At 34.6% G+C, this 144179-nt stretch overlaps 4 protein-coding genes and 1 long non-coding RNA gene across 7 annotated transcripts; 4 read left to right on the plus strand and 1 right to left on the minus strand.

Moving 5' to 3' along the window:
• Window positions 1–920: 920 nt before the first annotated feature.
• LOC111054084 (NADPH-dependent diflavin oxidoreductase 1) lies at window positions 921–44726 on the minus strand. Of its 2 annotated transcripts, none has more exons than XM_039432527.1 (9): window positions 44606–44726; window positions 35605–35787; window positions 27917–28165; window positions 25709–25844; window positions 20750–21004; window positions 14135–14389; window positions 5574–5744; window positions 4567–4793; window positions 921–4086 (listed from the first exon to the last, which is right to left on the minus strand). In XM_039432527.1, exons 1-9 carry the CDS (start codon window positions 44644–44646, stop codon window positions 3858–3860), a joined length of 1746 nt encoding a protein of 581 aa, XP_039288461.1. In that variant the 5' UTR covers window positions 44647–44726; the 3' UTR covers window positions 921–3857. The 2 variants fall into 2 exon arrangements, with proteins under 2 accessions (XP_039288461.1, XP_022196745.1); XM_022341053.2 differs by lacking the exon at window positions 44606–44726 and adding an exon at window positions 44269–44564.
• On the plus strand, window positions 21197–25409 carry LOC120352362. Its single transcript, XR_005571798.1, has 2 exons — window positions 21197–21794; window positions 25114–25409. It is a non-coding gene; the product is annotated as an uncharacterized LOC120352362 (long non-coding RNA).
• Window positions 44542–51754, plus strand: LOC111054258 (ER membrane protein complex subunit 6). 2 transcript variants are annotated; one of them, XM_022341245.2, is made up of 5 exons: window positions 44608–44846; window positions 45603–45763; window positions 46970–47062; window positions 48035–48054; window positions 51556–51754. In XM_022341245.2, exons 1-5 carry the CDS (start codon window positions 44804–44806, stop codon window positions 51584–51586), a joined length of 348 nt encoding a protein of 115 aa, XP_022196937.1. In that variant the 5' UTR covers window positions 44608–44803; the 3' UTR covers window positions 51587–51754. The 2 variants fall into 2 exon arrangements, with proteins under 2 accessions (XP_039288463.1, XP_022196937.1); XM_039432529.1 differs by lacking the exon at window positions 48035–48054 and having other exon boundaries at window positions 44542–44846.
• An 886-nt stretch (window positions 51755–52640) lies between these two features.
• LOC111054095 lies at window positions 52641–61865 on the plus strand. Its single transcript, XM_039432528.1, has 3 exons — window positions 52641–53111; window positions 56654–56911; window positions 61599–61865. Exons 1-3 carry the CDS (start codon window positions 53025–53027, stop codon window positions 61785–61787), a joined length of 534 nt encoding a protein of 177 aa, XP_039288462.1. The 5' UTR covers window positions 52641–53024; the 3' UTR covers window positions 61788–61865.
• Window positions 61866–91875: 30010 nt separating this feature from the next.
• On the plus strand, window positions 91876–111668 carry LOC111054106 (chromatin modification-related protein eaf-1-like). The gene is made up of 4 exons (XM_022341074.2): window positions 91876–92009; window positions 107345–107496; window positions 108593–108693; window positions 109934–111668. The coding sequence occupies exons 1-4, from the start codon at window positions 91988–91990 to the stop codon at window positions 111321–111323; spliced, it is 1665 nt and encodes a 554-aa protein (XP_022196766.1). The 5' UTR covers window positions 91876–91987; the 3' UTR covers window positions 111324–111668.
• Window positions 111669–144179: the final 32511 nt, after the last annotated feature.

Genomic DNA, 144179 nt, shown 5'->3' on the forward strand with positions numbered 1-144179 from the left:
ATGAAATGCACTACATAGTATGTAATGTGTATAATATTGATAATTTTTGTTATTTTCATCCATCAGTATCACGTATATTCAAAAGAACTAAGATTACTTGAAAAACTCATGAACAATCTTAGTTCTTTTGAATTAACGTGATACTGATGTCTGAAAATAACAAAAAAATAGTTATCCACATTGTAAAATAATTTATTGTACGATGTAGGCTATATTATATTATTGTAATGTTTTGTAAAATATTGTAAGATTATACCAATTTAATTTTATTATTATCATCACTTCATCATCATCATTATGGACTTCATTTTGATTAATCCTACAAAAATCAAGTGCTACTCATTTTCGTACCATTATTATTAGTTTTCAACAATTGTTTTCATGTATTTGAAAACGTTTATTTATAAGATTTTTGATTATGTATTTATGCAACTTGATCTAATTTACATGTAAAAAATTGTGTTTACTGAATAAGATGAAGTGTGTTATGCAATATTAAAATAATACACAATTATTTTTATAACTATTGTTTTTATATGTGTCATTCCTAAACCACCTTTCACCTTATTCTATTTCTATATTGACTTTCACGATTGAAAATCATATGCTCTGTTTTTATCATGTTTGAAGTTATTAATAGATAATAATATAGAACAAAGGGGAAGTTTTAGAAAACGAAAGGTGCCAAATGAGACATGAAACCCCATGAATGCATTGCATCAAGTAATGAAATTGATAGCTTCAATGTGACTGTGTAATATTCATTCTACAGTATTATCTATACCAATATTTTTACTCAATTTTCATTGATTAGTAGATTTTGTTTCAATTATTTTAGTCAAATATCTTCAGGCAGTCCAATGGCAAACCAATTGGTGATTGGGATGGGTTAAATTTTCATATGCAGTAATAATTTTTCATTTTTTCTATAAATAATACCATAATTTATTGAAACATCGACATAAATATTCTATTGTAAGACTAATAGGCCTATCTATAGTTATATTCACGGTATAAAGATAACACCTGATTAACATTGGTTTGCTATCCATGTCTGTCATTAGGCAAAGCAGATAGCTTCATCCTTTTCTAGCTCCGCACTGTTGCCTTATCTTTGTATGCTATAAAGAAATACAATGGACTACCAGAATATTTCATCTCAATAATTACGAAAAGTTATTAAATAATTGAAAAATTTAGCCGGCCGGGTTAGTCGAGTGCTAAGGAGCGTTCAAACTTCGGTCTGCTAGCACCTGGTCTGCTAGCCTGGTTCATGAGTTCGAATCCCGCCGATGGCATGGACGTTTGATCATCTAATGCTCAATTCACTAATGCTCTTTCCATTAACCACACACAACCAAAAAAGGCTCATGATCCGAAAAAAATTGAGATAGAATTGAGATAGAATTGATAATTACTAAGAATAATCAACAATAATAATTGTTGAAGATCGGGACACATAAAACCGCACCGAGCCCGTGCCGAGGTACGGCCGAGCTACGTCCGCGACACGGTGATGATGGTAGGAGAACACATAGTCATATCCGTGCAACAGCCGAGCGGCAGCATTTTCTCAGTTCTGTAGTGCTACTACTGTGGTCTGATTTCTGATTGTGCTAAACTATTGTTAATAATATATCAATATTAAAGCTTGTTACATCCGATTTAAATTTATATTTTTCAATTTAAAGGTTCGTACCCACTAGAACGTATCATACCATGACCGTGCCCGTACTGACACATGCAAAAAAATATTCTTTGCATCATTTGATATGTAATACACCTATTAGACCGTTCCGTCACCGGCCAAGCACGGAGCGTGCCATGCACGTCCAGGTCAACATTTGTCGGCCAGTATATTTTGTCTGTGACGAAACGCTCCTTGCATGGTACGTGACGCCTGCAAACCCCGTTGTAACCGCGCATGCGCCGCGTTGGTAACCAGTGTAGACACCATTGTGGTAAAGTACCTAGTTAGTTGCTACTTGCTAGTTGTAGTAGTTGCTCTTTGTGTGCCTTTGTCATTTGTGTGCCTTCATTCGTTTTGTATGAAAATGAATGACGAACTGTTGATAGAATGTGTTCGTAAATACGAATTCCTCTATAATCTACAACATCCGAAGTACATGGATGCCACCAAGAAAGATGTAGCATGGAAGGTAGAAGGATAGAAGGATACACAGGATACAAATGTAGTAGGATACACAGTCAATTCGTGAATTTCTTCCAAACTGTTGAGACTGGGCTTAACATAACATAACAAATTTCAACAAAACATAACAAAAAATAAGATAAAATGTACAGTCAATCAAACATAAAAAGTATGACTTTGTCAAAGATTTAACGATAATTTGTACTGTAATTGGTTACTGAAAAATCAACTTTGTAGTATAATAGGCATATATGATTTTTTTTAGATGCAAACAATATATGTTTATGTCTCTCGTATGTGGTTTTGTGTTAATATTTATTGTCTCGTTTTGTAAAACAAGACAATACTGTAAAAATTGTATTGTTTTCTACAGCACTGTGGAGTCTGACTTCTAAAAATATGATTTTGTGAAAGATTTAATATATTTGTTTGCAAAATGCTGTTATTATTATTAATGGATGTGAAAATGTCAAAAGGAATAGCTTTACAAATGAAAATAAAGTGATAAAGTTACTACTTACCAGGTTGTTTCATCTTCTATATCCTTCCATGCTAGTAGTACATGGATGCCACCAAGAAAGATGTAGCATGGAAGGATATAGAAGATCAGATGAAACAACCTGGTAAGTAGTAACTTTATCACTTTATTTTAAAAAAAATTTAAAACCCCGGTTACAACGGGGTTTGCAGGCGTCACGTACCATGCAAGGAGCGTTACGTCACAGACAAAATATACTGGCCGACAAATGTTGACCTGGACGTGCATGGCACGCTCCGTGCTTGGCCGGTGACGGAACGGTCTAATGGGTGTATTACATATCAAATGATGCAAAGAATATTTTTTTGCATGTGTCGGTATGGGCACGGTCATGGTATGATATGTTCTAGTGGGTACGAACCTTTAAACTAATTACCTGTAGACGATGAGAATCACAGTGCTGGTATGTATTTCGGTGCATAACAATACCACAATCAGTCATGTATCGGAAATATACATATATCAGCAATAAAATTGTTATCTTTTGCCTTATGTATCTAAACGTAATTAGTTTTAAATTTAAAACTTAAGACACAGTCACGGGTTCCTTCTTTTATACTTTTTGTTGTTCATTTTATTATTCATTATATTATGTCTATCATACCTTTGGCTTGACTTAATATTTAATTATACTTTTACTTTTGGTTTAACTTATTTTTCGTTCAGCCATATTTCTCTTCACTTTGATCATAAAAAACTTGAAAATTCCGTATCTTATCAATAAGTTTTTCACTCTCAATGTTAAACGAGCCCGCACCGTCTCCGTCAAAAAGTAAACTGAAATAGTCGGTGACGGCGCGGGCACGGCTCGGGCAACAAACACGGTGACGGAGCTGACGCGATGCGGTAGTATGTGTCCCTACACGTTTGAAAGCATTTGTTTTCTCACTCGCCGTAGTACGTCCGTCACACGGCTGTGCCGCGGCGCAGGCTCGGTACGGATATGTGTGTCCCGGCCATAATTGGTAGATATAATAATTTATCAGATATACCGGGATAACTTGAATAACAGCTATCCTCTACAGAAGGCGGTGGAAAAATAGAATTGGCAGCCATGTCGTCCTATTTTTACTGACTTGATAACTTGAATCTCACTATTGTAAAATTATTTCCACCATTTCCCTTCATAGGATTCGAAATAAACTGTCTATAATAAAACTAATTATTCTATGCCCAAGTCTCAGTTTGATAATGTCCATTCATCTCCATTTTACAGAATAGTTGTTCACTTTCTTCATTGCTATAGCCTCCGTGTTTGCAGTAAATCGATTTGAAAGCGTCACGTACAGCTGTAGGCATGTTGTTTGCATTGCCAGCCACAAAAATGAAAATATCTTCTTTGGACAGATAGTTCCACAATTCCTTATCGTGAGCCGAAATAACATGCTGCACATACCTGTCAATCAAACCAAATAAAGAACAGTTATTGTAGATGAGTAAATTAATGTTAAGATTAGAAAACAGTATAAAAAGCTACTATTGAGTAGTGTTTTATGCAGAAGAAATGGAAATGAACGTTTTCCCAGGTTTATAGCCTTTACTGACTATAATTCAAGTGAAAATTTCAAGTTTTAGTCTGTAAACTAGTTAAGTATTGGTAATTTGGTGAACATCGCAATTTGTAATTGATCAAGGAATTAATAAATTTAATTCAGATCATACTAATTTATGTTTTCTGATGGAAATATGAACAAAAGTTCTTCAGATAACAACGAACAACAAATAATGAAGCCCTACTTTCACTTCTGAAAAATTGGAAGATCATAATTTAAGACAGAAAATATACAAAGAGTTCATAACTTAGTAGCACAAAATAAGGAATACATAATACGAGAAGGAATCATAACTAAAAATCTTGTATTAACTAATAACTCACATTTTATCCGGTTGATCTCTAGAGAACGCGGTGTAGAGAGATAACTTCTTATCAGAACTCAGTTTTTCCAACTCATCCTTGAAATGGAAATCTTTGTTTCGATTTCTACATCCAAAAAACAAATGGTACAGATTTTCATATGCTTTTCCACTAGTGATTCCCTCAGAAATGAAGCTTCTGAATGGTGCTATTCCAGTGCCTGGTCCAACCATAAAAATTGTTGCATTCTGAAAACAGAGCATAGAAATAAGAATTTTATTGAAAAAATAATATAAATATCTATTAGATATATATTGTAAAGAGTTGTCGATTGGATAAATAAATGTAAGAGGTGTAATAATAGGTAGTATAATAATGTGAGCAAGTGCAATAGTATAGGTAGATCAGTGTACATCTATTTACTATAAATTTCAATATAAATGATTACTTGTTACTATAAGTTTTAGTAGGTAAGCATCATGGCGGTCTGATCTTTACAATGGATACGCTTAATAGTTCGTTCTCATTCTGTGAGCAAACCACTAAACGATATTATTTAGAGGAGTGACTCTGTGCCCAACTTCTAAATCGTTTATAAAGCCGGTTATAAGCTTGCGGTTTTCAACTGAAAATTTTGTTGAAATATGAAAAGTGAATCCAACCCTATTTTGGACTACGTTCGGGAGAGAAATAGTTAAGGATTGATATGATTTTTATCTGCCAATTATTGTTATAATAAGTTGGATTTCTCTTTGAAAAATCTAGATTGAAGCATGAATACTTATTGTTGTTATCATTAATATTTTTTTCTCTTTTCGAAATTTGTATAATAGTATGCAAAAACCACTTAGATCTGGTTTGTAGGACACTTATTAAATTTCATTAACTATAGATTTAATAGCCTATTCGATTTAATAAATGACCTAGAAACCGGGTCCACCTGTTATTATCATCCATCATTAGTCACTGCATCATGAGTGACTAATTAAGAACAGTGAAAATAATGGAGCTGTTGAGCAAGAGCTGACCTCGCTGGAAGGGAACACGAATGATCCCTTCTTTATAGAGACAGGTAGTCCTATGTTGTGAGACGGGCGCAGCGATGCCAGATAGTTGGAGCAGAGACCCAGGCGAGGGGCGACGATGCGCGTCTGGTACTTGACAACGGCCACCAACATATGAAGTTCATCTTTGTGAGCCTGTCAACCGGAACAACAATTCAAAAATCTTATGTCAATAGTGAGTTATGTGCTGACTCATTTAGATTTATGACGAGTGATCAAAATAGAAGGATTAATATTCAATTACAATAAAAATGTATTGTAAGTTATTAATCAGTCTAACTAATCATTCCGATTAATTGAATTGCCGAAACCAATACAGTATATCAAAATCAAAACCATTCTTACTTTCAACAATGAAGAGTTAGGTCCCGGTACGATTACATGACAGATGCTAACAAATTTTACCGAAGGTTATAGGAAGGATCTCATCTACCTGAGCTACTATTTAGGTAGCAGGATGAATCGGAAGTAAATTTAGAATACTCAGTATATCAGTAAACATCCGCCACTTCAACAAGAATGATCACGTTTATCATATTTAGATTATCTTACTTTTTGAGAATAACCTGAGTTGACAAAGTAATTTTTTTTAAATTTAAAGAGAAATTCTATATTTATTAGGTTGAGCCCAATGATAGGTTTCTTGTAAACAATTGAAAAAATTATCATGATATTCAGAAAAAAATGCAGTCGTTACATTAGTCTGTTGGTACTAGACTAAAAGAATGTTCTTAGAAGGTTACAGGATGAATTGATAATTGAATACATTTATTGGAAAAATTGAGATTGTACTCTAACCCTCTGGATAAAGTTGTGCGCATTTCACTTCAAGTTGGTCTGATACCTGAATAATAGTTCCAGGTTGTAGATGCCTTTTTCTGACCCTCTGGAAAAAGTTGGGCGCATTTCACTTCAAGTCGGTCTGATACCTGAATAATAGTTCCAGGTTGTAGATGCCTTTTTCTGACCCTCTTGAGAAAGTTGTGCGCATTTCACTTCAAGTCGGTCTGATACCTGAATAATAGTTCCAGGTTGTAGATACCTTTTTCTGACCCTCTTGAGAAAGTTGTGCGCATTTCACTTCAAGTCGGTCTGATACCTGAATAATAGTTCCAGGTTTTAGATACCTTTTTCTGACCCTCTGGATAAAGTTGTGCGCATTTCACTTCAAGTCGGTCTGATACCTGAATAATAGTTCCAGGTTGTAGATGCCTTTTTCTGAACCTCTTGAGAAAGTTGTGCGCATTTCACTTCAAGTCCGCCTGATACCTGAATAATAGTTCCAGGTAGTAGATACCTTTTTCTGACCCTCTTGAGAAAGTTGTGCGCATTTCACTTCAAGTCTGTCTGATACCTGAATAATAGTTTCAGGTTGTAGATACCTTTTTCTGACCCTCTTGAGAAAGATGTGCGCATTTCACTTCAAGTTGGTCTGATACCTGAATAATAGTTCCAGGTTTTAGATACCTTTTTCTGACCCTCTTGAGAAAGTTGTGCGCATTTCACTTCAAGTCTGTCTGATACCTGAATAATAGTTTCAGGTTGTAGATACCTTTTTTGACCCTCTTGAGAAAGATGTGCGCATTTCACTTCAAGTTGGTCTGATACCTGAATAATAGTTCCAGGTTTTAGATACCTTTTTCTGGATAAAGTTGTGAGCATTTCACTTCAAGTCGGTCTGATACCTGAATAATAGTTCCAGGTTGTAGATACCTTTTTCTGACCCTCTTGAGAAAGTTGTGCGCATTTCACTTCAAGTCGGTCTGATACCTGAATAATAGTTCCAGGTTGTAGATGCCTTTTTCTGACCCTCTGGATAAAGTTGTGCGCATTTCACTTCAAGTTGGTCTGATACCTGAATAATAGTTCCAGGTTGTAGATGCCTTTTTCTGACCCTCTTGAGAAAGTTGTGCGCATTTCACTTCAAGTCCGCCTGATACCTCAATAATAGTTCCAGGTAGTAGATACCTTTTTCTGACCCTCTTGAGAAAGTTGTGCGCATTTCACTTCAAGTCTGTGTGATACCTGAATAATAGTTCCAGGTTGTAGATACCTTTTTCTGGATAAAGTTGTGCGCATTTCACTTCAAGTCTGTCTGATACCTGAATAATAGTTTCAGGTTGTAGATACCTTTTTCTGACACTCTTGAGAAAGTTGTGCGCATTTCACTTCAAGTTGGTCTGATACCTGAATAATAGTTCCAGGTTTTAGATACCTTTTTCACAGGATACAGATTTCACATTAGTGTATGCTGTCCAATAAAAAAAGTCAAAGTAAAAAGTAAATTAAACAAAGTAGATGAATGGATAACTGAAGATATTCTTACTCAAAGAAATATTGTTAGGGAAGCTTATGAGGAATTTAAATTAGTGAGGGATGTTCCGAGTGAAGTCAAATACAAATGTCTAAAGAAAAACTATGCAAAAGAAAGTGTAAGAAAACAGTGTAAAGAAAGTGTAAGAAAACAGCTGAAATATTAACAACTAGTACCAATTTTAACTCTGCTGTTTGGGAGGTAATTAATAGAAATAGGAGAGCAGCTCAAAAAGATACAGTTACTAATGTCCCTAGGATAATCGATGAACATGGAAATTATATGGATGATAGTATAGACATTTGTAACTTTTTCAATAAGTATTATCAACAGGTTGCATATAATCTCCAAAAGTCACTGAACACTAATACTTATAATACAACTACATTAAATGCTGAGCCAATTGAAAAGGTATTTAAATTTCATCCATTATCAAGAGATGATTTGTCAAGAATAATAAAAAATTTAAATAACAAAAAAACAGTAGGATTGGATGGGGTCTCAAGCAAAATTTTAAAAGAATGTGAAAATGAATTACTGGACCCTTTATTGCATCTCCTTAATACTTCACTAGAGCAGGGTATTTTCCCTGATGATCTGAAACAAGGAAAAATTTTGCCAATTTTCAAGAGCGGTGATTCTGAAAGTGTTGAAAATTATAGACCCATTAGTATTCTAAATGTAATAAGTAACATTTTTGAAAGAGTAGTTTTAGATAGGCTATTGATGCACCTGGAAGAAATTAATTTCATATGTGATGAACAGCATGGGTTCCAGAAAGGGAAATCTACTAAGACTGCAATAGTATCCCTTGTTGAAAGACTAATAGATATAATAGATTCAGGTGAGAAGGCAGCCGCAATATTTCTTGATTTATCCAAAGCTTTTGATTGTGTGAACCATAGAATATTATTGGAAATACTAAAAACTGTAGGTGTGAATGGTATAGAACTAAAATGGTTTGAATCATATCTCATAGGTAGAAACCAGTGTGTTGAGCTTACCAAGGTGGATGGGAATGAAATAGTAAAAATTAAATCTCAAAAACTGGAGGTCCTGGCTGGAGTACCTCAAGGCTCAATTCTGGGTCCCTTACTGTTTCTGTTGTATGTGAACCAATTACCAAAAGAGTTAAAAGATCACAGAGCTCTGTTGTTTGCTGATGACACATCGCTTATCTTTAACAATTAATTAAAATTAGATAGTCTAGAAATAAATGCTTTTACTGGAGTACAATCAATTGTCCAATTCTTGAAGCAAAGGCAATTAACAATAAATAGTAAGAAATGTCAATTCCTACAATTCAAAAGTAAATATAATTCAGTAGAGGATAGAGAAATAAATGTGTTTGTAGAGGAAAATGAATTAGACCAAGAAGAGAAAGTAGCATTCTTGGGAATTTTATTGGATAGGAAATTAACATGGCATCCTTACATTGAGAGGATATGTAATAAGATATCATCTGGGGTATTTGTCCTGCGGCAGCTTGCTAGGCTGAATGATAAAAAACTACTGTTAACTGCTTACCATGGACTTATACTATCTCATATTAGGTATGCTATTTTAGTATGGGGTAATTCATCTCAACAAAATATGGACAGGGTGTTTAAGATTCAAAAGAAGGCACTCAGATGTATAGAGAAAGTGAATAGGTTAGACTCTTGTAGGCCTTTATTTAAAAAGCTTGGTCTATTAACTGTGCCATCTTTGTATGTATATGAAGTTGTAATGCATGTGAAAACGAGTGGTGTGATCCAGAATTCAGATGTTCATGAGTATAATACGCGAAACAGAGCAGATTATCATATAATGGGTCACAATAGTAGGTTATTTGAACAAAAACCAGATTATATTGGTAGGAAATTTTATAACAAGCTACCTCAAATCTTGAAAAGTAATGATGATTTGAAGATTTTCAAAAAACAAATTAAAAAATATTTAGTTGATAGAGCTTTTTATAGTGTACAAGAATTCCTTTCAAACCTAAACTAGGTTGAACTACTTAGTGTTAGAATTATTATGTAATAACATGACTTGTCTTATACTCCATGACTGGAGTCTTTAGGACATAATCTTAAAAAAAAACCTTTTTCTGAACCTCTTGAGAAATTGAGAAAGTTGTGCGCATTTCACTTCAAGTCGGTCTGATAGCTTTTTAGAATAGAATATTCATTTTATTCAACAATAATACAGAAAATTTCAATACAGTTGAATAACGTCAGGAAGATTTACAGTCAAAAACTTTATAATAGATAATTCACACGGCAAGTTATTATGTAAATCATACACTAAAATTACATTGGCATACATAAGTAACATTGAAACACACTACATTCCATTTAAAAATTTGTCAATAATATAGTAACTCTTATCAACTAAGAACCTATATAAGTCTGTTTTAAAGGAATGCGTCCCAGGATTTAAATGAGTTGGCAGCCTATTCAATAATTTCACACCAATATAACTGGGCTTTTTCTTATAAAGAGAAAGTCTATGATACTGAACACTGATATTATTTCTATGCCTGGTATTATGATGGTGTACATCTGAATTTGTTGTTGTTCTGGCCAGAATGATACCTGAATAATAGTTGCAGGTTTTAGATACCTTTTTCTGGATAAAGTTGTGCGCATTTCACTTCAAGTTGGTCTGATACCTGAATATTAGTTCCAGGTTGTAGATACCTTTTTCTGACCCAATGGATAAAGTTGTGAGCATTTCACTTCAAGTCGGTCTGATACCTGAATATTAGTTCCAAGTTGTAGATACCTTTTTCTGACCCTCTTGAGAAAGTTGTGCGCATTTCACTTCAAGTCTGTCTGATACCTGAATATTAGTTCCAGGTTGTAGATACCATTTTCTGGATAAAGTTGAGAGCATTTCACTTGAAGTTGGTCTGATACCTGAATAATAGTTCCAGGTTGTAGATACATTTTTCTGACCCTCTTGAGAAAGTTGTGCACATTTCACTTCAAGACTGTCTGATACCTGAATAATAGTTCCAGGTTGTAGATACCTTTTTCTGACCCTCTTGAGAAAGTTGTGCGCATTTCACTTCAAGTCGGTCTGATACCTGAATAATAGTTCCGGGTTTAGATACCTTTTTCTGGATAAAGTTGTGAGCATTTCACTTCAAGTCGGTCTGATACCCAAATAATAGTTCCAGGTAGTAGATGCCTTTTTCTGACCCTCTTGAGAAAGTTGTGAGCATCTCACTTCAAGTCGGTCTGATACATGAATAATACTTCCAGCTTGTAGATACCTTTTTCTGGATAAAGTTGTGAGCATTTCACTTCAAGTCGGTCTGATACCTTAATAATAGTTCCAGGTTGTAGATACCTTTTTCTAACCCTCTTGAGAAAGTTGTGCGCATTACACTTCAAGTCTGTCTGATACCTGAATAATAGTTGCAGGTTTTAGATACCTTTTTCTGGATAAAGTTGTGAGCATTTCACTTCACGTCGGTCTGATACCCAAATAATAGTTCCAGGTTGTAGATGCCTTTTTCCGACCCTTTTGAGAAAGTTGTGAGCATTTCACTTCAAGTCGGTCTGATACCTGAATATTAGTTCCAAGTTGTAGATACCTTTTTCTGACCCTCTTGAGAAAGTTGTGCGCATTTCACTTCAAGTCTGTCTGATACCTGAATATTAGTTCCAGGTTGTAGATACCTTTTTCTGGCCCTCTTGAGAAAGTTGTGCACATTTCACTTCAAGTCTGTCTGATACCTTTTTAGAATAGAATATTCATTTTATTCAACAATATTACAGAAAATTTCAATACAGTTGAATAACGTCAGGAAGATTTACAGTCAAAATCTTTATAATAGATAATTCACACGGCAAGTTATTATGTAAATCATACACTAAAATTACATTGGAATACATAAGTAACATTGAAACACACTACATTCCATTTAAAAATTTGTCAATACTATAGTAACTCTTATCAACTAAGAACCTATATAAGTCTGTTTTAAAGGAATGCGTCCCAGGATTTAAATGAGTTGGCAGCCTATTCAATAATTTCACACCAATATAACTGGGCTTTTTCTTATAAAGAGAAAGTCTATGATACTGAACACTGATATTATTTCTATGCCTGGTATTATGATGGTGTACATCTGAATTTGTTGTTGTTCTGGCCAGAGAATTCGAATTGTAGCGCCAGAATGCCAGACTATAGTTCTGCCAATAGCAGGCTTGTGTTTGCGCCGGCGCGGACCGTCCTGTTTGCTTGGCATTCTGGATGTTTTTTGTGAGTCGTCCTAGTTTTGTCTGTCTTGTCTCGTCGCCCCGTTGTTGTGCAAGACCGAATTTGTGTTTGTCATGTAATTTCGATCGGAAATTTCTTGTAAATTGTTTGAGTGTAGTGTGTGTGAATTAAGAATATAACAGCGTAAATAGTATTGAGTTGAATTAATTTGAATCGGATTTGAGTTTTATAAAGAATCCAGTTTGAGCTTTGTTCGAAACACAGTGTATGACCTGCAAGTTGAACACAGAATCAACGAGAAGGCAGCCCGTAAGCAATAACCTGTCTATTCCCCGATTTCGTCCCACCCTGAACCTGACCAGAACACCTAATAAAGGCTTCAAAGGGCAAGTAGTCAAGATTGGAATAAATTTTGTGAGTTTTTGCTCTTTTTTATTGTTCATTAATGCAGAGTTTAACTGTACAAATAACCTGGCTCAAATTGAAGATTAAATTTTGCCCCTTGTTTGTATTTGATTATTTAAATAGTAAATTACAGTCCTCTGGTAGCTCTAGCCTGAGCTTTGTTCAGAACAGTTGTAAAGCTGTTTATATTTTTTACCACTAACATAATCACTTTATAAATGAAAATACAAGGAACTGTGAGAACTGAAAGATTTCTGAATGCATCTCGGCAAGTGTGGTTAAAGCCTATACCTGCTAAGTATCTTATTGCCCTTTTCTGCAAAATAAATATTTTATTTATGTTCTGCAAAGTTGTAGCTCCCCAAAATTCAATGCATAAGAAATGTGTGAATAAATCAATGCAAAATATAGGACTCTTCCCGTGTCTAGGGGTACATAGCATATGATGTTTCGCAGGACAAATAAATTCGTACTAATATGGCTGGCAAGTTTTTCAATATGAGCATCCCAAGAAAGGCTTCTGTGAATTACCAGACCTAGAAGATTTGCTTCTTTGACATGTTCTACCTTTGAGTCTCCAATATTAATGACCGGTTTAAAGAAATAATTTTTAAAACCAAATTGCATATATTTACTCTTATTTGGATTGACTGACAAAAACGTCTCGTTATAATATTGAACAATGAGATCACCTGAATAATAGTTCCAGGTTGTAGATACCTTTTTCTGACCCTCTTGAGAAAGTTGTGCGCATTTCACTTCAAGTCGGTCTGATACCTGAATAATAGTTCCAGGTTGTAGATGCCTTTTTCTGACCCAATGGATAAAGTTGTGCGCATTTCACTTCAAGTCGGTCTGATACCTGAATATTAGTTCCAGGTTGTAGATACCTTTTTCTGACCCAATGGATAAAGTTGTGCGCATTTCACTTCAAGTCGGTCTGATACCTGAATAATAGTTCCAGGTTGTAGATACCTTTTTCTGACCCTCTTGAGAAAGTTGTGCACACTTGTCACAACACCAACGCTACTAGTATTCAATTATACAATATTATTATCAATAGATTGATAATTGAGTGATAATATGGAGCTGTAGATTGATAGATTTAAAAGCAAACTCTTAATTTAGATTTCTTCTATTATTGAAATCTTTTTGAACTAATTAAATTTGAATAATCAACTACTTGCATACTTCTTAAATTCTAAGGAGATTATGATTATCAACCGCTATTATTCATAGTTTTTTTGTATTAATATTTCGACCCTGTAACTGGAAGATACCTTAAAAGACTACAATAATATAGATTTGAATATTTTTGATTATGGTAAGTAATGATTGTCAAGAACTTATGAGACTATCATAGGATTCATTGTAAAAATATTATTTTAAAATAATGTATCTTTTATGAGTAGATAATGAAGCTAAAGAGGCTGCAGAAGCTCAGGGCGGCTATAATAAAATTCAACGATGTCTTTTGAAACGCATATGTTCATGTATTATTCTGAGTTTCTAAAATTACATCTTTCCATTTCTATTATTAGTTACTTCCATTTTTAGACAACTTGAGCTATTTATTTAGAATGATACTCACTGAAGGTGAAGATGCTATAGAAAAAGCTCGAGGTCTGATTGGCTGGAATATCTCGAACAAAAAAGGAAGCGAAATGTTAGCCATGGCATGTGGGAAATCGCCGAGTACTTCGAGAATGGTTCGCCTCGGTCGGTTGCAGTAGTTGTAGAGCTCTTCTTGTCCCGCGGCGCTTGACAGTTCATTCAGCTTCTCTTTTTCCATCTCGTCAGGTGTTATACTTGCCAATAAATTGAAAACATACCTTCGAGCAACAGCCTGTTCAGGAGAAACAATTAATTGAACAAAATTCAACCAGTCATCAATAGAAAATTATATTTACAAGCGATCCACAGATGAATCAAAATTATGAGGTCGAATGACTGCCACATCAAAAAGCTCTATTGATATATTATATTAGAAAAATCTATGTAGAAAATGTTTAAAGTATAATTTACATTTATTGCACAGGAATATATGAGAAAATTTTTATCTATTGTTCATAATTATCATTTCTCAATTTTCTTCACACAATTTTTTTTATCGAGGTTGTCAAGGGGCGAATATGACATATTTTTCATAAGGCAAATGTATATATATATATATAATTGTTGATTTTAAACACGGATTATTTATTATTGTGACTCAATATTCGAATATAATAATATTGTAGACTGAATAAATTATACTTGTTGGAGTGTTCTGTTGGACGTTTCCTAATTTCCATAGTCTTGTATTCAACTTTAAAAATAGAGTATTCTTTTAAAATTGTATTCTTCTCGAAAGGAACCCAGTATTCTTCTATTGTTTCACTGATTGATAGGCCTATTAGATAATTATTTTCGAATGAATGGATTGTATAGATATCGATCACTTCATGTTGTCTTGTGATATATTGTTGTATCTATCTATGTCTTCTTTCAAGTGAAATAATTTGAAAATTATTTTTTAGATCTTCAGATGCACTCATGATTAAATCAGGCTAATCTTGTCGATTATTATGTACTAGGCCTATAATTATTTTGAAGAAATCTATAATTCAAATTCAAATTCAAATTTATTGTTTTCATTTTTCATTACAATCAAATTTGATAAATCCATACAATTATAAAACTAGCTGCAAATAATAATCAGTGGATATAATGAAAAACAAAAAAATTTATATTTAACAAAAAACCAAACCACCGTGATGCTGATTATCAGTTGGATGATACTGACGTATGATGTATGACGTTGGATGATATAGCTTCAACTGGATGATGGAGATGATCAAATTTGAAGCTTCATGGAATAAAATTTATTGCAAACAATAATGTTTTACTACTCACAAAAAAGCAAGAAGCTTTCGTACGTGAGTAGGAGTTGAAAAAAAAACACATTCACACACACAATCACACACAAGTATGTTTTTCAATCATAGACATATTTAATTTTCAATGAATATAGATATTAGTATTATATATACCGTATCACTAGTATAATTTAATTAGTATGATTTAATTAATTGGAGCCTAAAACATCATAAGAATAATTTGAAAAAAAAAGAAATTTTGTATTTAAAAAGTAGGAAGTACAACAAAGAGGAAAATCACAAGGTTTTTTCAAAGAGAAAAGGAAGGGAAAATTGCAAAAGCTTATACATTCATTCAAATTAGAAATCATCAGCCCACCACTCTAAAAAGGTTTTCTAACTCTATTGGTGACTGAAGCCATAGCCAAATTTTCAATTTATTGTAGAATTTCCTGTAATATCTCTCACTTCTAATTTCATTTGGTAGAAGATTAAAAAACTTGGGTCCGAGAAATAGAAAACATCTTTGAAATGTAGTGGAATTTGGCTTTGGGACTTTCAACATCAGTTGCATTGATTGACGTGTCACCCGATGATCATCTTCATTAATGGGTCTAGCTGAAAGTCCTATACTACCACTCATTCTGTAAAACAAGGATAACACCTTCAGCACATAGATGTATCTGAAAGGGAGGATTCCCAACAGTTGGAAAATTGGAAAGGTATGAGTCCTTCTATTCACACCATGAATAATTCTTACCACTGATTTCTGCAGTGTGATTAGGCTTTTAAAATGAGATAGGAAAGTAGACGCATAACAAGAGATTCCATATTCCAGTCGACAATTGAAAAATGCAAAATACATGACACGTAAAATACTCACTGGAAAGAATTGCTTCAATTGATGGAATCTTCTTAGCAAATATAATAGGTACATCTTGATTTTCTGAATATGTAGATTCCAAGTCAGCCCATAATCAAGAGTTAGACCCAAATACTTGACAAAATCCAACTGCTTGATGACATCACAGCTACAATTTGGATGATTACAGCCAATCTTATGATACTTGATTGGGTCAGTAAAATGAAATGGAGCTGATAATGAAAAATTAATATAACAGGTTTTAGTAGCATTGAGTACTAATTTATTACAATCAAACCAGCAACGTAGATCTATTAGGTCAAGCTGGATCATTTCCTGTAGTTCAATTTCACTTTTGGCAGAATATGCCAATGCCGTGTCGTCAGCAAACGATGTTAAGGATCCATTGAATGTGTTGGAGAACAAATCATTGATATATGCTAAGAATAGAATTGGGCCCAAAACCGAACCCTGAGGCACACCATACTCAATTGTTGCCAAGTCACTAGTACAACTACCAATTGACACATACTGCTTCCGACATGACAGGTAAGACTTCATCCACATGTTGGACACTCCATGAATACCCGACATATATAATTTTTCTAACAGAATACTATGTTGCACTGTATCGAAAGCTTTTTTAATATCAAGAAATAAACCTGAGGTCCTTGATCTATGAGGCTGATTCATTCCATAATAGATGTCTGACATGAATTTATTTAAGGCTTGTTCTGTACTAAGTTTTTCTTGAAATCCGAACTGTACCTTATGAATAAAATTTATTTTATTGAAAAATCTCATTATTCTCTTTTTGAAGAGTTTCTCCAAGAGCTTGGAAAAAACTGAAAGCAGCGAAATGGGCCTGTAATTCGATATCTCAGTCTTTATTCCATTTTTGAAAATAGGTATAACTTTAGCCACTTTGAGTTCTGAGGGAAATTTACCTTCTTGAAAACTGGCATTGAAAATATCGCATAAGACTGGTACTATAGATTTGGATAATTTTTTAATTAGGCTTGAATTTACATTATCAGGTCCTGGTGACTTACCATTTTTCATCATATTTATTTCAGTTAAGAGTTCATGATACGTGATGGGTTTTAAAAAAAAGGAATCACATGAATTAGTGTTCTTGAATCTACTGTTATAATATTCTGTAGTCAGCTCATCTGGATTATGAATGGAAGATATAATGTGACCAGGTATATTAATAAAATAGTCATTGAATTTATCTGCCAAAGCCTTTTCATCCTCGATAATATCATCATTTTCACACTTTAAACTAATAGATTTATTTTTTATAGAAGATTGACCGCAGTGATTGTTTATGATTTCCCATTGTTTTTTAACAGGAAAGGTCTTTAAATTGGCGAAAAATTTATATTTTTGCTGTTTTATTAACTTATTGATAAGATTTTTTTTGGAAAGGAAATTTAGTCTAAGTTGATCATTATGTGGATTATTTTTGTGTATTTTATAAAGTCTATCACGATGCCGAATTTCTACACAAATATTTTCAGTCATCCATGGTTTCAAGTGTTTACCACCACTATTAATATGTTTTGAATTTTGACGTTTCACAGTGCATTGTTTGATATAAGCCAGCAATGCATTAATAAACAAAGAGTACTTACCATCAACATCAGTGCATGCAAATAAATTGCTCCAATCATGCTCCAAGAGTAATTTATATAATTTTTTAATATCGAGGGTCTCTCTAATAGATGAAGCAGGATTTTTCACGTTACTTGACCTTGATAGTGAAACAGAGACGGCTCTATGGTCTGAAACGTGTGACTCTATAACTGCACTCTGAATACTATTTTTACTAAATTTAGATTTATAAAAAATATGGTCAATACAGGTTGAACTTGAAGTAGATACTCGAGTATCGATATCTATAAGTGACTGATAACCTTTAGAGTTCAACAATTCCAGGTATTCAAAAACACTCTGATTATTCAAATCATTTATATTTATGTTCATGTCTCCTATAATTATTGTGTCGTTATTAACCCTTCCCATGTCCAGAAACTGGCCAAAGCTATCCAAAAAAACATTTACACTAACAGAATGCCATCTGTAGAGACTTAACAGACTTAAATTGTAATTGGAAATTTTAAGATGCAATAAGACAGAATCAGCACCCTCTATCCTCAAATCTTCTCGTGAACATGTAATCCCCCTTCCAGACAAGACAAAGATCGCTATTCCTGATGCTCTATTTCCATCACTTTCAGTAACATAACTTTCATAACCATGGATATTAAAGGGGAATTTATCCTGAAACGGCTGGAACCAAGTTTCAGTCAGAACTACAACATCTGGCTTGTATTTCCAACAGCTTATGTAAGCTAGGAAAGAATCAAAATTTTTTTTCAAGCTTCTAATATTCTGATGCAAAACAGTAATATTCCCCCTGTCCGTCAGAAAGCAAGAGTTTACCTCTGAGATTTCCTCCACATATTTACACGCTTCAACCATAATCCAGAAATAGGTTAAAAAGTTTATTACATAGGCTTATATACATAAGAATAATTATAGCAACATTCATACTGTAATAATCTAAGGAAAAAAGTAAAAAATTCCATAAGTACACATACCAGATCAAGACGAATCATAAATGAGAACCAACCATTTTAATTCACGTAAACACATGACAAAATAAAGTAATTAAAATTAATGAAAAATGAGTGTGGATATTCATCATAAATGATATGGTTAACAGTGAGTGAAAAAAAGACGAAAACCAATTCCATGATTCGAGAAAAAAAATCAACATATTTCTCCTATAATAATCACAATCCTGAGAATAATTCCCATTACCAAAAATTTGATGAAAAATGCATGAACTGATTGGATTAAAATTATAGAAAAAAGTTATGAAGAATGCATGAAGTGAATGATAAAATCATGTGGAATAGAATATTCTTATCCAATTAATCATCAAAATGGAAAAAAAATTAAATCTCATTCATTAGGGTTTTCCAATAATGTTCTCATCAAATTAATTATCGCAAGTTAGAAATAAAGCACATCATTAAGAGTCTGTATAAGAGTCTGTTTGAGTTTTTCAAGAGAATGAAGTCAGCACTATTATTACTCATTGTACAGTATTATTATCATTATTAAAATAAACGAAAAATAATTAATTCAATATAATTAGAAAAAAATTGAGAGAAATAATAGTCTGATCATTATTTTTTCCTCTAAAAAAAATGCCAACTTCACATAACAGAGTCAAAATCACTTATACTTTGTATAATGGCACTTTTAGTAGTATCATCTTTTTTCACAAAAACATTGCCATTTTTGAACCAAACGTATTTGAAAAGTTTTTCTTTTTGTAGCTGTTTCCCTTTTTGAAAAAGTTCTCTGTTCAATGGAGACATACTTTCGTTGATATAAAGATTATTTGTATTACCACCCCAACCTAGGTCACTCATTGTCACTTTCCCTTTCAAATTCTTTGTAGTCATAAACGATTGTTTGTCCAAGTTCTTGTTGAATTTCACAATAATTTGTGGAGGAAATGATTTCGCTGTGTCATTTTTCGAGAGTCTATGACAGTTATCTATCATCTCCTTTTTGAAGTTAAATCCTATGTGCTGGGAGATTTTTTGTAGGATATTGAAAATATCTTCACCGTTTTCACAGGGTATACCAGCAATATTTATACAATTTTTACGAGTATATTGTTGCATGGATGCTAGTTCCTTGTTTACTTTTGATAGTTGGCTCTTCAAAGTAGTTATCTCATTTGATGCAACACTTATATCACTAACACAAGAGTTCAATATCTTTTTCTGATTTAATATGGAGTTTTTATTTTCATTGATCCCAGCAAAACAGTTCTCAATTGATGAAATCATATCATTTTGTTTAGTTTTAATTGCTTCAACGTCGGATTTGATTGTTTTGATATCGTTCATGATAATATCCAGCTTACTGCCAAAATCTAAACTATTGACGTTCACTTCACTGTTACCTGCATTTACGGGTTGACTGCTGTTATCTTCTTCATCCGTAGCCGACTTCTTATCTGCAGCAACAACTGACCTTGTACTTGCTTTGGGAGGCATGATTGAAAATTTCTGTAGAACACTTGAATCACACGAAAATAAAACTCTTGTAACTTGATAAATAATTCACTCACGATGATAATAATTACATGAAAAGATGTCAAAATTATTATACTATTACTGTGCCATTTATAAAAGTCATGTGTACTGTTTATCCTGCGTATTTTAACTTGAATGGTGGAGCTTCTCACAGACCGTCCGCTCTAGCCAAGCATACTGACTCAACTGAGTCAAGACATAATTACTGATAATGAATTAAGAATATCCTATTATTATACTAAGATTTGTGACCAACATCAACCATGATCCGATTTGACAAAATCAAGGAGCTGAAAAGGAGGGGAGTATTGAGTAAAAATTATTGTATTTAAAAAAGGTATTGAAGCACTTTACACACTCACATTAAGATCCCAGTACTGTTTTGCACACACTTCAACCGTTATAGGTTTTCGCAAAGGTTCAGGTATAGGCATGTCTGTATCCCTCTGCACAACCTGAATATGTGAAAGTCTCGTCAATTTCGGAGGACATTTCCTTTCTGATAATAGTTTGATTAAGCGATCCACAGATGAATCAAAATTATGAGGTCGAATAACTGCAACATCACCCGGTTTGTAGTCAACTCCAGGACAGTGAAGCTTAATGAGTCTAACATCCTAGAAATACAACAAAGATACATTCAATTGAAATAATCATTAATTTTACAATCAATAATACACAAACCAAATATATACCGGAAGGCGCAAAAATATGGGAACTTTTTGATTTAATGTTGGCACCACTGTGAAGGGCGGAGAACGGGGAGGAACGTGGCAATTTTTGTACAGTGGCATTTAATAGTAGCCATGGATCAGTGGAACGTAGAAAAACAAGTAGTAGCGCGCTCAATTTATCCTAAATCAGTGAATGTAAGACATTGCTCATTTTCACCTAAATAAGCAAAATTGTTGCTACTGGGCACAATATAATCCTTCTGTTCTTCATCAACGTCCACTACACAGTCAAAGGTCACTACAGTGTAACTTTGTTATTGCGGCCTCGGCCATAGCATCAACTTGGATGAAATGGCATTTATTTATAGGTCGCGCCAAACTTCAAGTAACTTACATTGTGAAAACCTGGGATTTATCGTCAGTTAATTATTAAATAATAAATTCATTTATTCTTCCAATTTATACATTACACATAATCAGAAATTATGAATAGTAGAGTAGATATATCACAACAACAATATTGCAAATTATAAAAATAAAGATAATAAAATAATACAATTACACGTTGTACAAAGAAATAAAAATAACTCATTCACATCAATAGAACAATAAATAATAATTTCAAGTACCCCGAGGACTGAAAGTCCTGTTTGGGGCACCATCATATTTTTAATTAAGAAAAAAATAAGCAATGAATTATTTTGCCGAGTCGGAACTTGTATAATATGACAAGGTAAGGAATTTTAGTTTAGATAATACATGTATATTAACATTTTAATCCACTTTCCTTCATTTGAAAAGAATAACAAACAATCAATGAACATTCCAAGCAATTAGCAATCTCATAAATTTAATTTTATGAATTTCCGTCGATAATTATTAACATTATACGAAAATAACTCATGTATCTTGAATAGTTATCTTCACCCAATTTCCAAGAGAGAAAGAAGACATTCATCCAATGAAACCCGCAAATTCATATCTATTCTACTCTTGAAAATAAACTCTCCACATCATTTTGTAATAGAAGTCAAGCTTTTACTTAATTTTAAAAATGTTTTCTATTGTCGATTTGCTTCAATTCTACCGGCAAGTTGTTGAATGTTCTGGGGGCTACATACAAGTAAAATCTTCGGAATATTTCCTTATATGGAAGTCCTATCTCCTGCCCCGCTCTATTTCTAAATTTGTTTCTCTTTCTCTTCCAAATCTTAGAATAGTTTAAAAAAATATATAGGTATATGAGAGGGAGCAAATTCCAGCTTCTAAATATAGCCAAAGACGAATGTATCATAGGTTTTTTATCCATTACTTTAACAATGTGCTTTTGTCCAACTATTAAAGGATCGATAATGGAAAAATAAGTACCTCCCCAAGCCACTATTCCATATGACAATCTACTTTCTACAGTGGCATAGTAAATAATTTTTAATACATCATTTGGGCATAAATTTCTAGAAAAATGAAACTTCCTACATGCTTTGAAGAGTTGTTTTTTTCACGTTCTTAATATGTTCCTCCCAACTCAACCTTGAATCAAGAAGAACACCCAGGTATTTTATTGAAGATTTAGTCTCCACAACTTTACAGTTGCAGTTGCTTATTGCTAAGCATGCACATTGAAGAATGAGCCATGGCATTTGGATTGTCATTTTCATTTGGTCTTAAGTTGAATTGCATAATTTTTGTTTTGTTTAAGTTGAGTGTAAGAGAATTTCTATCGAACCAGTAAGTGAGCGCTTTTAAATCTTCAGAAATATGTGTTTTAATATTTTCAATGGATTCAGCTACATAACTCAGAGCTGTGTCATCAGCATGAGTGGTAATACGTCCTTCCAGATTTCCTGAGCAAAGGTCATTTACAAATATGGCAAATAGTTCGGCGGATAGGGCTGAACCTTGTGGGACTCCACAATATGTTACAGCCTAATCAGTTAGCTTGGAACCAATCCTAACCCTCTGAATTCTATGAGAGAGGAAGCTAGAAAACTAATTATTACATATCCCTCGTATACCAGCTTTATTAAGGTCTTCTAAGAACAATGAGTGGTCCACCGAATCAAACGCCTCTTTTATGCCCAGAAAGAGAGCAGCAACTTTCTTATTTCCATTCACACCACTATATATCTGGGATAAGAGCTGCATGATAGCATCTTCTGTCTTCAGGCCTTTTCGAAATCCAAATTGGTTTTTACTATAGAACTTTAACCTATTATATAACGTCAAGAAACTTGGGCTGAGAAGGACTGAGAGGGCTGTTCAGAAGAAATTACAGACTTATTTGTGCAGTAGGACTTCCTATGATCGTGATAATAAGTTGTGAATATTGTCATTTCCATTTTCTTACTTCGACATTCGGGTGTATGTTTGTTTATTTATACTTGATTTTTTAGATAAGATTCAGTTATACACACACTGTATATGTTAAGTATGTATTTCCTGAATTACCTTTATTAAAAGTGTGTTTTCCATGAAAAACTTTACTGTTTTCAATTTTTACTCGGTTTAAAATTGAAACCTTTGAATTTGAAACATCTTTTATAGTGTAACACTGATATAGCGTCATTATATGTGTGATCCCTCAAATGACGTTATAACTAAGTTCCACTGTATATTTACTTTGAAAACACTTGGTTTGAACAAGACGGGGCAACTGCACATACTGCAAGAGTATTAATGGCAGCAGTCATACGACTGTTTGGTAACCACGACATTTTCAGGAACGGTGACATTGTTTGGTCCCCTGACTTATTGGATTTATGGGGGTAACGGAAGAGTGAATACAATGCACAAAAGTAAAAAGAGTGAACACAATACATCCCCAAAAACAAGGATTACCGAGAAGATCGCAGCAATACCACTCGACACTTTGCACCAGATCATGCAGAATTTTCAAAATCAGACATCATCTTCACGATATTATCTTCAAACCTTAAATGTTTTTCTAATTTCCAATGTTGTAATGTACATTGAGGTAATGTACCTGAATATATTTTACATGTTCCTTGTTTTTTCTTTTTTTCAAAAGTTCCCATCTTTTTGCGCCTCCCTGTATGATCAGAAAAGGACCAACATGCCTAGCTCAAAACTGTTCCCTTTCCGAATTATAACACAGTCAGTAGGTAGTTTGAAATATTGTTTTTAGTAGAATATTACGTGAAACGTTAATTAATTATTGAGATGAAAATAATAAATAATAAGAATGTCTGAAAAAGTAGTTCCTGAAGTAGAAAGGACTATATTACAATACCAGAAAGAATTTTTCAAAGGGAAAAAATAATATGGATTTTTTCATGCAACATTTTTTTATATTTTACAATTCTTCAATATACTAATAAATTAGTGCAATTATTAGTTTAAAAAATTATCAAGTTCTACGATATATTTCAATATATCTTGCCATTCCTTTCAAGACCCCAAAATACCAATGTCTACTGCGCTTTGTCTACCACGAGGTGACTTTATCCCACTTCTTGGAAAAATATTCATATCCGTTCATCTCTGATCTCTCATATCGGGAATCAATGTTCAACATGGAAAGGTATAAGCTCTAATCGTTATCGAGATTCTACAATCGATATCTTGTCGACTCTCGATATATTAGTTGAACTATCGACATAAAACCAAACTGCTTCAAGCAATTGCTTCATCTTGTGCTTTCGTTATCGAAAAATTTGTCTTAGAAATCCTATTATGATATTTAAGAGACTTATGATATCGGCGAGTTCTTTTTATTTTTGCCTTTTATGATTATATTTCAATTGGTGTAGCCATAATATCCATAATTGAAGTTGTTCGGATTCTGTTACTAGTTAAATACAAGAAGGTCACTTTTAGGTTAACATTTGGGTTACTTTGTCTCAGTATAAAAATTATTATATTATGCAGGACATGATGCAAATACAATGCAAAATATGATGAATATTATGTATTCTATAAACTATCCACTTTGGTTGAAATTAATACATTCTGAATAATATTCATAAATTTATAATATATATTTACAATATATAATATTCTTTAATATTCTGAATACTATTCATTTGTTGCAGATTCTGCAGTTGCAGACAACATGCCTCGACGCTACAAAAGATCTTTGGGCAGCAGAAACTTAAATACTTTTCCATAAATACTGTAGTTTGTGATTTTTCAAAGTGAATTTCATTTGTTTTTATAGTTATTATTCATTTTGTTGGTTATTATTCATTAGGTTAACAGTTGGTTTCATTTTGTCTTAGTCTTGAGAATGAACTTGTACCCATATATTTTTCAAAGTAACACAAAGTCACCTCAACCCGTGGTTGACATTGTCTCTTATTTTCAATAAAAATATATCTTTATTTCATTATATCGAAAAATACTCTTTGAACATTGCAAAATACAATATAAATATCGCTAGTGATTTCTTCAAACTTGAGTATTGATTGCAAGCTATTTAAACTTCCAAAAACTGGTACAAAATGACCCCGGTTTACTGTAAATGAAATACTATTTATACAATTTCAACTTCCAAAAACTGGCATAAAGTTACCCCGGTTTACTGTAAATGAAATAATATTTATATAGGTTGCAAAGGTACAAAATAAACTTTTGAATACAAGAAATTGAATGAATGATATCAGTTTATAGTCATTGAAAGATATATACCTGAAAGTGGTCCAGAGCTGTAGTACGATCGTTTGATAATACACTTGTAGAATAGGCACTTTCTGTAGTATCCCAATTTAAAAACGTATTATCTTCCTTCATTTCAGAGGCATCATCCAAAATAGTCACATCCCATCTATTATTTGAAAAAAAAACAGAGTTAGGAGGCGAAAAAGAGTTTAAGAAATGAAGAACTCATAGAAGAAATTAATAATTAATTTCTAATACGGATTGCCAAGTGAAGTGGCCGTAGTCGTGTAGTTCAGACTCTGGCTTTGTAAATCAAAGGCTCGGGTTCGATTATCGACGATGCCATATTTTTCTCGAGCTCTGCCCGTTTTTCGAACGGAAACTTCAAGTCGTCGGTCATGGATGCTTAAAAGCGTTTTAAACGCATCGTTAAGTAATTTCAGAGGCCTTGAAATTGATCAAATGCGACCAAAAAACACTGTCATCAGACCTGAGACAGTCACTTGTCATTTATTTTTAACAAAAGGATAACAATCCAGAAGCTTCCTATACATTCGAAAATGAATAATTCTTCAATCAAACTTGAATAAAATGATTTAAATTAAGAATAGCCAGAGCCAGAGTACAGAAACACAATACACAAACAATTATGCACCAAACGGGGTTTTCATCAATTACATAGAGAATTTAATGTCAGCCTTTTATTGAAAATTGCACATGAATAATTATTATTGAATACCCACTTGATTGACAGAACATAGTGAGGTTCAAGTTTTAACTCGAGGTGATTTGCTTTTGTCTGTATGTTTGTATGTTACGCATTTTGGGCCGAACACGGCAACAGATTTTTATGAAATTTGACAGGAATTTTCTTAATTTATGTGTGAGATTTATAAACTTATTTTCAATATCAAAATTATTCTTTTTCCCCGACATTTGACAACATTATAAGCTCGTCGCATAACATAAAAATACAGTGTAGTCTACATGATTTATAACACAACATATAGAATTCAACATACAAAACACAATACTAAGTACATAGCTACAACAGGAATAGCAACCTTTATATGGATAACTTAACTTTCAGAACTGAAACATACAGAACACAATACTAGATAGACAAGATAGACTAGATAGACACAACAGAAAGAGCAGCATTCATATGGAACAATAATTTATATAGAACTCATTCTTTGAATATTTCTTATAGAAATATAGATTTCTTATATTAATTTACTCTCCACAACTCTCTTAAACTTAGTTCTTAGCAGCACTTTAACACCCAAGGAAAGACTGTTGAAAATTTTAATTTGCTGAAATGGTAGCAATCACTTGTTTTAGAAAGTCTTATTTGTGTGATTGAAAGATCATTTCTATGCTTGGTAGTGAAGTCATGTTTATTTCCCTGACATGAAAAGCTTCTTTATTAGATTGACCATGCAACAAGCTATTTATTATGTAAAGGGAAGGGAACGTCAATATCCTCAGTCTTCAAAAGCGTTCTCTAGGTGACTTTCAAGTTGACCAACACTCTCACTGCCTATTTTTGGCCACATGAAAACTTTTGAAGCATGGAAAGATTCTCCCTTAAGCGAATACTTTAAAATATGGGGGAATGAACAAGTCCATGGTATGCAATTACCAAGGAGTCAAAGTTTAATGACAGCTAAGAAGAGTCTAAGTTTTCTAAGAAGAAGGACAACTCGGGAGTCTATTACACAAATCTATGATGTGAGGCTCCCAACGCAAACTACTCTCCAATGTGAATCCCAACATTTTGACCTGACACTTGATATAATTATCTTCTGGAATATCCCTTGAAGAGAAACAAATAAATTCTGTTTTACTATCATTAATGATCACCTTAGATAATTCAACTCAAACCAAGAGCAACCTTCACGTACACAAAGAGTGATAATTTTCGAATTTGAAGTTCTAATAAAGTTACGTATATATTATATTGAATTCTTACTCATTTATTAATTATTCATAATGAATTCTATTCATTTATTCTTATTCTATTTATTTATTCTATTCGAATTTGAAGTTCTAATAAAGTTACGTATATATTATATTGAATTCTTACTCATTTATTAATTATTCATGATGAATTCTATTCATCTATTCTTACTCCTAAAATTGATGTTTACTAGGACTATTTGAAATATTAGAAGTTTGATAAAAAATTGAATAGCCGATTAAGAAAGTAAGACAATAGTTACGTGTTTTGAATACCTTGGAAAAATGATTGACGAATCCAAAGTTTGAACGCCACTGGGCAATGGATAGAGGACAAGCAGGCTTTTCCACAGCGACTCAAGCCAAGGATCAACTACTGCGTCTGCGCCGAGGTCATGCTGTTCATCAGCCAATCCCACGTCACACAGCGATTCGCCGCCCAAACTGATCAGCCTGCGATGCAGCTTCTTCGCTACAAAATTGAACTTCACATATGAAGAATCTCCGAGACCCAGAACCGCAAATCTATACAAGCAATTGAAAAAATAAAAACATGTTCAGCAAGTCACAAAGAAAATAGGGAAAATCGTCAAGATTATACATCCAAAGTAGATTTGTCTTCATTCATAACCTTTTCTCAGTAATCAGAACTTTTTATAATAAGTGCATCACTTAAACCCTCTCTCAGGTCCAAAGCTCCGCCAATTTATGTAGATGCATAACAATATAATTATTATCTATAGTTATTATATTACAAATTGCTTTTTCATATCATATACAGTTCAATAATTATTTTCTTAGTCTATATCATGTAAATTCATCTATAATTTTGCTGTATTGTAAGCTATTGTATATAAGTGTATAAGACAGTGTATATTGTAATCTACATAAATAAAGTACTCAATCAATCAATCAGGGATGAAACATTTACAAGATGTGCAATTCAGAAATTTAGGAAGAATGTAAACTACAAATTTTTTTGATAAATCATGACAATATATTACTCCAGAATTTATCTCGCAATGATTAATCCATGAAGTGGAAGAGGAAACTCCTTATTGTCCAACTTCGATCACAGCCCTTGCGAATTGTAGAATTTGCAAATAACAGGCAACTGTTAAGCCAGTTGCACACACATCAATTTTTGGACGTACCTGTACGAATTTCTGCCGTTCTTATAAATTATATTAAATAAAACATATGATGTTTGTCAAGTTGCGTTAAATCTGGTAAAATTCTAAAGACGGCAAAAAATCGAACGTCCAAAAAACGATGTGTAAGTTATTGGCTTAATAATGTGATCATTGAATTTTCAAAATACTAGAATATAATGGATAGAATAAGAAATTTAATCAATATAACGTGTGTGATTTCATAAAATGCAACAGCTTTCTTCAAATTACTCTAAAACAATATATAATAACTTATAAAGGTAAAACAATATATTACTAAAAATAACTTATAGCTTAGATAACATATTTTTTATTATTTATTCATTTATTCATGGAGACATCAGATAAAACCCCATTTTGCCTCCTTCACACAATAATACAATAATTTTCAACATAATACAGTTTTGAAAAATACAAAAACTTACCTAATTATAAAATTTTAAAAATGAAATAATATGAAAATAGAAGAAATATACAGTATATATATACAGTAAATCTTCTATATAATAAGAGAGAGTAGGGCTGAGTTTGTTCGCATCAAAACATGTCAACTTGTGGATTGCATACCGGAGAATGATTTAGATTTCCAAATTTTGCACATAGATTCTAAAAATATCAATCTCGTAGAATAATAAAAATACAGTAACTGAATATAATTCAATATGAAGAATGCACATTAATACCTTAGTAAAGTATAATCATTACTAGTATATATAGACAAGAGAAAAGAATGTCTGTGTAATGTACTACAACTAGCCTTTATGAGGATAATTGAAAAAAAGAGGATATGTAAGCGCAAATCTCAAATTGATAGACCACATACTACTAGACTAGATCATATGAAATCCTTCGGAATTTGGAAGGGGAGAACCAGAAGATGTCCAAGTGCTCCGAACAACTATTGAAAATTCTTTAAGCTCTACTTAAAGGAAAGTTATAATGGCTTACCGTTTTGGAGCGAGAAATATAGAATGAAAATCCAGAACGTCGAGCAATGGTATTTATGTAAATGTTAATATTAGAAAACAGGAAGAATCAATTCTATTATTTAAACGATTGTACAGAAAAACAAGTAGTTTAATATCACGTCTTACTTTCAGTGATCTAATATTGAACATACTTCTGAGGGAATTGATTGGGTAATCAAAGGGACAGAAAAGTCTGTGCTTTTTACTATACATGCATCTCAAAATTTGTTTTGCAAGCGTTCTAGAAGTTGAATCTGTTCATTATGATTAGGAGTCCATACTTCGCATGCATACTCTAACAAACTCCTCACAATTGATTTGTATAAGAGTAGCAGAGGTAGGTACCACATCAGTGAAGGGCGAGCATGACCTCAAAATGAAACCCATCTGTTGATTGGCTCTGTTAGCTATGTAATCAATATGTGAATTGAAAGAAAGGTCAGGGCTGAATACTACTCCAAGGTCCTTGAACGACTTCACCTTTTCCAATGGGAAAGCATTTATGTAGTAGACATCTGCATGAGTGGATGACTGCCGAATAAAACTCATGAATTTACATTTACTGACATTTATTTTCAGTTCATTTCTATCACACATCCCTCTGCAAATCATAGCAATCACTTTGATAATTGATTTCTTTGAATAATTTTACATCATCTGCATACAGAAGGCATGAAGATTCACTGATAGCAGATGGTAGATCATTAATAAACAGAAGAAATAGGAGTGATCCTAGGTTAGAGCCCTGAGGAACTCCTGATGTACACTCGAAACATTCGGATTTAAGATTGTGAATCTTGACATATTGTATTCTAGCCTCAACATAACTCTGTAAAAGATTAATCATTGTTTCACAAAATCCTAACACTTTGAGTTTCCTTATAAGAAGTCTTATGATTTATGGTGTCAAACGCTTTTGATAGATCTGTGAAGATAACATCTGTACGTGATCCAAAATTTGTGAAACATCACTACTAAAAACTATACGATTGGACACAGTTGAGAGACCAGGCAGAAATCCATGTTGCTCAGGTTCAATAATCCTCTGACCCTGCTTATAAATAATCAAATATAGGACTTTCTCAAACATTTTCGAAAAAGAAATTCAAAATGGATATTGGTCTGTAGTTTTTAATATAATTCCTATTCCCAGATTTAAAAACAGGAATAACCCTTGCAATCTTCCATTTTGAAGGAAATCTACCCGACCTTATAGCTAAGTTGAAAATGAATTTTAATGGCTCTAAAAGGAGCGCAGCACATCCCTTAACAATAAAGGTTGAAATCGCATCAGGACCCTCGGAGCAGCCCGACCTCAGCCCATTGATAGCAGACAGAATATCATTGGAAGAAATTATCCCAACTCCCCATCCAACAAATAGCAAAAAATAAAATAAAAAAATAGCACAAGGTTATCTTATTTTTTCTCCCTATCATTTTCATGATGTACTTATTATATAAATGAATAAAGAATGAACAATGAGCACCCAGACACCTCCGGAATTCTCATCGACACATCAGGTGTATCAGCCTCATACACAGATTGAAGGTATTTAGAAAAACCATTATCGATATCAGCCCCAGAGTAAGACTCTCCGTCCAGTGTCATTGTTGACTCCACAAAAGAAGTTTTCTTTTTGAATTGACGTATTTCCAGGAATCTTTAACATTATGTCGTATTCCATTTCGAACTCTAATCAAATACGCCTCATAACATAGTAAAATTATATTTTTTAAGGATGCACGTAAAGTATCGTTTATTCATTTTTTTCAACCACATTAGTTTTTTCAGTAGGAATCAGTAGGTTTTTTTGAAGAATAAAGGAACTGAAGAAGCGATGAAAACACTACTAACTAAAATAAATAACAGTTTCAATAAAAATAGGAAATGCGCAGCTATTTTCCTAGATATTTCCAAGGCATATGATTCAATTGAGCACGATCTGCTCTTGAAAAAGTTGAACAAGGTGGGAATAAGGGGTGTAACAAACGATTGGTTTAGAAGCTATTTAGGAGACAGATACCAGCAGGTCCGAATTAATAATTATGATGAACTTAGTGATTTAGGATTAATACGATTTGGAGTACCTCAAGGGTTGGTACTTTCCTGTATCCTATTTCTGGTATTTGTGAATGATCTGTGTAATTAGAAAAGACAAAAGGTGAGATAATATCGTTTGCAGATGATACTGCTTTATTTTATGAAGGAGACAATGATGCTATTCTCAAAGAAAATATGCAAACCGATCTCGGGCACATACATTGGTGGTTTAGTAAGAATAAGCCATTGTTGAATGCTAAAAAGTCGAATTTTATTAGATTTAGACTTAATAACATTGATTATAGCCTCCATTATCACAAATTAAGCTGTTCTGAACGGCAATTAACCTGCCAATGCGATGTGATAAAGGAAGCGACGTGTGTGAAATATCTGGGGCTACTAATAGATCAGAGACTTTCTTGGTTTGATCACATTCTAAAAATAAAAAAGATATGTTTGGTTTGATGGGAAAATTTTATTTCTTACAAGATATGTGTCCTTGATTATTTCTGGTTCAGCCCTAACATGCCCTTGTGGAATCGAGAATGAATTATGGTCTGATCTGCTATGGAAGTGCTTATGTCACCAACTTGAGACCAATCATAGTTACACAGAAACATATTGTCAGATTAATTTGCAGAAAGCCAAGATACGAGCAAAAATAGGAGTGTGTGTGTGTGTGTGTGTGTGTGTGTGTGTGTGTGTGTGTGTGTGCTTCAGGAGCTTGATTTTAAATTCCCAATTATCAGGCTTCAGATACAATTTAAACAAAAAAATTCAAGTGGCACTAAAAAAAACTTTTACAAATTTTAAAAAACTTAAACAAATTCATCAGCGTCCAACATTGTATTCCACACGGTATCAGAATAATACAGGGTTATCATAAAAGAATGGTGCGGTTTCGAACATGGTTTGAAGAAAAACCAAATTACTTACAGTTGATGTTGTTTATTCATCTAATTTGTCGTTTAAAACAGTTTTTTTACATAATTAATACATTTCAATATGTGCGCCCTTAGTCGCTCGACAAACGATAATCAATTTATCTCCAAACATTCACTAACATTTCTTCCGTTATGGGTGTCATTGCTTCATTAATACTGTTTTTAAGTGGCTCAGATCGTGAATAAACAATGTTTTTGATGTCACCCCACAAGAAAAAATCACAAGGTGTCAGGTATGGACTCCTTGGAGGCCCCACCATAGATCCTTCGATCTCCAAATTTTTCGTTCAAAGCGTCCGTCACCAATGCACTGAATTGTGGTGGAGCACCATCTTGTTGGAAATAAAGTTGATGAATATTTTCGAGTTCATCTAGCTGAGGAAGCAATAATTGATTATCATGTCGAGATACACAACTCCATTAATCGTTCTTTCATGCCCTATTACGCGATTTTCAATCACACCACATCAAACATTTGCGAATAATGATGTTTCTTAACAATTTGTGTGAGTTTTCAGAGAAATTGATTATCGTTTGGACATTTGTCGAGCGACTAAGGGCGCACATATTGAAATGTATAAATTATGTAAAAAAACTGTTTGAGACGACAAATTAGATCAATAAACAACATTAACTGTAAATAATTTGGTTTTTCTTTAAACCATGTTCGAAACCGCACCATTATTTTATGATAACTCTGTATAAGTTTGCCTATGCCAAGATTGGAGCATAACAGAAGATTTTTTTAATTATATTGCACTAAAAATTTACATTGTTTTACATTTAGAAATAAGAGAGCGTAATTTTAATAGGGCAGTGAGAAATAATTTGTGGGATTTCATTTTATCAATTAATAATATTGAAATTTTCTTCTAATTGATTATATATTATTTTATTATCTTTGTTTTTAAATTTTTGATTGCAGTGAGATTTCTTTTGTTTTTTGGGATAAGAATATAGACTGTCTATAATGGTATCGATGGTTAAGCACCTAATTAAGATTTATTTGATTCAAACAAAATATGTACAAAGACTGTATCCTGAATGCCACCTGCATGGAAACCAAACTCATACAGTAGATTTTTTTCTTTTGATGTTCTACTCCAATGGTTGCCAAACTTATGAGCCTGTGAGCTAGAATAGCATTTATAAATCTTCTAGTGAGCTACCAACGAATATTAGAATGAAGAAAGTACGGTAGGAAAAATGAAATTTTCACACTTATTGCCTATAAAGATACATTTCTAGTGTTGAAATCTACTTATCTCATAGCAAAAAGTATAATAAAAGTTGAAATGTACATTTCAATGAGAGCAGTGAAACTCTTTTTAGTCATAAAGTATTTTCTTGGCGTTTGGAGTGTACGTTGTAGCCGCCATTCAGATGCAGTTGTCCAAATGTTCAATCAGTCAGTCTGTTCCTATATCAATTTTTTATGAATTTCATACTTGAAAAGATGTTTCACACAAGAAACAGAGCTGAACATAGCTTTCATCCTCAATGGAATTCGAATAATATTTGGATATTTTTCTTTGGGGACTTGAGGCCAAATATTTCCAGTTGTAGAGAGTGATCTGAGAGACAGATAATTTTGAAAATCCACAAATTCCATTTCAACTGAAGCCTGATCTGCACCAAAATGTTTTAATACACAAGCTGAGAAATTTTCTGCATAGATATCTATAAAAGAGAGTTGATGAATTGTACCATATTTGATATGCTTTTAAAATCTTGAAATCGTTGATCAAACTGTTGTTCAAGTCTGAAAGAATTGTAACGTATTCTTGCTTATTGCTGCGGTGCTGCGGAGGATTTTTCTCGTCATTGATTTTCTTCAGACTGGGAAAGTGTTTATAATCAAACTGGACGACATTCTTTTGCACGAGCATTTCTGTGAGCTACCAAAAACTACCCCACGAGCTACCTGTAGCTCGCGATCGACTGTTTGGCGACCACTGTTCTACTCGAATATTTTAAAATTTCTTGTTTGTGTGATTTTCTTTTCTCTTCTATTTATATATTATAAAATATTGTTAAAGTCCAATACAGGAATACCTTTAGGGCATTCAATGTTAAAATTGTATTGATTTATTTATGTCATATTGTATTTTTCTTTTTTTAAATATATTATCATGATAAGGCAAAGTTTTATTTCTCTTTCTTGAGCACTTATGTCCTATTTTCAAATCTGATATGACATCAGATGTAACCCAAGGAGGATACTTATTCTTTGAAAGATTCAACCTCCTTCTTGGAATGAATCCATCAAAATCCATCACTTCATAAAATTTATCTACAGCGGAGTCAACATCACTACACCAAAAAACAGAGTCCCAACTGCAATCGCGGAGTCCACAATAGAGGCCGAGATAGTCCCCCTTGGAATAGCCTTAATAATACTCGGGTGAACGATTTGAGTCGAGGTCTGACACTTTTACTGCTTATGAGGCTTCCACACCTGATGCAGGGTGATAACAATGGATCATTGCATTCCACTACTTCAACTGGCAAGTTGCTCAAAACAATATCCAGTGTTCTACTGAGCTCATTTTGCACTGAATTGTAAGAAATTAGGACTTTTTAATGGACTGGTTTTTTATAATTCTTCTAAAGATAAGTAAGTTAATGGATTTCAATCTGCCACGAAAGTTGGATTGGGAGAAGCAATTACCTAAAACCTAATTCTTAGCTCGCCTAAAAATTCTTTGAATGACGAAGTGTGTTAATTTTTTGGGCTAAATAACATTGGCATTCTTAATTCTATGATCGAAATTTAAAAATAATGTTCGTAGACTAAAACTTATCCTACCAGAACTATTGAATAAATTTGAAACTGTACTTAGAATTCTGCAGTGAATCAGAAGGCAGGCTTTTTCTCAGGAGAAATCTCCAAAAATTTTTCATATTATCTGGTTGATCGCCCTGTCCTGTCGTTGAACAAACAAAAATCACAAGCGGCTCGTTGATCAGTTGCTTTATTGGATATTCATCCATTGCCATCACAGGTCCTTTGAAGTGAAAGCTGGAAAATGATAGTTCAGATAAGTCTTGATAAAAGTAATGATTTTTAATAATTATAGGCATAAATTGATATCTGCACGAATGTCAAACTCAGAATATTTTATTTTGCTGTTGATGCCTACACATAGTGATGGGCTATAGTATTTTTCAAATAATTTGTCAAATACTTCATTTTGAATTTAAGTTTCTACAGGGAAAAGTTAACTGATGATTAGGTGATGAATGAGTAGTCCTCTATTGGACTACTAGTCGGAGGACACCAATAATGTTCTCTATTGAAATTTTACAATACTATCCAAGTAACTCTCTATCCAACTAAGGTAAGTGCGCAGAGTAAAATATTATTCATTATATATCATCCATTCATCCTGGTTATATTTATTCTATTATTTAGTGACAAAGTTAATTCAAGTTGATTCTTTTTTAATAAACCTATGCAAGCAAGGTCTCTTCACGCGTAGAACATAATAATAATTCATGTATGAAAAGTGACCCTAGACGGTTCAATAACCAATTTACTTCAAGTTCTTTCAATAAATTGAGTATCAAGTATCAGATTACACAATGTTATATATTATATTTCCAATTTAAAATATAACTTCACTTGTTCAGCTTGACTTGCTAGTTTCACTTTTTGTGTAGTTGAGAAGTTGATATTGTGGTAATTATTCATATTGAATGAAAAAAGACTAAGAAATTGTCAAAAAACCACTGATTTATTGATAATTAGAAAGACCGGTTTCGGTTATTACACCATTGTCAATCTCTGATAAACTAAAACTAAATACAAGAGCAGCAGAATTTATACTAGTAGGCGAGTACTGCTATTGGTCGAGGGCATGAACGCCTGCCATTGGCCTAGCTAGACAGTCTCCTCCCCCTCAACGGTGTGACAAAATGGCGGCTTAAGCAACAGAATCGCCATGATAATAAAATTGATTTTGAGTACAAAATAAGAACCAAGAAAACAAGTGTGAAAGATAATAAAACAAATATGTAAATGGAAAAACTATTGACTAATGTATGCTTACAATTTTATGATAAAACTAAATTCGTAGTGTTGTACTGGTTGAAATGAATCTGGTCATTTAAACTATACTGGGAATTTTCCTTAATTACTCTTGTTATTTCTAAAGCCTCTAGAATATTCAAAGATCTGCCTTTGTTATTAACATGCAGAAACTCAACATTCTCCTTAACTGTGAACTTGTGATTATTTGTTATCAAATGTTCTGCAAAGTTAGATTCCCCATTTTGTTTATTCCAATCTCTGATGTGTTCTTTAATTCTACTTTTGAAACTTCTACCAGTCTGACCCACGTAACAAGCATTACAATCATCACATTTAAGTTTGTACACCCCGCTTTTATCCCAAATATCAATTTTGTCTTTACTCCAGCTAAATAGACTATTTAAAATCGGTTTGGTCTTGAAAGCAACATGAAATCCATTCCTCTTTAATTTCCTACCTATTTTATCAGATACAAGGCCTAAATATGGGATTGTTATCCAAGTCTTCTCCTCACAGTTTGAGCCTACAAAGCTAGAATTGATTGAAATTTTTCTATTAATTTTACTCAATAATCTGTCCACCATACTTTCTTCATACCCATTTGTGACAGCTATCTGTTTAATTTTAGTGATCTCAATATCAAAATCATGATGGCTCATAGGTATGGTTAGTGCTCTATAGACCATACTATTGAAAGTAGCAAGTTTGTGAGAAATAGGATGACAAGAATGAAGAGGAATGATAACATCAGTATGGGTTGGTTTTCTGAAAATAGAAAACTTGTGAAAACCAGTGCTATGATCTATTCTTAAATCTAGAAAATTCAATACACAATCCTGTTCTACCTCTACAGTGAATTTTATACTCTGATGTAATCCATTCAGATAGGAAAGAAAATTGTCTAGTTGTCTTTTACTTCCTTTCCATAAGCAAATAATATCATCAACATATCGAAACCAGTAAACAATTTTATCTTTGAAATGACTATTCTCAATGATTCTACTTTCTAACTTATCCATAAATAATTCAGCTAGGAGTGGTGAGAGGGGTGACCCCATTGCCAACCCCTCTCTTTGTTCAAAAAATCTATTGTTAAATTTGAAATAATTATGCTGAGTGCATAACTTCATCAATCCTATCAGTTCTTCTCTGAGTGTATGATCATTTATAGAGGCTTCCATTATTTCCTCAGCTCTTTCAAGACTTTCTCCCACCGGAATGTTAGTGAATAAATTAGTAACATCAAATGACACAAGTTTATAGGATGATAGAACAGGAATATGTTTTATATTGTTGACCAACTCCAATGAAGTTTTAATACTAAACTTTGGTTGAAAACCTGTTAATGACCGAAAGGTGCTATTCAGTTTGTGAGCTAATTTAGAGCAGGGGGAATTAACAAAAGATACCATTGGCCTTATAGGAACATTAGTTTTGTGTAATTTAGGTTGACCGAAAAGTCTAGGTGGATCTACACCTATGTAGTCGAACTACAGCACTAGGCAACAAGAGCTCATTGGCATTCCCAGAGGGTACGAGTTCAGTAATTTGCTGTTTCGGTACATTAGCTATATCTATATCGCAGAGGTACCCAGAGGGGGGGAGTGTACTTCTAACTTAAATCATAAGGAGACGCAGACTGCGTCATTGAAATTCTTAAAGGAGTTCAATAACAATTGTTAAGGAAGGTAGTAGTGTTTAAAATAACGACAGTGGACCTTCGTTTTTGTGAGGTTGTCTCATTTATTAGGGGGGGGGGCGGCTGCTTTTTGAATTTGGGATTTTTAAGGGGGGAGGTGAGCCATTGAACCTAGGGGGTACTCCCACTGTCTATGCTCTTATTGAATTCTGATCGTAGATCAAACTTTGTGTTGCCTGTCTCATAGTAAGATGTCAGCAAAGGCAAAGGGGTGAAGCAGATCTTGTGCATTTGAGAGTGGTGACCAAATACAAAAGCAGGGCCTACTATATAGTGTTCAGGATTTTCTTCATAACAACTTGAAACAGATGCTGACTTATTAGCTAGGGGTATTATATTATATTGAGCTTTGTGGCTAGGTTTAGGTGTCCCCATTGAGTTCAAATAAATACATATTATTCTATCTCAAAGTGATCCCACAAACTGCTGTGTTGGTCATGTACCTAGTCTTTTCAAGTTATAGGCCTACCACGATCTGTCGCACAGGGACGGCAGACAACGGTCCGCTGTGCCCTAGGGAGATGGGAGGACAGGGACGGCAGACAACGGTCCGCTGTGCCCTAGGGAGATGGAAGGTCAGGGACGGCAGACAACGGTCCGCTGTGCCCTGGGGAAATGGGAGGACAGGGACGGCAGACAACGGTCCGCTGTGCCCTAGGGAGATGGAAGGTTAGGGACGTACGGCAGCCAACGGGCCGCTGTACAAGGACAGGAGGTCGGGGACGTACGGCAGCCAACGGGCCGCTGTACAAGGAGCAGGAAGGTTGTGAGCGGAATGCTGTGGACTGGGGCTCGTCCGGCGTTTAAATACTCCCCGAAAGTGGAGGGGATGGAGTTGTGCCGCCGCCAGAGGCGGTGGAAATCGTCTCTATGCGCGGAAGATGGTGCGCCATCGGTACCTTCCTTATCTCCGCGGTCGGCTAGCTTTGCTGATAGCCGAGCGTCTTTCAATAATATTATTTATTATTTCTCGTCACAATTTTACTTTGTGACACCCCACTCCTACTTGGGGGGGGGGGGGTTGGAGCCCTCTATGGCACCACCTCAAAAGGCGTGAGCCATCCAGGCATCACCTTAAGAGGTGTATACCTCCCAGGCATCACCTTTAGAGGTGTATGCCACTCACTATGAGTGTCATCTATGTCTGGTCTACAGGCACATATTTAGACCGTCCATCCGGTAATCGGATTTTTATACGTGGCTTGCCGGCCCGTTTGCGTTTACCTGGTGTTGAGATGCGGTGACACAACACTGGTTCCTTATTCCTTGAGAGTCCTGGTTTGGGATCCTGGGACTGTGAGACTACCTCTTTGACAGTCGAAGACTGTGTTGGCTCTCCTATGTCCATATCCGTTGAGGGTGGCACGAACTCCTCCACATCCATGGTAGTGGGGGGTTGTGTTGTCTCGTTCACATCCATGACAATGGGGGGTGGTATTAACTTTTCCACATCACTCTTGGAGTTACCACTTGTGTTGGTGGCTGGGGCATGAGTTGTGGCCCGCCGTTCAGAGTCATTCATCTCATTCCTGTGATCCATCACTATGTTGCCCCAGGATGCTTGCCTTGGAACATATGCCAACTCTGCCTTGCTATCAATCAAGGCATTAAGTTTGACTCTGTTCAAACCAACCTGCTTGAACATCCTTCTGTTCCGACTCTTGTTGTCCGGAGATTTGGAGTCTACAGCTGATATGGTTGGGACTGCTGTTGTCTTAGTCCCCAATAAGAGAGATCGCGACATTATTAGCGGACTTGTAGGATTCAGTTGGGGAGGATCCCACTCTACCTCTCTCGTGAATGTGTGAATATTTCACCCTGTTTTCACGCATAAATTCCATGCCTAATAGAAACTCTTGTCCAAGTCCTTCCATTATAGATGCCGCTAGTGGAACTGTGATTTGTTCTATAGTTATGTTAGTCGTCATCTTCCCATTCAAGAGGGTAGACCGTCCATCAGCTAATATTGCGTGGTGATGAGTTGGTTCTTTCCGTATCATCCCTATTTTCCGGAGGACTTCATAGACCTCGTTACTCATATAATTAGCTTCAGTGCCAGTATCTAGCAATGCCCGACACCTTTTACCACTGATTGTCACAGTAATGAATAGTCTGTTGTCCCTTGATGACTCTTCAATCACAGGAATCCTGTGTGCCGTTTGCATCACTGCTGTCTTGTTCGGAGTTTTATTCTCCTTCTGTACATCACAGACATATTTCCGTGCTCTCTTTCCGCTCCTTTTACATGGTGGGATATCGGGACAGTGTGATCTCCAGTGCCCCGGTCTCTTGTATTGCCCACACATAGGTTCAGACTCACTAAGAGATGGTCTGTTACTAGTAGGGGTTATAACTGTCTCAACCTTGAGCCTTGTAATCTTTTTTGTGTCCTCAATCATGTGAACTCTCGAATTATGTCTATTCTGTTTCTCCTCTGCTTTTATTTGTTCATACTCCCTCGCGAATTTTTCCAATTCGTTGATACTATGAACATCTGATTGCCGAATATACAATTTGTACCGTGGGAGAAGATTCTTATACACTCTCTGTAATTTATTCTCGTCTGTAAAACCTCCTCGACGCCTCATGAGTGTCAGTACATCTTCGAGAAATTCGTCAAACAATTCACCTTCCCTTTGCTTCCTTGCCTGAATTAGATTCTCGAGGTACTCCTCATAGGTAAGTGGGTAGTAGCGTGATCTGAAATCTGTCACAAAATTGTCCCATGATTTCCACTGGTCACGACGATTACGCATCCATAGAGTAGCTTTACCAACCAGTAATTCAGGCAGTGCGACTAGTAGCTGGTTGCCAGTGAGCCCATAGGCTTGTTGTAGCTCGTCTAGCCTTTCCAAGAAACTGGGAGCATCTGATTGGCCGTCGAATGACAGTCTCCAGCTTCTTACCTTGTCACATACCGCCCCTGGGTCCATGAGGGGGTTTGTGTGAATATTGGTTCTAACCTCAGTATGGGTACCTGTCACCAAGTGTTTAGTTTCCCCACTGCTTTCACTCATTAAGCCGGGTCTTGGGCTGGGATAACGTACTGCCATCTTCTTATGTTGTTCTACTAACAACTTTCTCAACTCAGCAAGTGTTCCAGATGACACTATGCCCCAATTTTGTAGAAGATTGAATGCCTCATCCTTTTTCAATCTATAGATCCAGGAAACTCTGGGGTCAGCTATTACCTCGGGGTTTATGTCCTCGACCAACTGATCCTCTGTCAGCTCCTGGTGTTGAACATCTGAATCAGACTCTCCCTGTTCACTCATGATTCTTACTTCGTTGCCTCGTGCCCCACGTTGGGCGCCAATCTATCACGTACACCCTGAGTAGCTTCAGAGGTGAGTGATTGATACCCAGGTGTTGCTCCTGGATGACTTCGCTCAGTCGTAATGTGGGCGGGGAAAGGAGGCAAGTCGAAGTTCCTCTTCCTTCTTCTTCGTGCCTCAGCTGGCGTGAACAGCACCTCCTGGTGCTTCTGACGGCGTGAAGGTCGCTCTCTTCTCTGATCTCCGCGGTCGGCTAGCTTTGCTGATAGCCGAGCGTCTTTCAATAATATTATTTATTATTTCTCGTCACAATTTTACTTTGTGACAGCAGAAACTCAACATTCTCCTTAACTGTGAACTTGTGATTATTTGTTATCAAATGTTCTGCAAAGTTAGATTCCCCATTTTGTTTATTCCAATCTCTGATGTGTTCTTTAATTCTACTTTTGAAACTTCTACCAGTCTGACCCACGTAACAAGCATTACAATCATCACATTTAAGTTTGTACACCCCGCTTTTATCCCAAATATCAATTTTGTCTTTACTCCAGCTAAATAGACTATTTAAAATCGGTTTGGTCTTGAAAGCAACATGAAATCCATTCCTCTTTAATTTCCTACCTATTTTATCAGATACAAGGCCTAAATATGGGATTGTTATCCAAGTCTTCTCCTCACAGTTTGAGCCTACAAAGCTAGAATTGATTGAAATTTTTCTATTAATTTTACTCAATAATCTGTCCACCATACTTTCTTCATACCCATTTGTGACAGCTATCTGTTTAATTTTAGTGATCTCAATATCAAAATCATGATGGCTCATAGGTATGGTTAGTGCTCTATAGACCATACTATTGAAAGTAGCAAGTTTGTGAGAAATAGGATGACAAGAATGAAGAGGAATGATAACATCAGTATGGGTTGGTTTTCTGAAAATAGAAAACTTGTGAAAACCAGTGCTATGATCTATTCTTAAATCTAGAAAATTCAATACACAATCCTGTTCTACCTCTACAGTGAATTTTATACTCTGATGTAATCCATTCAGATAGGAAAGAAAATTGTCTAGTTGTCTTTTACTTCCTTTCCATAAGCAAATAATATCATCAACATATCGAAACCAATAACAATTTTATCTTTGAAATGACTATTCTCAATGATTCTACTTTCTAACTTATCCATAAATAATTCAGCTAGGAGTGGTGAGAGGGGTGACCCCATTGCCAACCCCTCTCTTTGTTCAAAAAATCTATTGTTAAATTTGAAATAATTATGCTGAGTGCATAACTTCATCAATCCTATCAGTTCTTCTCTGAGTGTATGATCATTTATAGAGGCTTCCATTATTTCCTCAGCTCTTTCAAGACTTTCTCCCACCGGAATGTTAGTGAATAAATTAGTAACATCAAATGACACAAGTTTATAGGATGATAGAACAGGAATATGTTTTATATTGTTGACCAACTCCAATGAAGTTTTAATACTAAATTTTGGTTGAAAACCTGTTAATGACCGAAAGGTGCTATTCAGTTTGTGAGCTAATTTAGAGCAGGGGGAATTAACAAAAGATACCATTGGCCTTATAGGAACATTAGTTTTGTGTAATTTAGGTTGACCGAAAAGTCTAGGTGGATCTACACCTATGTAGTCGAACTACAGCACTAGGCAACAAGAGCTCATTGGCATTCCCAGAGGGTACGAGTTCAGTAATTTGCTGTTTCGGTACATTAGCTATATCTATATCGCAGAGGTACCCAGAGGGGGGGAGTGTACTTCTAACTTAAATCATAAGGAGACGCAGACTGCGTCATTGAAATTCTTAAAGGAGTTCAATAACAATTGTTAAGGAAGGTAGTAGTGTTTAAAATAACGACAGTGGACCTTCGTTTTTGTGAGGTTGTCTCATTTATTAGGGGGGGGGGGCGGCTGCTTTTTGAATTTGGGATTTTTAAGGGGGGAGGTGAGCCATTGAACCTAGGGGGTACTCCCACTGTCTATGCTCTTATTGAATTCTGATCGTAGATCAAACTTTGTGTTGCCTGTCTCATAGTAAGATGTCAGCAAAGGCAAAGGGGTGAAGCAGATCTTGTGCATTTGAGAGTGGTGACCAAATACAAAAGCAGGGCCTACTATATAGTGTTCAGGATTTTCTTCATAACAACTTGAAACAGATGCTGACTTATTAGCTAGGGGTATTATATTATATTGAGCTTTGTGGCTAGGTTTAGGTGTCCCCATTGAGTTCAAATAAATACATATTATTCTATCTCAAAGTGATCCCACAAACTGCTGTGTTGGTCATGTACCTAGTCTTTTCAAGTTATAGGCCTACCACGATCTGTCGCACAATTATGGGAAAAAAGAAGAAGCTGTTAAGCACTGCACGGATAAAGGAAACGTAGACCCAGAAGGCTTAACTATTAGAACTTAAGCGACTTATAAGCTAAAAAAGTTTATTTCTAGTTAAGACAAAGCCATACAATAATGATTTGTTACCGTTTCGATTCCCTCCATACTCTTTCAGCTAATTCCTGAGCAGTGCCGGTTTGACTTCCATACAATACCAGAATCTGTCTTTCATTCATTTTTGAAAAGTTTTACTCAACTCAACAGAACAAAAACTAATATAATATTAATAGCACAACAAGAAAGTCTTAGTAATAGAATGAATATACCAAAATAATATAAATATTATTCAAAACAGCCTAAACTAGATTAACAATAATGTAATATTTATTAATGAATTTATAGGTTATTTTGTGTAAGCTTTTTAGGTTAGGATATAGCTTTGATCCTTAGAACTTTTCTATAACTAGGTCTAAGCTTTGATCACCTGTTTAAAAAATCAGCTGATTTATTCGATATCAGTGTCATCCTGTTCCTGTCTGCTCTGCGATATCACTGTGGCTATATTCTTGTTTTCATTTTTTGTTAATCACTATTATCAATCTATCTGTGTGACTATCTTTTAATAAATATTATTGCTAGCGTTAATCAGTATTACATTGGCAAATTTTAATAATTTCCTATTATGGCTGTCGGAAGAGTAAAAACAAAATTAGAAAAAACTGGAGGTAATTATATCACTTTATTAATCAATATATCAATTAACTAATCATAAATGTAATTTCAAATGAGATTGATCCAGCATTTTTGAAGAAATTTGCAATTTTATTGTGAGGGTGTGCATGCAAAAGTTTCAATTTGAGGTTATGTTTAGGTTAGGATTGCTTTGAAGAACTTTTTGTTTTTTGAAAAGATTTTAAACACCATAATAGATTATACTTTTCTCTGTTTAAATGAAGAGCATTTGCAAATAGCTGCTTCCTTAAACAACTATAGAGTTATTTTTTTATTACATCTATAATTGTTTTCTATAGGTTCATAAACTAGCCAATTTCATTTTTTTAATTTTGGTATGCTTCTTTTTTTAATAAGGTGATTAATTAAGATAATTGCATTTGAATTATCTGACTTACTACTATTTGGCCTTATCTGAGTTCACACTGAAAGACCATTTAGGCCCGCCGCAAAGTAGACCCACGCTAATCCACGAAAAGCAAACCACGCTTTTTGTTGCTTCTCGTGGATTAACGTGGGTCTACTTTGCGGCGGGCCTTACGATGCTTGGTGAAAAATTGTTTGAATAAATTAAGTAATAACTTGAATCAACTCACATGATCGTTTTCATGTGTTTACTTTTTCATATCTTTGAAAATAAAACATTTATCAACTGCTATTTTATTCCACATTGTGATCACACTGCATGTAGGTTAGGCATATAGCCTTGTTTTACCAATTTGAAATGTAATTATATTATTTTTTTTCAGAGATTGTGGCCTACAGTGAAAGTGCCGTAAGAAACAATGCTGCAGTCGTGGAATACTGTCGAACATCCATGGCAGCATTGTCAGGTGGAACTGCTGGATTGCTGGGACTCACAGGCTTTTACGGATTCGGATTCTATGTTTTTGCTGTTATCGGACTTTGGGTATGTATTCCTTTTATTAATTTATTTTGTTTTCACTTATCGATCCTTTTTATATTACTGTTTTATGTTTACGTTAGGGTAAGCTTCATGATAACTGTGCAGCGTTATTTAGGTAATGTTACTTGTTTTGTCTTCTCCATAGTCTGTTGCCAGGGAATCGTCATATTTCTCCTTCTAGTAGGAGTTCGTGAGTCGGCAGTTTGATCGTCAATTTGTCCTGTCACATGTCTGAATGTATGCTCCTCCACATACTCCGATACTTCATAGTAGAGACGCCCTGTCAAGTATTGTTTGAGTGCATCAGCAGACAACCTGTTGTTTTCAAGTGCCTTAAGGTTTGACGGTAGCAGGTTTAAGAAGTATGCACTGGCTTATGCTGGGAACTCCTTGAATTTGTTCAAATGATGCATGGTTGATAATAAAAAATTGAGTTGATGGATAATAAAACAAATTTCAGGTGGGATTAATCATAAACCTCTGACCAGTGCGATAGAAAACTTCAGTTCCAGCTCTCCAGACAACTAGCCTTCTCTGTTCTCTCTTTGAAGTTCATTAGTTTTCAGTGGAAACTAGCTGATGAACTACCCAGAATTGCGTTCAATGAGCTACTATAACTACTATTCTACTATAACGGTTTGGTCGTTGATATTGTCTCCTTTATTTTCCTACTGTATACAGTGTGTCAAACTCTTTGAATTCATCTGTTATTATGCTGTAGGTCACAGTATTTTACTCTGAGGTTCCAGTATCTACTTCCTCCATTTCATTCAAAAAAATTATATTTCCACTATATTGTATGTACTGTAATGTTCAAAAAACTTTTGTAAGCCATATTATATGGCTTTTGTTATATGACATATTTCGGCAGTTTATTGAATTGTATTTTAGACGTATGGTAGTTGTATCGGTAGAATCTGATAGAATTATTGGAGTATTGCCAATCACAGGCAATGAGGAAACAGATACTGGTTACACTATTATTAAGATGCATGATAATAAATGGTGTATTATTTTTAAACTATTAGAGTAAATGAATTACCTATAATTAAATAGTACCTAGCATCGCTTGTTATGAGGTCGACGGATGACACCAGATCATCACGAGAAACTAAAATTGAAGATAGAGTGAAAAGAGGTCTACGTTTTAACTTCAAATCGGATTTGCCTGTGACGCAAATAGTGATTTTGTTTCAAATTTGTTCACAGGGTCTTCTCCTAATGAAAGCTGGACACCAATGGAAGAAGTATTTCATTAGTCGGAGAATGCTTCTGACGAACGGGTTTTTTGGTGGTCTATTTGTATCCTTTAAACACTTATCAATATCCTTAATTTATGATGATTGCAAAAAAAATCACATCACATCACATCATTTGAGTTTCACTCAAGAAACAGGTAAAAATTATTAGACTGCCTAAATTATTCGTATAGACTACCTTGATAATTTATGTCATAAATTTACTTTTTTATTTTACATTGAATAATACACACATCATATGAATGAATAATTGGGGAGAGGTCAAGATGCTCAGTCTAATTGCGACGTACACAGACGTCCTCATAATATGTCTGCTCACGTCTGCATACAGACGCTATTTTCTCCGTCTGTCTGCAAACGTTTTTCTGCTGATGTTTGAGTCCGCCTAAACTTACCCATTCCTAAATTTTTATATAAATAGTCATCAATTATTCGTTTTGATTTGCCATTGAATAAATTTAAGTCCAATTTTCAGCCCGAAAATATGCAAACCAGGAATTTAAAATTTACGAAAATGAAAAGTAAGTATTGCACTAAATTATAACTGGACAAAATATTGAGTATTGTAAACATTTTGAAACCAGATATGAAACATCAACTTGAAATAACATTTGTCATATATTGTTTGTCTAATCTTTTCTAAATTGATGAATTAAATTTCAAATTGGCATTAGCTCTTTAGTTTTGTTCAACCGTTTTATTTCATTCTTCACATGTCTGGGCTCTTCAACTAATCTGTTATTTATTAATTTCTGGTTTTACTGGTTGTACATTCTCATTAGAGGAGATTGCTACTGGATTTGTTGTAATCCATCACCTGAGTATCAGTTTTTACTATTATTGACTGAATTTAGACTAGTATGTCGTAAAAAGTTATAGAGAGTGCTCAAATTGATTTGAAGATTTGAATTCCTCTAACATAAATCGTCATAAATTTGATGCTGGTTGCAGTCTCTTTTAGTGCTATTGTGAAATAAGGTTGTCATTCATGATTTTCCTTGACTGTTTTTCTCAGACATTCGTACTCTTCTGGACGTATCCTTTTCAAATTAACATTTTTTCAGAAATTTAATTAGTTCACATTTACAAAATAATAATATTTTTTAGATACATGATGATTGAAGGTGAGTATACCCAATTTACATGTTTTCCACATCAAGTAATAAGGCTTCGCTCCAATTTTTTTTGCAGAATATGATGCACAATGTAACAACCTCATAAAATAGTAGTGTGATGCATTTCATTCTTCTTGAGAGATAAGAATCCTAGTAATGGTTTATAGCACTAATGTAGTTTGCCAAAATTCTCAGCCCTATTTGAATGAAGAATTATATTCAATACTCCATTATTTCACTCTGTATAACAAAAACTTGACTCTCTATAGTCCAGACAACGAATGCTCAAAAGAAAGTATAGAGGGAAAAGCTTGGAACACAATTTTTGAGCCCGCAGCTCTTCTAAGGATAGTAAAGGGGTAGACATATCAAAAGTCCTCAATCCTACCCCCTAAAGGGGTGGGGGTGGTTTGTAAGTGCCATATTTTGGTTTTGCACATATCTAGAACAATATGCGTCTTTAGTGTTATAAATCACTAGATATGATCTATTGTCAAATAGATCATTTGACAATGTAATTTGGACACAATATCAGGAACACAATCTTTGACTCTGCAGCTTTATTAGGACTAGTTAGGAGCTGAAAATATTGAAAATCCTCATCCCTAACCCCTGTGCTAAAGGTGGAAAGCTGACACATGTTGCTGTATTGAGAATTTCACACTCAGCACTAAAGCTGCTATAACAATTGGTGTAAAGCAAAAAATTGTGAAATAATACATCAAATTGAAGAGAATTGAATACTCTACAACCCAACGTTCAGTACATATTTTTTCGATGCATTGTTGTTGAGTAATAAGCCCTGAAAGTGCAAAAAGTTGGAAGAAACCCTGTCTTTTCAAACTAGAAGAGTTACAAATGAAACTTGTACGCTAATTTGTAAGCTTCAATTTTGTATTAGCCAAAAAAATCCGAAAGACGCATATTGTTCTAGATATGTGCAAAACCAAAATATGGTATCTCCAAACCACCCCCACTCCCTTAGCACAGGGGGTAGGAGTGAGGACTCTTGATATGTCTACCCCCTTACTGTCCTTAAAAGAGCTGCGGGGTCAAAAATTGTGTTGCAAACTTTTCCGTCTATAATTTTTCATTGACTGGACTACCAGTTGAAGCTGGGCTGGGATACACAGATTCACTTTGCTTATTATTAATTTACACTATTTATATAATCATGTACAATAAAAAGGCAGAACATGCTTAAGCACAAAACTGTTTGACATTTACAATTCAAATTTATAAAAAAACGAAATAGGTTAGGTTATGTGTTGAATTTCTGAATTCAACAGTTAAAATAATTCCAAAACTGAAAGTAGGTATTAAAAACAGTTCGTATAGACATCTAACGTGAAGAAAATCAAAACAATCAATAGAAAAAGTCTGCAGAGAATCATAAAAACGTTTTTCATGTAGTTTCTTGAAATGAGTGTTCTTGAATTTCTCCATCTATTACGTACTGCTATATGTTTTATCAAGTTTTGACACAAAAATGACGACTTGCAGACTATATTAATATTGTGAAAAATATAAATATTTACTCACTGAGTGGAGCATGCTTTCGAATCACATCGGATTCATTGTCATCAGACCGTTGATTACTTCATAGTCAGTGAGAAAATGTTTTATATTTTTCACCAATAATATAGCCGGCAAGTCTTCTTTCAAGTGTCAAATATTGATGAAATGAATGTTATTGGATAACATTTTGTAGTATTAGAGATGTTAGATATTAAATAAATAATACTCTTCATAATCAATCAACCATCTTTATTTTCAATACATTTAAGACTAGACTGATATTAACGTTCTGGTAACTAATGTATTGAAATCATATGATAATAAATATCATCTGTAACATCTCCCTCTTTAAGACTTTATATTATCCTATATTCCCCTTTTTATTTTTCGTATATGAATTGTGTTTCTTTGCTGAACACCGCCATTATTGTTTCTAACCAGGAATGAACGTGGTTGTGGTAATTTCTCAATTATTCTTCCCTTTTCCCATTTTTTGTTATGAATATTCTGCATGTATATCTCCTCTCCGACTACAAAATCTTCGGTGTTTTTAGATACATTACGATCATAGTAAAGTTTTTGAATCTAGCTACTTGCATTTCTCGAGATTTCTTTACAGTCTCGGTAGCAGTCAAATAAATTGTTACTTCTTCTTTGAAGTTGGCAAAATTATTTGCGATATCCCCTGTATAACTAGCAAACCTGGTTTGTTGAATTCCATTTTCAATATTGAGCTATCACTTCTCACTTGAACACTTAATAATTCAATTATTTTATTATAACTTTCTTGTTTTATCTTATTTTCGACTGCGCCATGTTAGATATTGAATAAATAATACTCTTCATAATCAATCAACCATCTTTATTTTTAATACATTTAAGACTAGACTGTTATTAACGTTCTGGTAACTAATGTATTGAAATCATATGATAATAAATATCATCTGTAACAAGAGACAATTTTCATTATATTATGTGTTCAATGTCAGCACAATACTCATAAAAATGAGTAATACTGCTGGATTGCTTTATAGTAGAAAAATGCTATTTCAATCCTATCTCAGATACATACACTTCAATCAAATGAGAGAGTCAATCGCTTGATGATATTGCCCATAGAATTGAATAGAAACTTTAATTGTCACAAAAACACAAACAATACAGTTTGAAATACAAACAAATTCAAAATAAAAAGAAAGAAGAATTATAATGGAAATATAAATGTGACAGATGTACTGTGCTCAAAGAAATACATTTTCAAATTTCCGTTCGCGCACAGGAGTATCAAGAAATGAGAAGTTAATATCTAAGAATATGAATAACAAAATGAAATGTAGAAAAATGTTATAAAATTACCAACATAGATAGAGAAAATAGCTTGAGGTACGGTAAACAAAACTAATTTGAACTTCTTGAGCATAATAAAATATTATCCTGATTTTCCATCATCACCATATTCACACTATTTACATATTAGCACTATAAACTCTTAAAAAAATGAGTCTAGGTTGTAAATTAAATTCAGTACTTGATAGATATTTTTTATGTGAAAAACGGCTTCTTCGACTGCTTAGGCCTACGCTCGCTTTCTTCATCCAGACATTAGAAACATCAATTGTTTCCATGTAAACAACCATCTCTGCTTCCTCAATCACATGAAAAAAGGACAATTATAAATATTGTGTTTTCAAAACTTAAGTAACTTATGAATATTAAATAATTGGTTTGAAAAAAGATGAAGTAGGCCTACTTGGTGGCTTCGCTCTTTGAACTATAGTTAGAAAAGGGTGAATTTATAATACATTTTTTTTTTGGATAAATGTCTCCGTCGCGTCTTGATTGACAATACATTCATTCGTGGCAATCATCTTTTTGTAAAGTTTCCTTAATTTATGAATTTCAGATTCCTCTACGGGATGGTACATGTGTATTGAGTTGTACACAAATTGAATCTTCATGAAAATCATCTACACACTATCACCCATATTCACCTATCTACAGTGCAATTAATTTAAGAATGTATTTTATAAACTCTGTATTAAGTTGTAAATGTAAGATCAGAAAGAATATATGTTACGATAATTGAATCCAATTCTAATGCATTTGATGTTCAATAATTAACAAAAACCTGATCTCCTTTTTTGCTCTAAAAGCATGAAATTAACTATTCAAAAATATTGATTCTAAAGCATTTGAAATAAATATATCTATCGTTCTCTCTCTTTTGACAGAATTGCTTGATATTTTAAATGTTGATTGGATTGCGTTTCAGGAATCCAGTAATAGGCTGCAATGGAGATTCTAATAAAATAAACAAATAAATTAACTTGAAACTTTATTCCCCAGGCTGAAATGAGACTCGAGTAGCACAATAAAAACTGTTTTTGTTCAGCAATACTTCTGTATTTTTTCCAGGATTGATGTGCTAACTTGAATATAAAAATCATTATTTAATAAAAAGTAATATTTGTCCAAGACATGAGAAATATTTGTCATGAGTTACGTAATATAGACAAAACTCTATAGGCTGCCGTGTTCTGCTAATTGAAGGACTATTGAATATCTATTAGTTATCGAATAATAATTGAAGAAAGTGGACGAAATTATTGAAATGATTAGTAAACGAAACCACAAAAAAATATTATCTTTACAAGCTGTAATAATAAAAAAGTAAATAAGAACAAGAACAAATTAAAAATAGGAGCAAAATTATACGGAAAAATATTGTGATATTCTTTTGAAAAAATGACTTATTCCGCGGAATCATTTTACTGAAAGCTAGAAAATTTTCTCGATGATAGCCTACATGAAATTATATTATAATCAATTAATTTGTCATGAAAATACGTTATTGAGGCTATCCATTTTTGGACTTGATTTCTCAAAGTTGATAGATATTTCAATAACCAATCAAAGTCAACTACTTTGTCTTAATGACATTTTGAGCAGCATTAAAAAATCGGTCTGACTATTGCCGAACGGAGAGAGAGTGAAAGTTGATTATCGCTCATGGACTGCTATTAACTGTGTGGCTGTAAGACAAGACAAAGTATAATATTATGTCTGTTCGTATAGTAGGGGGCTAGTATTTTGTGCTATAGCATGTACGGCCAGTAGGGCAAGACAAAGTATAGGCCGAATCTCGTTATGAGCTGAACGATATAGCTACTATAATAAGGTGGAGTACATTTGTGTAGGTTACGCTCGATATTAAGATTTAGCTCTTTACCAAGAGCGGGCTGAGGCAATACCTATTGGAGAGTTTGGGTGTATGAGTGTGTATGTGTGTGGCTGGTGCAAGTTGTTAGGTGTGATAACATCCAGCAGCAGCAGATATCCATTGGTAGTAGTAGCGCACGGATCTCTCTCACAATGGCTGTCACTAGTTGCACACATTATCTCATCTTTATTTTGGCAATTTTCTCGCTGGTCGCCGTCTCCACTGATTCGGCGCGTGTGGTAAGTAATATAACACATTTGCCTCTATATAGTTGTAAGGAGATTACAAAATTCATAGAATAGCGGAATTAGTATCAGAGGATAAGAAACATGTCTTTACATTTCAGTTGTGTGTCTTTTTTGTTGACCATTGAAGCAATTATGCAATGTTACTGGAAAATAGTATAAAAGTAGAGATGGTGAAGTTTATCCGTTCTCACTTATATTATGACTATTTTTTTGTACGTTTTTTAGAAGATAATACTTCAGATACCGTAGCTATGATAGGCTATATGTAATGTTCTAATATTTCTTTTTCAGTTTAAATGTTTGTCTCTTGAGAATTTAAATCACTCTAAATCATTCACAAATTGTCTATATTTCAAATAACTAGAGAATGTGTGTGTGTGTGTATGTATGCGCGGCTGTGTACACGATATCTCATCTCCCAATTAACGGAATGACTTGAAATTCGGAAGGTAAGGACCTTACAATATAAGGATCCGGCGCGAACAATTTCGATCAAATGCGATTCAAGATGGCAGCTAAAATGGCGAAAATGTTGTCAAAAACAGGGGTTTTCGCGATTTTCTCGAAAACGGCTCCAACGATTCTGATTAAAGTTATACCTAAAATAGTCATCGATAAGCTATATCAACTGCCACAAGTCCCATATCTGTAAAAATTTCAGGAGCTCCGCCCCATCTATGCAAAGTTTGATCTTAGATTCTCAATTATCAGGCTTCAGATACAATTTAAACAAAAAATTTCGAGTGAAAAAGATTGAGCTTCAAAATCTCTACAATTAATGTTCAGTAAAATTTTCACCTAAAATTGAAAATAAGCTCGAAATTCGAGAAAATGTGATTATCCAATTGCAAACTGTTGGCAACTGTTGATTCTACTAAATCATTCACTATGGAGACCTCGAGTGTCTTCAGTGTTATTGCCCTGTCACCAGCTGGCTCAAATCTTTGAATAGTAGACTTGAGATGCGCGGGAACACTAGCGTCAGGTGATCAATATTCAAACGGCAAGGAAAGTTGTGTGATTGCGCCACACCAGATTTTTGAGAAAGCTATTCAATTTACCAAAAATAACTTATAGTTGAGTTATTTTTGGTGATTTGAATAAATTTCTCAAAAATTGATATTTTAAGAAAATTTTTGTTTTACTAGATCAACAATACCATGAAGAATTTATCCTACAAATCTCATGGATTTATCTCTTACCGAATTTGAAAAGTTCTTTCCTGAAAATTTAAACTTTAGCCGCTTATATCTCAAAAAATAATGATTGGAAAAAAATGTTTTCTTGAGAAAACTTTCATTTTGATAGCTTGATGATATACAAATCGAAAAACTTTGAAAAATATCACCAGAAGGAAGTTTATTTTCAGCCTTTGAACAGCCTTAACTTGGGCTTCTATATATTTTTTAAAGCTGTGAATTGATCCTGAAACTGATTGTATTAATAATTTGTTAATTGCCTACCGTAACATAGATATCCTACCGTAAGTGTTATTGGTTTTATTAACCGTACCTCAATCTTTGCTATTTACTATGTAGGCCTATCATTTACAGTTCTTTAATTCAAATGCTTTCAAATGAAATATCGCGTGTGAACATTACATATTTTTTGAGCATTTCTGAATTTGCTGATTGTTAGTATGAATATTGATCCTTTATTCAACCGTTGATTGAATTCAACCGTTCATCATAAAACATATCATTCAATATGCGAATGTGGTCTACATTATCAATATCAATTGGATTAGAAAATTCTATTCTTCTATTGTGGGCCTGTTTTTAAAATGTTTGATAAAATTTAAGAAGCACTGCCCTCAATTTATTAGTTTTCAATTTAATACTATTTTTACTTCCATTTATGGTATATTGTATTGGATTTATTAATTCGCTCTGGACATAGATAGTCTTGATTGATGTATCTTTGCCATAAACAGTTCTTAAGATGTAATTGACTTTTTGAGAATGTCAATAATATTTATTTCATTGATTGCAACATTACAATATAAACCAGAGATTTGTTTAAATAACTTTAATCATATTGCAATTGAAAAAAATACTTCAAATTTATGAGAGTGGTAATTTTAATTCAATCAACTTTCGGTGCAAGGTTTTTATCCATGATCAAAGCTATAAAAATATGAAAAATTATGAAACGCATTCTGTTATGTCGTAAGAATGAAAGTTCAAGTTATGTAAATCAGATTCATTGGTTGAATCTGTCTGAACCAGGGATGATAAAGCCAATAAATTATTCTGGAAAATGCTCATCTTCAACTAAAAAACAGGATTTTTGAAGGCTGTTTCTAATGTCAAGGTTGCTGAATTGGAATAAAATCCACCAGTTTTTTTAAAAATTGGCTGGTTAGTTATAGCCCTACTGGTGCTTTACAAAGAATGATTTTTGAAAATAATAATGAATTTGCTTTGAATGTAGAAATAATATACCGTAGTCTTCAATTTTTTCTTTTTTTAAGATGGTCCCATAGCATAATATGGTAGTTCGTGAAGTAATATTGATATAATTGTATAATAAAAAAACATTTTATTACTTCAATAATTATTTATTTCATAAATTGATCAATATTCAAATGTATTAGGACTATACATACAATTTTCCCATATCTAATGAAAATACTGAATGATGAATTCTGAATCTTGAAACACTCACAAGAATTTTATTGAACAGACTGGATTAATACCGTCAATAGACCGTGAATCCTTTATTATACAAATAGATTGATTCCTTGTAGATTGATTTATCTTAAGATGTAATGTACTTAATTTTTTGGAGTTCCTCTTTGAATACATTGAATTTCTGAGAAGCAATACTTTATCCAAACAAGTTTTATTAGTTTGCTTAAGGTCTTCTTTGGATTGTGGTTGATTCCAAAGGAAAAACAATTGAAAATATATTTTCAAATTAAAACTCAATCCTCCCATTCCAAAAAATGCAGTTTACACTATATATGAACAGAGATATTTTGAAATGTCTCCATATTAAAGTGAAATAAAAGCAATATTTTCAGTTCCACATAATCTATTTGAGCCAAACTTATGTTTCAATGCACTTCATCATCATCATCATCATCATCAGTAATAATTTTTTGTTAGACTTTAGTTTTTTTGGTTTAGTTTGATCTTTTATTGCTAACCAAAGAATACCACCAATGATTATGCCTTGAATGCATTGAAACTTTAGTTTGACTCAAATAAATTACGGTGGAATCGACAATATCGCTTTTAATTCACCTTAAATTTTCAAGATTTATCTACTAGTCTCTTGATTGAATGAGATTTGTGTCTAGTTTGGATTGTGGTTTGTTTGTTTTTAATATCTTCCCAGAGACTCTTAACAGAGTATGAGAATACTCTCACGGTGGAGAATACTCCACGGTAGATTACAAAGAAAATACAAGGTGTTTTGTAATGAAACGTTTTTGAACTCAATCTTATACTCTGTAGGCTATCCATCCGATTGAATAATTTTTCAAGTTTCATCACATTGTCTTTGAATTTGATTCGGTTTTCATGTAGAAACGGCAAGGTTTCCTGTACCATCAACAACCAGTGCTGGCGCCAGCGCCCATCCATGGCCTAGGTGCACACCCTGGCCTTGCCCTGGTGCCCGCCAAGAAGCCCAAGCCTTCCGAACACAAGCAGGACCTGAGCAAGGTGCCCGGCACCCCTGGCGTCGACTTCCCCCTCTTCCACGACGTCCCCCCCACCAACTTCCATTGCGGCCAGGTGCCCGCGCATCCCGGCATCTACGCCAATGTCGAAACTGGCTGTCAGGTGAGTCAAAAACAACAAATACTTCGACTATTACAAGTTTCAATCAGGATGGCTGTGATTTGAAAAATCCTACTTTTATTTTGAAAATTCAAATGAATTTTTTGATGATAGATAGATAAATTGCCTTTACTTATCACACTTTAAAATATTACAAGGGTTGTAAAACATTAAAAGTGTAAATCACACAGGTGAGAGTGATTTGAAAAACGCTTGTCATATTGAAAGCTGAAAGATAAGCTATCCTCATTGAATATATATGAAAAATAATTAGTAGTTGAGTAGGGTACCTAGTCATTTAACGCTTTCAGATAAAATTGTTCTATTTTCTGTTGAATGAGTCTGATGGTGCTTTCTATAAATGAAGGCAAAAAGTTCCTAATGCCAAACCTTGACTTGGTGTTTTTATCTCCAAGTTATTTACTAATGTGATTCAACAGTAGAAATAATTTTATACAATAACACTTCTGTCAACTTTTGCTAGCCTGAATCCTAATTTGGTTTTAAAATAATACAATATTATTTAAATTCATGAGTCTCTTATAGTTGAATATTGAAAATTAATTCCATAGAGATTACTCAACAAATTATTACCTATGCTTTTTAAGAGAATATTTCTTTGGTTAATCGGCAATATTCATTCATCTTACTTTGAAGTTTTAAGATAATTTATTTTTGGGAATGCAATATTTCATTTGAAATATTTGTTATGGATATCTTTCAACGACATTACATTAGAACACATTTGTCAATATTTATGTTTTCAATTGAAGATTATTGTTTAAGCTCCGCCTTTGCTTATAGCAGCGAAAATTTTTTTCAGAAGAAATTGAATATCTTATCAAAGAATATTGTTTGAGGTCCGCCTTTGTCGATAGCTCAGAACAGTGTTTCAGAAGGAATTTCACTTCCATAACGGTTATTATCTAACTCAGTTACTGCTCTGAACTTGGATCTTGATTTCGTGTTGGGCAATAGGCCTACATCTGTGTCAAGGCTGAGAAAGGACAGCCTTTGAGGAAAGTGATGTTCGTCCATTGTTGGAGTGATCACTGATCACATCCTTTATTCACTTATCATTTTTATCAGGACATCACTTTTAACGCCTTGTAATGGTCATCATAGTAAACTGTGTTATGGAGAAGCGGATTCTCTCAACCGTATTGTTTTCCCATGATAGTGTTGTCAATCCTGGTATGATAATGCATTTAATGCGAACTTCGGGAATTGTACACTCAGGTCATTGCCATTTCAAGAATAAATTATCAGTCTCAGTCTGTCTAGTAAAGTCCTATGATTACTTTAGTAAGGACTTTAGAGAAATATGCAGATGAGAGTATGGCTTTCTTGCCAAAAAAAGGAAATTAATTATATTGCAGTCCAAGTCTGCTCCTATAGTCCATATCTGTAGGAGTATCTTTTAGCTTATCTACAAAAAACTATTAAGAACAGTAGGGAAATCAAATGATTTCTCCTCAAACATTTAAAAAATATTTCCGTAGTCCTGATTTAATTGGAACGGCAACCAATTCAGTTCACATTATCACATTCCATTCTAACTCTAACCGTAATTTAAACTTTCTACATCTCAATAAAATTTAACATTTGATCATATTGTAGAAGAATCAACGGGATGAAAAATATAAATTTTGCTCGAGTTTTTTTTATAATATAGCATGAATTATGTGATATTCTACGAAAAACAATTATCGAACGTTTTTAAACATATCAGACCATAATTTAACAATTACAGTAATAATTTGCGTACTGTACCTTATATAAAATTGAATGATCAAAGTACAAAATTGTGCAGGTCTATACGGTACCCGGAAGTTGACTCATTCTGATCAAATTCATTCAAAGCTTAACAATTCATCATGTAAAATTTGCACACCTTTCACCTCGGTGCCATAAACACCTCGTATTCATTTGGGAGCCTGGACTACAGTCCAACAAACATTGTTACCTACTTTCATTCACACAAAGCGGGTTGGAAAGTTACGAAAGCCTTTTCCTCAACTTATAGACCATAGTTATAGTTATAGTTAGTAATAAACGAGTAGGCTTCTGGGGTGAATGAGAATGTATAGATAGAATTAGTTATATGAGTTAGCCTATAGTTGGTGTGTTCAGGTAAATGCATAGATACAGTTATATTCAACTATATAGAGTGCGCTAACTCTTTTGAAAGAGACGCGTGCCGGGAACAACTCACGAATAAACCAGACCAGCCGCCGGTCAATCCAGCTCTTGTTTTATGAATATAAGCTCTTTGAACGACCTCGAACCGCTGTTCTCTCTTATGTAACCGAATATCGGTCTCAACAGATCTTGACTCACTGCAACTACTTGGCCGCAATATTTACTACACTTACTTATATACAGTACATCCAGATCCAGTTTATAAATAGTCACAATATATTCAATATAGTAAAGTTTGTAGAGTGGATATATAGTCAGTGCGGTATATATTCAATGAAGTGAAGTGAGTCGAGCGGTCGCCTATCGCGCAATAGAGGGAGTGCGAGTGCGTGAAAGTACATTTCTCGAATTATAGCTGACGGCAAGGCGCTGGGCCCCAAGGTTCCTTTTACTGCTGCACCTCCCAAATATTGCGCCAATCTTGACTGGTTACCTATCAACTTCTAGAGCAGGCGTTAATGTATCATGATTATTATTACGTTACTTTAAAGTATGTAGTTTTTTGTGAACCGTGATTTGGTTTCGTCTCATTGGTTGTAGCCTGCATTTCATGTAGTAATCTATCTTTATAGTAATTTGTACTTGATGTGATTCGTTGTTTCCAAAGAAATTGAAACTTGGCTATATAACTATATAAGTATACATTGAAACTTGGGGGTATTCTATTAAAAGATTCCTACCTACGTCAGTTATTTTCTAATGAATTAATGTAGAATTTTAAAAACAGTATAAAAGATACACTTGAGAAATGAAAAATAAATTTACAAAGATACACAAGATTTCCAAACAACATATATCTATCAATGATTAGGTTATGGCGAGAGGTAATCAATTATTATATTTATCCATTGAAAAAAGATACACCAGATTTTCTAAAGAACATCGATCTATCAATGATTAGATTTTGGCGAGAGGTGAATTACATCTACATTGATTTTTTATTGCGGATGATGCCAACATGAACTTTTTGCTTTGCGTAAGGGAAAGTGAGAGGGTGATTCGATGAGATGATCTAATGTCCAACCTATCGGCGGGATTCGAACCCGTGACCAGGTAGCGCTAGCAGACTGAAGGGTGTAGCGCCTTAGTCGTCTCGGCTATCCTTCTACATACATTTAGACCAGATGAGCTTGTTTAATGAAAATTCAGAAGTTATTTTGTTCTGAAAAATGCAACGCTCTACACGTTCAGGGCACAACATGTTATAGGTGTTAGTATAAGTTTATTTTGTCTAATTTTTTTTGTTCAGTGATGTTTTTCGTTAATTACACGAATAATTTCAGCGTTATAAAGCCTGTTATATCTAATGGAGTCTGAACACTTTTTGACGCGTCTCACTGGAAATGCCCAATCATAGAAAAAAAATAAACCTCACAAAGTGGATTATAATAACAATCATCAAATATACGGTAGTATGTTTGAAAATATTATTGGTACCTTGATCTATTACTTAAAATACTGATAGCAGTCTTATTTTTAAAGATCGTGTATCGTAGTAGATCACCAACGATTCATAGCAGCAAAATGTAAATCTTGTTCGAATGATGATATCTATAACGTTAGGAAATATTCAGATTCAAATGTCAAACCTATCGTTTTCCATCAGATGGATTTTCTCAGTGGAACAAATCTCAGGCGAATCTTAGTGGAACAAATCTCAGGCGAATCTCAGTGGAACAAATCTCAGGCGAATCTCAGTGGAACACGCACAATCATGGATCAAAATCAAATTCTTATACTATTAAAACAGTCTTAGTTCCTTTAGTAGACAATATGGTAGTATGAAAATATTATAAGTCGATTATACATCAATTTGTTTTCTCACACAATGCAATACATTTCGAAAAGTTCATGAAAAAATGAAACGAAAAATGCTAGTCTTATTCCCAAATATATCATTTGTAACTTGGAAGATCACCAATGAATGTGGATGTGAATCTTGTTTAAATGGCATCCACATCCACAACGTTGTTCCATATCTAAATATCAAACTAATTCTTTCGCGTTGATATCCGATTAACACTACACATACATCACTGACACATACATCACTGACACATACATCACTGACACATACATCACTGACACATACATCACTGACACATACATCACTGACACATACATCACTGACACATACATCACTGACACATACATCACTGACACATACATCACTGACACATACATCACTGACACATACATCACTGACACATACATCATGTTGCAGGATATGCAAAGTACGTAACTGACTGTAAATTTGATCTATATCGGGCTCTCATTGCCAGAGCAGCATAAAGGAATGAGGCTTAGGTTCAAAAATTTACTTTTGAAATACATAGGCTACATAAAAGAACATTTGAAAAAAACGTTGATGGTTGTGGATACTAAGTATTAGTAACATAAGTCTTATGTTTGAATAATTTTGCTGATGAATAAAAATGTACCTATTATTTTTAGAACAGAATAATCTATTGAAATGTTGACTGTTTAGGCCTACCACATCTGCCACGATGGACGCGAGGGCCACCAGGGTGCCTCGTTCCTCTGCCCGAACGGCACCCTCTTCAACCAGCAGGAGTTCGCCTGTGACTGGTGGTACAACGTCAACTGCGCCGAGGCACCCAAACTCTACAGGTACTACTCACTCCACTCACTTTTATTTTTAGACCTACTGAAATAATTCAAATACAATAGAAATTATCAAACACCTTTTCAACCTATCACAACATCAACTAGTTTCAACTCTTCGAGAGCTAATTTCAAGTGTACATGAAATGAATGAACAACATTGAATTGATCAATTATTGATTAAATAAATATTGATTTATTAAATTGATCTTTCATTCATTTTATTTTCACTTGAAAAAATGAAAGGGTAGGCCTACTTGATAGCTTTCATTGTGTTTTTGAAGTATTATAGCTATATATTATATATAGATATTTTCCATTCAACAAGCATCACCTCTATACATCTCTCTATAGGCAAGTAGATTAGCAATGTTATGTAGATCAGAAGTATATTGTATTGTCAAATTAATCGAAGTGAAATGAAAAGTTGGCTTACAATTGAACTTTACAGGTAATTCGATTTTTTGATGAAAAGTATTAGCTAGCACATATTTCACCGAAGACTAGCAATTTAAAATGGATCAGAATTATGATATTGGAAAATTAATAACAGTGATGACAGTCTTTAAGGTATGGAGTGACTTCATCATCATCGTCTCTTTCCTAATAAAAACGTCGGAAAGTAAAGTGAATGTTTCAAGTTTATTCCTATTGAAATAATAGGAGAAACCTCTTATCCTCACCTTCAGCTTTTCTTAAGCCATTTTGAGGTAGCGAATCAAGTTCTGCAATTGAAATTTATTGTAGGTGTCAATTATCGGAATGGATAAACTTACGAATCTGCAGATTGATCGACGCATTTCTGCTATTGCATCTTTCAGTGAAGCTGTCATTAAATGTTTGCTATCAATATAATTACAGTATTCATTTTTGAAGAGAATGACACCATCCGGAGAAGGCGAATTCTCATGAATATGAAAAAAATCAATTCATTGGTTCAGTAATATTTTGGAGTTTCTAAGGAGCAGAAATCTTCTTCCTGATCATTTGCAAACAATTTGATATGTAGTGATAAATATCTAATATATTATGTGAGCAATGCAAAACAGTAGGTTTCAAATCAGTGTGGGAAATACTGTTTTCACGGTGGGCCTACCCCCAATACAAGAAAGAAGACCAAGGAAGAGTATGTATCTCCTAAACAAAAATACAGGAGGCCGTATTATTAAATTGTTGATAATCTAATCGAACACATACAATCTCGATTTTCAACGTTGGAAAACTTAAGATTTTTTAAACTTTTGAGTTCCAAGAACTTTGAACTTTATTCGACTCCAGATATGTTTCCTGACACTCCTATTCGTTCTGTTGAAATCATTCTATCCAAAAGTTTTCGATTTTCAAGGACTGAAAAGTGAATTCGTGTTCTATCGTACTTTAGTATTTCAAAATAAATCACCAGTTGAATCGCTACGATTTCTGAAACGTGAAAGCCTGGATTCATCAAATCAAATTTATTTCCTCCAAAAAGATAAAATTTATTTCATCATCAAAGAGGTGTTCCGACTGGCGAATTTGACCTGTACAATTCCAGCAACCACAGCATCCGTGGAGCGCAGTTTTTCTGCGCTATAAAAGATCCAGTCAGACAGAAAAACGATTGAGTAATGTTGCTCTAATGTCGATAGAGAAGGAGCCATTGGAGTCTTTGAGAGAGAAGGATGACTTCTACAATGTAGTCATACAGAAATTCGCAGTCAAAACCAGGAGATCCGAGTTCCTGTATAAATAAGGTAGGATTTTGAATAGTAAACTCATCTCATACTAAGCTGCGTACAGATATACGCGCCTCCAACCCGCTCCGCGCACGACCGCCCTCGTTCCGCCATCGCGCCGCCCCCGCTCTGCATTCGAACCGATCATGAACGTTACGGGAGATGTTAGCTCTTCTCGCGTTCCACTCTTGCTCCCCGGTCGATCATCAATCGCTCTGCTCGAGTAACGTTCGGTTGCGGAGTAGAGCGAAAGTCTGTACGCACCTTTAGATGTCATCTTGCTCGATAAATAATCGTCTAAAATGAAACTTTGCTATCTTTTAAGTAGGGGAGGCTACTTAAAGTACTTTGAAGTCCCTCGGCCACCTTAGAACATCGAGGCAGTGAGAGTTTCAATGTTGTGTCAGACCACAGCGTTCTGCGCGCAAACATGCGGCTGCTCTTGGACTGTCCGATCGTTCTGTGTGACGAATTCTTCATGATGATCTTCATTCCCTTTCATACAACATGGCAGTTGTGCAGGAACTTTCTGAACGTGGGTGGCTTCAATCGAGGGAACACTTTCCAGGACGCCTCATCTCAATTAGGAGCGATTTGGAGTGACCGCCCCGAACTCCCGATTTGAACCCTTGTGATTTTTTCACATTGTTTATGTGAACCATCTAAGTATGCTACAAGATTTGAAGACCAATATCAGGGAAGAAACTGCTAACATAACGCCTGCAATGCTGGCAGGAGCCATACATAACAAACGTTAGAAATCGGTTTACTCAGTGTATGGAGAATAGAGGGCGTCACCTACCTGATTTGATATTCAAAAATAATTGCAACAAAATAACGTTATATATGTGTCCACATAAAAAAAAATAAATACAAACTTTCTGATCCATACAAAGAATTTTATTTACTTTAAAAAAAGGAAGTTTCGCTGCCGCACTCTGTCTATGCAGTTCATTATGAACTACACAGTGTAGGAGTAATTGCCTCCTGAATGTGGCTAGTTTCAATAAAGTGTTGGAAGGGTCAATAGAAAAGCAAGTAGAATCTCATAAAGCGGCTTGTTATATAAACAAAATAAATCTGGTGTGGCGCACTCACACATTTTCCTTGCCGTTATGAAAATTGATCACCTGACGCTAGTGTTCACGCGCATCTCAAGTCTACTTATAAACAAAGATTTGAGCCAGCTGGTGACAGGACAATAACGCTTGAGACATACGAGGTCTGCTATCTCTTCATTGTGAATCATTTAGTAGAATCAACAGTTGCCAACAGTTTGCAATTGGATAATCACATTTTCTCGAATTTCGAGCTTATTTTCAATTTTAGGTGAAAATTTTACTGAACATTAATTGTAGAGATTTTGAAGCTCAATCTTTTCCACTCTAAATTTTTTGTTTAAATTGTATCTGAAGCCTGATAATTGGGAATCTAAAATCAAACTTTGTATAGATTGGTCGGAGCTCATGAAATTTTTACAGATATGGGACTTGGGGCAGTTGATATAGCTTATCAATGACTATTTTATGTATGAATTTAATCAAAATCGTTGAATCCGTTTTCGAAAAAATCGCGAAAAACCCTGTTTTTGACAACATTTTCTCCATTTTAGCCGCCATCTTGAATTGCATTTGATCGAAATTGTTAGTGTCGGATCCTTATATTGTAAGGCCGGTTACAGAGCTCGACCGACCGTCAATGCGTATGAACCATCCTGACCGTACACATCGATGAATCAGTTTTACTCATTCAGAGCTCGACCGACCGTCAGTGCGTATGCTCCATCCTGATCATACGCATCCATACATCAGTTTTTCTGACTCACAAAATGGACGCCTTTACAGATTGTTTGATTGCTGCTTATTATCTTCGTAAACGAATGATTAAAAGACGTAGATATCAAGTTCACCCGATGGTCGCCCAAAGAGCATTTCAAAGGGAATTTAGTACCGGGACCATTATATACATCATTTGCCTGGGGTGAATATACATTTTTCAACTATCTCAGAATGTCCATCAGAAATTTTGATGAGCTATTTCGAGCTTGTATCACCATTTTTTCTTGCAGTCACTTTAAGCTACGGATCAAATAAATCTAGATAGTATTAATAGGCCTAATATATTATTTTTCAATAAAAAATTTAGAAATGATTGAAGAAATGTATAGAAAAACTCTGAATTCAAATAAATGACACTATTAATTCAATTCATTCATTATGCTATTCATTCAATATCAGCTGATTGTCGGGCAGAGGTGTCAGCACATTGGTTCTGTTGCGATCGGGCTACTGATCAGTAAAGCTCTGAAAGCTCATAGAAATTGGCCATTTTTTGTGTATTGGAATATGGGCTTTAAACTCAACAATAAATTTTCCACTTTTTGACCAAATTTGACTTATGATGAATGATTTTGGACCCCCTTGATGAGCCGAGAAGAATGAAATGTAGTACGATGAAATCTGAGCATTGTGTCAGAAGGGGTCTGTATCACAGAGACAAGCAGTGTTTTTGAACGATATTAGTGTCACAGAGACAAGTTTCATAGGAACAAGTATTTTTATAAATGGCAGTCTCACAGGAACAAGTTCCCACAGAGACAAGGTGAGTCTCACAGAGACAAGGTGAGTCTCACAGAGACAAGGTGAGTCTCACAGAGACAAGGTCAGTCTCACAGAGACAAGGTCAGTCTCACTGGAACAAGAAGAGGGGTAGAGTCCCATTCGAACAAGTGGAGTGTCATAGAGACAAGGTCTCACAGGAACAAGGTTGGTGTGGTGTGTTACCTACACATGAAGATGAAGGCATTCCATTTGCTCTAATAAATTGGATGTCATCTGTTTTTTTAATATATATACATATATATTATGGTGACATAATAGAATAGAATGACTGCCTTTATTTTTCTTAGAAAGCGAAGTTAGGGCGCAGCCGACCCTCTCTTACACTCAACTCTCTATCAAGTATTATAACAATACAAAAAATAATACAAATAATATGATTAAAAACAAACAATAGTTAAGTTATCTACTTATTTAAAATAATAACAAATTTAAAATTATTGAAAAGAAAGAGATAAAAATGACATTGAAAAAAATACATAACAATGCTGAATAATAGTGTTTTCTGATACTTCATCACTTTAGTAAAAAATAAGACACTACAGAATACAATACAGTAGGCCTACATAGCAACTGAAGTGTTTGCTATACATTTCATTTCCTACTTATTATCACTATGTAAATCTCGAAGTGGATAAGTAAATTACATTATGACACAGAATTAATAATAGCATAGGAAATAATAATAGGAATTAAACATAAACATAGGAATTAATAATAGCAATAATAATTATAGGAGTTTTCTCTGCTTAATCTTTATAGATTCTATTAGATTGAACATAGCTTATCATACACATGATGAACATATGTGTTTGTCAAGTTCCCTTCAATCTAATAGAATCTATAAAGATTAAGTTATTAACATTTTGTTAATAACTTTGGTGTAAACGAAGCTTCATCAACTGATTTCTGTAACTTATATCCACGAATAGATACTTTTCATCTGGCTGAGTTTGACTGATTGTCTTGGGGTGGTACTTGAATGGAAGTGGAATAGGAGATATCTTTGTTGAATCTGGAATATTTGGAGAGAATACTGTTGGAAATCTATTGAGGGGAGATCAGTATAATTAAGGTGTGAGAGCAAGCAATCAATTCAATGAAACAACTACAAGAATGACTCATGAACGGTTCAAATATGAGATAATGTCAAAGTATATTTGAAAGAAGTCAGGAGCAATTTTTGGAGTTTTTCTAGAATCACAATGCAAAAAAAATCAATGACTACTTGAAATTTATGAGTGATTATTGTAACATAGTTTAAATAATCTTAAATTGTATTCGTATTCATAAGGAAGGATTCTGATATTGCACATAGAAACTGTACGAGAAAAGATCCCATACTTTTTTCATTCAATCACACAAACTATGTTATTGAGTCTGTGTTATATCTAGAAAATATGAAAAAATACACACAGAAGTAGAAAATCATTTCCAATAAGGAAACATTAACTCTATACAGTCAATACATTGACTCTCTGTCAAAAGGAAACCTTGAAAATTCAATAATGTGACAACCGATCATGCTTTGGAACAAACCCTCATTCGATCATCTAAAACTCTTAGGTGAGTGATTGGAATAGCTAGTTCTTAAAATGTTCTAAAATGGCTGCTACTATATAAATAAATCTTCCATCAAAGATATTCTGTTCAAGTATGTTGACATCATTATGGATATCACTGAAGATTGTGAAGAAAGTCATCGAAGGAAGTAAAACAAGAATAATGAGAGATGAGAATGATTTCCAGAAGCATAACCTTCTCACGAGAACATTACATTTTTCTTCAAGACTCTGATGGACAACAGAATCTGCATAATGTTATCAATGGTCTGGAAGCAAGTGATGAAGTGTGTGATTCTCTTTTGAATGTAGAAAGAAATAGTTATTCGGTCTCCAACGATTTTTATCTGAACATAGTTGTGGCAAATTGTAAAAGTGTATTCTCACCTATAAATAGAAACAGAGTTCTGTCATTCTCCACGATGCAATCAGACAAAAAATCCTAGTCTTTGTTCATTCTAGAACGAAAAGATCCTATCTCTGTATTTTTACTAGGTAGTTGTTTAAATATAAATCATCATTGATGTTTTAGTGCAGCATGCATTTCTACAATAACCGCAATCTCTGTCAACATCTGATGGATATTTGAAAAAAAAAACGCTTAATCTCACTTGGCCCATGTAATTGTAAGGGAAACTAGTTGTGGATTTGGCTGAATCTCTAAATATCGTTGACAAATTCACATAATGATGACATGGCTCTCCTGAATTCAACTCCTATTTCTCTTTTCAAAACTTTCAATACGCTGCAAGATCATGGAAACTTTGTGATGAGAAGAGTTATGAAAATCCTCAATGAAGATGGAGTGATACAGGTGGACATAGTTTTCCATGTCTATGGTCCAAATTCAAACAAAGGTAGTGAACATACTAGAAGCAGCAGAGTAAAAGAATCACTCCAATAATATGCTCTCCAAACCATCGAGACTTGATGCACATTAATCATGGGGGAGGACCGCGCTGCAGCGTAACAGTGCTACTTATCCCCCTCCCACCACCGCATCTATGATTGTAACCCCTAAAATATATATATCATTGGATTCAGGAAGAAACGGCCTACAACGTTTATTGGGAACCTTTTCCTCTAAGTCGGCTTACGACTCAAATATTCGAGAAATAACAAAAAGTCCATAATAAAAAAATACATTTTTCGAGATATTTTATTTTTTTCGGAAAAACTATGCGGTTTATCGCAAAAATGTAGAGGACCAAATTGAAACCTAGCTATGTGTACATAATATTGAGAAAAAATTCAAAGCTGTACTATGTATAGTAACTGCAGGACAGCCGATTTTATAAGCGCGCGTTTCTTAACAACTTACCCCCCTCCCCCCAATCTGTCGACCACCCTGGGACGTGACGACATCGAGTTTCATATACACTAAAGACCCCCTAACAATAATCCGAAGTCAAATTCTCTGCCTCTCTCATGTATGCTCAATGTAAGCCAGCGCCTGGACTATCTTGCATTCAATGCTTTCTCGCTCTTCTGTTTATTTAAATTTTTTGCTCTTTTATCTAATCATCTTTTTGATTTTCACCCAGTCACTCTGCGCTGTTATATTAACTATATCTACTCATTTAAATTAAAACTTTATAAACTTATTAATTAGACTCGATTCATTTTAACAATTACAAATTATTTCTCAAAAGCTCATATCACATCAAATCAAGCACTAGATTTTTATTATGTATCATGCTATTTTTTAGGAATCAATGTTCAAATACCTATGTTTTTCTTTTGAGTTGGAGAAAATACTTCAGACATACTTGAATAAATTAACACTACATATAAGATCATTTGTCTAAAGATGTTTCCCACTCTGATTCGAAAATAGTCTCTAGGAAAACATGATACAATCAACATTGATGGGTCTAATGAATCCGATTCCCCTATAATTTTGAGTCGATAGATTGTGCAGAATTCAGTCCGACAAAGCTTCCCATGCCAACAACTAATAAGCCGGATAATACGGGCGGAAGTGAAAAGTGTTTACAGATTACAGACTATAATTCATGAGGAAACGCCGGTGGCGCTATCTGTAACTGTAACAGATAACAGGTTACCGTATTGGATAATATAGGTGAGATAATTAGAGGAGAGCGCCCAGCTCCCCTGTTCTGAATACATTGTTATGTAATTGTCGACTGTATGGTCACTCCGCTAAGGTGCCAGCACTGGCCAATTCTTAGCGGTTCTATCATTCCTTTTTGTTTCAAACTGTAAGAAAACACCCTGCGGGTCACTAGTATGAATGTGTACTGGTATTACAGTTTAGCACACTCAGAAATATGATGACTGGAATATGCAATTCGATGCGCTGAACGAGATTGAGATAAAAAATGAAAGGATGTATGCATAAGTTCCGAAGACTGGTTTTGGTTGACTATCGAAGCCTTGACCATTGCAATGTAAAAACGTTTATCTAGGATCAAGTTAGTGCTTTGGGATCAAATTACTTAGAATCCATTCTCAGACTTTGAAGCAGACAAAGTTAGTGAAAATCATTGTAGCATACTAATGGTTTATTATGTAGTTCCATTAGTTGAGGTTCACACGTTCTGATGATCGAATTCTTGATTGATCCTCTGGATGTATTCCGACCAATAATATACTATTTCATCTACCACTCCAATTTACACTAGTAGTTTTGTGAACAGTAGACCTCACGCAGTATTCTCATCCACAAGTAGACTACCTGATTGAAACTACAGTAACTATATTACCCACAGTATGGCCATTGACTGTCACGCTTCTGATTGGTTAGCTCGGTCACATGGTACAAATCCGCCATTAAGATTCCAAACAAACTTTCATTACCTAGTCCTATCTTATAGCATTAGACATTTGGAACTTATCACTTATTTTACCGATTGGAAACATATTATGAACTTAAGATGAGTTTGATATATCATTTTCGAAGAGAAATTTATTATACTCGGATTCCACGCGGACTACTTCTAGATCTTTCGCGTACAACTTTTTGGGAACCAGTGATCTATATAAATATGTAGAAAGATAAATTTCAATTTTGTGTATTTCCTCATCCTATTTATTGGATCGAACTTCAAATAATCCAATTTCAAAATATTTTTTGTGGCTCAATTGAATATAACATTTTATGAAATATTTAACCATGATTAAGTGCTGATTAATACGTCTTGACTTCTCTGATTGATTCTCATCAGTATTGAGTACCCTACCCATAACATGTTGGTACAATAGCTATTGATATGATTTTCCAGTTGCATTACCACGAGCAGTGGTTAAGATTAGAAATATCACTAAATATAAACAATAATGGTTATGTGTGTTATTTTTTAATTTCTTACATGTTTATTAAATTCATCAAGTAGTACTATGGATAGAATAATTGGCTCTTCCAGAGTTTATATTCAATGTTGTGCTATTTTTATCAGACTTATTGGCTGAATAAAACAAACTATTCAAATGTTATGGAATTTATTGTGATGAGATTTCTATCATGCTTCCAGAAATAGATATGAGAACTTTATTATTTGTCAATGAAACAAAATTTATAACAATATCATGACACATTTCAAAAGTTTTATGGTATTTTTTTGGAAATTCAGCTTTCAAGTTACGTTACCTACCTTTCATTTTTACTCGCTAGGCTATTATCTACGATTTACTATTTCTAGTTCCAAAACTATATTGGGAATATATAAAAAAATGAAAGAAATTATATCAAAGTTGATAATCACAAAAATATACTTTAATAAGTAAAAGCAAGCGATTTTAATTATAATCCCATATAGGCTCCATTGTAAAATTCAAATATTTGTATCTTCATGGCGGCGGCGGGAAAAAAAATTCCAACGGCCATACTGTGGGTAATATAGTTACTGTAATTGAAACTATAGACCTTATGGAAATACAGTAATAGACTTGATGATTTATGATGAATAATTCTATAGTCTGATTTTTACTCTAATATTGGCGTATGAAGGAGGCTCCTTTTTCCTTTTATATTATCCTTGAAATGCAAAATTTCCAAAAACCTTGTATATACGTCGACGCGCAATTAGAAAAGGAACATACCTGCCAAATTTCATGAAAATCTATTACCGCGTTTCGCCGTAAATGCGCAACATAAAAACATTTAAACATACAAACATTTAAACATTAAGAGAAATGCCAAACCGTCGACTTGAATCTTAGATTTCACTTCGCTCGGTCAATAATTCTCCTCTCATTATTACTGAGTATTTCTACTGATTATTTTTCTATGAATTTTCATTTTAATGAGTAGGCCTATGATCCATATTTTGGTAAAATTTTGTTAATTATGAGGCAGTTTAACTTAAATGTATTCGATGATAATTACAAAGATCTTCCACAATGATTGAATCAATAACTTGAGAAGCAAAACATTCAATATTGTAAACCTTCTTTTGAAAATTCAACAGTGCTCGGATCCCTCTCAGGATCTGGATTCCTCCTTACAAGATTAAAATCATATTGAATGATATTGCGTTCAAGCAAAACTCGGAGAATATAATAAGCAACAAAATAAAATTGCTAAATCTCCTATGACCTGTGACCAGCCAGCTGAAATTGAAAAAAATGAAAGTGAATATTAGGCACATTATTTTATTGTAGATTCCATTAGCTTTCGTTATTTCTGTTGATACAATATGGAAATTGAAATTTTCAATATAAAACTTACATTATTACATGCATCGATAAAATTCAATATATTTACAGCAACTTTTAGTTTGATAAGAATTTTTTCCCCCACAAAAGTCTGGGTAGGGAAACAATTATATTTGTAATTAATTTTTATTTTGTAGCAATTGATTACCGTATGTATGTTTTTGTCAATTAAGCTGAACAACTAGTTACTGAAATTACGTAGATAGGTATTCAGAATTACAAAATTACGTACTTGACATAGGCCTAATACATTCTCTCTCGATCTCTGGAAGGTACAGACTTTGACTCGATATGACTTGATAAGAGAGTGCTTGAAAATATTACTCAAGAAACGGTTTCACAAGTCATACATAGAAAAAATAGGCTACGAATACATTGGAACGAGTGGGCCTACATAGAAGTAAGGGAATCATTAGTTGGTAAAGTATAAGGTGAGATATCATCTATCTTGTGGAATAAGTATTGTTTTTCAATTCGAGAGATCCTTATGAAATCAGAAACAAAGTAATGTACTCGTATTTCAGTTACCTGTGATAAAATGAGAAGTTAAGTGAAGGCCTATAAACCAATAGAACCATCAAATTAAAACAGCATTGGATCTACGGTGCAAGCGATCTACCACACAAGCAATCTAATGCATCAGTTTTAAACTGATGACAGCTTGCGTTGCCCTTTGACGGCTGATGCTCCAACGACTACCTACCTTATGAGATTTATCATCTTGAATACAGATTTCTGCCCAGCTAGGTTCCAGTTTCCAGAGTTCAAATATAATTCTATTGACAATTATTATACAATTGTTTGGGATACCTAAAACTATTGGCGAAGGCCAAGCGTGGGATGCTGATGATTGAATCTTGTAAAAAAATATCCCATCTCCATGAAATCCGAATCACGATTTCAATTATCGAGAGAATTCAAAACAATAAACTAGTTCTAAATGGTGAACTGAATTCCAGCCTAAGGCCTACCTTAAATTTCATTCATGTTAGGTAAAGGCCCACTTGCTCATTGTTCTACCTTGACCTTTTCTATCAGAGATGGGAACGTGACTCAATCCCATTCTCATTCTCAGATATCGAGATCTTGAACTGTGATCCAACTTAGTCACAGAAGCACTTCAATAATGTCCACAAAGTTCAATAGGTTGAAGGAGTCGTTCAATGTATATTCATATTGGTATTTTGGAATGGGAAGATTATCGTTTTGAAGTGCTGCATATCCTTGTTATGTAAACAAGAAGCCGTTATGCAATTATGGCTGGTAGATCACTTAATTAAAAAGGCGCTTAATTAAAGCCAGATGCGCTTACGAATGTCACCATCATCACAATACATCCATATTCACATTAAATATTCAACTATTTCATGATACAACAATTTCTATTATATTAATCAAATAAACAGATTTTACTCTTCTTTCAATGATGCTACCATTTTTAATTTTACCACACGTGTGGGACTTTTGACATCCATCCTTTTGAAATAACGTCTAAGATCCGCTTTGGTGGTTTCAGCGTTTTTATAAGCTTTTCATTTATTTATTTGAAAATATACATATTTGAGGGCACCAGGAACTAAATCCCATTATTGCCCTCATAACACACACTGAGCATATAATTTGGAAAACAATACATGAAAAGGAAAATAATATAACTAATACTATTGAGTTTCAGGAAAAAACTGAAAACAAGATACAAACAAAATAATAGAAAACCTTGCAAATATTAAACTTATAGTACCAGATAGAAGAAGAAGAAAGAAGTATGTAACTAATACTAAAGAATTCAAGAAAAAAAACAAACAAAAGAAAATAGAATGATGGGAAACTGTGTCCATGGAGCTTTTATTATTTTAAAATCGCTATTCAGTAAACAGAGTGTTTACCAACTCCCTACCAACACTCTAGGGCATTGTTCATACATAGAAAAACATATCTAAATATCATATTTAAATATTGACCGGAAGTCTTCAGTTACTCACATACCGTCCATTTTGCTTTTTTCACTTATTTTTTTTCTAAATAATTGTTGAACATACGAAATTGAAACTTTGCACAATCATTTATAACAACAAGACAAAGCCACAAAAAAATTATGATAATTTTTCAAATTCATAAAACAAAATGGCGGCCATTTAATATTTTGCTTCTGAAATAACTCAGAAACTGATGGTTTTACAAAAACTTTACAAGAATAACTTTTTTTAGTAAGTCTAATTACCTATCGATTGGTAACTAATTTCAACCAATACTAACGGAGATATGGCAGTCTTAGTGATAGGTGACCACTGAAGTTTTATTGTAGTGCAAACCAAGGCATGCTAATAGAGTCGCCTCAATGATGCAACAATATCAATTTGCATTTCATGTCAATATTAAGCGATTTTAGGTCATTTCAAACAATAAAATAATGTTACATAACCCTCTAAAGGTGTCACCAACCACTAAAGCTGCCATATCTCAGTTAATATTGATCCAATCGTTAAAAGTCAGGTACCCATCGATAGTTAGTTAAATTTACTAAAAAAAGTTATTCATGTTAAGTTTTTGTAAAACCATCCGTTTCTGAGTTATTTTAGAAACAAAATATTAAATGGCTGCCATTTTGTTTTATGAATTTGAAAAATTATTATAATTTTCGTAGCTCTGTCTAGTTGTTATAAATGATTATGCAAAGTTTCAATTTTGTATGTTCAATTTTGTTTGTATTATTTGTAGAAAAAATAATAAGTGGAAAAAGCAAAATGGCCGCTGTGTGAGTTACTGAAGACTTCCGGACAATATTTAAATATGATATTTAGATAGGTTTTTATGCAGGAACAATGCCCTAGAGTGTTGGTAGAGAGTTCGTAAACACTCTGTATAATATGTAAAGATAATCAAGATAATCAAGTTAGTAGGATTGCTGTGGCATAAACCTATTGTAGGAATAAGAACTGGAAATACCAATAGCATAAACTAAAATAATATATGGACTATGAAGCAACAATATATTTCCAAAAATAATTCCAGACCTATTGACAGAAATGTTCAAAATTGATACATAGCTTGATCCAGAGATCTTGACTGAAGGTGACTTCAGTATTACCATAGTCTAAGTAAATGGTTAGATCTGTGGTATTACGCAAAGATACGCCCAGGATAGTCGAGATTTCAGCGTTTTCCAGCATTGTTCAGCGTTCCTCAACGTTTTTTCTGCGTTTTCTCATTTTTTACCACGACGAACTAATGGAGGCAAAACGTTCGAATTCGGTACACAGGTTGAACTACTGTATACAAATGTATTGAATAAGCTATGAGATTACGCAAAATATATGCCCAACATCGGCGTTTTTCCAGCTTTTATATGAGTTTTTCAGTTTTTTTTAAACAAATTAATAGGAAATGTTCAAATTTCATACAGATTTTCAGTGAGAGTCTAGATATTTTGCCTTCAGATTACGCTTAGCATTTGCCCAAAGTAGGTGACTTTTCAGCGATTTCTGTTTTTTCTTTTATTTTTATAGAAATCGATAGAGATAAAAGTTAGAATTTGGTATACCGGTTCAACTAAGTTGTACAAAACAATTGGATACCGTAGTGCAAATGATGCCAAAGATACGTTCAAAATCAGAGCTTTTATAGCGGTTTTTCGTGTTTTCGAGAAACAATGAACAGAGAACTGAAGTTAAAATCTGTTACAGGGGTTCAGCAAGAGTCTAGAATGTTCGAGTAGAACGAATAAGGGCGTAAAATTCAGCAAAAGGCTTTTCAGGACCGTCTGAATTGAACTCGATACACATAGGTTTATAGTTTAAGATAATGGCGGTGCCAATTTAGAGGGTTTCTTTTCTCCAGTTTTTCTTACGTTATCAATGCATTCTTCTATATTTCAGTGAAGTAGATTATAGTGTTTGACATGAATGTTTTGTTAGTTAAGACGATTATTTGTATTTCAAATAATTTTAAAGAACATTCATATTCATTACAGAGGGTATAGAATGGTTTTCTAGAGTGGACTTCAAAAGTTCGTAATACGCCCGAAATTGGCATTTTTCAGCGTTTATCTGCATTTCATATGTGCAAACAGGTGCTGATTGAATCGAATCTAAAAGTCTTTATAGACTATTTAACGGAAGGAAGCAAGCTTGAATGAAATGACATGTTCGCCGTCATGTCTCATATTTTCTGAATGATTCCGCCAGGGCTCCAGGGGGGCGGAGCCCCCTGGCTAGACAAGGCAAGTGAAGCGAGGCTAGTACAGTACCGTATACATTTTTCTCAACTCCTGAATTAGCGATCTACCACAAATGAGAGTTTTTCAACACTAAATTTTTTCATCCAGTTAGGTCCAATTCCAATCGAAGAGTCGAATTTTTATTGTTGTATATCAATAAACCAGGCCGGGCTTCACATGAACATATTTTAAATCCTCTCAAAATGCCTTCATTCATGAGAAATTATTGAGAAAAAACTAGTAGCCTAGCTATTGTGTATAGAAGTTGTTGATCCTGTGTTTTCACAGATAGCAGAAGTTTCTCTGTCAAGAAAATAATAGCGCTTGAAAGCTTATATACTTCAAGTTTGACTCTATTGTAGTGCATAATAATAGTCAAGATGGAAATGTAGTGACTGTTACAACATGGAAGATATTACTTATTCAAGCATGAAGATAGTTTGGCTACCTCTCAATAAATTCAATTATAGTTGTAAACAAGTATAACAGAAACTTGAGTGATCGTAATTAATTATTATTTTTCTCGAAACGGTGGGTGGTCAATTCCCTGCTATCAAAGAGTTGATTGAAAAAAATCAAGTACACTTTTATAGTTCAATGGAATCTCCATACGGTATTGAAATGACACTAAATTCAAACTAAATTGAAAAATAGCAGAGAAAATGTATAACATACGATGGGACGTGGAGGTGAATCATACCATATTTCTTGACTTCCCGTATTGACACAATAATAATTCTAAAGACAAATTATCTAATGCATAATGAGAAACCTTTTAAAACAAAATCAAATAACCAGAGAAAGCTGGATGAAGTTGCCACGTTGGGTAGCTAATAAATCATAATAATAAGCAAGCATCAAGGTACCCTGCAATCTGAATCATTGTTGTTCTAGTTGTGAAAAATTGGTACAATTGTAGTAGGTATTGATGCAATAATTCTGTATTTGCCTGCTCTGTTACACATTTCACGCGTTCTTGGAATGAGTAAAGAGAGAGTGAAGTGAATGTGTAGGACAACAAGCAAATAAACTGATGCAGGCCAATCATTAGTAATTTCATTGATCATTCAATTCCTTTCCGACTCATTACAGAAATAATAAGAAATGAAAGGAATTTATTGTGATTCTAATAAATTCCGTAAAACAAGGCACGTGTTGCCTGTGCAATGATGAAGAGATTGGGAGACCTTATTCGAGAAAATGAGAATAATATTAATAATTATTGAAATAGTTTACTGATAAGGCTATTCATCGTGTAAGACGCGTTAGCATATTCAATAATACCTTATCCAAATTTATTAAATATGTTCACATTATCAAGTCATCTTGTTTGATAATGAGACGATACTCTTGACTATCTGTCAAACAATAATTTTTGAAATTAGTTTTGTGAACTTGAACGATTGTGTTATAAATGGCGAAGTTCCCAGGTTCTATCCAATCTGCATTCGATTTCTGAAATAAACATCTCAACTATTTATAATCCAACAGGGCAGCATGACTCAGAATTGAGCCTAATTTGCATTACATTGGATTTTCTGAACAATCTATAGCAAGTGGGAATATGAATATGACTCTTATATAAAAGTAAGATTCATAATTATGTTGTAATTAAAACACCTTTTCCAAAATTATAGTTGAAAGGGTATCAAAATCAAATCAAGTTTCATTTAATGACATAACTTACATGACAAATTACATTACAAAAATTTTATAGTGCAAGTCATTGAATACAATACTGTCTGCTTCATAAAATTCTTATAAGCAAACAGAAGTGAAAAACATTCAGCACTCGAATAAAAATGCTAATAAAAATAAACTCGAACAAAATACTATCTTTATTGAGTTTAATTTAATCACTTATGGCTCAGAGACTTGGAATGTCACCACTGTTGATGTCTTTAAATCAAGAGTTTTTGAAAAAAATTATCAGGCGAATATCATATGGGGGCGTCAATGACAATGGAGTGTCGAGGAGAAGATTGAACAATGAAATAAATGTAATTCTTGGAGGTGAGGATGTAGTCAGTTTCATTATATCACAAAGATTGCGCTGGGCTGGTCATGTTGAGAGAATGGCAGAACATCAAATGCCAAAATCAATCTATAAGGCCAGAATGAAGGACAGGAGAGACCACGCAACCGATGGAGTGATGAAGTGGTGGATGATCTCCGAAAGATGGGGATAATAGCATGGAGACGAAAGGCATGTAAACGTTATGTGTGGGCTATTGTGCGAGAGGCTAGAAGCTCACATCGAGCTGTAAAGCCAATAAAAAGAAATCGAAAAAAATTGAGTTTAATTACCTTAATTTATTCCACACATTCACCTCCGTACAAACTCAAACTCAAACAAACCACGGTGAAATCATAACCATTAATAAGCTGGTGAAAAGATTGAAAACTTGACTGTCGAGGTGAATAACTCTCCCAAGAATAACAAGCTCACAAATTTCAAAAGGAGAATGATCCATCAACCATAAATTCAATTTAGATTTATCAATTTGATTTGAGAGGTACCAATTGTATTTGAGAATACTGTAGTCATTATTTGTAATTGAGACATTTCTATTTACTATATATGCTTGGAATAGGAAAACCGTTTGATGCATCATCAGATTTGAACTATCGAACTGACTAACTTGAATTTTCAACATGTAAGAATTGTACAACTATCATCCAATCTATTTGTGTTTTTCCAGACTCTTGTTCACGAGTTTCGAGCAGTTTACACCTGCTCGTGATATATAAGAAAAATCATAAACAGGTAATTGAAATCAGTATTGTTTGATTAATTAAATTTGTCTCCAAATGATAGTGAAATATTTTTATCCAATGTCTAAAATTATGAGAGTGGAACGACTGCAATGATACATTGCTCATTGATTCGCACAATGATATAACACTTGGTGACACTTTTTAGTGGTGTATCTTGTAGTCGTTAAGCCGATATATATTCGGAGAGTAGTATACCGGTAATTATATACTTCTGTCGTACAAAATGAAAGCAATTTAGAGTAGCGTGCAGGATTTCTGAATACTGGAAATGTTTGAACTGGTTGAAGTTTTTTTCGAATTCCGGTTGATTACCAGCATGAACAGCTGCTATGAAATTATTCCCATACTTTTCACGTTCTTTTCATAAAAAGTTGATTGCATTTCGGCCCAATATTAGCCTGAAAGAGGCTAATGAATTTGCTCATGGTCTTTCAATGAGCTTGCATTCACATAAATAATACTTTTATCCAATAAACTTACAGAAAAAAACTTAATGTTTATTCTATATTAACTTACTTCAACTCCTATTGATATATATAAACATCCATTTTTTTCAAATACAATGTTTTAATATGATCGAAAACATAAATAATGTATTATTATGTAAAACATAAGTGATTCAGTAACAATTCAAAAATATTTGAGCTCCAGAATTCAGTGTGTAAAATTGAGATCTAATTCAGTAAAAAACTCTAGTAAAAATGTTAGCATAACATTGTTTTTGTTACAAGAAAAAGTACTGTAATTCTTTCATCAAAGTTTGAAATTCTATGTGTCGGTTGCAGAAAGCGTGTTAAATTTTAATCGTGATTGATTTCACGAGAATCAATCAGAGAAGCCGTCTTTTCAAGAAAGCCTTCTCTGATTGGCTCCCGTGAAATTAATCACTTTGGCTTTTGTGCGACCGGGTCTATATGTACGTTTTGTGGAATTTCCAGACATGTGACACTCTACTTTTTTCTCTCATTCTATTTCCAATTATTATAATTATAGTTCTCATTCCTATTCCACATCTTGTTTTAATCTGAAGCTCTAATCAAATAATAAGGAACAACCTTTCAGTTTATTTTTATTGTCGAAAAAGTTTCTTACCTTACAAAATGAACTGATTTTGTTTATATTACTGATTTTTGATAGTGTTATTTTTGGAGAACAGAGATTCTGATGAAAGATTGAAGGGGGTTTCAGAGAGATCCCAATGACTATTCACTTTTATTCTTATAACAAATATCCGTTAGTAATGTTAATGTAGTAGTGAAGTAGTTGTGAGTTTTGTCTCACTTTGATGATACAAAAATGTCAAATACTAGTGCTTCTAGAATTTTCTATGAACATATTGTGTTCACAGTAGAAGACTTCTAGTGTCACGTAACAATTTCTTGTGAAGTAGGCCTAGTCATTGATAGCATTGATATAGCATACTGTATACCAATGTAACTAGAATACACTGTAAACAATTATTATGATATTTATTGGAGTTCTCTGATATTATTCTATCATTATGTTCTCTGGTATCTGAAAAACGTGTTCCTCAGTTGTAGAGAGAAGTATACTATAGTATATTATTTATTATAAGAAGAATGCCACCTTTCTTGTCTTCTTTCTCGCCTGCTTATCAAAACTCGAGCTAACTGTCTTCTCAAAATAGAATGTGTTCCAATAAATTATCATAAATATTATGAAAAAATAAATTGTTGTGCGATATAGAGTATGTGTGTTATATAATCGCGAGACATGTCACCCAACAGGAATTGGTCTGAGTGCAAGTTTAAATTTATTCAGTATACAAGATTTGAATGAAGTCGTTCTGAAAAATTGCATTACAGTTCTACTTTCATTAAGAGCATTAGGAAGTGATCTACTTGTGTGCTACTGCTCATGATTGGCTTGTTATGTGGGAACTAGCAATCAAAACTGGATTTTGTTTGTTATTTTACCAATGCAAACTCTCATGATAATCTCTTGCCTGAGTGGTTTCCGGTCACTTGCTATCTTCAGCGCACAGCACACTGCCATCTGTCTGCTGATTGAAGGGGCTGATTATGCAATAAGTTATTCATTGATCGATATGACCAATTTAGATTCTTCCTGCCATAATTTGAATTTTCCATCTTGTTTTGAAGATTGTACGGCTTATTATTCTAGATGTGAATGTCTGATTATTTTGTCAAATTATGGATCTTTCACAACTACTTTGGAATGTTCCGATAGAATTGGTGAGTAATTGGAGAGTAACTTCTGATCTAACGATTTGTCTTTAAAAAATTGGTTTCTAGTCAAAAACATTTATTGCAATACAAGTCATAAATCGCTCATATTATGCGTCATCATGCCATCAATATGAGGAGGACTTTCATTAAAATGAGGAGAAGGGATTTAAGAAATTCAGAATGATCTAATTGATGTAATTGGCTTACAGAAGTTCTTATAGTAAAGAAGGAAGCATTAAAAAATTGTAAATATTTACATATTTCTAAGAAATCAATAAATTCTATTACTGAAAAGAATAGACAATTCGAAGTCGATTTGATGGGTTCATTTGAAACTCTCGAGAATGAAATATTTTATCCCAATGCATATGTTTTACAGGGGTGCCTACAGGGCCAAGGTTTGGAAGCAGAGCCTTCTCTTTAGCTCAAAATCTAATCTTGTTGGGGGTCTAAAAATGTCCGCAGTTTAAAATGACCACTGACGACATTGTTGTTTCCGTAAAAGGGGGATAAAATCAGAATTTTCCTAATTTTAGCGGGGGTGCGTCCAGTCCATGGCTGGGAGGGTGGTAACCCCTGTGTTTTTCTTTTTAGAAAAATAAAAACTGCGCTTAGCAACACCAAACTTTCGACTATTTTGGTGCTGAACTGTAGAGATTATTTAGCGCTAGTAAAAAAGATAATATTGAGCGCTTATTTTCAGTAAGAACGGAAAGTGTGCGAGATACGAGAGTGCAACATGTTACACAACACTCTTGTAACCCAACGCCGTGTAAAACAAGTTCAGCCCTTATAGAGACCAGTGGTCGCACGACAAATTTGAAACGATAACCTTTCACTTCCGAATCTGAATCTCTGTGATTTATTCAAATTAGACTGTCTTCCACTAATAAGAATTCGATAATTATTATTCATAACAAAACAAGTATTTATTAGGATCGTGACAACTCAACTAGGAGTGAGAAATTCGAATCATCCGTACTATTTCAATTGAGTAAAGCCCACGCTTCTGGCGTATTTTTTATAGCGTGAAATTAGTCAGCTTTTTCATCGTTGGATGGGGGGGCACAGGTTCACACTCCGCCCCACCCCCCTCAACAACATTAGGAAAGCGGCCATGACACTGAACCAGGAAGAAAGGAAGAAAGTCAATGCTTTCTCTTTCTATGACCTCTGCTTGCAGGCTGCAAGATTCTTCTTCAAAATCGAAGCAATTGGTAATCCATACCAACGGCAGACGGCAGGTCCATCTTGTCGCAGCTTGCATCATTCACGCGAGTCAAACAACAACTGTCACTCGTGTGTTTTCCTGTCTAAATATGAATCAGTCAAATGTCTCACGATATTCCTAAAAGTATTTTATGGTATATACAGCCGTGATATCTGATAAGCATTTAATGTTATGCACTTTTATGAGAGACCAAACTGGAAATTCTTTTTTCGAAATAAATATAAGGAAACTGAATGTTGGAGCATTACATATTATTATGAGGTGTACAGGAACAGAGTAGAAATTTGAAACAAATATCTTGTAGGCCTAATTGATATTTCCTGCCAAGAAAAGAGGATTTATCAATAAATGAGGCAATGAAAAAATAGTTACGAGAGTCTATCGCTTATATTTATATATTTTGGTGTGGAATATAAAGCAGTGAAGATAAGATAAATAGACTACATAGTAAAAATAAAATAATTATACTGAAAATTGACAAGATTGCAAAAAGGTAATTTTGTAATGTGAGAGTTTCAACCTATAGTTATATGGGAAGACACTCTTCTCGTTCACTTCCTTCAACAAGGTCACCTTGTCAAGGTGACAGTCATTTATCATTCTATGTAAATCAACACCACACAAAATCGTTTCAAGACATTATCAAATCGTAAATAATCTTAAATCAATTGATGATCATAATGAGTTGACAACATTAAAATTCAACTATTATACAGAGTTGGGCAGGGAGGTTGGGCAGTATGGATGATTTGAAATAACAGTTACACACTTATTTTTAAACGAAACTCAAAATTTACTTTTTAGTGTTTACCTTGGATGTGGCTATTATAAAAATTAAAGAGGAAAAAATTGAAACATTGATCATGCACGAAAAATAAAATATATAAAATTCTGTCCATTTTTGTCCATACACTCATATATGATATATTGATCAAATGTCTGGTTGAGGTATTGAATTAAGTTGGTTTAATATGACTACTCTATTATAATATGCTTCCTCATCTGAGCTTAGACCTTCTAACCTATTTCAAATGTACGTTTTTAAAATAGAGATGGTTCCCATGTTATTTAAATGGAGTTACTTTTACGCTCTAGGGAGTTTTCCTGTTTTTTCCTCCCGAGAGCGAAAAAGTGACACTTCAGTATTATGTTCCAGGGAGTAAAGTAAACACTTTTGACAGAAGGTGGAGGAAAATATATTTTTCAAAGATGTGATAATAAATTTTCATGATTGAGATTAAATATTTTGTCAATTAGTTGAATTTCTACATTGTTGATAAACGATGTGGCAGCATCGCGATGCGTGAAAGAGATAGCGGATATATACGTTGTGAGAGTTGCCCTTACTCCTCTGAAGCATGCACGTGGTATCGCTCGAATTTCTTCTATTATTGTATCACTCAAGGCTCCAAGGGTTCGTGGTTTGTTTATGTATACACGTGCTTTTAGGTAGCCTCGTAAAAAATAGTCACAAGGTGACAGGTTCGGTGACCGAGGAGGCCACTCCACATCTCCACAGAACGAAATGAGGTATCCAGGGAAGGTCTGCCTTAAAAATCCCATAGCTGCTCTCGATAATATGGCATGTCGCCACATCTTGTTGGAGCCATTCACCAACATGTTGGAGCCAAAAATTCACGCAGCATCGTTAGGTAAGGATCTGTATTGACAGTGACGGTTCGACCGTTTTCTCGAAAAAAATAAGGGCCAATAATCCGTTTTATGGGGCTACCTGAAAGAATGTGTATATATAAACAAATTTACAAATCATGAACCCTTGAAGCTCTGAGTGAAGCAATAACACAAGAAATTTGAGCGGTGCCACGTGCAATGCTTTAGAGGAGTACGGACAACTTCTCACAACGTCTATATGGACAAAAATGGACAGCATTTAACAGATACATAATGAATGTTTTAATTTTTTCCTCTTCAATTTTTATAATGGCAACATCCAAGGTACACACTAAAAAAAAATTTTGAGTTTCGTTTAAAAATAAGTGTCCTAACAGTTATTTCAAATCATCCATACCTAAATCTGCCCTGCCCAACCCTGTATTACCAATATTTCATTTAATTTAATACAAATTCCACGATAACCATGATACTATTGATATATCATTAGTATACAGAGGCATGGGAAATGTAGATTTTTTCAGAGGGGATAATTTACTCTCGTTGTTAATTGATAATTTCATAGCTTTAATATAGATTTATGTTGTATATGCAATATCAAAATTGTAAATTGATGAATGAAACGAAGAACCTGAACACTAATACTAGGGCGACGTTAGTTTCAGATACATTGAACTTACAATGATTGAAGTCTAAAAAATAGTAAAACCTGATTCCAGCTCATGGTAAATATTCAAATAAGGCACGGTATTACAATCAGATAGATAATATTCTTATAAATGTGCCAATTATAACACCTAAATTGTGAGGGGAAGTAATACGCATTCCTATCAAAATTGCATAATCCTAGAGAAGATAGGGCATCCATTTTTTGAGACTTTCTAGACGTAGCCTACTCAAATATCATCCCGAAATATGATCAATAAATTGAATCAATGTTTCTATTGTGATTTGCATCTCTTCAATTCTTTTGTTTTTACTCCATCTCAGAAACAATCATCCTTTTGGTAGGGGGTTCAGACAGAGATGTGCTACACGTTGTTATGCAAATCATTTTCCCATGTTATGAATGAGTGGTGCGAATTATGAGAGTGGGCCGTCGCCGCCGCCGCCGATACAACAACAGTTCGTTTAGTGAGAGTCATCCCATAATTACAATCAAATTAGGCACTTCCTCATTTCCTTCCTTCCTGCATTTGCAATACACGCCCGTAAGATGAGAGAGTCTGAGAGCTTACATCAATCAAAGTGCAAAATAGTGCATCAAATATTCGTCACAGAGCATAAATGCAGCTTCAATTTGGCAGTACAGTAATGTAATGATCTAGACGTTGATGAGTTGAATTGTAGACTAAAGAATGCAAACAAAAACTCTTTTAGATGATGCTGGAGTGTATCAAACGAGATCAGTCTTAATCCAGGATTATCTCAATGCTAATAGAGATGATCATCCTAAAAGGAGTCTTTTGATTGCAATAGGTGCGACCCGGTGTAGTGAAATATTTTGCCACGGCGAAATATATAGGATAGGTTCATATAGGCATAGGCATAATTATATATATATATTAGGCATCGATGAGTTTACTGACTGCAGTGCACGCATATCACTGCTGCCCACGCTTGATGAGCATTCATCTCCAATAAAAAACATATAGTATCAAAATGCCATTTTACTGTGTATTAAAATATTCTGAATCTTCTTGTAAATGACGCCAGCGTGCATCTCAAATGTTTATTTTAATCTGTGGTCAAAAGTCTTTCAAACCAAATCAAATATGATAATTATTATAGTTCCAAAAATAATTATTATTACTGATAGCGTGACAATTGCCGAGCGGAGTGGGGTCTAAGATTCAAGCTGACGGTTTTGCATTTCTCTTTATGTTTGAATGTATATATTTATGTATGCTTATCATTTACGGCGAAACGCGGCAAAAGATTTTCATGAAAATTGACAAAGATTTTCCTTCTTGAATTGCGCGTCGTGCATACTTTTTGAAATTCAGCATTTTAAGGATAATACCCTTTGAATATAACACTTGACAATATTATCGATAATTCTCAAAAATGCTACCTACAGATCTTTTCTTTGTAATATTTTAATGGTTTGATATCACTTTTAGTGACTAAAACATGCTTGTATGATTTTTACCTGGGTTTTCTCTTGTCATTGCACTTTTATCTGCTGTAAAATGTACTGTCTTGGGAAAATTTTAAAACATTTTACCATTATTTACTCGTACCTTCATATTCTGGAAGTCAAAAATGAGTATTTTCATTTAGTACTCATGCAAAAGAGATGGGATTATAGTTCCTATAATACCCAACTAAATTTTTTATTACTCAAATTTATTATTTGTATTTTATATTTAATATTATTCATCATTGTATATTTGTACTTACTGTATTTGTAGAATAAACATTTCTACTGTATCAAAATTTACTAGCAACATTATATCTTCTGAAAAGTCTAGGCTTTTCTAACGCGCTCACTGAACCAGACAAACTAGAATAACAAAGAATTTCGCCAATTTTCAAGGATTGCTGGAGAACGTAATTTCAGAAAACAATGACATTCCCTGCACTTTATTTGTATTCTACAGTACAAAATTCACACACTTTGAACGTTTCAATAGTTTAAAGTAATGTGAAGATTGTAGTAGAGAAGCGGTTGCAATCACAACTGTTTCTTCTTATTTTTCCACAGATTTCTTTGTCTGTGTACCCTGTTTGAATCACGTGACCGTTCCGTAATATATTCTAATTACCACATGCATGACCAAATTAACAATTACGACAGAGGAAACTGAATAGTCTAAACTCCATAATATTGAGCAAGCTTCAACTGCTTAATTTATTGCTCTTACTTGCTTTCCTCTCATTGCCAATGATAAAACAAACGGTATCACTCAAAGTTTTATTCAGTCAATTACCACCGTTCAATATTGAAAGATATCAATATCTGTGAGATATTTCTTAAAGTCGGATATTTTCTATCTAGTACCGTGAAGAAAATAATAATTACAGTGATAAGGCGATGGAGTCTAGATGTAACAGGAATTATTCTCACACTCTAGCAAATTTTGTGAAACCATTAATTATCCTGAAGTCTTGCAGATTTCTATTATTATCAACCAATTTTACAAGGATAATCCATAGAATTGTAATACCAATTGTTAAAAATAGATTAACATTATTTAATATCAATTACCTAGGAGCCGACCCTAAATAATGGGAAAAAGGAAAGGAGGAAGAAGAAGAATATCAACTACCGTACCTAATTGTTAATCAATTTCGTTTAGGCTCACACCTGAAACAGAGTGATCTACATATTTTATTGATGGATTTTTTGTACCTACCTACCTGCTTCAATCTAGCATAATTACTGTTATTAAAACACCACGGATCATTGCATTGAAAAGCAATAGTGTGAAAATAAAATTGAACATTGAACTGTGAGAACTAGAATATAAAAATCTGGTGTGGTACACTCACACAAATTTCCTTGCTCATTGAACTGAAAGCCTCATTCTAAAGAGAATAATTTAGGGGAATAACATGATGACGATTGGCGGCAACATATTTGAAACTACGATCAGACTACTCTATATATGTATATATAACTAGCAGGAACCCGTGCTTCGCAAGGATCTATTTTCAAACTTGATAATCTGAAAACTTGACGTAATGAAATCTTGAAGAATTGAAAATAGGCCTATAACCATCCTTGGTTAATTAAGAATCTAGCCTATATGCAAAATTTCAAGTTAATTAGTCCTATAGTTCAGACGTGATGATGCGGTCAAACATAATTTTCCTATCCGTACGTGTATAAGCCAACTCTTTATTATTTTATTATAGATATGGTTAACAACTGCAAGAGATAGGAGTGTGGAACAGAATAGTTGTGAAACTATGATAGCGCCAGAAGTGTCTCAAACACAATAGTAGGTACTACAAGAACTCTTTGAAAGTGATTTGTAAACAAAATGTTAAAACAACAGAACTGAAAGTTTTCAACCTTATCATTCTACCTCCATTTAGAGAGGCTTTTGTTTGAGCCGAATGATATCTTCTATCTTTTATATATATATATATGTATGTATATATAGGTAGTTTGGAGTTAAAGTGTAGTTGATTGATACCAGCTGTAGATAATGGTTCCTTAGAAGACCTATACAAATAATATATATATATATATATATATATATATATAATATATATATATATATATAAATGTCTGTCTGTGTGTTTGTTCCCTATGACTTGAAAAATACTTGACATAACGGCATGAAACTTTGGGAATATGTTGAGTGAATATTGGGGATGATTTCTGACCACAAATTCCAATAGGGTGGCTAATAATGCTTATTTATTAATCCATTTTACAGACCTATGTTTTCGAAATTGGTATTACAACGGTAGTTTGGAGTTAAAGTGTAGTTGATTGATACCAGCTGTAGATAATGGTTCCTTAGAAGACCTATACAAATAATTATCACTCCCCTATCAATGAGTAACCGGAAAATGTTGGAAAAAAAAATTATTTACCTCATGGAAGAGAGTTGTTCATATTGCATTCATAAATGGCAGAATAATTTACAATTTTTTTTAAATTTAGCTTAGCTTATATTCATCCTAAAATGGAAGATGGAAAGAATATGTAATTCTGTTTGATTCATTGTACATCGCATACTTGTAAAGTGTGACATGAGATACATTGACTTTTTGGCGGTACGAAGTTCACCAGGTAAGCTAGTTGTAAATAAAGCCATTAATTTTGAGTAGTTCAATCACTTCCATTATGGACACTGAATACATTACCTATGGACAATCAATACGTATGAAATTTATTAGCTACAAATAAAAAACTTTGATTGAAGTGACCCCGACTACTACAATATGAATAACCATTAGATCAAATATAAGAAATTACTCATATCTCTCATCAACTCGTACTTTTTGTTCACAAAATATTAACACAAAAATATAATTTACATTGAATGAACTCACGGCTAGTACCGTACTCAAGTTTGTCTTTTTCTGGCCGTGCTACAAATAAATTTAGGTTTATGTTTGACATCTCATTTTTGTAATCTTGTTGTCTATTAAGAAATTTTTCAATGTGATCTTTGTTTCCAATAAAATTTGAATTTGAAAAAAGAATTATCAACAAACTCCTAACCAAAGAAAATCTCTGTGCTCTGTTCTAATCGGAATGTAACAAAGGAACAAACACATGGCAAGCTAGCGCTTTCGATCCAAAGAAAATTAAATTCGATCAGCTGATTGATAAAATTATTTTAAGCTTTCCAATGATTACAACATATGTTAGAATATCATGTGTCAATTATCTCAGTTCCATATGGAATTCACCTTACCATGTTCATAACCTTACTAAATAGGATCCTTTTTCATCCTTTGAAACCCTTAGAGGCAAAATATCTCAAATTCCGTTCTTAGTGCGCGTCTAGCATGTTTGAAGAATATTTGTGCAGAGTTTTAAGTCTGTAGGCCAATTAGTTTGAGCTGTAGTGTGATTTTACATGAAATTTTCAAAAATGCCCTCTCCTGGACCCCTCTCTGCTCCTGGTCGGATTTTTTCTGCATAGATCTATTTTTTTTCGTAGCTGAACCAAAAAAGTTCCTCATGACTTTGCTGTGCAATGAGCGGTTAAAAGTACAAAATTTTTTGGGGGCCCCAGCTTCCTCAGGGGGGCAAATTCCTGAAAATCCTTTCTTAGTGGATGTTTTGAGGCTATCATAAACAATTGTGCAAAATTTCAAGTTTGTAGGCTCAGTAGTTTGGGCTGTGGTGTGATTTCAGTCTGTCGGGGCTTAGCCTTTTATAGATATAGAGAAGATTGTTTTCAGAGTACTTTTCCCTTTGTGTAAATTGTGAAATTCAATGATTTTTTAAAAGTCATCAAAACAGCTGTTCTACAGATGAAATATCTCGAATATGTGATCTTTTTATTAACTGCTCTACCTACCTACCTACCTCAAGCACGAGAAGGAGGTTACAAAGTCCATTTCTTAAGGATGGGGTGGATCCCCCATTAGTTTCCCAGGAAGGAGATACAGGGTATGAAGTTGAAAAAAATCGGTCGTCATTTTTTAGAAAAACGTGAAAAACATGGTTTCTTAGTAATTATCCGCCATTTTTCTCAAGAATATTATGGAGCTCTTGCAATTTTCCCAGAAATGAGACTCATGTCAGTTGATAGTGCTTATAAATAGCTATCCATGATATAGATTTCAAGAAAATCGTTAGAGCCGTTTTCGAGAAAACCGTGAAAAACATGGTTTTTTAGTCATTATCCGCTATTTTGTCCGCCATCTTGAATTTAATTTCATTGAATTTCTTGTTGTCGGATCCTCATGGTATAAGGACCTTAAGTTTAAAATTTCAACACACACACACACACACACACACACACACACACACACACACACACACACACACACCACACACACACACACACACACAAACCCCCAAAAACACTTTTTTGTACTCAGGGGACCTTGAAACGTATAGAAATTTAGAAATTGGGGTACCTTAATTTTTTTCAGAAAGCAATACTTTCCTTACCTATGGTAATAGGGCAAGGAAAGTAAATATGACTGGGGAAAAATGAATTTTATTTTAAGAATAGATGAGAATTCTGGAACGTAAGAATAGAAGATGAATATTGATTTTAAAGATGATGATCATTGAAATACTGTACTTGGAAGAATACAATAGAGATTAGTTTTTGTGTATTTATTTCAATGACATATCATGATACCTTGATACCTCCCTAGACAGGACTTTTATTTTAATTGGTTATTTACCGAAATATATTTAATATCCTATAAAAAGATACCTTCACATATTTTTGTAATGAAAAATGATGGAATTTGTGATACATTTTTCAGATGTTTCGCATTATCTCGATTCTGTTGTCTTCTGTTGTTTTGATGTCTTCGATGAAAAATGTTTGTTTGCATTACGCAATAATAATCAATTTATTTGTTATACTGTATGACAAAATATTCACAATAATATTCACGAATTTAGACAAACTATCTACATGTTTTCATCTATTTTCGTATTTAACCAGGTACAATGATAATTCAAAAAAGAGCGACAAAAGCTTCAGAAATCGGTCAATTTCCAATTTAGAATACACACGTTCGAATTGTCGATCATGATCCACGATATTAACTTATTCTACTCCTCAACTCAACTTTTATTCAGCTCATACTCCTTAAATAAGTGTCAACATATTTAGCACAACAACTTTCAATCCAAAATAAAGTGCGCCAATACCAGTAGCTGTAGCAGCTTCCTGAAAACGAACTGGTCAATTCTATAACATTATAATGAATATTCGAATATTCAATTAAGGACGGTACAGTTCACTAACCATGTAAATATTCCCATGCATCGATTCCCAGTTGATGCTTGTTTAGTGGCGCAGTGTGAAGTCCCTCTCCAAGCAGTTGTTGAATTTAGTGAAGAGACAGGAGAAGGGCGCCGTATAAAACGACGCCGGCATCAGAGAGTGGCATCATTACTCTCTTTGTTGGTGTCTTTCTTCGTCAGCTGCCGTCAACTACACACTGCCACCATGAGGTCGCCGCTGATCTTCGGTCAGTTACCTTCCTTCATATTTGACACCATCTACTGCTACTAATTCTACCACTTTCAGTTCGATCGGATTACTACAGTGCTTTCTTTTTCAGGTCATCAATCAATAATTACTCTCGGTGCTATTCAAATTTGTGATCAGAATCTAGTAAGAAATCATCTGCATTAATGAAAGTGAAAATTTGTGCAATTATATAAGAATTTGAGAACTCCATGCAGTGAGCATTCTATTTTAGTCTATTAGTGGTTGCTGTTGAGATTCGCGTCTGGTTTCGGTTCATAAGTGAAGCTACTAGATTAGAAATATAATAACTTCAAATAATTCTTATAAAATTATTAAAATAGTTTGGTTTCAAAAACTGGTTCAGTTTTCATTTTCGGCCATATTTAAAATCTTTTTATTGGAAAAACAAAGATGCTTTAAGTAGATGACTACCAATATCAATTCAATATCAATTTCAATTGGTTGAAATTTATCATTACTGGTGCTGCCTGAATATGAATAGATTGTAATGAAAAATAGGATAAATGGAATACATAAAAAGCCTACATAATTAAGGAACGAATCCAAATACATCAAGGAAAACAATAGAAATTACTTATATTCATTTGAAAAAGAGTAGGCCTACATAGGAGTTGAATTTATTTTCAGAATAACGGTAATGAATGTTGAAGGACTTTTTGATGGAGAAGATCACAAAAAGTGATAAACGATAGTCTCTTAAATACTTGGATATACAGTAATACTCGACGTCATCCAATACAGTAAAACTTGAATAATAATTTAAAATTCAATATTGATACATAAAAAGAACGCTTAGTTTCAAAAGATAAATGCTTTTTTATATTTCCGGTAAACTAGAACAATAAACAATTAGAATAAGACAATCAGAGTATTCTCTATTCAAAAGCAATGATCTACTAAATAATGATAATTCTAAAAATATTCATAACTCATTAAATAGTATTAATAATGAATATAATCATAATTATTCATTGTTTTGAGATATTATAAAATATAAATCATCTTCATAACAATCTGTAGAGCGTATTAGGGTAATGCAGATTTCCACTTTCAACAGAGATGGTCTCATTTCAAAAGCTCACTCTTTCATTGATGAACAATAACGATTTTACAATTCCAATGTATGATCAAATTGAATCATTCAATTTTCCACTTCAACTAAATCAGTAATCATTTTGTGTAAATTAATATAGTAGTGATTGATGCACTTATCATGGTGCTATAATTTTATGATGATTATTTATCAATCATAATAACTTATCATTTTAGTAGCATTCCAATTTTTGATCATGACGTACTGAAACCAATAGTGTATTTTGATAATAGATTGAAATCGTTAACAATACAGTTTACATTGATTTTCCATCACAAGACAAAAATAATGCGATTCGTGACGATTGTAGAATTAATGAAGAATAAAATATAGTAAATTTAACTCTTGAATAAAAAAATATTCAGGACATATTCAACATCAATATTATTGTATCACAATTTCCTGTTGAAGATTATTTTGAATGTCAAAAAGTTAATTCTGTTTGTTATGAGCAGCACTGATGCGGTGATATGGGTTCAAATAGTACCATTTATCATGCATTGCAATTCACAATTTATTACTATATTAATTTGTAAGTACCACATTGTTTGTAATCAAGATCCAGTATTGTTTTTCGTTTTTTTTCTCAATAGAGAAGTTAGCATAACATAAGACTGTTATCGATCTATTCTACGGCGAAGTGAATTTGGTATCGAAGTTTCTGTTTTGAAGAAGTGAACTATTATCGGGCCGTATTGCAGATACATTCATTCATATCCAAGATATGTATATCATTATCATTATCATTAGGGCTATCATTATCCAAGAAAATGGAATTTTACACTCGTTAGTTCCTTTCCAATCCACGTAATCCATGATATAATGTTTTCCTCTAACAATTTATCCCACTACCTTGGAGGATATTCATTTATCAAACTCTGCGCCTTATTTTCTGAACATGTCCACTCAACACTCGAGTATATTCATAATCCTAATATTTTGAGTTTGTTGTATTACTTCCATTGTAATAAGTTGTTATTGGTTGCTTGTTAGAATTTATGTCAGAAGATAGGATTTATTGAAAAAAAATCTGGTGTGGCGCACTCACACAACTTTCCTTGCCGTTATGAAAATTGATCACCTGACGCTATAGTGTTCACGCACATCTCAAGTCTACTATTCAAAGATATGAACCAGCTGGTGACAGGACAATAACGCTGGAGACACACGAAGTCTGCCATCTCTTCATAGTGAATGATTCAATAGAATCAACAGTTGTCAACAGTTTGCAATTGAAATAATAACATTTTCTCGAATTTCGAGCCTATTTTAAATTTTAGGTGAAAATATTACTGAACCTTAATTGTAGACATTTTCATGCAAAATCTTTTCCACTTCAAAGTTTTTGTTTAAATTGTATCTGAAGCCTGATAATTGGGAATCTAAAATCAAACTTTGCATAGATTGGGTGGAGCTCCTGGAAGTTATACAGGAATGAGACTTGTGGCAGTTGATATAGCTTATCAATGACTATTTTTGATCAAAATCGTTGGAGCCGTTTTCGAGAAAATCGCAAAAATCCCTGTTTTTGACAACATTTTCGCCATTTTATCCGCCATCATGGATTGCATTAGATCGAAATTGTTCGCGTCGGATCCTTATATTGTAAGGACCTTAAGTTCAAATTTCAAGTCTTTCCGTTGATTGGGTTCCATCATGATGAGAATGCATTTTGTGATTACCGGTATTCATGATAGCTATTGAAGGATTGGCAGCTATTACGTGGTTTTTGATAGAGCCACTCAGTCATATGTAATCATCTTGTTGATAACATATTATACACAACACTTTCCACGGTAATAAAGCAATACACTTTACAAAACTAACATCAAATCACGATAATGCTCTTGTGAAACCAGTTACGTAATATAATTGGAAAAAAGAGTTTTCTATTTCCAAGGAGGTTCTTATTATCTGGGCTATACTCCTGATCGATGACTAACATCCTACGTTTTCAAAATCCTCTCTGCACTGGAAAAACAATCAATATCGTCCCATTTTAATTTTGAAATGTTCTAAAATTTTTGTATTTCCCATCTATTCCTTTATATTCTCTTTATCTTGCAGTTTCTATCTCCTATTCAGCTATTCCACAATGTTTTTGTTGATTTTTAATATAGATTATTTTCCTATTTCCATTATTTTTACTCATATATCCATTTATATTCATTCTACATTTCTATATTTCCATTCATTGTACACTCTTCGACGTCTCTCATGATTCAACATTCTCGCTTATTACTTTATCAGTAAGAGGGAAATTGATATTTTTTTTAGAAATTGACAATTTAATTGAACAATTCGCTTAATTGGTTCCCTCATCATCAATTAAACGAGTCAGGATAAGAATCTGTTTTATGAAAAAGTACTAAAGGAGAGCTAGAAATTTAGTCTCAGGATAAGTACTAGCACGTACTATATGCTTCTCCTACAAGTGGTAACAAACAGCAACTCAGCCCAAAATGTATTTGCATCAAAGTGAGTTGGAGAAGTAAATTTTCTGTGAAACCTGAATACATTTCGAGAACAAAATTCAGTTTTGAAATCACACTGATGTTACGATCAGTTCGAAAATTAATGACACTGCAATATCATAACGGTAGGTAGTACAAAATAATCCTTCGAAATTAAATTTAATTGAACAGGACAACGTTTTTAAACAAACATGTATAATTATTTGCAACTGCTTGGAAATAGCCAGACTTCAATTATTGTAAAGATTGCATACTAGACATCATGCGTGGGTAAACTCTTCATTCTTAAGTTTTAAATGATGTAGGCCTACACCGCCGCGTAATGTGTATCCAAAGATGCACGCAAGCCGACTCACACTCACACAGCACAGTCATATAGGTTCAGTAAGAATTCTATATAAAAAGTTCTCACGCGCTAGTCTTGGCTAATCCTCTCACATTCTCCAAGTACAAGACATTTCGGATGAAAGTTTTATTCGACCTTAGTCTCGAAATTCAACGAAAGGAACGAAAGCTCTAATGATTTTCCATCTGGTAGATGAATAATTCAGACAAGTTTGATCAATAATTCAGACAATGGTACGAGTATGTAGGACTTAATGTGGTGTAAGTTGGAAGGTAGGCTATAATGAACTTGAAGTATTGTTTCGGAAGATAATCGTTGACTTTGAAATGATGAACGGACACTGGAACAACATTTTTGAACTCGTGTGAATTGTGTGAGGGACACTGCACTAGGTCACAAAAATATAAATGATTTGACGATACTTTCCGAATATTGATAATAATCAGCTAGACAGATCGTTAGTTCAACCAGAGAGACAGATTCCATAAAAAACCTTTCTAACTCGGGTGAAAATGATTTACAAGATTTACTTCTTAAATGAGTGGGTCTTCCGAGAATACGGTAATATTGAAACTGAACAGAGTACTTACAAAACATTAAGCTTCAAATCAATGAGAAGCTTTTGCTGCTCCATCAAACGAGTGTTAAATGCTATATTGCAAAAGCTGAAAAACGTTTTCCAAACTATGTTTCTCTAAAAACGTGTTTAATCGTTTTAAAAATTTCAATTTTGTATTTCACTCTATTGATTTTATTACTTTTGAGGTAGGACTTTTCACTTTAACATATTAGGTAGAGAGAAGAGTCCATAGAAGCAGTGTTGAGATAGTAACATCATTGAAGTGTCTCTTTATAATACGGTATATTCTTTCTTGATTTATGTTTTAAATGCATGCTTCTTAGCCCCACTGATCTCACTTTTTTAGTACTTACCTATATCTTTTGTTTGATCAACTCTTTCTGTCATCACGATTCTATCCCAATAGATTATTCGTTTTATTCGATTTTCTCGTGGTGGTCATTTCAGGACCTGTTCAATTCATATTGATTCATTGTATAATACCTGCCCTCCTCATGCTGAACCCAAATTATATATATAATAAAGAAATAAATTAATTAGATTATTGAATAAATTTAATTTATAATATTTAATTAAAAAAGTTATGCTCCGAATGTTCTATACAGCATTAAGTATCTGTCCTTGCCAAGTCTCTCTCAGCATGCAGAGGAAACATTTTCTTCCTATTTAATGTTCTGCTTCCTTATATTTTGGCCATCCTTTCACATGTGTATTTGCTTGAAATTTCTAACGAATTAATACTAGAGAGGAAGTGGAGATATGTTGAAGCATGTTACCATCTAGGACACTCCTACTGATGCTGTTGCTCCTGTGATATGTTGCTGCTATACACAAGTCGTCTTAGCCACAAACTCACGGTATATTTATTACGTTGATGATTATAACATCCGCCTGCTGGCTTGAGGCCCTTTCTCTTAGCAAGTGCTAAGGTCACGACATTCGCCATACAAAACTTTCGTTTTCAACAGTACAATAAAATCAAGTAAATAAAACAGCCGATTTTTCCATATCAGGTGAACTGATGGTGACATCAGACTGCACATTAAACATATCAGCTGCATTTTTTCCATGTTATATTGTATTATACGGAAGAATACCGTACTGCTGCTTTTATGAGATCATGTTAACTTTCTTCCACAACAGACCGCTACCACACGTACAATTAATTTATAGCGCGATCTATTGATTACCTTGTTGGATAAGTTCACTCGATAATTAGATATACTGGGTTGTATGTCGAGGCAAAAATCAACAATTATTGTGCTATTCACGTAAGTTGTAACACACTATCTTGACGGTAATTCGTATGTACTGGTTTTCGTTGATGAAAGTTTTAGTTTTATAACAGACTGACTTGTCTGTTGATTGCTTGCCACATCTTTCATGGAGGTGGTTTGATTGAAACTATGCTATCAACTGCTAATTAATTACTCTCTCACAAGAAGTTATATGATGGCATTTCGAACTAATATCAGAGATGTGAGAAGCAACATTATAAAATTACTACACGTTACAGCACAAATTAAGTGGTTGAATCATGGCTACCTTGTTAAAATCGTTTCACAGTTCTCTGACATAAATAAAGGGGTTCTATAACCCTGAATGCTATCTCTCAAGAAACTGCTTACCCTTGCGCATTTTTCATGGTAACTCATTTCAGACGTCAAATTAGTCTGGTCAAATGGTATCATGAATACAATTATTCAATGAAAGAAAATAAACCAATTCTATCGGCAAGCATTGTTTAGAGGATAATCAAATCAATGAGGAGTAATAAGCAGACTTTACATAGAAATTTCCACTCCAATTCAAAAACTTACCATTTTACTTTTTATGCAGGGGGTGGATTTTGAACCATTGTTATCGACTCTCCAACAAACTGTATCCATTGTTCAAACTGTATCCAACAATCCAACACCAACCAGTATCATGCAAGTATTTTTGTTTTAATTCTTTCTACAGTCCAAACCCAACGAATACATTACTTTGCTTGCTGTAAAAATGTCTTATAGCTAATTCGTTGAAAAATACGATTTATTAAAATATAGTTTTCTCGTGAATAATGTTGAGTTCTCTTGTTACTACCCCATGGTTTACCCTTCCATGCTATGGATTTCATATATTTATTTATTAATTAATTTGTACAAAATCAATTAGGCCTATCATTCATGTAAACTACATCACGGTTTGTCAATTTTTATTATAATCCCATTACGAGTTGCTCAAGTTGGGTGTGTTCTGTATCTTTTTTTTAGAATTTCTGATTAAACTCCGTTTAATTATTTACTCAGCGTTGTTCAATTAATTATCGGCACGCGAGATTTCACGAAACTGGTATCATGTACAAATCAGAAAGTTTAGAGCGAACTAGGCTGAATTACGCAATCGGAGATTTAATGTTTGAGATACCGATCGGTCAAAGCCTATGATTGTTCAAAGTATCATTTCAATTCGAGAATGAATGAAAGAAGGTCAGGAAGTGGAAGCCGGAAGAGAAATGCACAAGTCTGATAGAAGTATAATGGATCTTTTCATCTTTCCTCGTATTACCTGTTGCAGTCAATTCGACTCCAAACTGGATACCGGCTCTGACAGGTTCGCTATGTAAATTCAGATGGTCCACTATGTAAATGTAAATGCTATATTGCACTATAGTCTCTTCAAGTGATCGACTAACAACTACTATTCATTTTGGTGAAGTGTGGCTTTCATCACGATTCTATATTCATTCATCTAGTCTATTCATTGCTGTTCATCCATTGATAGACATTGACAATGAATGGACGATTCACTTCTCTAGTACGAAAATACTATGAGATTGACGAGATCAACTTATGTGACTTATGTGATCCTCGTTGCAACGCCTAAAGCCTCATGCCCGCTGATGAAAGATTTTTTCTATCTTCAAATAATAGATGATTTGAGTCCAAATAAATTATTGTCGTTGATCGAAATGGAATTCATACTAACGAATTTATTAGGGCAAAAAAGACTACTCAATGTATAGTAGGCTCCTGTAAATTTTGGGAGAAGTTTCATTTACAATGATATTTAAATATAAAATTATTTTTATATGGAACTCTGAATATCCAGAAAAAGGAAAAAATGCGATTTTTTAGTGAAGACAAAGAATTTTTAAATACTGTAGTCGTGTTTAGGATCTAGGTACGTAGGTACTAGGTAGGTTAAGAGGATAAATGACAAAATAAATAAGGGTGCCGATATTGATGAATCAATCAAACCCATTACTGACATTGACCCCTGAAGAGATTGAAAAAAAATCAAACACAAAAATCGTTCACATATTTCTGAATTACTAACCGATTCAAACTAATAAAATTTGAATGAGTGCTTCAACGTCGTCAAGAAAAGACCAATTAGATTAATGGTGATAGCTTGAGCTAGATTAGGCTTTTTTCAGTGTTGTTAACGTCACTATGTCAAAGGAAACTCGTATATCCGTGTATCCTTTGCTTGGTAATTAGTCATTTGAATAAGTAATCAACTGTTCGTTGAATAAAGAAATTTATTTTGAAGCGTAATTTAGCTAAAGTGATGTCGTTTTATGTTGAGTGACGTAACCAGATGATATCAGTTCACCTACATTTGATAATATTTTAGTTTATAGTCGAAAAAATTCTTGCTCTACATAAGATCATCTTAGAGACGACAAATTATTTCCTCAAGTGTAAGCAGGCATGATGCATCAATGGAGTGAGATCGTAGATGGTGAATTAAATAGATCTTAATAAATTCTCAATGGATGACTGTGATATTGAAGATGACTCTCAGTTTTCAGATATATGATGATGGTAATGAAGAAGAAAGTTCTCCAGAAAGTGAAACGGAAATTGAAGATGAAAGCTGTCAAATTATCTGAAAAGTGATTGAGATTTATATAGTGAGAATACAGTGCGAATAAAAATTGTAAAACTCTCCCTTGATTTAGGTCTACTCCAAACCTCCACAATATTTCAATGACCTTATTTCTCATCACATTATTTCGAAAGCTTTGTAGGAAACTTAAATGTCCTATGATTTTTTGTCACAGTATATTTAAATTGATGAGTTGTATAAAAAATAATTCTTCTCCAATTTTGAGAAGATGAACCCCAAAAAGAGCAATTCTAGCATGACCAGGAGATAAATTGAAAAACCATGAAACGCAAAAAATCCTAATATGTACCAAAATTTAGATCAACCTTGAGCATTGATACATTTGGGTCAACTCGAAAATTGGAGCAAGCATCTTGCATTATTTTATATAGGAAATAAATCTTATTCACAAGATTGGGAACAGTACAAGATGATTGCTATCCTTGAAGTACCCACTTTTGAAAGAATTCAGGTGAAGATTATATGTAGCTTTGTAGGCTATTACTCTTCCCAGTATTATACTTGGAATATCGGGGCACCGAGCTTCGCTTGTTATTTTTATTTATTGATAAACAGAACACAATTCTTTAAAATGATCGTTTATATTTTACAGTTGGCTATACGTCAGCTTATGAATTTCAGGGATGAGATATTTTGATTTTCCACAGACGCACTTTTTTATTATCCACAGACTACAAAAGTCTCATCTGTTTTTCCAAGGATGAATTATCCTTTCCATGTCCTTCAGCGAGTTTTCCCTGGGATAAGACCTAGTGCAATCGAATTTTCATATCATAAACCAACTGTGTTCCAAATTTCGTGAAAATGGTTAGAGCCGTTTTCAAGATCCGTTGGACATAAATAACCATAAATAAATATAAATAACCAAATATGAAAATACAGAAATTGCTCGCTTAATATGATAGGATATAAGTATTAATTTGTTCCTTTCCAGTTCAATACTGCTCTCTTAATACTATCCCAATTCGTGACGTGAAGTTCTCAACAGAATTCACATTTGGTAGAAGACATACATGCAAGGTTCTTTCCCGCATAGAGTAAGGGTTATTGTCTTATGATACACAATACATAGATTTTATTGTATCAATCAAAGAATACTAATCTTGAGGCTGTTTATTAATGGAGACAGTAGAATGGCCAACATTGTAAAATTGAGAAAAGAAGAGCAAAGTAAAGAGGCAGGAACAAACTTAAGCAAAATAAAGAGGCAGCAACAAAAATGTGCACAGAAGAAAATTATAGCAGAGTGAAGAAAATGTTAGACCAGTGAAGAAGAATGAAGAAAATTCAAGCAAATTAATGTGAATATAAGCGCCGAAAAGTATAGAAGGAGAGTAAATTGAAGCAATAATCCAACAAATTTGAAATCCATCTTTGAGCACACAATCTTATACCCTTAGGATTCTATGTTTTATCGTCTGCAGCCTACCAATTTCTTTTATGGCTTTCGATTGTATTTTTATTGTAAGATACACCATACCGTTTTGCAATAGTGTTTTGTAAGGATGGTACAAGGTTTTGGCGGCTAGTGAGTACTGTAACTAAAGTACTGCACCAGATAGCATTTATTCTTCTGTTGAATGAGCTCTGTTAGTTTGATTGTGAGCTCGTGACTGAAAGTGCATCACGCTCAGGTTAAACGTTCAACTCACGAGCAAATCTTGTCCTCTCATCCGTGTCGGCTCCGATTCACGCTGCTGCAGCTGTTACCGGCATAACAAACGACACGGGTCTCTATAAGCAAACAGCTAAAATCCCTGGATGAGTGTAATTTCTTATGGAGTTTCGAATATAGCGCTTGTCATCTCCACTGTTTCATTGCGCTACTACATACTTGTAAGCCAGTACACTCCAATATAGTAGGATACATTTGAACAGCTCTAAAGCATTTGCAAATTACCTACTAGCAGGAATTGCGAAGAACGCAAGTTTGTTATGGCATTATTTAATGTGTTCTGCTTTTTGCATCTTCATTATTCTGCCTGTCCTTCAATGAAAATTCTGTCATAATCACAAGCATCGATTCTTTTGTGAAAACCTGTTGATACCAGATTTTAACTTTAGTAAATTATCGTCTTCATAGATGGGCCTACTTGTAATTTGTATTGCCCGCATAATTGAACATTATAAAATGTTTACTTGACTATCCAATGTCAGGAAGTTATTTTTCCATCATAAGAATACTAAGATTTTATATGATTCTTTATCATAACTTCAAATTTATTATCTTACTCAAAAACCATAAATTTTTTTTAAAAATTAGAATGATCGAATCCATATAAATAATAAAAATGTCTACCGTACTCGTAAATCGTAGTATCATGCTTTTTATTACGAAATTTCTTCAGGAAAATAATAGGTACCTAATTTGAGTAAGAATGTTAGAGATGACTTAGAGCAAACATGATTGAGCATTCCACTGAAGAAAGTAGGAAGTTTTTTCAATACGGACGTGTATGTCTGTAAATAATTATATATCTGATTTGAAGAAAGGCACTTATTACAAAAATTGTATTGTTTGCCAAATAAAACTCTCGATTGAAAGTAGGATGAAAGATGACGTAGCCTATATGAAATGGTGATAGGTAGAATGATTATGTCACACTGTTATGCATACCAAATGGAGAATTACTTGAGACCAATCTATGAAAATCATCCATTAAAGCAATGAAGCTTGTAACGATATCCTTTCCTTTCTTTTTTGCAAAAGATTACGGGAGCCTTGATATAATAATTTCCATAATCTCTTCACAATTTGCAGCTTGACAGGATCATAGAGTATTATCTCAGATTTGATTGATGAATTACTTAGTTTGAGGGATATAAATTGTAGTCTGGATGATTTCTTACAAAGTACGTAGGAGTAGATGTGGAGGGAGCCAAACATATTCCTAATCGTTGATATCGATTATTGTAAATATACCCAAAAGTCACTACTAATCATTAAACTTAAGATTAATTAGATTACATAACCTCATGGGTGACATTTAGGCATCTTTGTATTATATTTCTATTCTGAAGGTTATGTAGCACAAGGCTCCCAATAGAAATCTCATATTATCATTATGCTATACTTTCTTGATGCTTTTATCAAGTGATTTGTTGAATACAATAATAATATTGTAGACTGAACCTAGAAAACATAAAACTTGTTAATTAGAATTACATTTCATCTTCCACAAACGATCAATCTACTGTTGGCCTAGCCTACGGTACTGGAAAGACAAGTTATTGAGAATCTTGTATCAAACTGATTTTGAGCGCCAGATTGATTTTTACAAAAATATCTCTGATTTCTGATCTACAGTACAACTGATAGGGAATTTTTCAAGAAGCGACATTGTCAAAGTGCCAAATTGCACGTTTCCTCTGTAGGCCATTCCTGATTTCGCAGTTAATTAATTGTTATGTGACGTAAATCCAAAGGTTAAATTCATGACTTATTTGAACTCAGTGGTTGTGAAATGCTTTTAGCACTTACACCAATAATATATATATAAGATACCGGTACTCACAGTACCGTGTTTATAGCTGGAAGCACTTCATCCAATACTATCGTTATTCTCCTTTTGTTTTCTACAGGACTTGCTTATCATAAACATCTATCAGTTCCTTATAATTATGCTTCTCCATCCAAAATTTTAATTTTTAAATTTATTTTTGCAATAAGCTATAGTTCTAAATCAGTCAGGAAACACAAATACCAACTGTTTGTCAATGCCGGCCGGGTTGGTCTAGTGGTAAGGAGCGTTACAAACCTCGGTCTGCTAGCACCGCCTGACTCAAGGCATAGAGTAAAGAGCACTATTATTCCTGTCATCTCTGGTCAAGGGTTCGAATCCCATCAATGGCATGAACGTTTGGTCACCTCATCAATTCACCAACGAACCCTCGCACTCCCAAAGCTCATGTGGGCATCATCCGCAATTAAAGAAAAGATAGCAGTAGATAGATGTTAGGCTAATATTGTAAATATGAGGCTATATGAATTACATAATATCTATGATATTAAATAATACTACTATATAATATTTAATTATCACACAAACACCGAACAGTTTCAATATGGTAATCGGTACTCTTTTTACCCATGACATACATTGAGAATATTGCCATGTAGCTTATTAATAAACTTACAACAAGCTTAGGTAGGTACTTATTTGAATAATCTAGTACAATATTGAAAAAATAATTTTGTTAAATTTGATTTTTGATCCATGAGCAACTTGAATCCAAGAAGATCGATTTAGCATAAATGAACTTGGAAAAGTTATTTTTCTCTCTTCGACAGATACGGGCAATATACCTAGAAACAATCCAATTTATAAAATAAGTATCAACTTCAAATTATTCAAAAGTATTGTGAAACAAATATGATGATCTTAAAATATGAAGACTATAGGCCTACTCTCAAATTTGTTACGCTGACATAAAATTATAATGTTGCATTGTTGCTAGAAAAATGTTGAACCAAAGCAAACAAATACTGTAGGTTATATAGACTTATAGGTTGTATGGTTCATAGCATGACCGAGTTTTTAGTATATAAAGTGATGTAAGTCCAGAAGTAGACATAGTAATGCTGCACTGCACTTTGAGTTGCCGGCTAGTATAGCCTCAGGTTGTCAACAGTCAACTGTGCCCGATCATTATCGCTGTTGTTCTTTCTAATTCACGTTTACAAATAAGTCTTGTACTGTCCTAGTTAATTTGATGATCTGTTTGGCCAGCAGTGGACAGAAAAATTTCATGATTTAGGTAATAGTTGCACAATAGTTCTCTAGGTAATTGGAATGGTTGAGCAGTAATTTTGAAAGTTGAAATATTGGTAAGAAATTGAAAGTGCAAGTTGTATTCACTTCAATGGGTACAAAGTTGCGCATCTTTCTTCTCTCCTGGTTAGAATGAGGAGAGGTGGATATGCTTTAAGAGATACATACAACAGTACGCTGAACACAATGATAGTCGAAAAAAGTAAAATAATAATGAAAATTGTCATTGGGTTTTAATATCAATCTCACACAGAGAATCACATAGCCTCATTCCAATTTAACCTATTTATTTTAATTCTCTGTTTTATTTGAAGGACGTTTTATAAGTATCCATGCTTTATCTCTTGACACCAGTGAAATACACCAGTTTACAAGATAGGCCTACTTGAAAAAAATTCTCATTAAGACTTGAAAAGCGGTTGAGTATCGGCTATTTTAGAAGCAAAAATTGTGATCTTATCTTTTATTTGATCTTGTTACTTAACTCAAGTATTTGTAGAGGAACTACACATATACAGATAGAAAAAGTAAATCACAGACAGTTCTCAAGTAGGAGATTTTTAATGGGATGTTGTCAGTAGTAGTCGATAGATCTATCACATTCAAACAGGTTTCCAAGAATGGAGTAGGCGTTCGTTCACTTATTACATTCGTTGATGTATAATGAATGAAAAAAACTGACAGAAAAGTAGATCAAAGTAAAAGTAGAAGTTTGTAGATCTCAAATTACAAGGCTATCACTTCAAAATTAGTGCAGGATTCAGGCACTCGAATGGAACCAATCCTACATCTGCTGCTCAAATTGAAAGAAGCCACTGTGGGCTAATAAACTTGGTAATTTCACTAAACGTTATATTGATTTTTGAAGTTGTCAGACTTGTGGGTTAGGCTCATGATCAGAGTAAGTACTAAATTGATTGATCAACTAAGCATTCGTATTTCGAGCTCTCCAATTCATTATTGACTTGTGCAAATCTTAAATCCTTTTATTTATCTGTATACTCTGTCTCGAATGCTGATTCAGAGTCGGCTCCAACCTGTGAACATAATCATTAAAGGAGCCATAATCTATTACTCGCGCTTCGCGCTCGGCAGGGGGCTTCACCTTCTGCTCCACCGGTGAGTGGGTAAGCAGCCTCCACGCTTCGCGCTCCTGGCTGGGAGGAGGGCTTCGCCCGCTCAATCACCTTTTACAACTGTAGAGCCATAATCTATTAATTCCTATTCCTATTACTTAAGCAACACATTAGCATCATTGTGGGCTTCAATGATCTAGCATTAACAATAGCATATTCCATAAACTCTAGTAACTCACTTATACTTGAGTACAACAGTCATAACCTTATCATTGAGTTATCAGTTGATTATTTGTCATCTTGTGAACCGAATTCCTTAAAGTTCCATGAAATAAATTCATGATGAAAATGAAGGCTGGAGATATGAATGTCATTGTTAAGAATTTACCCAAGAGAGTTTCTATTGAGAAACAATTGTATTAAAGAAACATCGTAATCGTATGATTAGTAGGAGGAAAATATCAAAATAATACAGCGGGCTTTTCATTTAAATTACTCTGAATTTAAAAATAGTGGAATATTCTATCATTTAATTATAAGGGATTGTTTAATTAAACCAGTTTGAAAAACGGTTACCAGTGTAAGACTGATGATTACAATCACGACTATTCTAAATAAGCCGTGACAGGGATCAGGCTTAGGAACACAAAGAATAGAAGCTTATCAATACAGTTGCTACCTACCCGTAATTACATACTGTCTGAACGGGATAATGGGGTAATTACGGCTGCAGTCTACTGTACATTCTCAAATCAGTTAATTCAGACAATTCTCTGCAATAATTCTCTTGTGAAATATGAGTGAAAGTTCATGGATTAATATAGACACCTAGTCTATAGTCTCAAGTGCGGTCTGATATAATGATTTTAATTGAATAATAGTTAAATAAGGTCTTGCTTGGTATGTGGGACAAAGAATATTTGACGAACCAATATTTTTCACATCAGTCACTGTTAAAACTCGTCAATCATCAATTTAATCAAACGAAATCAGGAGTCATCCTTATCCTAACTATTAATTAGGCTATACGAACTATTTATAATTTTTATTCTAATAAGTATTTTATTGTTTCAGTACTCCTGTTAGCTGTTCCATCGTTGGCAGTAACGGTTGGAGAGAAGGACAAGAATGAGACTCCCTATTCGGAAGAAGAACATCCAAATAAAAGGCAGGCAGAATACAATCAATTACAAGCAGCTGGAGCCCAGTATGCCCCACAACAAGATGTCAGTATCATAATACATAATTCATGAATTATTTATCTTTATTCATTATCATTATATTGTATTTTGTGTGTGCAATAAATGTTTGAATAAATTGAAATTGAAATTATATGCTGGGAAAAAATAATGCATGGGTTAAGAAATTGATTGATTACTTTTTCAGTAATTAATTAATGAAATCGGCTCTCATAACTTGACTTTGCTCCAAGCTCAAGCAGCCTCAAAAATAGTTACTAATAATATCAAAATATTTGAGAGAATAATACTCAATAACTATGATTGGTATACTTACTCAATGTTAATCACAATCATTCCTTAAGTATTGTAGGTCGATGTTCATATAGACAGATATATAATCTGTTACATATCTCAAACAATTTAAGCCATAGTTTTCAATGAGAGAGACTAGATGACGCAAATAAAACTTCACAGTTGGAGCCCACCACCCTCAAGCCCAAAGAAGCATCCCCCTGAATACTCTAAAATTCAGTATCAACCCCCCCCCTACAGATGAGGGACCATCGTCAAATTATTATTTCGAACAGTGCTTACTTTTTATTTTCAACACACCACACAAAAAGAAACCACATCCACAAAATAAATCAATTACGCTGTCTGCGTGTTCGTCCTCCTCTGTGAGCACTAGGCGGGTATTGACTAATTTTAATGTGAATAGTGATAATAATCATCACTGACTATATTTTTCACTCGTATAAGAGTAGAGTTGCAAGTATATTGCATACCATAAGTTCATGATTGGCATAAAATGCCACAAATATGTGCTTAAATTTAAATAGGCCTAATACAGTAGTTCATTACTAAAAATCCTCTAGCATTAAACGGCCAATGTTAACAATGTTTCCGTAGTGTACGTGATATATTAGTACGTTTAGTACGGTAGCCTACATAAAACAAACCGAGTTTGAAGAAGTGGTCTGATATAAATTTATTTTTGAAAATATAAAATATTTTCTTGTTGGGGGTTGATGTATATAAATGTATCATGCCTATTCACAATGATAGTAAATTATTCTTATAAAACAGCTCTATCATCATGCTGACTGATAAATAATTATGGGGTTTTTCTTCTGTTTTCTAGGTGCCTCCAGAATTTTACAATTACTTGCAGCATCTGTCAGGGCAGCAAGCTGCGGCTCTGCCTTCGCAGCCTCAGCAATCTCAAGCAGCATTGGCAGGACGGTAAGACTCCTTCAATCATTGCAAAACTATAAACCAATTGGAATAAATTATATATTTCAAATAATTCGACATTTGAAAATGAGGGTCTCTTGAAAATTCACATCAGATCTATAATATTATTTATTGATAACTGTTTTCAAAACGGTAGCTCACCTAAAATTGGATTGTCAATCTAAATTTATAAAGAAACTTGAGAGCTATTGAATAGGAATGAAGGTTGAGATCTAGAAAAAACCTTATTCATTCAATATGATGACTCAGTATAAATATGAAAATATTCACAAATAACATCATCCACCATCCCTTCACATTAGAGATATTTTGATAATCATGATTGACATAATAATCAATGGAAGTGCCATCAGCTGATTTGTTGATATTTTGTCATCATTCTTGCTTGTTTACTTTCAAAGTATTGTTCATGTGAAAAAAATTAGAACTAATAATCAATTTAAGAGATGAATCTTGGAAAGAACTAAAAATGAATGTAAGGCAGACAATGAACTGCTCATTCTATGACACAAAATCATTACCTTTCGTTTTCAGCTGTGAGTTGTTTCTGTAGGGCGCATAAATATTTTTACTCAGCGACTCTTTTGGTTACGAATATTTTAAGGATATGATATGAGCACAAAGTATATTTCCAAAAATAATTATTAAATACAGCCTTGTTTGGTCACTCAAGTTGATTTATAGCAAATACTTTTCTTGCTACAAGACTATGTGGAAGGCCCTATTGGTCTCTAAAAAAGTAAACTCGTGTGACTTTTTGTTGGTGGAGAGTCCCTTTCGGAAAGATCCTACCTGTATTGATTACCTGTATCCTACCTGATACTGGCCAGAATTTGAGACGTCAATGAGCCTTACGTCTGTTCATACTGAAGCCGGGACCGACAATTTAACGGGTCAATCCCATAACAATTGAATGTAAATATATTATCATGAATAGTATGATACATTATTCAGACAAATTTAGATTTATATTAACAATCATATTTAACAAATTTGTAGGCCAACATTTGTATATAAAATAATCATAAATAATCCTTCCAAATCGATCTATGTGATTTCGAATGACGATCAACGTTTACCAAATTTTTATAAGCTCAAATTACTCTGTAGCTCTTGAAAAACTGTTTCTTTTATAATTTATTTCTTATTACAATTTGGTAGGTAATATAATATATAGTCAGAGTTTTGTGACTTCTCACACTAATTTATGTTCCTATAATTTTGACAGTGGTCCTCTACAGGCGTCCGCTCAAGGACAACAGTTGTTCGTGAACTACAGAGTGCCTCAACCCGGTGCTTTGGGTGCTGCCCAAGCAGCCCTCCCAGAGGAAGCGAGACTGAGTCCACAGGCGCTTGAACAGAGACGGCTGCAGCAGGAGTATGCTGACAGAACTCTCAGAGAACAACAGGAGCGTGCTCTTCAACAACTGTTCCAGCCGCAGCCGCAGGCTGGCCCAGCAACTCCGCCGTTCAGACCTCTGCCAGGTCTCACTGGAGCCGCTGCAGCCGCGGCTGCTACTGTCGCTCCGGCTCCAGCTCCCAGGCAATACACTCAACAGGAATTGAAAGCTCTTGCTGAACAACAGTACAACATTGCATTCGACCAGCAGCAATTTGTCATTGACCCCAACCTGTTTGCTGCACAGTTAGCTCAGGCTCAGGCTCAGGGACAGTCACCCCAAGCTCAACCACAAACCCGCCCTCAATCTCAACCTTCAGTCACTCCACTATCTGCACAGCCCCAGAGGTACTCCTACAGTGAAATCCAATTTGGCAACCAACCTGTTGCATCGCAGAGAGTCAAGTCACATGCTCCCAATCCTCCAACTCAAGCACAGCCTCAACAAGCTGCACCAGCTCGACCCATTGTCTATGTTCCTCAGCCACAGATCGAGTTCTACCCTGTGTACGAGCCACAACCACAACAGACGCCTTCTCAGCCTCAGCTTCCTGAACAGTATCTCATTGAAACCACCAAGCCCCAAAAACCATCAGCTGAGCGTGTTGTGTCAATTCCAAGGCCAAAACCCTCAGCCCAACAACAACAACAGCAGCAGCAGCAGCAGCAGCAATTCTATTATAGACCACAGCAAGTACAACAAGCATCATTCCCACGATACCAGGAGGACAACTCGATCAGGGGAAGTTCGTCATCAGCAGCGCCTTCTCGATCAGCAATTTACGTCTCAAAAGCTGGACAAAGCACAAAACCTCTGTACAGCCTGGCAGACTCAATACAACAGCAGTTTTCTGGAGCCAACACCCTCCAAGTGCAGCAACCTGGAAGACCCAACAGCCAGCATCCTCTATCCCAGTCTGAGCTGAACTCACTCCTGCAAGCTGGCTTCCAACTGTCCACTCTCCCAGAAGCTAGAAAGAATGAGGCTTATCTGTCAGGACCAACATACTACCGCCAACAGGCAAACAAACGCCAGAACAAGAGAGTGCCCCAACCAGTTCAGCTCACTGATGAGGAGCGTCAATCACTGGCTGAACAGGGCATCAGAAATCTCTACAGAGTAGAATCTTCAGAAAGCCAAGATGCACCCGTTACCTATGTCTTAGCTCTTGACAACAGTTCCTTGAAAGCTAACAGTAATTCGAGGAGGAATGCTTAAATTCAACCAAAAATATTTATCGGTAATTTGGCATGAAACTGACAAGAGAAAAAGACTGTTCATGATCAAATTACCATAATTTATATAAGATCTATATACATTGTACAGGATCCTTCGATTTTGAATTCTGTATGTTGTGTACAAAGATAGTTTTGCTTTTTTTGAAGCAATAAGTGTGTCTGGCATGTGTGCTTGCATGACGAATGTACAAATCCTTTCTCTAGCTTTATAGAAATTTATTACCATATGAAATCAAATTCGAAATGAACCCAATCATTTAATGTTTAGTTAGTAAGAATAGATTTAATTTTTTATGCAATAAATATATATTTAAGAATCTGACAAGTTCAACTTTATTATATTCCTGGAGATATAAATTCTCATATCATTCACCAATATTGATAAGTCCACCACTCTAACATCTGAAATATGAATGTCCTGTTTCCTACTTTACGCAATGAATAATACTCGTACTTATTTGCAATATCGGAAATAATTCGAGTTGAATTATATCACTCGAATTTAATTATGAAAAATCAACTATTCACTCGTATATTAATCTCATTATAATGCCATCCATTACAATTAATGGCAATCATTACCGTTAAAGTGCTGGGAAAAATTTAGATCCTCGAAATAAACTTACAATATTATTTATTATATGACACATATTAAATATGATCTTCAATATAGTTAATTAGATAATTGAATAGAACTCAATGGAGATTCTATAAATGAGATAATTTTCCCAGAGAAAAGAGAGGAACATAATTTATTTTCAAAAGTTGAATTATTTATTACAGTCAACCAACAGTAAAATAGTTTAGTTTCCCTTTCTAAGTCATGCATCATCAAACATTCAACACGTAACAATAGTGATGATCAATAATTCATGAATACATAAAAAACTATTTAAAAAAATGAAACTTATAATAAAATACATAGTTGCTTTGAATCATACCGATTGGTTTTGACTCCTGAATTGCATAAGAAAAACCGCAAAGGTGAAGCTTGTTCCAGATATCTGAAAACAGAGTAAATATTATTCTAAGAAAGTTTGCTATATTATGAAATGCTGAATTTATTCAACTTACTAAGAACTGCATAGATAAAAGTTCTAAGCAAAGCATTATTGTTTTATATTGTTTCTATTCCGGTAATGGGAATGTTCTAACGTATGTTTCTCTGGAACAGTTAACATTTACAATTTAGTAATTAGCATCAAAATAAACAGTGTAAACTGAGGATGCAGTTCTTGTTGTGGCTTGTATCATCCACATTGACACTAGCTCCATCCATGAGTACAGTGAGGGGTTGGAAGAGCTGAGGCTGCCGGACAGGCTCATGAACATAGGTACTGAACATGCTGGCATGACAGCAGCGTTGACCGTTGAGAGGCTGGGACAACTGGCAGATGGACTACATTACTCATTCTAGTACTGTTATAGTACTCATTATACCATTATAGTACTCGTTATAATACATTATAGTACTCATTATAGTATACACAGCCATGAAAGCTCTCCTGACGCTTCCTTTATTTTCCTATCTTGCCATTCCTACTTATTAACTTATTGATTCAGGATTATTTCCTTCGTATATATATTTTTTCTCATTAAAATGCTTACGAGACGGGCACGTAACGATTTATCTAGATTGACTTCTGATGAAGGAATGCATTTGAGTGAAGGCATAATGCACGAAGAGTACTTACAAAAAATTCCAAAATACAAATGTAAACTCGGGTAACAATTATTGTCTGCTCGACCATACCAATAATGAGGAGAGTTTTCCGCAGTTATCAGGTGAGTCTAATAATAGAATAAAGGTACGTGCTATGATTCATAGATCTGACACTTCTCTTCTCCCCAAGCTATCAGGAAAAGTTCACCCGTTTCACTTGAGAATGACATAATGAATCACAATCTACTCCAGCTTCTTCAAAATCTTGACTTAAAGGACTTCAATTTTTTTGAGAGCTCGAAAGCCGCAGCTAAGCTGAAACACATAATTCAAGAAAAAGGATCGTTATTGACAGGTTTGACTGCGGAGGATTTTGTCATCGTTTTGGCAGGTTCAAATGATACGCATAGAAACGAACCTTATCAGCTCACTTTAAGACAAGGTATAGATTATCAAGCTTGTCTATAGACGCAAATTTGATATTCTACACCATTCCATACAGACACGATGAAACTGATTTAAATGATGATATATTTATTGCAAACAATCTGATCGAGAAACTATATTGAGTACGTCTAAATACCGCGGAAAAATGATAGTGACCATGAAAGATGTTAATCAAATCTTGAAACGAAAATGCTTTACTCGTTATGGTTTACACTATAGCCGGTTGGGAAAATAGTTATCAGTAATTCAATCGGCAATACGTTGGAGAGTTTTTCTGTGAAGCCAGGAAATCTTGAGAGTGAGGACGAAGCACAACCCTCGCCGCAGTTGCCAGTTCTGCGGCACCGTAGCTGTGATGAGAGTTCAACTGAAATAAATGGAATCGACTCCAATGAAACTGTCGTCAATAAAGGCCGTGAAGAGATTGAATCCCCTATTTTTCAGTGTTTGGAATCTTCCCCTATTACACCTAGTCCTCCTCCAAACTCTAGTGCCCGATATCATGGTCCCCACAGCTTCAAACACTACCGGATATAACTATTCAACATTACATCAATCCCTTGAAGAGACTGATTTTTCAGATATTCATTTTATCAGGCCTGACTTTGAACAGAACAATGTAGATAATATTGAAAGTGGAATAGCAACCAAGCAATTAAGAATAATTTATGACAACAATAGTAGTAGTGATAATCATATAAATAGCATTGGTGATAACTTTAGGAATAATAAATATAGAAGTAATATCAATAGTATAAGTCAAGAAAATTAATTGGAATAACAGGTATGGGATTTTTATTGTTAAATATCCAGGGGTTGAATAGAAAGTCTTTACAATTGGAAAAATTTAGTCTCGGACTTGAACAGATATTCTGCTGCTCCTATCTCATTCTTATGTTTGACGGAGCATTGGCCTTGTAATGATGAGCTGGTATATTCTCATCCTGAAGAGTTTTATTGCTCTGCACAATTCTGTAGAATAGAGTACATTAGAGGTGGTGCTGCTATTTTTGTAGCAAACAACATTGAGTCAAGGGCTTTGAACATAGATGCTTATACTTCTGAGTTAAATCTTGAAGCAGCAGCTGTCATTGTAGACAAATTGAAAATGATAATACTTTGTATTTATCATTCTCCAGGCCATGATCCGTGTATATTTTTAAGTGCTCTTGAAAGCCTTCTCTCTTTTTTGTCCAAGTGGGAAGAATATGTAATAGTAGCTGGAGGTGATTTCAATGTGGACTTTGATGTAACAACATCGAAGCCTACTGCTTTGGAGTTCCTTAACCTTCTTCGCCAATACCAGAGGTGATAATTGTCTTGATAATGTTTTTGTAAATTGTCACTTGGATAGAGGAAAATGTAGAGTAGTTGAGGACTTTCTGTTTACAGACCATGATGGATTGGTGGTTAGTTTAATAACACAAAAAATTCTAAGGACAGCTCTGAATTTGGAAAACGCAACAAATTCATTTTACAAAATGGTTTTACCTGAGAAAAAACTTTCAAATCTGATTGATGAGTAGAGGTCTATCGATTGGAGTATGTTTGAGAACCATTACTTTTGTAATGCACAGACCATGTTTGGTAATTTTTTTGTAAAGCTGACAAATGTTGTAAATTCTTTTTTGATTCGCAAACGCTGCAATCTCAGCCATGATAGGATAAAATCAAATAAAAAGTGGTAGAATCAGGTAAAACCATACTCCAAATTTGGCTAAGATAAATAAATAATATATATATATATATATATATATATATATATATATAGCGTATGGCATTTTGACACATTTACCTCTCAAATATGAATTATGTGCTCAATTATAATAATTGATTGTCATTAAATTGAAAAAGTCAAAATATAAAACATGGAGAGAACCGCCGGTAGTTTTAATAACATAATTATTAAAAGATAAAACTAGACATTTATAAAGCCAAGTCCAAATCAGCCAGCCATTCAAGAGCTGCTGGTGCAGCATTCACAAAATCCTCAACAGCATGACAACCTGTCAACAACCTGACAGGACAGACTTCAGCAATATGTTTCAAAGTTTGTCTTGGAGCTCCACAATTGTTTGGGTGCAATTATTGTATTCGTTCTAGCTCAGAAGTTCTTCTCTCCAAGTAACATCTTTAACATCTTTTATAGAAGCTAGAAGCGCCTCCACGTGGTGCGCCTGGATACCCAAATGCAGGATGGAGACCGGCATTTGGGGAACTAAATCGAATACATGCCCGCCATAGCGGACAGGCAAGAACATCTGCCATTGGGATGCCTGTTCCTGGGACACATCCTTTAAAACCCTGGGCGGGAGTGTTGGTGAAGGTTTTTGGTTGGCGGTGATCATCAATATATGAGCATTTGATTTTTCGTTTGTTGACTGCTGCGTTTTTATGGTGCAATCTAGCTCGCGTCCGTGACATTGTTACATGTACATCCTTGGTTCATACTAAATGAGCTAGAACTGCTGGCGGCCAGACTTATCTTAGGATCTCCTGGCCAGTTTGACACATCAAATGGAAAATTTCAATGATCATTATTAAAAAAAGAGTATGCAAGAGAACAGCTGCTAAGGTTTCTTACAATAATTCGTTGATTGACTCTAGTACAAATAAGTGTAGGACTGCTTGGTCTCTGATTAAGAAAAGCTGTAGCCTGTCAAGAGGGATTGATGCAATGATTTCTCCGAATTCTTTTAATCATTATTGTGTGGAATCTGTGGATAAATTCGAAAGAGATATAATAAATCCAAATGTTTCTGATGAAGATTGTATTCGAAAAGTAAATATTAGAGGCACTTCAGATTTTAAGTGGAGACCTGTTATTGAAGATGACGTTTTAAAGGCTGCAAAACATTTAAGCAAGTCTTGCAGTAATGATTATTATAATATGTAAAATAAATTCATAAAAAAGATAATTCCATCTCTTGTAAAGCTTCTTACTAAATGTATTAACAGAATACTTCAGGAAGGTAGTTTTCCGGATGAACTTAAGATCTCAAAGGCTTGCCCTATATTCAAAAAAGGGTCAACGAATGAGCCGGAAAACTATCGTCCAGTATCATTAGTACCTGTACTTTCTAAGTTAATTGAGATTATTATATGTGAACAGGTAAATGAGTTTTTGAAAGAGAATAACATATTGTCTAGTGCCCAATGGAGATTTAGAGAAGGTAGAGCAATAGTGGATGCAGTTGAGGATCTGGTATGTGAGATAATTCGGGCTTTTGAGAGTAGGTGCTCTCAAAAGGACTCGGAGTAAAGCATTTGATTGTGTGGAACATGCTGATCTACTGGGGAAGCTCCATTATTATGGTTATCAGGAGAATTCTCTGGCACTCTTTGACTCTTACTTGAAAAACAGAGAACAAGCGGTATATATTAATGGACAGTGGCCTGAGCTAATCAAATTAAAATATGGTGTACCGTACCTAAGGATCCGTCCTGGGTCCTCTGTTATTTTTAATTATCATTAATGACTTGCCTTACAATGTTATGAGTAGAACAGTTTTATACACAGATGACATGTTTTAATGTTTCAAATGATATGACTGAACTTTCAAATATTGTGGACACTGCATTGGATGAGGCAGGAGTTTGGTTTAGAGCTAACGGTTATCTTTTGAATAAAAATAAAACAGAAAATATTATATTTAAAAGTCGATCATGTGAAGTTTCTGGGGGTTCAGGTTGATTACAAACTGACATGGGGTAAACACATAGATTATCTCAAAACTAGGCTATCTAGGGTAGTCTATCTCATTAAACGACTGAAACAATGTGTGAACACAAATGGTTTAAGAGTGGCTTATTTTGCATTTTTCCAGTCTATTATCAAGTATTGTTTGCTTGTTTGGGGTATCTCGTCTAGGGTACCGTAGATGAAATATTGAAGCTTCAAAAGAGAGTAGTCAGAATCATGAATGATTCAGCTTCTCTGGATCACTGCAACCCTATTTTCATTGAATTGAGAATTAAAACAATAGTGAATTTAAACATTTTAGAACTAGCGACATTCTCTTTGAAAAAATTACCCTATTTGACTTTTAATAAAGATGTTCACAAGCATGACACTCGCAATAAGGGGAAAATTTGTTCAGACTATTGCAGATTGAGTAAATCTCTCAAAAGCCATACGGTTCTATCTAAAAAGGTTTATAACAAGTTTTCAAACCCCTTAAAGAAATATTCAAAGGAGATTTTCCTTCACAAATTAGATGAATGGCTTATAAGGAACCCTTTTTATAGTATTGCAGAGTTTTTCGAGCACACCGACATTGACTTCTAAGGAGTGCTTGAATATAATTGATTGGAACATGTAATTTTTTGTTATAAATATACCGGAACTGTTTGCTGTGATAATATTTCTCTGTTTTTTGATTATGCAAAATGTATGTGTAATCCATGTATAATGTTTACCTGATGACTTTGTCAATAACATATATTTGGTCACGGCGATAAAAACATTTTGAATCTGGATTTTATAGAAAATGTAAGAGCATGCACAGAGCGACAGTTTGAAGTGGTGGGCTTTTTCTTGGCCCAGTTCTTCACGGGACTGGCCATGTCTATTTCAGGTCATACCTGCTTTGGGCAGGGTTTCATCTCCTAAATGTTCTCTATGTGGGGCTGAGCGGGATAGTGCGGAACATACGTTTTCCATTGTCTGCACTACCTGGAGAGTGAGCAGAGTTAGCAAATAGGCTTTGCAAATTTTCAAATGGCCATATCTAATGAACGGTGAGGAATTTAGCAAATCGGATTCCAGATTCGTGTTTCTCGCATCAAAGAGCTCAAGGTCACGAAGTTTTATTGACAGCATACAGCATTTTAGGTGAGATGTCTTCAGTGGAGCAATGAGAAATTGTTGCGTCATACATATAGATTGTTTTGCAGCAAAAAAGCAGTTTGGTTGCTTCACGGATCGCGAGTGAATTTGCAAGGGTGAATCAAGATTGGGAAAAGTGGTTAAGGAGATGTAGGAATAAATGCCAATGAGTGCTGTCCATTGTGAAGAAATGCAAAGTGGTTCCACACTGGGACATAACAGGCTGGAGCAGGTGAGTCGCTGAACTTAGCAATCCCACACTACCATTTTAGAGATCCCACTCTCTGAAGGGTGCCGTTTGGTTTTTCCCATCTCGAAAAAAATGTGTAAAACGAAATGAGTTTCATTACTGGATTAACCTCTGAATGGAAATCTGTCATTCTATTAAATATATAAACATTCCCTTGGAAAAAAAAATTCTACTTACACTCTGAAGCAATGATTTATCCAAACTATAAATCCCGAATACATTAAAATTCACTCTGTTGTGCATCAATTGGAGGGTGAGCGTCTCCAACTGAAAAGTATTATTATGAATATTGATTAGTTGTATTATCATTGAGGAGAGTCGTGCTTCTATTGTATCATTTTTGTACTATACTTGTACAAAATCTACACTGCAGTATTCACATGTTTCATCTATATGAACAATAAATTTTATTATTATATGGCCAAAGAAGAAATACCCAAATTTTTTCTACAATTTAATTTGGTAAGGATCTATTATCAGTTTCAAAACAATTTTGAGTTACCATTCTACAACTTTTCATTTACTATTGATTTCTCACTAATTGGAATTCATCTTTAGGCTCTGAAATAGATTTTCTTTGAGAGGATATAACAATTTTATGTTGAATACACTCTAGAAGAGTATATTAAATGACACATTTTTACGTTTGTTAACAGAAATGTAAATGTTAGCTAAAGATTGTACGCCTATACATAAAAATGTTGTTAGTACAGTGAACTCAACAAAGTTCTAATATCAAGTTTTATATATATTACTAGCAGATAGCCCGTGCTTTGTACAGGGGAAAATGTTGTGTTGTAAAATGCAATCTTCCTATGTCCAGGAAACAAAAAATATAATTTATTCATATGTTAAAAATTACATGGTTGATCTTCAAAAGAGATGAAAATTTCCAGCAAAAGAAATGAGTTTGATAGGTCTCGAACCCGCAACCATGGTCCATGAACTGCGCTTGCTACCAAATATGGTAAGCTACGGAGTCACTTGGAGATGGCCAAATTTGTTGGAATTGAACAAATTTGTTTTCATTATTAAATTGGAATTAATTGATCAATAGCAATGAAAATAATCTAGTTAATCCTCGGTAAATTCCGAATCTTTATCAAGTTTAGTAGTTTAAACGTGTTGATGTATTTCCAATCCCGTTCACACGTCTAAGCCGATTCTTCCCTTTATTATATTAAAGACTAGATATCAATAGTACTGTATATCAATAAATTAGTTATATTGCCCCTTTCAAAAATATCATTAATAGCGGAAGCTCAGCATTCACATCCCATATCTTCCATCATGTAGAGTTGACCTGACCTATGTGTGCTTGTTCTGGCCAGAGAACTCGAATTGTAGCGCCAGAATGCCAGACTCCAGTTCTGCCAATAGCAGGCTTGTGTTTGCGCCGGCGAAGACCGTCCTGCTGCTTTGGCCTTGTCAATGTTTTTGTGAGTCGTCTGTCTTGTCATGTCGGCCCGTTCTTTTGCAAGAACAAAATTGTGTTTGTCTGTCATGTAATTTTCGATCGGAAATTGTTGTCCTTGATCAGACAGAAATTCTGGATACTGTCTGCTTGCTCTATTATTCGTATTTGTGTCTTTAAGTGTAATCGTTGTTTCCATATTCAACCTTGTAATGATGCAATTATTCCGAAAATTGGTGACCTGCCTGCTTGTCGAGTGTCAAAATGCAAACCATTTGAAAATTGTGGTGTGGATTACGCTGGTCCTCTGCGTATTACTATGACAAGACATTGTAATCCTTGTGTTTTGAAAGCCTACATTTGTCTGATTGTGTGTATGGCAACAAAGGCGGTACATATTGAGTTGGTATCAGATCTATCAACGCCCATGTTTTTAGCTGCAATTCGTCGGTTTTTGTCACGTCTTGGACCCTGTTGTGTGATGTATTCCGATTGTGGTACTAATTTTGTAGGTGCCAAGGAACAGTTGCGAAAAATATCTCAACTTTTGAACTCGTCCGAGTTTCAAACCACATTGACTAGTCAACTCGCCGAACACAAAATTGATTGGAAATTCATTCCCCCTGGTTCGCCGCATTTTGGAGGTCTGTGGGAGGTAAATGTCAAATCTGTAAAGTTGCATCTGTTCCAAGTAATTGGCAATCAACTTCTCACCTATGAGGAACTGAACACTGTATTGGTGCAGATTGAAGGTGTCCTGAATTCCCACCCGCTGTGTGTACTGAGTGAGGATCCACATGAACTGCTGGCTTTAACACCAGCACACTTTTTGACTCTAACACCATTGAAATCGTTTCCCATGCGGGACGTGGACAGTGTCCCTGTGAATCGTCTCACCAGGTATGAATTGATCAGTCAACTTATTCAATCGTTCTGGAACCGATGGAGAAGAGACTACCTGCACGAACTTCAAAGTCGTAAAAAATGGTTGAAATCACCCACTTCTATCGGTGTGGGAACGGTTGTGGTAGTTGACCAACCAAACACACCTCCATTGCAGTGGCCACTGGGTGTCATTGAACAAGTATTTCCGGGAAGTGACGGCGAGGTTTGAGTGGTGAGTGTTTGCCTAAAAACTGGTATTCATAAAAGACCAGTAACAAAATTATGTCCACTCCCAACTCAATAGTTGTTGTGATTGTTGCATTTTTTTTTCTTTTGTGTTGTTTTTTTTGGTGTTGGTATTTTGTTTTTTTTTTTGGCATGTCTGGATTTTTCCTTTCCTTGGTTTTTGCAGTTTTGTAACTTGGCTGAAAAATAGTTTTTCAGAGGCGGGGGTATGTTCTGGCCAGAGAACTCGAATTGTAGTGCCAGAATGCCAGACTCCAGTTCTGCCAATAGCAGGCTTGTGTTTACGCCGGCGCAGACCGTCCTGCTGCTTTGACCTTGTTGATGTTTTTGTGAGTCATCTGTCTTGTCTCATCGGCCCGTTCTTTTGCAAGAACAAAATTGTGTTTGTCTGTCATGTAATTTTCGATCAGAAATTTCTTGTAAATTGTTTGAGTGAGGTGTGTGTGAATTATGAATATAACAGCGTAAATAGTATTGAATTGAATTAATTTGAATCAGATTTGAATTTATAAAGAATCCAGTTTGAGCTTTGTTCGAAACACAGTGTATGACCTGCAAGTTGAACACAGAATCAACGAGAAGGCAGCCCGTAAGCAATAACCTGTCTATTCCCAGATTTCGTCCCACCCTGAACCTGACCAAAACACCCAATAAAGGCTTCGAAGGGCAAGTAGTCAAGATTGGAATAAATTTGGTGAGTTTTTGCTCTTTTTTATTGTTCATTAATGCAGAGTTTAACTGTACAAATAACCTGGCTCAAATTGAAGATTAAATTTTGCCCCTTGTTTGTATTTGATTATTTAAATAGTAAATTACAGTCCTCTGGTAGCTCTAGCCTGAGCTTTGTTCAAAACATTTTATGATCCTGCCAAGCTGGGATAAATTTAAATTTGTAATTTGTTGATTAATTCACACACATTGGATTCAAGCAGTTTCGTATTTGTCCAATGTTGGCATGTTGACAATGGTCTGATTCATGCTCAACTTAAGTTTGTTGTAGCCTTGTTCTAAGAGCAAGGTTCCTTGCCAATTTGTATTTGTCTGAAATTAAATTTATTTCAGTTAAAATTGATTTCCCAAAACTAGGCTCATTGTGCTCTTTTTTAGGAATTTGTTTGTTTGTTGGAATTTGTATTGTCCATTTTTTATACATGTTAGTGAAGGTTAATCACCAGCATGATTTTGTTTGTTCAATTCAACAAGTTATCGTTTGTTTGTGAGTTGTTGAGAGAACATTATCTAATCATATAGTTTTGTTTTCAGCAATAGCTTATCTTGTGAATTGATAATCAAAGTTTAACTTTGATAACTTACTAACTCGTGATTCTTCCTTTCATCTAGTTTTGTTTCATTGTCTGTTGTTTGTATTGTCGGGGCTGAATTGTTTTGTGTATGAGTTCAAGATGGAGAAAAAATTACAGAAACAAATCAGGGTGCATCGCGCTAAACTGGAACAATTGTATACCAGATTGCAAAGAATTTATGACCTGTCTAAAAATGTCTCTGATCCAAAAGTTGCTGAGCAATTTTCAATCTTGTATCCTCGGGTGTCTCAGACCATTTCGGATTATGAAAAGACAGAATTAGTGGTTAATGAGTTGGAACTTGAGTTGAATAAAGATCATGTTGTAGCATTCAACGACTCACACCTAGATCTGTTTCAGTATATTGAAGTAGTGGCTAACACTCTCAAACAGAGAGAGGTGACTGTCACTATTGTTCAATCTTCGGCAGCTACAGCAGCTAGTTCACAGCCGGTCGTGTCTGAGTTGGTACTGCCTAAAATCGACCTTCCGAAATTTGATGGGAACCAGACTCAATGGTCGGTGTTTTATGAACTATTTAAGACATTGGTACATGACAACAAGAATTAGAACGATCAGCAGAAGGTCCAATATCTTGTAAGTAGACTTACTGGACAAGCAGCAAATATTTGTCGTCATTTGCCACCATTGGCTAACAATTATCAAATAATTTGGCAGGCATTATTGGCCCGCTATAACAATCCATGGGCGCAAGTTGATGCCTATTTCAAACAAATTTTTGAATTTCGTCCAATAAAAGCAGAATCAAAGGCAGGTTGTATTGCGATTTTGGATGGGTTTTGCAGTTCAATCAATGCATTGAAGAGATTGCAATTCACTGATTTGTCAGACTCGATATTCCTCTATCATGGCTTGAGATTGCTGGATCCAAGTTCTCGTAGAAAATTTGAATTGGCCGTCCGTGACAAGGCTATGCCAACTTATACCGATTATGTCAAATTCATTGAAAAGCAAATTAAGACTCTTCCTTCTGATGAGAAACAGACTGAATCGTTTAATATGAAGCACAAAAAGGATAATAAATCAAAGGTGTTTGTGGTTCAATCTGATGATTCATCTAACGATGCATCTAGTAAAAATCCCAATTGTCTGAAGTGCTCAAAACCGGGTCATTGGTTAGTAGATTGTGCAAGTTTCTTGAAAATGACTCCTTGGGATCGTTATTGTTTGATTAAAGAAAAGTTTTGTTGTTTTCGTTGTCTTGATGTGGATCATTTGAGTAGAAATTGTCATAGTAAAACTCAGTGTGCTCGATGTCGAGAATCTCATCATTCTTTATTGCACTTTTCCAGATCAAGTTCCAATGAAGGTGTTGCATCCTCGTTGAACTCCAAGGCAGGTGGCACATCACCTATTAGTTGTTGTTCTACATCCAACGATGTAGAGAATTCGACCGTTGTGTTGTCGACCATCACTGCACATGTTCGAGATTGTAATGATCAGCTTTGTGATGTTCGTTTCTTGGTTGACACCGGGAGTCAGTGTCATTTTGTTACAGCCAAATTGTGTCGGCGTTTGAGACTACCATTCCAGCCCATGAAAACGTTTGTTTGTGGATTCGGTGGTGGTACTAGTAAAGTTCGAGGTCGTACTTTTGTGTCGATTCAGTCGAAGTTGGATCTACCATCAAGTTTTTGATGGATGCCACAGTGGTAGATAAAATCATCGACAAGTTGCCTTCTTGTGAAATCGACAGATCCAAACTTCATCATTGTTAAATCTGGCATTTGCAGTCACCACTTGTTTTGGTCGCCGCCTCTTGGAGCGCTGGTGCTTGTGTGTCACCACTTGTTTTGGTTGCTGCCGCTTGGAGCGCTGGTGCTTGTGTTCACAGTTGCCCTGGCTTACCCTGTCGATTTTGATAGTTTTAATTTTTATTCATCAAGTTTGTCATTTCAATCGATTTATCAATTAGATTTATTATACTTAGTTCAGCATTAGTCCTATTTTAGCATTATTCATTTATATTTGCCATTTTTCTGCTGGTGGGTTCATTGTTTCACACAGTTGGTACACTGCTTTGTAGGCTGAGATCCTCCTGCTCCTCTTGATGGAATGGCTGAAGAAAGTGTATTTCCAAGTTTCAAATTTATCATTTTTAATCTAAAAGTGACAAATTCGCATTGAAAATGTGTCTCATCGATTCACAAATATCTATTCTCGATGTGGTATTCTAGTTTTCAAAGTCCATCATTATTTGTGTCAAAAAACTTGTAAGTAACCGAACTACATTACTCCCACACAATGTGCTTTGTCCCTCAACTTCGAATTTCGACATTTATCAAATTTGTGCTTCTAATTCTGAAGAACTGTTGATCCAACAACGATAATATCCAGAATGAACTATTTTTACTAGAAGAAAGCTCAGAAAAACTTTATTTTCTGTATTCAATTCTAGCTGTGTCCAAATGATACATGTTAGGTTATTTGTTTCATCATGAACTTTATTTGCAATCTTTCACTTGCAAGAACATTTTTGTCAGCAACTGACAATTTTCAATCATCAAGAAAATATATAGCTCCATTACACTCAATGCATCAAAAACATTACTTATGCATCAGACATTTCTGCATTGAACTAGTTACTAAGCAAGGTTACAATTTATCCTGCATCTAGGATTTGAAGAAGCTTGTCCATGACAATTCTTCCTGGAATTACATCAACCCTTGTAATTTCCTCTCATCATTTGAAATCTACACCATTGTGATTTCTTTTCTCAGTGACTATTGCGCACTATTTTGGCCACCAGTTGCCACCTCATTGTAACCTAGAACTGTTCATGTTTGAAATTGCTCTATTGGGTCGCGGCTATCAATCTACTTGTATGCTGCTAAGTTACATTGCACCTGCCATGTGTACACCTTCATTGACAAATTGAACTATCATCATCACCATTGTGGTTTATCAGAATTTGTGTGTGCTTCGACCATATCACCACAACAATTTACATTTGTGATCTACTCACTTACCTGGAGTTACTAGTTTTCTCTTACAACATCTTGTCCATGCACAAGCCTACGCATTATCGCGCAGCACCTGCCGTGATGACATCTGTAATCATCATCCTACCGACTTGGATTCAATTCTATCTCCATCTGTAACAAACCTACTGAGTTTTAGCGCTTAGTACAGCGCCCTTGTTACCATCATTACCTGCTGCTGGTCACACTTGGAGTGGATTCAACTTCTGCATGGCTCCCTGCCGTCTCACTGCCGGTCTGTCTGAAGATTCAGCGCAGTTTGCCGCCGACGCCGCCCTAGTACTTGGTTCCACGGCTCCCTGCCGTCCTGTTGCCGGTTCTGTCTGGGTATCTGGTCCAATTCAACGCCGACGCCTACCTGGTGTCCAGCCCATGGGCATCGCAGAGCTTCCAGAAATCCTACTGGTTTTCTTTAAGCCAGCTGGTGAAGACATCTAATCTCTTAGTTAAGTATTTTGTTCCATGCTTCTGTGCACTTACCGATTCATTGTTCAAACCATTTTCATTTACATTTGTTTTTAGAAACATTCATAAATTACATTTTTTTTATATTCACTTTTTGAGGTCATATATTTAAAGTTAGACTTTTCCACGGTCCCAATTATTCGTCGCGGTCCCTTTTCAATTTCTCTTGTCTTGCGGAAGACTTTCAATATTTGTCTGTTTATGCAACAGCTGGAATTTCATTAATTACATGATTTTTGTGACTAGGAGTTCTACAATAAATTCAAAACAATTGTATTTTGAAGATTCTGAATTCTCTTTTTATTTGTCAACATAATTGTCAAACTGTGTGGACCCACCATTGTATGTACATGCTTTACTATTCTAAAGAAATAAAACAAACCAAATTACACTTTTTAGAAGGTCTGTTACGTATTCATGATCATTATAATATTTAATCCTTGTATGTCATTTAGCCTACCTGTTCCAAGATGGTACTATAAATTCATATATTCAATTTCAACTACAGCTGATCAATAACTCTCTTAAATATCATTCCTTTTTTGCTAACCAGAGTCTTTTATGAGGACAGTTTGGGTGGTCTCATTGAGAGTTCAGATCTTGACGGCTCTTAATGTCACAATCATTGCAGTCTACTTAGAAGATTGGAGGTTATGCTTCAATTTCGCCCAAATTACTCAATAATCTTGCCAATCATCTCTTTCAAGTTGCCTTCTTGTGAAATCGACAGATCCAAACTTCATCATCTTGAAAATCTCACATTGGCTGACAACAAATTCTACCTTCCTAGTAGAATAGATGGCATCATTGGTGCGGAGTTAGTTCCTCACTTGCTATGTGGGAGTCCTAGTACAGGTGAATCGCACAAATTGATGACTGTTAATAGTGTCTTTGGTCACATTCTGATGGGGAGAGCGCCGATTCTCACTTTAACAACAAATGTGTTGAATTGTTTTACAGCCATCTGTAGTCCATTCGTTAGTAGTCCATCGTTGGATAGTTTTGTGAAATGTTTTTGGGAGTTGGAATCGTGCCCTGCACCAAGCTGTCAACTGAAACCGGAAGAGTTGGAGTGTGAGGTAAATTTTCGGAAGTCTGTACATCGTGTGAATTCTGGTCGTTTTGTTGTTGCTTTGTCATTTGCGGAGCCGCCAAGCAGCTTGGGAGATTCGTATGCTGTCGCCGAATGCAGACTGCTGACTTTGGAGAGATGACTAGAGCATGACAGCAATATTCGTATTTCATATCATGAAATATTGATCGATTACCTACGTCAGGGTCACATGTCGTTTGTAGCAGATCAGACAGACCGAGGTGGTTACTACATACCGCATCACGTCATCGTGAAAGCAAGCAGCACTACCACGCCCATCCGAATTGTATTTGATGCTGGTTCCAGAACATCATCTGGTTTGTCATTGAACCAGGTTCTTCATGCTGGTCCCAAATTGCAGACTGACATTTTTGTTTTGTTAGTTAATTTTCGTTTGTTCCCAATCGCACTAACTGCCAACATTAAACAAATGTATTGACAGATATTAGTGGAGGATTCCTGCCGTCGTTATCAGCGTGTATTGTGAAGATTTTCGCCGGAGGATCCAATCGAAATTTATCATCTCAATTGTGTTGTTTTTGGTGTTTCAAGCTCTCCATATTTGGTGCTTCGCATCATCCACCAGCTTGTAGAGGAGGATGGAAATCATTTTCCAGCAGCCAAGGCAAGAATACCAAGAGACATGTTCATGGACGACTTAGTCACATCTGTCGCCACAGAGTCAGAGGCCGCGGAGCTGTATCGTCAGTCCAAGCAGCTGTTTGAGGGAGGAGGTTTCTTGCTCACAAAGTGGACTTCAAATTCACCATCAATGTTGGAGAAATTCTCGGAGGAAGAGAAATCGTTTTTGTACAAGGATTTCGAAGCAGACAACTCCTTGGCTATCTTGGGATTGAATTGGCAACCTAGTACTGATCTGTTTCAGTTGTCAGTCAAGAGTGGTGAGGTCGTCGCTACTAAGCGTTCTATTCTGTCAGTGATGGCTCGTATCTATGATCCACTTGGTCTCTTGTCACCGTTTACATTATTTCTAAAGTGTCTTGTCCAGAAACTGTGGAAATTAGGAGTGGATTGGGACGAGAAGCCGCCTGAGTCTATATGCACTCTTTGGGAGAATTGTCAAAAAGAGTTGCCTCTATTGTTGAAATTTGCTGTTCCACGTCACGTTGGTTTGTTTCAGGATTCTCACATCAGTTTGATTGGTTTTTGTGATGCATCATTGTCTGGTTTTGGTGCAGTTATCTATGTGAAGTTGCAGAAGGAGGGCGAGGAGCCAAGAGTTGTATTATTGTGTTCAAAGTCCAAGGTAGCACCATTTAAAGTTGTTTCAATACCTCGTTTGGAGTTGTGTGCGGCACTCTTGTTGGCAGAACTCATGAATTCAGTAGTCACTATTATTAGTGAACATTGTCATGTGTCTCGTATTGTCGCACTCTCTGATTCTACAGTCACCTTGTGTTGGATTAATGCTCCATCCACGAAATGGCAAACTTTTGTTGGTAATCGCGTCGCAAAAATACAGGATTCTTGTATACAGGGGTGGATGCATGTTGCCGGAATTGAAAATCCCGCTGACTGTTTGTCTAGAGGTTTATCACCAGTAGAACTTGTGAACTTTCTGTTGTGGCTCTCAGGTCCATCATGGATAGCAGAGGACGAATGCGATTGGCCCGTCCAAACTCAAGTGGAAGAGATAGTGGATCCACCAGAGGCGAAAAAACCGTCAGTGTTGACAGTCACAAAATCTCCTGATTGTAACAGCAATGCAATATATTCATTGATTGGTCGTTGTTCGGATTATGGTCGCCTTTTGAGAATTGTAATTCTTGTTCTCAAATTCATATGAATTGTACCCCAATCAGAAGAATCAGATTTTGATGTTGCTGAGAGGTATCTATGTAAAGTGATACAAAAGATACATTTTTCATCTGAATTTGTGCAATTAGAGAAGGGAGAAGATTGTTCTATGCGCCTACGTCACCTGTCTCCATTCATTGATAAAGGTGTGTTTTGCGTCAGCGGTCGTTTGTCTCATGCTGGACTTGAATTTGAGACATGTCATCAGATGATCTTACCAAAATCCGACGCTTTCATATTGATGTTAATAGATTATCATCACAAGAAGAATTGTCATGCTGGACCTTCGTTATTGTTGTCCTTGATCAGACAGAAATTTATTCTGGATACTGTCTGCTCGCTCTATTATTCATATTTGTGTCTTTAAGTGTAATCGTTGTTTCCGTATTTGACCTAGTGATGATGCAATTATTTCAAAAATGGGTGACCTGCCTGCTTGTCGAGTGTCAAAATGCAAACCATTTGAAAATTATGGTGTGGATTACGCTGGTCCTCTGCGTATTACTATGACGAGATGTCGTAATCCTTGTGTTTTGAAAGCCTACATTTGTCTGTTTGTGTGTATGGCAACAAAGGCAGTACATATTGAGTTGGTATCGGATCTATCAACGCCCATGTTTTTAGCTGCGTTTCGTCGTTTTTTGTCACGTTGTGGACCCTGTCGTGTGATGTATTCCGATTGTGGTACTAATTTTGTAGGTGCCAAGAAACAGGTGCAAAAAATATCTCAACTTTTGAACTCGTCCGAGTTTCAAACCACATTGACTAGTCAACTCGCCGAACACAAAATTGATTGGAAATTCATTCCCCCTGGTTTGCCACATTTTGGAGGTCTGTGGGAGGCAAATGTCAAATCTGTAAAGTTGCATCTGTTCCGAGTAATTGGCAATCAACTATGAGGAACTGAACACTGTATTGGTGCAGATTGAAGGTGTCCTGAATTCCCACCCGCTGTGTGTACTGAGTGAGGATCCACTTGAACCGCTGGCTTTAACACCAGCGCACTTTATGACTCTAACACCGTTGAAATCGTTTTCCATGCAGGACGTGGACAGTGTCCCTGTGAATCGTCTCACCAGGTATGAATTGATCAGTCAACTTTTTCAATCGTTCTGGAACCGATGGAGAAGAGAGTACCTGCACGAACTTCAAAGTTGTAAAAAATGGTTGAAATCACCCACTTCTATCGGTGTGGGAACGGTTGTGGTAATTGACCAACCACCTCCATTGCAGTGGCCACTGGGTGTCATTGAACAAGTGTTTCTGGGAAGTGACGGCAAGGTTTGAGTGGCAAGTGTTCGCCTAAAAACTATTAGGTATTTATAAAAGACCAGTAACAAAATTATGTCCACTCCCAACTCAATAGTTGTTATGATTGTTGCATTTTTTTTTCTTTTGTGTTGTTTTTTTGGTGTTGATGTTTTGTTTTTTTTTGGCATGTCTGGATTTTTCCTTTCCTTGGTTTTTCCAGTTTTGTAACTTGGCTGAAAAATAGTTTTTCAGAGGCGGGGGATGTTCTGGCCAGAGAACTCAAATTGTAGCGCCAGAATGCCAGACTCCAGTTCTGCCAATAGCAGGCTTGTGTTTGCGCCGGTGCAGACCGTCCTGCTGCTTTGGCCTTGTCAATGTATTTGTGAGTCATCTGTCTTGTCTCATCAACCCATTCTTTTGCAAGAACAAAATTGTATTTGTCTGTCATGTAATTTTCGATCAGAAATTTCTTGTAAATTGTTTGAGTGTAGTGTGTGTGAATTATGAATATAACAGCATAAATAGTATTGAATTGAATTGATTTGAATCGGATTTGAATTTATAAAGAATCCAGTTTGAGCTTTGTTCGAAATACAGTGTATAGCCTGCAAGTTGAACACAGAATCAACGAGAAGGCAGCCCGTAAGCAATAACCTGTCTATTCCCTGATTTCGTCCCACCCTGAACCTGACCAAAACACCCAATAAAGGCTTCAAAGGGTGCCCTGCTACCAATTTCTCCTAAATAGGTTGGATAGCATTTCACACCTATTAACCTACAGGAAGTTATCGGCTCCAAAATGGTAGATTCTTGATAAACTATGAATGGATCTATCGCCTATGAATGAGAAATCCAGTTTTCAGAGCAAACCAACTTATAATCTTCAGATGAATTTTGGCAATATACAACACAAATCCACAAAACAATACCTTACACACTTAAGCATCTAACATCATTACAAGCTAAATACTTATCCATTTATATAGTTGAAAAAATTGTTTCTATAGTATAGAAAAAATTGTTACTGTTCTCGAGTTTAATTTCAACAATTTCCATTTGTTTCAATGTAATTTTTTCTTTAAATTTTCAAACAGTAAAATTTTTTATGTCAAGAGGGGGGTATTTGTAATATTACATTTTTCTTGATTAAAATCGAATCTTCAATTCGAGATCTATAAAACTTGATAGTAAATATCAGAGTAATCGATATGCAGACAACTTTTTAACTGAGAATTTATCGTAAATAATTGTGTTGCACATTCCATGGTATCACCGAAACTGAGTTAACAGAATCAAGAGATAAATAGATCATTATAAATATAGAGGATATATAAATTTAAAAAAACAGTTTCGAAATAAAGTTTTATTGAGAACAAATGTAAAATGTAAATTCTAAACTTGTAATTTATAATTTTTTGGAATTTAATATCGGTGACGTGTTCATGATGTTGACACTGGTTTTGAGGTGGGGCTTTACTCTGTACTTGTTAGGCTCTCTCTAAAAAATGGTGGCTGGCTATGTGTTCTGGTTTTGTGTTCTCTGAATATTTTTCTGTTTAAGTGAATTTTTAATGTTTTAAATTGAGTTTTGAACAGTTTGATGGTGTTCTAATTTTGTATAAAATTGTTTTGTGTGTCTACAAGCCTATAGTAATTGTTTTTCAATTTACTTTTGATTTAGCTTTATAATTTAAAGGAAAATATCTCAATGGAAAGTTTAATATATTTATAAAGAATAGTTTTTGGAATTGCACATAAATTTAATAGATAGAAAATTCAATTTTTTATTGCATGAAAATTTAGTATGTTGAATAAAAAATTTTTTTAAATGAATTGATGAATTGTTACATTTAATTTTCACATAAAATTTCAATAAATCAAAAAATGTTCATTTCTTTCACTATTGATGTGGTTGATTTTATCGATGCAAATTTTGGAAAACAGTCCGTTAAGGCACTCAGTATGATTTTCAGTTAAGTGTGACTCCAGTGTGATGACAATAGTGTTGGGCTGTTCTGAATACTCGTAGTGTTGGGCTGATCTGGATGCACATAGTGTTGGGGTGATCTGGATGCCCGTAGTGTTGGGCTGATACTTGTAGTCGACTGATGCATACCAAACTCGATACAGGTGACATCTCAGTTAGCATTGCCTCATGCTTGTAGTAGACGGCTGCATACCAAACTCGATACAGGTGACATCTCAGTTAGCATTGCCTCATGCTTGTAGTAGACGGCTGTATACCAAACTCGATACAGGTGACATCTCAGTTAGCATTGCCTCATGTTTGTAGTAGACAGCTGCATACCAAACTCGATACAGGTCACGTAAATTTTTTATCATATAATCATACAATGTACATTTCAGGCTTGAAATGACAATGTAATTTGTTTTTTGGAAAAGAGATAGACGCTGCATACAGGATTAACTTAGGTGAGGATTAATTTAGGTAAGGTTTGGTTTTTTGATATTTTCAGCTTTCAAGGTTTAGAGTTCTGCATACAGGAATAATTTAGGAGAGGATCTTTTGAATCAATTCTTTCATGATACTGTGACTGTTATTCTGAATTCAAAGTTGCAAACGTGAACATGGATGGCAATTACCTCCAGGTAATGTGGTAGTGTTGAAGTTGGAGTTACATGGTCAGCAATAGGCGTTGGCATTGTCATTGGCGTATGCATTGGTGTCGGCATTGGCGTTGGCATTGTCGTAGGCATTGGCATCAACATTGGCGCAGGCATTGGCATCGGCGCAGGCATCGGCATAGACATCAACGTAGATATTGGCGTTGGCATTGGTGTAGACATCAGAGCAGATATTGGCATTGATATTGGCATAGGCATCAGCATCGATATTGGCGTAGGCATTAGTGTAGATATCAGCATAGATATTGGCGATGATAGTCAATTAATGAGTCACACTAGTTCAAAAATCACCCAAATGTTCTTAACACTCTTCATGGCTTTCACTTGTTGATTTCGAGATTCACGTGATAATTATTTCGATGTTAATGTCCACGCTGTACCTGTTATCTCAAAATGCTTATAAACTAAAAAGAAAATTTTGATTAGGCTACCAATACAATCTAATACACATGAAATTATTTACAAGTATATATCAATATAAAAATGAAATTTGTTAACATCTCATTAAACAGTCAGCAATACATAAATTGTGAAATTTGGAGACATCAATTACAAAATTCAATAAAAAAAATAATTTCATTCCCATTTATTCACTGTTCAAATAACAAAATTCAATCCATTCTTCAAAATTTAGAACATAAACAAATACATGTTACATAAATTTCATAACACTCTGTATCATTATCAAAATTGTAACAAACATCAGATCATCTCAACAAAAATAATTTCAATACATATTTCAATAAATTCAGACAATTGGTCTTCTATTCACAATCATCTTATAATATATCTGCATTTCATTATCATTTAGTATAATATTTCACATTTATGATTTATCATTCAGGGTTTCAAAATTATTTATGTGGACAAATTTATAAATTTTCATTTTGATTTTTTGTTCAAATATTGTATAAAAAGCAAAATATTTAATATTATTAATCATCATTTATCGGATACTATAGTTTATTTCGATTTTTCAATGTTCTAAACACAAACTACATTTCATGACAAAACTTTACTATCAATCATTAAACAAGAAATAATTCAAAACATCAATAATATTTTGCTTCAAAGGCAATCAATATTCATAACTAATCATCTGCATCTATGGCAATAAACATTATTAATCATTAATTTGCATCTATGGCAATCAACATAAGTAATCAACACAAAAAATATTATCTCATTACTGCCTCTCTAAGTCATAACCTCTGTTATTCCTTCTTTAGGCAATAATGGGTTTCCATCTCAAAAAACAATCACATACCAGCAAAATTCTAATCAACAAACCCCACTAAAAATTCTACATACACTGAAGCATCCATTTCAAACGATAATCAATCATATCAAAATTTATAGAACAAACAGTTTTTTAAAATTTAGAAAAAGACATCAATTACAAAAACTTTAGTGAAATTTTAACCTTTAATTCATTTCAATTAATAATATGACAATACGTTTTTATTCAATGAAAACATTATTCAAGTTAACTTTCATTTATATTGAACATCTCATATATATGGCAACACAATTCATTAATACTTTCAAATTTTGAAGTTTTATTATTATAACAGAAGAATTTATACATAAGATTAAATTTCAGCATGTTCTGAATTGAACCATTTATTTTTTAAATAATTTCAGAATTTGAAGACTGTATAATAAGTACAAACCATTTCAAGATTACAATACAAAGACGATCAAGATGGATAATGGGTGAATAAGTTCCCTAAAAAAATACAAATAAGAGAAAAAGAAAATTGGGTAAATAAATTTCCTAAATAATACAAGGAAGAAAAAGATTAATTAGAGCCTATCCTACATGTCAGTACTAAACTTTCATAAGGAAGTATATTTAATAAAATATACTATTATGGAATTTTGTAGATTCCAAGTATGACTCTAATTTGTTATAACTGTGAGCTAATTACATATGGCTTATAGCATGATATGCAATGATAGATGAGAAAATGGGACATAATTTGCTCTGAAAAACCTAGTTACCTAATATGATACCTGACAAAAAATAGACATAATTAAAATATGTAATGAAAATGAAAATGAAAATACTCTTTATTAGGCGGAGTTAGGACTAGAAAGTCCTTTCTACCACTCAACCTTACAGGCAAATAATAATACATTACAATAAGAAATAATACAAAAGAACTATAACAATATGAAACTGAGAATAATGCATAAAATTGTAAATAAAAAATCAACCATTCTAGTCTGTTGCAAAAGTAAATTAAGTAAATCAATATATTACAAAATAACTAAAAAATAATAATAAATAAATTTAAGTAAATAATATAGGAAGAACGTTGATACAAAGAAAATTCAGCAAAAATCATTCATACAACATTCACACAGCCCACAAATTGCATCGCAACTAGCCACCATTGCACTACCCCCGCAGACCCGCCAATAACAGCCGCCTGACCTCCACCCCAAAGCGAGCACCTCCTTCAATACTCCTAATCTCATCGGGAAGATTGTTCCAATGTCTGCATGCCGTGATGGTAAACGACTTTTCGAAAGTTGCTGTCCTGTATATAGGAAAAGACAGCAGTGAGTCCCCACGACGAGTTGCTCGCACACTGACCTCAGACAGAAACTTGAAGCTCTCAGACAGATAGGAAGGAGATTTCGTTTTAATTATGGAATGAAGGAGTGTTAGGATGTGCAAGGTACGGAGTTCAGTTAATTTTAAAAGTGATAGCTCATTATAGAAAATTGAAACATGGTCAAATCGCCTTAAATTAAAAATGAATCTTATGCAATAGTTTTGAGCACGCTGCAATCTGTCTGAGAGCTCCACAGTCATGTCATTTATTACAGTGTCACAATAATTAAAATGAGGCATAACGAGAGTTTTGACCAGCATGATTTTTATATTCTGTGGTAGAAATAGGGCAAACCTTTTCAAACTGTAAATGCAGGAGAATATTCTTTTGCAGACAAGTTCCACCTGGTCAATCCATGACAGAGTTTTATTTATAATTAGACCAAGATTTTTAACCCTGTCCTGGTATTCCAGCTCAACACCATTCAATGTCAGCTTTGGAACATTTTGCACCTGGAGTCTTGTCTGCAAACGGCTGTGACCAACAATGATGCTATTTGTTTTCCCCTCATTCAATTTCAAGCCATGATTATATGCCCAACTACTTATAGCATCAATGTCAGCGTTCATCAGCTCCACACATGCATCAGAGTCGGCAACAGCAAAATGCCTATAGATTTGCAAATCGTCAGCGTAGAGATGACACCTACTGTTTTTTATACACTTGGTGATGTCATCAATGTAAATAGAGAACAGCAGAGGCCCAAGTACTGAACCTTGAGGGACTCCGCGGGTAACATCTCTCCATGATGATATCTCATTATTGGCTCTGATACACTGCCGGTGATTAGATAGATAGGATTCGACCCATTTGACACAAATCTCTTCAAAGCCAAGATTTTTCAATTTCAGAAGGAGTAGGGGATGGTAAACGCAATCAAAAGCTTTTGAAAAATCAAATAGTGTGAGTATAGTGGCCTGTCCTCTATCCATAGCAGACCTTATATCCTCTGTAACTTTTAGCAATGCGGTTGTGGTACTATGTCTTGAGCGGAATCCAGATTGATAAATGGAAAGTAGCTGAAAACTTTGAAGGAAAGCAGAGAACTGTTGATGGACAAGCTTTTCTAGGCACTTGGACAGAGCAGGGAGAATGCTGATTGGACTCAAGTCAGAAAATGATTTTATGGAAGGACATTTAGGGAGAGGAGAAACCAAAGCTGACTTCCAAATCATTGGAAAAGTTGAAGAAGCCAAAGATTCATTAAAAATTATGGTGAGAACAGACAGGGTAAAAGGTAGGATATCTTTTAGAAATTTAATTGGAACACAATCAACTCCCACGGCATTGCTTGACATCCCTGTAACCACTCTGAATACATCAGTTTCAGTGACAGGAGCAAAAGAGAACCGCTGATCAGGAGCAGCACGAGGAGTAGCCGAGAGAGCATTTAGGTAGTCATGAGCACCAGTCAGATCAACAGGCACATTGGTGAAATGTCTATTGATATCATCTAAGATGGAAGGAATATTATGTTTAATTTGTGACTTACCAATACCAAGATTTTTCAACTTTGACCAAAGAGTTCTAGTAGGCTGCCGTTGTGAGAGTGACTGGTAATAGAACCTCACCTTGGCATTCCTGATCTCCTGCTGAGTTTTATTTCTCAGTCGTTTGTATTCTGCCCAATCAGCTGCTGATTTAGAACGTTTGGCTCTACGGAAGACAGAGTCTCTCACTTTCTGCATCTCACGAATCTCTGGACCAAACCAAGGAGCAGGTTTCTTGTTAACTCTCCTGGTAACTAAAGGAGCATGTGTGTCATATAGGACCAACAAAAAAGTATTCAATTTTTCAATCATTTCATCCACGTTGGCAGTTAGGACAACTTCATACCATGGGATTGAGGCAGCATCCAACAGAAGAGAATTCATATCAAGATATCTGTAATTCCTGTAGGTGATGAACTCCTGTTTGGGTTTAGGAGGATGCAGTCGGTAGGCACAAAATATTAAATCATGTTTAGAAATTCCAGGGACAGATAGTTGTCCATGGTGAGCAACCAAACTTGCATCACCAACAGCAGCCACATCCAGCCAGGTCTCAGCAGTCGCCATGTGATGCGTTGCCTGCATAGGTAAAATAGACATATTACAGCAATTGAACATAGAAACAAAATTAGATCTATTCACAGAAGATAAATCAAGTAGATTGGTATTAAAATCACCCATGATAATAACATGCTTGAAACCAGTCATCAGGTCTAATAAAGATTTTTCAAATTCTCTAATAGAACCAATGTCAGGAGCCTTATAACAAACACATACAAGCAAGTGAACCCCTCTTACAGAAACATTCAAGAACATAAACTCAGTCTGATTAGCAATCATGCTATCAGACACATGTAGAATGGTAACTGGAAGATGAGACCTGACATAGACTGCCACACCACCTCCTCCCTTATGGAGACGGTCATTTCTAAACAGAGAGTAACCTGTCAATTCGACACATTTATCACTTATATGTGGTTTCAGCCAAGTTTCTGATACCAGGACAAGATCCAACAAGCTACTATCAAATATTGTCCTAACCTCATCAATATGACACGGTAGCGATTGGGCATTGATGTGGGCGACCTTTAACAAGCCGTTGGAGTGTGAGAGAGCTTGACAGAGGGCAGACCGAATGGACGGAGCATGCTGGCCCGGGGAGGCGGGCTGGTCAGGAACCACGGCGACCGGCCGCGACGAGACCGCGGCAGCAGCGAGACGAAGGCCAGCACAACACAACCAGCGAGCAACACATGCACACACAACACTCTAACAAGCATTCATCATCAAACACAAACATTATCATTACTATTATTTCAATTAGTGAGGTACAAGTCCGACTCCTATATGGACTAAAGAAGCTTGTATTTTTAAGTAGTATTGGGTAATAATAATTACTTCTTTCCAGTTCATAGTAAGGTATAGACGATAAACAAGCGAAAACTATAGTGTGAAATATAACGGAACAGTTGAAATTCAATAATTATAACACCATTAATACAATGTATAAGTACTTCAGATTCGACAGGGGAGAATATAGAATATGCTGCAATTCAACATGAGAAACCAGACACAGACCTACAATTAATCATAGATGAATATATTAATGTAATCATACATCATTATGATCTGTATAAATGGAAAGTCATTCATAACATATTTTCAACTTCGTTATAACGGTATGGTATTAAAGGGAAAGAAGTTTTAGAAAACTTCACAGAATATGCATGACATTGGAGACATAACACTAATCATTGCAACAGTAACTATTACTCATAAAAGTAAATAAACAAAAAGATTGAATAATAAATTATGAAAAATTATTAACTTACATCCTAGAATGTACTGTAATATCTTTAAGAGTAAATTCATTTGCAAAGTCTTAATATTTCAAATAATTATTCATGAATACAGAGTGCATTAACAGTCAACGTGAAGAGGGTGTTGAAAACCCAACAATAGTAGCTAATCGAGATCAGAGAGCCTAACAGTGGAACGAATCCGCTTTCCTTCACCCTCTCCCTGAACCCATTTCACAATTCCATCACTGGACCACACTTTGGAAAAGCCAAATTTCGCTGCTGCCGCCTTGTAGACCTGCAATCGAAGCATTGTTAGATCCTCTTTTATTGTGATATTGGACCCCTTCAAGATCTTCTTCCTTTCGAACACTCGCCGACGTTCCCTGTAGCCAGAAAAGCGCACAATGATTGGTCTAGGATGCACTGTGCCGCTCGCATCCGGAGGCTGCCTCTTTCCAACTCTGTGCGAGCGCTGGATTCGTTCCAGAGAAAAGTCATCAAGCTGCAGCTTAGTCTTGAAAACATCAAGGACCAGTTGATCGGTGTCCTCATTTGGTCTTTCCTGTATCCCGAAAACCCTCAGACTCGTACGTCGCTGATACTGTTCTATATCGTCGGTGTGATGTTGAAAATCAGACTCGAGTTTTATCACCCGCTTTTTAAGAGCAGATACGCTCGCCGCTAGATCTGAGATCTCCTCTCTAGTGATTTTAAGCGCAGTTGAAATTGCCTTATCGATAACACCTTTGAGTCAATCAGTAATCTTCGATACCAAGGTATCGATAAAATCGTTGTTGAATAGTATTTTATTGATGAAAACATCAGTAGCGACGGGATCTGCTTTCGGAGCCATGGTCTTATCAGGTCGTGCAAAGTTCAAAGATAAGGGGCTCAAAACTCTGTTAGTAGAATCGGAACGAAGTCTAGATCTAAGATTTCTTGGCGTGCCCGACATACAAAAAAAGTGTATACTCACGCACAGATAAGTCCAGTTGAGTAATGGAATACACCACTGCACGCACTAGAAAAAACTGAAGACGATAGTACCAAATAATGAATAAGTTAACTTCAAAAACCCATCGGAAACTACAAAACTTTAAGGAGCCGAACAGGACTGTACTTACTACTCGATCATTACCCCCACATAATACATGATGAAAAAATATACCGCAAGCAAACAATTATTTACACTACAATAGATAGATTTTAGAAAAGTTAAGTTTATCAACAATTCAAAGATTAAGAAAATAAGCTACTATTTTAACTTCCAAAATTATTTCAGAAAAAATACAAATTTAAATGACTATGGACAAGATTGGTTAAGATATGCATCATATTTACTGAACATTACACAAAGACAGGAAAGAATCGAAATTTGAAACGATTGAGGGCCAAGAAAAATAGGCTACAGGAAAGAAAAAAGACACAAATATGGACTCTTACCATACACTGTGTAGCGATTATGCTATTCTGAATCCCGGCATAACACAGGATTCCTAATCATAACATAGTGCCGGGGAATACCCTTTCATCATGTGATTCACTGTCATCATCTTGTAAGTAAGCAACTTGAAACAACCTTTGAATACTAACACATCAATGGTGACTTTGTGCTTTGTTTTCTTCAAGAACATGATTTTATTCATGGGTTCATTTGGTTCAACAAAGCCATTTTGCTTACAAAAGCCAGTCATGCTCACTAGATAATGCTTTGCATACACCTTTTCAATTTTCAGTTGAAAGTTGAATTCATCAACTTGATACAAAGCAAGATTCATTTTGTTTACATTGTTCCTAACCTCTACAGAAACCTGTCTCATGTAAACATTCACTTTATTTACTGTTTTCCTAACTTTCAATTTGGCAATACTACTTTCTTTACTGTTCACTTTCAATAAAGACAACTCCCTACCTACTACATTACTCAATTATACTATCTCACTAGGATTTACTTTTTCAATAACAGTAACAAGGCCTACATTATCTTAAACTTTAAATAATTGATCTTGTATCTCAACACTACTATCATCCTGCTTCAATTTGCTTTCATCTTCATGATTATCAATCAATGTTTCATGTGTATCTTTTAATAGAAGGTTTATACTAACCTGCTCTAGTCTTATGCTAGCAGATTCTTGCTTCATATCATCAAACCTAGCATTTTGATCTTGTTTCAAATTATCAATCTTAGCATTTTGCTCATCAATCTTAACATTTTGCTCATCAAACCTAGCATTTTGTCTATCAAACATTTGTGTTAAGAACGCTATGAGATTTAGATCATTTTTAGCTCCTACCATACTTGTTTCATTTGATATTTCTACTACTTCCTCATGAATTGTTATATTTGAAACGTTTCCACTTACAGCTACACTATCGTTTGAGTCATTGCTTATGGTTAGGTCTAAATCTTGAGATTCTTCATCTAAGTTTTGAATGTTTTCACTGAATAGAACTTCATTATTTTTATTGTTCTCCATCATGCTACTGCGTAAAAAGTATTTACTCATTAGAACCTGAACTTTCTCGAACCGATTTCCCACTCAGCAGCATCTCCCATTCACAATCTATCAAGATATCTATCCTACCAATAATTTTTTATAACCAGGGATATATTTTGTAGTTTGAGTCCTACACCAGGGCGTACCATTTGCCGTACTACCAATTTCTCCTAAATAGGTTGGATAGCATTTCACACAGGAAGTTATCGGCTCCAAAATGGTAGATTCTTGATAAACTATGAATGGATCTATAGCCTATGAATGAGAAATCCAGTTTTCAGAGCAAACCAACTTATAATCTTCAGAAGAATTCTGGCAATATACAACACAAATCCACAAAACAATACCTTACACACTTAAGCATCTAACATCATTACAAGCTAAATACTTATCCATTTATATAGTTGAAAAACAATGGCTATAGGCTTGTAGACACACAAAACAATTTTATACAAAATTAGAACACCATCAAACTGTTCAAAACTCAATTTAAAACATTAAAAATTCACTTAAACAGAAACATATTCAGAGAACACAAAACCAGAACACATAGCCAGCCACCATTTTTTAGAGAGCCTAACAAGTACAGAGTAAAGCCCCACCTCAAAACCAGTGTCAACATCATGAACACGTCACCGATATTAAATTCCAAAAAATTATAAATTACAAGTTTAGAATTTACATTTTACATTTGTTCTCAATAAAACTTTATTTCGAAACTGTTTTTTTAAATTTATATATCCTCTATATTCATAATGATCTATTTATCTGTTAATTCTGTTAACTCAGTTTCGGTGATACCATGGAATGTGCAACACAATTATTTACGATAAATTCTCAGTTAAAAAGTTGTCTGAACATATCGATTACTCTGATATTTACTATCAAGTTTTATAGATCTCGAATTGAAGATTCGATTTTAATCAAGAAAAATGTAATATTACAAGGGCAAGTAGTCAAGATTGGAATAAATTTGGTGAGTTTTTGCTCTTTTTTATTGTCCATTAATGCAGAGTTTAACTGTACAAATAACCTGGCTCAAATTGAAGATTAAATTTTGCCCCTTGTTTGTATTTGATTATTTAAATAGTAAATTACAGTCCTCTGGTAGCTCTAGCCTGAGCTTTGTTCAAAACAGTGCTATTTCCATAAAACTCACCTTTTTTCTTGACTCAATTGGCAAATATTCACTATGAAGTTTTTTCGCTATGTCCAAGGTTCTTCTTGACTGACAACAGACAAAAATAAGTTTGTGTTCCATCAATTTATCAAATTAGATGAGACAAAAATATTTATGTTATAGAAATTTTTCTTTCTGTTTTTGATAAGGGTTCTCAAGAATGGAGATCAAATCAAAATCAAATTTATTTTCTATCAAATTGAAAGCAATATACTATATGATTTATAAATAATAGATAAGCAATAAAACACACTAAAATACCAATTAACACAGGATTCTTGAGCTTGAAATAACACGTTTTCAATCTGGCAAGGCCAGCAGAACCTAGGTTTGTGCGCTTTCATACTTAGTACTGTACCATACTAATAGAGTTTACAAGCAAAAGGGCAAGAAAAATCTTGTGACGATTAAAGGAAAAACTTTACGTCAGAGAGAGAGTGAGAAAAGAAAAAGACAAAGAAGGATGAAAGGAGAACGGGAAAGAGAGGAAATCGGAAAAGCTATGATTGTAGCTTTGAATTTCTTATTCTACAAGAATGAATTTCTTAGTCTTTATGATTGAATTCACCCTGCAATTTTATTCGTCTAATCCTCTATTAATTGCAAAGTTGAATTTAGATCATGTTCATGAAGAAGTTTCTCTTGAATACAAATTACTTGATTCATGGCATGACAATCGAATTGTCTCCAACACCATTTAGGTCTGTTCGTGGCACAGGAAAAATGATAGGCGAACGAAAACTGTGCTGAGCTGTGAATAGATTTTTTTATTTATGTTCACAATAAATGTTTTACAATCATTCGCCTAAATCTCAGTAGTTTGAACTCGCTATATACAGGTATACAGAGTTTCGAGTCATATGTATGGGAACCCTTCAATAAATTGGAGACTGTTGTGGATATAATACTGTTATTGGTTAGTACTCTACCTTTTGACGTACAACTGAATTTCAACCCCTCATAAGGTGGTGACTTGGGGGCTATAAGTTGAATATTTTAAATGTAAACACCCATTGTGTGGTACATCATTTTGAAGGCGCTTTTTAAACCAAGAAAGATGACATCAATTAAAATGATAAATATGATTCTTGTATCCAAAATGGCAGCTGATTAAAGTTTTAGTTTTTAAGGAAATGAGGGGTTGTAACTAGAATATTTTGATATTAAGAAATAATTGATAAAGTTCAATCAGCCGCCATTTTGGATACAAGTATCATAGAACATTTTTATTGATGTCATCTTTCTCGTTTTAAAAAGGCCTTCAAAGTGATGTATCACAAAATGGGTGTTTACATTCAAAATATTCGAGTTACATTCCTTAGTCACCCCCTTATGAGGGGTTGAAGTTCAGTTGTACGTCAAAAGGTAGAGTACAGTATTTGAACAATAACTTATCCTGGAAGTAACAGTATTTATCTACAACAGTCTCCAACTTATTGAAGGGATCCCATACATATGACTCACTCTGTATAATAGAGAGCTGGATCAACGTTTTTGCTTGCCAAGTGCAGCCCTGATAATGTGTCTCTGGATCACATGATCCTGAAACTTCGCAAGAATATAAATGGATGATTGAATGAAATTGTGGATGATTGTTACACTCACTTCCTTTGACAAGTTGGCTGCTGGAAATGTGATGAAAAGCCAAAGAAATGAATAGGCCAATACTCGAGATGAATTCCATAGCATTAATTTCAAAAAGTTGGAGTCGACTGCTTCACTCTCCGTATAATCGAGCACATCGAAGCAGGCCAACCCAATGTTCTTGATCAGACCAGTGAAAAATGCAAACGTTAACGGAAACAGCTGCTCATTGTAGCATGCATTGACGGAGTTTGCCAAGTCACATAAAATCCAATGTAATTCACCAATGGCTCCATGAGACAGCAGAGGAATCTCATCTGAAAAGTCGGTAAATAAATCCCA

This window comes from Nilaparvata lugens, chromosome 7 (genome assembly GCF_014356525.2).
Source record: "Nilaparvata lugens isolate BPH chromosome 7, ASM1435652v1, whole genome shotgun sequence".
In the NCBI taxonomy this organism is placed as follows: Eukaryota; Metazoa; Arthropoda; class Insecta; order Hemiptera; family Delphacidae; genus Nilaparvata; species Nilaparvata lugens.

Excerpts from the sequence above, each read along its gene's own strand:
- LOC111054095 (XM_039432528.1), top strand. The coding sequence starts at position 53,025 with ATGGCTGTCACTAGTTGCACACATTATCTCATCTTTATTTTGGCAATT. Across the intron at positions 53,112-56,653 it reads CCACTGATTCGGCGCGTGTG|AAACGGCAAGGTTTCCTGTA; the intron begins GTAAGTAATATA and ends GTTTTCATGTAG. Across the intron at positions 56,912-61,598 it reads ATGTCGAAACTGGCTGTCAG|GCCTACCACATCTGCCACGA; the intron begins GTGAGTCAAAAA and ends TTGACTGTTTAG.
- LOC111054084 (XM_022341053.2), bottom strand. The coding sequence starts at position 44,357 with ATGAATGAAAGACAGATTCTGGTATTGTATGGAAGTCAAACCGGCACT. Across the intron at positions 25,845-27,916 it reads TCGTCAATCATTTTTCCAAG|ATGGGATGTGACTATTTTGG; the intron begins GTATTCAAAACA and ends TTCAAATAATAG. Across the intron at positions 5,745-14,134 it reads CTATAGCATCTTCACCTTCA|GCTCACAAAGATGAACTTCA; the intron begins GTGAGTATCATT and ends TCCGGTTGACAG.
- LOC111054258 (XM_039432529.1), top strand. The coding sequence starts at position 44,804 with ATGGCTGTCGGAAGAGTAAAAACAAAATTAGAAAAAACTGGAG. Across the intron at positions 44,847-45,602 it reads AAAATTAGAAAAAACTGGAG|AGATTGTGGCCTACAGTGAA; the intron begins GTAATTATATCA and ends ATTTTTTTTCAG. Across the intron at positions 47,063-51,555 it reads GGTTTTTTGGTGGTCTATTT|ATTCCTCTACGGGATGGTAC; the intron begins GTATCCTTTAAA and ends TATGAATTTCAG.
- LOC111054106 (XM_022341074.2), top strand. The coding sequence starts at position 91,988 with ATGAGGTCGCCGCTGATCTTCG. Across the intron at positions 92,010-107,344 it reads GAGGTCGCCGCTGATCTTCG|TACTCCTGTTAGCTGTTCCA; the intron begins GTCAGTTACCTT and ends TTATTGTTTCAG. Across the intron at positions 107,497-108,592 it reads AGTATGCCCCACAACAAGAT|GTGCCTCCAGAATTTTACAA; the intron begins GTCAGTATCATA and ends TCTGTTTTCTAG.